This window comes from Tauraco erythrolophus, chromosome 1 (genome assembly GCF_009769465.1).
Source record: "Tauraco erythrolophus isolate bTauEry1 chromosome 1, bTauEry1.pri, whole genome shotgun sequence".
NCBI classification, from domain to species: Eukaryota; Metazoa; Chordata; class Aves; order Musophagiformes; family Musophagidae; genus Tauraco; species Tauraco erythrolophus.
In genome coordinates, this window is record NC_141465.1 from 108,760,557 (window position 1) to 108,904,735 (window position 144,179).

The window sequence follows — 144,179 nt, forward strand, 5'->3', positions numbered from 1 at the left end:
TGATAAATTGATAAATAATTGATAAATTAATAAAGGTGTGAAAAATAAGCTAAAGGAGCTGGCACTTCCATAGTGAAAAATAAAAGGAACAACACAAGTAAAAATTATGCCTCTATTTAAAAAAATAGAAAATGCAGCAAGACAGCAACTTGACTTCTATATAAGCTCTTCATTCCCCTTCAGCAAAAGACATAAACACACAGACATTGAAAACAAGATTGAATTGCTAACAAGTACTAAAACCCAATCCAGCCATGCAGAGTGAATATCAGAAAAGACAAGGCAAAAAATTAAATGACAGTAACACTGTGACAGTACCAGGATTCCTGAGTTCTGAAGTAGCACACAAAGTGATGGAAGTGTTGGTCTACAGTCACACTGAAAGGCAAAACTGCCAGCCAACTTGCTGCTTTTAGTAATCCTTGGAACAATGCTCCCTGAGTAGGTCAGCTTAGTTGCATTTGAAATTAACTACAGTCACAAAGAGCAAAGGTCTTTTTCTAGAGTAGAACAAAAAATACTCTGAGAATTTAATGTCTTCAGATTGGTTGGACTTGATGAATTTCGTTCAGAAGAAAAATGTATTATCTTGAAGAATTTTTGGAGAAGGGTAAAGTATCAGAATGCTGAGAGAAGTGTTTTTTTAAAAGGGAGAAAACAGAAAATAAGAATTTTCAGTCCTATTGATTGGATAGAATTCAGTCTGATCCTGGAAAAGGACTTAAATCTTGGAAAATGTCTGGAGGAAGCAATTTTTAGCACATAGTAAATAACAAAGAGAACTGTAACTGAGAGCATGGCCAATTACAACTCATGTTAAAAAAATGTGTTTTTCTTCTAGGTAGCACACTTTCTGTGTACAAGGAGAGGGCCATGTTAAAAATAGCATTGCCACTAGTCTCTTGTAAGCTCCCTAAACGTTCCTAAACCAATTTTCTTATGTTACATGCGTAGTGTACAAAAAAAAATGTAAGATGGTGTGTTACACTAGAAAAGTTTTTATTGACATGCCTTTGAAATAGTCTGCACTGATTCGGGCTCAGACTTACTGATTTGCTTCCACAGTTAGGTGTTGTATGGGCAGCTTATGGACTTCGAAAATACATTCATTTTGTCAAAGGCTAGACTTAGCATGCACTTACTAGATCATACACAACCCTAGTACAGGCCGAATATCTTATTCTAAACCAAAAATCATTTGGAAATGTTACATTCATCCAAGTGTCTCTTAGTTTACAGAAGTAGGTTGTAAATTTCGCTGAGTACACTATTTCTTACATGTTCTCTGTCACTTTTACTTCTGTTCTCAGCTGGGAAAAAGTTAAATAGAGCACGTATGGTAGCCAAGTTTTTCTTCTTTTGGCACTGACTCAAAATTTAGAGAGGAAGAAGAAAAAGAAGAAGAATTTTCAGTTTAAGTTTGCCGCTGAAAAAAAAGAAAATGAGCTCTTGATGTTTCTGTGGCATTTTGGCCCAGACACTGGTGACGGGGGGCAGGAGGGAAATGTATTCCACGTTATAAAGAATTATGTTCTTCCATAGCAGAAGTCAACTGGACATTAGTGGTGTACATTTCTGTCTGGTCTCGTCTTTTTTTATTCTAGCTTTTTCAAGGGAGGTCACTTTGTTAATGGTTAACTGAAGCTCTGGTGGCTCTGTTTATATGAATTCTGGTAATTCCTCGGGGACTGGTTGAAGCTGGGACAGTCCCCTTCTGTAGTCAGGGAGCCTGGTGGTGTTTCAGTCACGCTCTCCACACAGGCATTACTCAGGCGTTCAGCAATTCAGCATTGACACAGATGTGGTCAAGCTAAACTGACGCAAATTATTATACAAACAGTATCATTGTTGCATTTAGCTGTAGGAGAAGATTTATAGCTTCGCATAATCCCATAAATCATGCAAAGAGCCTGGAGTTTCTCAAATACAAAGAAGAGATTTCAGCCTGAGGCACTTGCAGAGACAGAAGAGACTCAGTGAATAAGGCAGCAGGTGGGTATTTCAGCGGAGTCCTTCCTCCAGCCTCCGGTGGTCAGCTGTTTTCTCCCACTGAACTGTGTAAATTTGGAGGTACCAACCCAAAGGCTGGACTAGACATTTCCTTCAGAGCGCGTAGCTTGCTGGCCCAGCACCCAGCAACTCTGTGTCCAGCTCAAAGCACAGGTTATGTGTTAGGTCTGAGTCTCGCTGACCCAAACTGGTTCCCCCTTCCTCCTTACGGGACAGCATCATAACTTCTCATCCCAGACCCAGGAACTGGAATTTTAGGCATTGCAGCATTGAGTACAAAGTAAATTTGTCCAGTTTTGGCTATCAATGTATTTCTCAAATCACTTGACAATTTGCTGGATGAAGAGGAGGGAAATGCTTTAAAAGCCAATGTCCAGCTTACAGAATAAAGTTCAAGTGTTATGCTCCCAGCTCATGCTGTTGAGGAAAATGAAGGCAGGAAAGCAAAGAAATACATGTGTAACTTGAATTTCCTTGCTATTAATTCGGACATTGTCAGTTCAAGTGGGGCCCAACAGGCTAAACTTTCTTAACTGAAACTGTAGTGATTATAAAGAAATCACAGAGTGCAATAAGGATGAAAAAATACTTTGAGAGAAAGCTGATTGTCTTCTATAAAAGAACCAGAAGTCTCAGCTGAGTCATTTTAATGGTGTCAGAAACAGCTCTGTCTCATTCATTTCATACAGCAATGTGTTGAGATATAAAAAGCTCGTGAGTCATTTGTCCTACCGTCCTACTTCATGAACCTTGTGATCTCTTGTGTCCATGTATTTGCAGTCACATCAGCTAATCTGTGCATTGTGGATTTGATCTTAATAGTTCAAAGGACCAAAATTAATGAAATGAAAATGCTGTTTAATGGAAGGAGAGAAAGATCATAGAATCATAGAATCATAGAATGGTTAGGGCTGGAAGGGACCTTCAAAGGTCATCTAGTCCAAGCCCCCTGCAAGGAACAGGGATATCTCCAACTAGATCAGGTTGCTCAGGGCCTTGTCCAACCTGGCCTTGAACGTCTCCAGGGATGGAGCATCCACCACCTCTCTGGGCAACCTGTTCCAGTGTTCTACAACTCTCATGGTAAAAAATTTTTTCCTAATATCCAATCTGAATCTACCTCCCTCTATTTTAAAACCATTACCCCTTGTCCTATCACAACAGGCCCTCCTGAACAGCCTCTCCCCATCTTTCTTGTAGGCCTCCTTGAGGTACTGGAAGACCGCTATAAGGTCACCCCGGAGCCTCCTCTTCTCCAGGCTGAAGAGCCCCAACTCTTTCAGCCTGTCCTCATAGGAAAGGTGCTCCAGCCCTCTTATCATCTTCATGGCCCTAAGATATTCAGATGAATAACCAACACAGTAAACCAAACCCTGTTATTTTATTTTGATTGATATCATATATAAATACATATCAAGCTCATACAATAATTTTTATGAAAAATAGAGAAAATGTTTGTTTCAGCATTTTCAGATTTTTTCCATTTGTGTTTCAAAATGACATTTCAGAACAACAACAAAAAAAGTGACAAAATTTGATTAAACAGTTGAAAATAACAGAGTTTTCTTATCAAACATTTTTGTTTAACATGAACATGCTATTTTTAATTTTTCATTTGACAAAGAAATTCATTCCTCAGTAATTTTTCAGTATAGCTTATTAGCCAGAAGTTAATCATTAGCACAGTCTTAAATGCATTCTCATAGTACTATGTGAAAAGCCACCCAGTTGCACAAATTGAGGACCTGACTGCTCTAATAATCACAGAATCACAGAATCACAGAATCACAGAATGTTAGGGATTGGAAGGGACTTCAAAGGATCATCTAGTCCAATCCCCCTGCCTGAGCAGGACGATATACTATAGTGATTGCTTATTCAATAGTTATTGGGGAAAAAGTTTAATTGTTAGGTTATAATATGACTGCATGTGCAGTTTTATGAATTTTAGTTACACAATCATTCACTCACCAAGAATGCAATGGTGGACCCATCATAATATAATTAGACACCTCCTACAGAATGAATAAATTCCAGGACACAGCGCTGTATAAACACGTTTTAAGTACATTGGCCTCAGATCAGCACCAGAAGTTTCAGAGGTCCTTTACAATCTTGCGAAGTTTACGAAGTTGAAAATGATGATGACATTTCATTGTAATTTCACTAAAGAAGGACAAAATATTTTTTCATTTGAAATTATCCACAAAAAATATTTAACTAATTATTAGATTAATAAAATCTCATGGTTGAATTTTCCAGAAGCCTCAATAAATCAAGATTTTTAATTCAAAATATATGCCTAGGTTGAAAAATTCAAAGTTACAAGGGTAGATAAATATCCTAACCTTTCATAAGATAATATTTTTAAAAATAGTATCACATTCCTCATGTCTTAGTAGAAAGGAAATCAATTGCTTTCCCATTTAAAGAGGTAAAAACAGCATTTACTCTTTTCCAAACACCAACAAAAGAGAATGAACTAATGACACTGTAATGCATATTTGCATTACTGGTATTGTCTGCCAGCCTTTTCTAAAACATTAACAATGTAACTTAGAAATCTCTATACTAGCTAAAGTTTGCCAGGTTTGAATAAGTGTTCACTTACGGAAAATATTACTTCAGCAGAATTTATATCCTATATCCAGAGTTATCATTCCTACCTCCATCCAAAGTTCCGGCCAAGTATTGAAGGCTGAAAATTGCACAGTAATTTTTGACTTTACAAATCGACAGTTCTCCAGCATCTGAAACTCTGAGTATGTCAAAAAATGCCTCAGTCTTGGTGAGGTAACTGTCCCACAGCAGTCCCTGCCTGCAATACAGGAATGTCATGTTCCTTCTTGGCCCCGAAAGGCTGAATACGTCTGAAATGATGTGACACATCAGACTGAATTCCTCCTAAAATACCCTGGCAACTGCAGCTTTTACTTAGCAATAGGCATCACCAGCAGGTCAAGGGAGGTGATCTTTCTCTACCCAACACTGGTGAGACACACCTGAAGTGCTGCATGCAGTCTGGGCTCCCCAGTACAAGAGAGACATGAACGTACTGGAGATAGTCCAGAGAAGGGCCATGGAGATGATTAAGGGACTGGAGAATACATCATATGAGGAAAGATTGAGAGAGCTGTGACTGTTCATCCTGGGGAAGAGAAGACTTCCTACTGAGAAGGAAGATTGCTCCCATTTTCTTTGGGTTGCTTACACTGACAACTTCAGAAAAAAAAATCATGTACATTTAGAGAGAGTTCAAGTGTGTCAAGGGGTCACACATTGTTCTGTGATCTTACCAGGATTGCCAGTCCACTGCAAACTGCTGCGTAACTTTATGGATGATAAAAGCATCAAAGACACTGCTAGTCTTCCACAAGTCTAGCGAAACAGCAAGCTTTTTAACTTTTTTCCTGAATATTGCTCATAATTATACCTCACCTGGAATACTGCATTCAGCTCTAGAGTCCCCAACAAAGGACATGGAGCTGCTGGAGCAAGCCCAGAGGAGGGCCACAAAGATGATCCTAAGGCTTGAGCACTTCTCCTTTGAAGACAGGCTGGGAGAGCTGGGGCTGTTTAGCCTGGAGAAGAGAAGGCTCCGAGGTGATCTTATTGCAGCCTTCCAGTACTTAAAGGGGGCCTACAGGAAAGCTGGAGAGTGACTTTTTACAAGGGCATGTAGTGATAGGACAAGGGGCAACAGATTTAAACTGAAAGAGGGCAAATTTAGATTAGATATAAGAAAGAAATTTTTCACTCTGAGGGTGGTGAGGCACTGGAAGAGGTTGCCCAGAGAAGTTGTGGATGCGCCATCCCTGGAAGTGTTCAAGGCCAAGTTGGATGAGGCTTTGGGCAACCTGGTGTGGTGGAGGGTTTCTCTGCCCATGGCGGGGGGATTGGAACTAGATGATCTTTGAGGTCCCTTCCAACCCTAACCATTCTATGATTCTATGATTCTATAATTCTCTCAGTCATATTTGACAAGTTCACCAGCTGGAAATCTCCCCTTTCATTTTTAGTCTCTTTTATGTACGTTATAGTAATGTTCCGATATACTCATTGTAACTCCATATAACAATGAGGTCAGAAGCTTTATATGCTGACATTCTTTTTAGAACAATCTCCAGATGACCCATTACATAGAAGTAAGCTCTGTTCTTTCTCAGAAATCAAATAACTTAAATATAGTTTCTTACAAAGCACTAAGCAGGGCTACCATTTCTTGGAGTGCATCACTGAAAGCATATTCAGAGAGGTAACAGTTTGTATTTGGCAGAATACTGACGTATACGTGCATCAGAGCAATGCAAACATAGCATGCTGTGACTGGCTTTAGAAATTAATAAACTACTTTTTTCCTCCTTGTTGTAGCTTTCTTATAGTCTCAAAACATAATCTATTAATGTTTTGTTTAAACACGAATATGCAACATTAACATGCAGTAATTAGCTCTTCCCTTGCCATTTACCAAAGAAATCTTATAAATAAGCTTGTCAAAGGAAATTACTTAACTGAGGAGGGAAAAATCTGATTCTGGATAAATCAGTGTAAATCCGAAAGGGCTTCAACAGGCTGAGCGAATTTTTCTGTGGAACTGAGAGAACTTGGCTTACTTATTCTTCTTCACAGGGTGCTGTTAACTTTCACACAGTAAGATATCCGTTAAAATGCCTGGCTAAATAGCTTCCTAGCCAGGAGGCTGGCTGAAATCCAGGAAAAGGCTTAGGCATCTGACATGACACTTAAATGGAATTTAGCTTCATAAATCCTAAGCTGTGATCCAGAAAACCTCGTTTTAATGGTTAGATCACCTAAAGCTAAAAGCACGCAGGTTCTGTATGTGATTTACTTTTTTACTTTGAAGTTCTTCAGGTATCTGGATTCATACTCCCAGAAACACTTCAGAGCGAAGTAAACTGGCACCTACCTTATTATTCATTCGAAATCCACATGTTCATCTGCTAAGCTGCCTGACAGATCTCATCTGTTAGATCTGATAAGAATGAATGTGTTTTGGCTAGAACATGTTAAGGTGGCATAGTGACATTTTTTATTTTAAAAACTGTGGGCAAGGAAGTATATGACAGTGGTAGCTCTCTCTTACCTAGCAACCCGCCCTCATCAAGGAAAGACATGGATTTCACCTCAGTCTGAAGAGCCTTGTATCAGGATCTATCTACTATGAGACTTACTATGCTAGTGTGAGGTGCTCAGCACCTCTCCTTTTGAAGCTTTACCACCACAGAGTAAAGCACACAGTGTGCTGGAAAAAGAGCAAGCTAGAGAAAATACTTTGGGTCCGTCAATGGGAGGAACACCCCACTGGGAGAGGAGAGTCCTGTACATGGATCCCTGCTATCAAGACCATTTTATACATATTTCACACATATTCAGCAAAGCCTGGACAAAATAAAGGAGTGACTATAGAAGGTCTTCCCTTCCTAGCTGAATGTGATGTCGACCTACACAGCCTTGCTGCTCCTCAAACTCATCATCTAGCACAGCAGCTCCTCAAGCCTTTGCTGCCAAATACTGAGTTTTTAAAAGGGAGAGGGTGAATCATGAGTCATTATGCAGAATAATCTGTACCATGGTGCTTAAGACCTCTGTTTAGAAAAGTAAGCATGGGTTTGTGTATTTATATGATCTGCCCTGCAGCGGTGACCCCTGGAAGCACTGTATTGCAAGGCCAGACATATGCCTGCCAGAAAGCTAACAAGCGCTCTCTAAGGTACTGGACTTGAACTCAGAAAAAGTCCTTGCTTGGACTCAGTCCAGTGTGTTAATTTATGAAATGAAAAGGGTCTGGGAATCTGCTGCATAAATTCCAAGCTAGTAGTAGAATATGCAAGTGTAAAAGTTAAACACATAATGAACTTTAAAAATGAAGTACATCAAACCAGCTTCTTTCATATACAAAATTCAGATAGCAGGATAATTTCATTAATCCTATGTGGTTTTCTCATACCCAGTCAAGGGGATTTCCCTTTTACTGGTGTTGAATTCAGTGGTAGGAACGTGCCCTTGCTGCTTTCCCATTCTTCAGCAGCCTACCTGGCTGCATTGCAATAGATGTGCTTAGATTGCTGAAAAGCTAAGCAGCACCTCTTCCACAGACATTAAAGCAGAGACATAGGTTGTCCTCCCACCCACCCCATGCCCCCAAAAGTAGCTGCTGCACTCAGTGCAGGTAATTTTCCTCAGCATTATGACTGATGATGTTCAGCACTTTGTAAGACAGAGATACCAGGGACAAGCATCCTCAGTTTTCCTCCCAACATTTTGTCATCTAGCTTCTTTCACTATGCTATCCAGCCTGTAGGAGATGTCAGGTCAACCTCACAGCAGCTCAAAAGGTTTTTGGTTTTAACAAAGCTATGGAAGATTTGATGATTTCCAGAAAATGAAAGGAAATATTTTGCACTTTAGATGTATGTCACAATTCATAGGCTAATCCAGTCTATGAATATGCTTAACACTATTAAATAAATACTAAAATTAGATGATTAGGCGTCACAAAAAACAGACTGTGTTTCCATTGCTTAACTGCAGCAACACCACAGCAGAATGGGAGATAAGCAGAACCCTCACACAAAATTCAACTTGAGTTGAACATGATATAGAATGACAATTCCCTTCTGCCAGCAGCCTGATCTCTTGATGCGGTACCCGGACATTTAAAGTTTTGAAATTATTACTTGTAAGAGTGCATATAAAAAGGGTCCATCTCTGCATACGGTTGGTTTTAGACTCAGAAAGATCAATGTCATAGTCCTCTTGAGGAAGAAAGATGCATGTATCTGAAACAGTGCCTCTTGAAAACAACAAGAGCAACAGAACGCAGTGACCTGGTGACTGTGTAAGACTTAAGAAAAAGTAAGGTAATGAAATACTGTGGAATGTTTTTAATAGATGTAGAGAAGTTGATTCTAAAAAAACAAAAAACAGTTGCAAAAAAAAAAAAAAAACAACAACAACAAAAAAGCCCTGGAAATTTAATGGTGTGTTCGCTGATAGCTATTTTTGTAAAAAATTGTATGAAACATCAGTCTAATGTGTGGTTACAGTTAAAGGCAAATAAACTACTGGAATATATCAACCAAAGGACAGAAAAATTCAATGAAACATGATATTTGCTGTGCAAAGGAATAGTTGATTGCAGGCTGTACTTGGGTTAAGCTATGGATTTTTTTGTTTTATATTGGAAGACTTGCATTGCTCTGGGGACAATGTACCAGAGGGAAATCAGAGTCTAGAATTTAAAGATGTACGTAATAAAGGCGGGCTAAGAAATGTTCAACTTCATTTTTACTAGAAAAGTGTTCCTAGTAGCCTTGTAGCAGTAATTTATTTAAAAAAAAAAAAAAGACAACAACAAACCACCTTATGAAAGATAAAACTTAAAGAAGACTTATACCATGCATGTTTATGGGATGAATTACCTTCTAGAAACATATTCTTCGTAAGATTATTAAAAGTAAATGAAGAAATCCCGAAACTTCTGTGGCTGCTCATACTGAATCCATATTTCAGAACGTTTCCTTCTTGAGTTGTTTACACAGTGCATTGTAAATCTGAGAAAATCTTCGGAAAGGAGAGTGTTCTCTTATTTTTAGGGATGGTCATATACTAGCCAATGACCTTATATTTGATTTTTATGTTCTTTCCAAAGACCACCACACTTTATCTCTTTAAAACAGCATAAATAATGTTCTGTTTTGCTACCTGTTGGAGTTTATTGTATAGGATATACTTGGACTTCTGGGGACGAATTTTCCAACTCCTTTTTTTATTTCTTGAAAAATTCTGAAATTTCACCTTTTTGCTAGAACCTGACGCTGTGAAGCCTTTAGCAATGGATGTAGAGGTTCAGTGTCATTTACAGTCAGGAAGTTAAAGGATAAAATGTCTCATTTGTGGTTATGCAAAGTTAAAATTGGCCTGTAGTGATAGAAATACTTGCCAACCCTAAGAAAAACAGTGAAGTCATAGGGTTTGGCTTTAATCAAGGATCCTGCTAACCCTTCATCACACAAGTAGCCATTATTAGTCCAGGGATATCAGTGAGGTCAACACACAAACAAGATAGCCAGCCCTAATAAGAGTTTATTAGAAGTATAAACAATTTAGCCTCACGACACCATGATTAATTAATTCTCAGTTAATGATATAAGTTTTTGTGCTGATACACCTCCTTCCATCACAACAAAAATAAAGCCACATCTGCAGATATTTTTCATTTGCTGTTTTTTTCTCAGGAAGATGGATTATCCCTTGATTTGATTTAATTTCAGCCCTATGGGAAAACATGAACTTATGTTCAAAGATGTTACTGAAAGCCTTGGAATGCTTATTTCCTGTTTTGTATGAATAACTAATTACATGGGAAAAAACCAACAGCCCTTCAATATATAACCTATCCAGCAATGATCCTGCCAGCAGTGGACAATTTTTTTTTCCTGAAGAGGGTAGTAGATATATCCTGAGAACGTATAATCAGGAAAGAGTTGGAAAACAGTGACATCAAACAGCACATTCCAAGAGAGAAAAAACAAGGCAGTTTAACACAAACATATACTGTGTATATTTGATAGTACAAAGAAAAAAACTCTTTACAGTATAGGGAAAAAAAGATATATTTCCCATAATTAGTAGCAATTTACGGACAACAGTCAAGAAAAATGCATTTCAAAAAATCCACTGCAAATGCAAGAGCATTGGTCTGTACAATTTAAAACTGTCTTTTTGAGAGGAAGGATGCAGGTTCAGTTTAATAGGTCATGTTTGTTATGGCACAAGTAAAAGAAATTAAAATTACTTATTATGCTCTTCATAAAGTAGTTTTAAAAGGAATACACCACTGTACTGTCTGTACACACATAAAATTTGAAAAAAAAACCCAGAATTTTCAGCAAATGTTAATTAATTTTGAATCAAAAGACAAGAGATTTTTACTTGATGATTAAACTAACAAATACTCAACTGTTAAATATTTAACCAAATAGTCATCCCCAGCTTGTGCAGTTGCTGAAACACTTCTGCATTTGTAATTTTTTATGTTTGTCAGTTTAAAACTGTGAGATTAGAGCTAAGAAAATGTGCAGACTGAATGGATATTTGAAAGAAAAATTGAAATAAAAGATATTTGGAGACATCAAGAGCAGAAATTAATATTAAAGTGAGCAATACTTTTTTTAATGAAAGTGTTTTTTCAATAAGATCTTGACATAAAACTTTACTAACAAGTCTTGAAACTGATGAAAGGAATAGAATACAGCAGCTCATATTAATGCTAAACTTATGAGCAAGAAAAATCTAGCTGGTCTGGAAACTAAAAACACTGATAGAGCAATAGCTCACATGTCGAATCAAGGTTACAAAAACTACTGAATGCTTGATTTCTTCCTAATATCCATACTTTCTACACCCAAAATTTCTTCCTACCCGTGGAGCATGGGCGCAACAGCAGGTTTGGCTTGGGATTCTCCCCAGGGACAGCAATCAAGTGCAAAGCTCCCCATCAGGTACCCCCCAACAGCCTGGGCCACACCTGTGAGATCTACCTATCCTTCATGGTGCTATCTGTAACTTTTGTCCCTTCTCATACTGTTATTTTTTGTGTCAGGCAATTTCTCATGTTACGCCCAGTATTCCTCCATACCCTGCTCAGTTCACTTAACCTCAGGCCAGGATCCAGTCAGCAGCCCAGTCATTTGCACAAAAGTTTCACATTTGTAAATGTCATCTGTATTGCTTTGTTGTATAATAGGTTCACAGCTTCACAAAGAGAAAGTCCTGTTTAACTAATTCAATTTCTTTTTATGACAAGGTCACTCATCTAGTTGACCAAGGAAAGCCAGTAGATGTAGGGGGGCGGATTGGATTTTAGCAAAGTTTTTGATACTGTATCTTACAGTATCTTTCTGGACAAAACGTCCAGCACATAGCTAGGCAAGTCCATAATATGATGGTTGAGCAATTGACTGATAGGTTGGACTCAAAGAGTTTCAGTAAATGGGGTTACATCAGGTTGGTGGCCAGTCATTAGTGGGGTTCCCCAAGGCTCAGTTTTAGGGCCAGCGCACTTTAATGTTTTAATAAATTATCTAAATGTAGGAGTTGAATTTACATGAAGTTTGCTGATGATACCAAACTAGGAGGAGCCCTTACAGAGAGATCTAGATAGACTAGAGAGCCGGGCAATCACCAACCGTATGAAATTTAACAAGAGCAAGTGCTGGATTCTGCACCTGGAATGTGGTAATCCTGGTTATACATACAAATTGGGGAATGAGAGCTGGAGAGCAGCCCCGTGGAAAGAAATCTGGGGGTTTGGATTGATGGCAAGTTGAATATGAGTCAACAGTGTGCCCTGGCAGCCAAAGGGCCAACTGTGTCCAGGGATACATCAAGCACAGCATAGCTAGCTGGTTGAGGGAGGTGATTGCCCCACTCTGTGCTGCACTGGTGTGGCTCCATCTTGAGTATTGTGTGCAGTCATTTCAATATAAGAAGGACATCAAACCATTAGAGTGTGTCCAGAGGAGGGACATCAAGATGGTGAAAGTTCTTGAGGGCAAGACTTGCGAGGAGTGGCTGAGGTCACTTGGTTTGTTCAGCTTGGAGAATAGAAGGCTGAGGGGTGACTTCATTGCAGTCTACATCTTTCTTAAGTGGAGGTGTTGATCTCCTCTCTCTAGTGACCAATGATAAGGACACGAGGAAATGAAATAGGTGCTACAGGCCACCCTATCAGGATGGTGAGGCTGACGAACTTTTTTTTAAACAACTGGGGGAAGTCTCGCGCTCACTAGCCCTTGTCCGTGTGGGTGACTTTAACCTACCGGATGTCTGCTGGAAGTATAACATGGCAGTTAGAAAACAGTCTAGGCGATTCCTGGAGTGTGTGGAGGACAACTTCCTATCGCAACTGGTCAGTGAACTGACTAGAGAAGGTACTCCCCTAGACCTGCTGTTTGTGAACAGAGAAGGTCTCACGGGAGATGTGATGGTTGGAGAACGCCTGGAGCATAGTGACCATGAGATAATAGAATTCTCAATTCTAAGGGAAGTTAAGAGGGAGAGCACTAAAACGGCCAAGCTGGACTTTGGGAGAGCAGACTTTGGACTGTTTAGAAGTCTGGTTACTAAAGTACAGTGAGAGACAGCTCTCAAGGGTAAGGGAGCACAGGAGGGCTGGTTACTCCTCAAAAAGGAAATTCTAGAGGCACAGGAGCGAGCTGTCCCTGTGTGCCGGAAATCGAGTCGCCAGGGTAGAAAACCAGCTTGGATGAGCAAGGAGACTCGGGAACACCTCAAAAGAAAAAGAGAAGTCTATATGTCTTGGAAGAATGGGCAGGGGTCCAGGGAGGACTACAGGGAGGAAGTTAGGGCATGTAGGGAGATAATCAAGGGGGCAAAAACCCAACTGGAACTTAGACTAGCCTGCTCTGTAAAGGACAACAAAAAGTCCTTCTATAAAAACATTAATAACAAAAGGAGGGCTAAACATTACCTCCAGCCCCTACTGGACACAGGGGGTACTAGTGATGAGGACAAGACTGAGGTCCTTAATGCCTTCTTTGCCTCAGTCTTTAATAATAAGGTTAGTAGTTCCCAGGTGAGCTGGCCTATGGTGTCTGAGAGCAGGGAGGGAGAGCAAATCCAAGCTCCTGTGATCCAAGAGGAACAGGTCAAGGATCTGCTTCGCCAACTGGATGTCCACAAGTCTATGGGGTCTGATGGTATCCATCCGAGAGTCCTGAGAGAGCTGGCGGATCTCATTGCCAAACCTCTGTCCATTATCTTTGGGCAGTCTTGGCTCACTGGGGAAGTTCCGCTGGACTGGAGGCTGGCGGACGTTACCTCCATTTACAAAAAAGGGCGGAAGGAGGATCCGGGGAACTACAGGCCTGTCAGTTTGACCTCGGTGACGGGCAAAGTCATGGAACAGGTTATCTTGAGTGCTATTAATGAGCACATACAGGTTAACCGGATGATCAGGCCCAGTCAACATGGGTTTATGAAAGGCAGGTCTTGCCAACCAAACTTGATCGCCTTCTATGACGGGATGACTCACCTGGTTGATGAGGGAAGGGCTGTGGATGTAGTTTTCCTTGACCTCAGTAAAGCCTTTGATACAGTTTCTCATAGTGTTCTGGTTGAGAAACTGATAACTGCTGGCCTGGATAGGCACACTCTCCTTTGGGTTAAAAACTGGCTGGATGGCCGGGCCCAAAGAGTGGTGGTAAATGGGGCTAAATCCATCTGGAGGCCGGTCACCAGTGGGGTTCCCCAGGGCTCAGTGCTGGGTCCAGTTCTGTTTAACATCTTTATCAATGACCTGGATGAGGAGGTTGAATGTACCCTCAGTAAGTTTGTGGACGACACCAAGCTGGGAGGCTGTGTCGATCTGCTCGAGGGTAGGGAGGCCCTTCAGAGGGATTTGAACAGACTGGATCGTTGGGCTGAGGCCAATGGCATGAGCTTTAATAAGGCCAAGTGCAGAGTCCTTCACTTGGGGTGTAAAAACCCCAAGCATCGCTATAGGCTCAGGGAAGAGTGACTGGAGAGTTGCCTGGTGGAGAAAGACCTGAGGGTGTTGGTTGACTACCGGCTTGATATGAGCCACCAGTGTGCACAGGTGGCCAAAAAGGCCAATGGGATACTGGCATGTATCAAGAATAGTGTGACCAGCAGGAGCAGGGAAGTGATCCTGCCCCTGTACTCGGCACTGGTGAGGCCACACCTGGAATATTGTGTCCAGTTTTAGGCCCCTCGCTTTAAGAGAGATATTGAGCTCCTGGAGCGGGTCCAAAGAAGGGCGATTAAACTGGTCAAGGGGCTGGAAAATAAAACTTATGAGGAGCGACTGAGGGAGTTGGGGCTGTTTAGCCTGGAGAAGAGGAGGCTGAGGGGAGACCTGATTACAGCCTACAAATACTTGAGAAGGGATGGTGAGGAGGTCGGGGAAAGGCTCTTTACATTAGTGATGGGTGATAGGACAAGAGTAAATGGGTATAAGCTTAGTCAGGGAAGATTCAGGTTGAATGTTAGAAACAATTTCTTCTCTGAAAGGGTTGTCAGCCCCTGGAATAGGCTGCCCAGGGAGGTGGTTGAGTCCCCATCCCTGGATGTGTTTAAGAAAAGGGTGGATGAACTACTTAGGGATATGGTTTAATGGGAGGTTAGGGACGTTTGGACTGGATGATCTCTAAGGTCTTTTCCAACCTAGAAAATCTATGAAATCTATGAAATGAAGCCACATCAGGGAAAGTTCAGATTGGACATTATGAAAAGGTTCTTCACTGAGAGGGTGGTTGGTCACTGGACAAGGTTCTTCAGGGAGCGAGAAAAACAATGAAGAGAGAACATTAATACTACATGTAAGACAAAGTTACACCCAGTACAGATAGCTGTATAGCATCTTCCATTTGTCCTTATCAGTTATGGACTTGAATTTAAGATCTTATCTGTAAAGAATGTCTTTATATTCCTACTGAAGGGAGGATAAAGATGCATAAGCACATTAAAAAAAACAACACAAAACAAACCAACCAAACAGAAAAATCCAACAGTTTTTACTGATGTCAATGAAGATAACTCCACTAAACTGAATGTTGTTTGGAACTAAATAATATTGGGAAGAACTCAGCTAATTTTAAGTACCCAAAAGCTGTCTGAGCTAACCTAGTCATGTTAACTCCCTCAATCATCAGTCACTCTAATAACACAACACATCAAAACCCAGAACAACTATTTAAGAGGAGCAAGATACACTGCCATCAAAAAATAGTCTATGTCTCTTCATGAACTAAACCTATATGCAGCTTGATTTTCTTGAACTAGACGCACAACTTCTAGAAAGCGGGATAAACTAATTCAGGCCTATCTAACATACTTAAGGTTTTACTAAAACTCTGGACTATGGATCTTGACTTCAAATCTTTGTTGTAAGAGCATCTTTGCTTTCAAATGCAAAGCTGAAGAAGTTTGAACACTTGGTATGTGCTCATTATTTTTAATTACAACATTATGCATATGAGTTACATGTTAAAAAACAAAAAAGAGAGGCAGTGTCATATTACAAAATGACAAATTTAGTATTAACACAAATATTTTCTTTTACATTAAAAAACTTCAGAAATTGTTAGGCAGATGTCTGAATACAAAAGTTACAGCTGATGTTTTAACGTTATAGGAGAGAAATGAGCAAGTCAGAACACACATTCTAAAAGGAAAAACATTGGAGCCATTAACAATGCAACCATAGAAATTTGCTCAGCACTGTAATTTCAGCCGTAGTTTTATGTAAAAGGTATGAAAATGAAAAATGATAATGAAAATTGCTGTCCAGAAGTCCCCCTATATGGTAGTGAGTACCTTCAGTAAATCCAGGCCACTATCAAGAGAGGACTTTGTTGAAATGTAGACAATGAGAAAACAGAAGGAAAGTATTATGAGATTGGTAGTCCCCTGGAACAAAAGCTGCCTGTCATACAATCTTGAAATGAGTTTGTTTTCATTTACTTTTAGGACAACAAGTTACTGCAGCTTCAAAACTTCAGAGGCTCATGTTTTTTTAGCTGTCATCTGTAACCATGAAACAATGCTGCTTTCCCATTCTCTCATACAGCCCTCAGTCATTATTGCTTTTTTCTTACTGTAATCAGCATGGTGAAGTTTTGCTTAGCTCTGCAATCATGGCATGGAAAATCTTTTCTTATTTCATTTGCAGAAGATTTGTTAGATAAAATTACATAGTACCATATGCAGTCTCCCATTCACAACAAAATTTAGCTGAATAAAGGATTCTCCTGCGTGCTAGGCAATAGCATGAGGCTACTCCATGCAGGGTAATATCTGTAAATGTATTCCATTAGGAAGATATTTCCTCCAGTTGAATTACTGGTTTACCATAGTTAAATAAAACCATATGCCTAAGAAATGCAGACAACCTCCCTCCTCAGACATCTGACGACAGGGCGAAACAAAATATGAAGAGCTACACATAAATTATTACATCGTGCCACCATATCAGCCATTACACTTTTTAACCCCTCTGAAATAATTCTCCTGTCTCTCATGGCTGATGGTAAAGGAAAACCCACACATAAGATATTGTTTGGCTTTAAGGCTTTTGGCACTGTTTTGGTGAAATTCCCATATGCAAGCCTAAGAAACATGGGCGAGAGGAAATCATCACAAGGTGGATACGTATTTCAAAAGTGATTTTCAAAGCTATTAGCAATGATTTGTTCCTGAAGTATTCAGGATATTTCTATTAGAATCTCATAAATACCTGTGCTGGGTTTGATTAATACTTTCCTGAAATACTAGGAACAGAATAGTATATATATCTATAAAGTTGGTGGGTTTCTCCAAGCTGGAAGGCTGGAAACACACTGAAGGAATTATATACATGGCCAGTGAGAAGAGTGGCAGATTAGGATGCAGAAGGTCACTGAGATTTAAAAAACAAATGAGTAACAAATATGATTCTGATATTAAAAAAAAAAAGCAAATGCAATTCTGTGATTCATTACAAAATATGGAGTAATAAGACATGCAGGATAATTATTCGTTTTAATTGGCATTGGAAAGGCCTCAGCTGAAATATTGTGCCCTATTTTTGGCAGGAGGTTTTTAAGAAACATATAGGCAAACGAGAAAATCTAAGGTAAAACCACAAGTATTACAAGAAAAAAAAATGCAATGTATGAGAAAATTGAGAAGGGATTAGTTTTGTTCTCTGTAGAGAAGAGGATAAACTAATGGACAGTTAGAAGGGGAAGGAGAAAGGGAAGATATAATAACAGTACTGTAAACATTATGACAACCAGTTCCACTGGCAACTGGGGACATAGGCTGGATTTAGGAAATGACTTTGTAATCCTCAGGTAGGTAAAGCCTTGTAATAGGCCATCTGTATGGAATCCATTTCATTCCAGGAGGTAGCAAAGACCTACCAGGCCCTTCCTTCTTAGCACATGGCAGTCAGACACAAGACAAATCTACTTAGAGATTTGTTTTCCTCTTTATTTTTGAAACTTTTACCCTAAAAGCAAAAGGTATGAGATAAATATGCTAATAATACACTTTAAAAACCATATGCTTTGGATGTGTCAAGGGGATTCTTTAATGTATTTGAAATCTTCATTGTTCTAAAACCCCTGGAACATATATGATTATTGTCACATCAGACTTTCTGTCCATGCCTACCTGTCAAAGACTGTGGACTATTCTACTATCTCAGCCATACCAGTAGCATACAAGCTCCTGTTTTTTATACTCTTCCCCTCACTATTCCTCTTTGACACCGTTTTGCTTGGTGCATCCTTGTGTGAAAGACTTTCTGATGACAAAAACATCAGAGAAATGACAAAGTAGCCAAGGGCTCGGGTTATGCCACAGGGACCACAACAGCCTGTCACACAAGATGAAATCAGTGTCAGGGAATGTAGTTTAAGCTGGGTTGTGAAACTGCCTTCTGACTTTCTGTTCCTTTCGAGCGTAACCACAGAGCCAATCATTCAGCACCAGGACTCGGTTTATATAAAAATGGTGTTGCAATTCTACACCCACACTGTTCATGTCCCTCCACCGTGTGCAGCCGCTAATGGACTTCCTCATGATGCCGGTTTTCTAATTTGTCTTATTTAATTTAATTGTTCTCAACGGCTTTTCCCCTCCTTTGGATCTTTAAACACAGCCAACAGAAAATCATCTTCAGTGTCTGTGTTGACCACTGCCTCTGTTGAAACTTTATGTGAATTTTCCACTTGTACACTGATGAATTATTAATCCCAGTGCAAAAATATTGAATTACTTAATTTCTATTTTGTATTGTGAAATTAATGTATATGACATTAATTAGATAGATGTGCTCTAAATGTCTAAATGTCCCTGGTGCTTTTTACTTAATAGCTTTATATAAAAAATAATTAATGATACATTTATTTAATTGAATGTTAAATGTAGAAATTATTTTTTTTAACTACTACTGCCAAAGTATAGTTAACCTTGGACCAGGCAAATCTCCTTTGATTTCCGAGTCGATATCTAAGAGCTGCATTTCATTCAAAATCAAAAATTGGCAGGATTTGGTACTCCAATTACACAAAAGTGCCAAGTTACTAAATGCTAGAGAAGACCCACAGGAAAGAATAGTCAATCTCCACATTTCAGGAGAAATATATTTATTTTTGATTGTAAGAAAAATCTTACAATTCCTTTCTCTCAACCGATTTTTGGTGGGTTTTTTTTTTTTCTGCTCACTCTAAGTGCAGTCTCAAAAACTGTAGATTCAATATCCAGCCCAAGAGACACAAACATCTGGATAGGAGAATGAAAATGAACTGCCAAGAAGAGAGAGAGATTTCCTTCCCCCGCTGAAGAAAATTCTGTTTTAAGAAGTGCCTGAAGGAGGTGTAGATTTACATCCATTCCTACCTACTCTTTCCCAGACCATGCCTGTAAATTAACTGTTTGTAGTTCTAAGTTTTGGAACAGAAATCTCCCCCTGAGCTGTGTGAAAAAGAGGCCAATGGCTAGAAGTTCAAAAGAAGGAAGGTGTCAATAAGCAGGTAAAGTGCTTATCAATGATAATCAATAAAAAATATTTCCTGTACCACCTCATGTTCTTGAGTTTATTTAAGAGATGAGTATGATAAAGAGATTTGTAGAAGTGATTTCCTTTTCTCTTTCATACATGCTTCAATCACTGGGCTCACCCAGTACTGTGAGACTGTGAGAAACTTCTGTGGAAATGAACTGGCAGAAATTATGCTTGTATATCAGTATCGTAATCTCCCCACAAGCAGTATTTCTTTTCATTTATACAAGTAGTATTACTCTTAGGCTAAGGATGTCCCTGCACAGTGCATCAAAATGACATTGTGGCATGCATGAATATAGCCTGTCGACAGGGATTTTTTACAGCCCGTCCAAGCCCACTGGGGTGCTAGTCTATGCTGAAACCTGTGTTGTCATACTTTGCCTGGGCTTATTTGATTAAAGCTAGCGTAAATTGCAACCAAATCTTCATTTGCTGTGTAGACATGGCCTCAGAGCAGACTCATATGGTCTAATTTTGGTCCTCTAATAAATAGATACCTACTGTAAAATAAGTATTCCTCTAGTGTTCACTTTACAGATGATAAAATCTCCTGAATTTCAACAAACGCAGAATCTGTATTTGAGACAGAATAACATCAGGCAACAATGCAGAGTCCAGCTGCCTGGAAGGCAGCTCTGAAGAGAAGAGAGGAGGGGGAAAAATCTCTTCTCAACAGAGAAAAAGAAATTATGTGAATCTTCAGAGAAGGCAGGCAAATCTACATTTCTAAATATACTGAGTTTGTTGGAGGTTTATGAAGTGCTGATTTCAAAAGACAACTGAATCTTCAGTGATGTTGATTTGCTCCAGGTAGAATTATAACTTGAAATTAATTTGTCCAGTAATATTTCTCCTGTACCTTCTCACTGAAAAGTAATCATAAATAAATAATCAGTTACATCAATAAACTGGCATAAATCTGTGCTGCCTCAGTTATTCATTACATTCTCTTCAATGAAGCACTACACAGGGGGTGAACAGCCCTCAGTAGTTCACAGGTGGGGCAGGGCAGTCTTTGATTATTTTTCTTTAGTGACTTCTGCTAAACTAAAACTGTGTTAATAGATGGTGCACAATAAAAAATCTGTGGTTTTGCAAAACATTTTAAAGTAGCCGTTTCTAAGGGAGGTGTAAATACATATCTGAATAATCCAGTTTTTACCAAGGCACATGATCTGTTCTGAACATTTTAATAAAGGCTTGGCTTTGTTTCATTGAACTGAAAGAGGGTAGATTTAGATTAGATCTAAGGAAGAAATTTTTCACTCTGAAGGTGGTGAAGCACTGGAACAGGTTGCCCAGAGAAGTTGTAAATGCCTCATCCCTGGAAGTGTTCAAGGCCAGATTGGATGAGGCTTTGAGTAACATGATCTAGGGGATAATGTCCCTGTCCATGGCAGTGGAGTTGGAACTAGATGGCCCCTTCGAACTCAAACCATTCTATGATTCTATAAGTAGTTAATGTAAATCAAATATGCGTTAATGTTGTCGTGGTTTTAGGCTGATCCAGCAACTAAAACTCGCACAGTCTCTCCTTCTCCAGTAAAGTAGAGAGGAGAGAAAAAAAAAAACAAAGGGACTGAGGGTTGAGACAAGAACAGAGGGAGCACCCACCAACCATGGTCCTGGGCAAAACAGGCAGAGCTTTTCTCAAAGCAAAACTGTTTATTAATGATTACTTAGAAGGACAAAGGGAAACAAAAACTGATTACTTGAGAGGACAGAAAGAAACAAAACCAGATCTTAAAACCGACACCTTCCCCCACCCCTTCCTTTTCCTCCCGGCTCTACCTCCTCCCCCCAGCAGCACAGGGGGCAGGGACTGGGGGAGTGCAGGTCAGTTCATTCCGTGCTGTTACTGCTGCTTCTTTCTTAAAGGAGAAGGAGTCCTTACACCCTTTTCCCCTGCTCCAATGGATCCCCTACCCACGAGGAAAAATCCACAAACTTCTCCACTGTGAGTCCAGCCCACTGGAAACAATCCTTCCCCACAGATCGCTCCGGTGTGGGCTTTACCACAGTCTCGGATACTTAGGGAGCTGTAGCCACTCGCTCCGGCGTGGGTCGTCACGCAGACTCCAGATGCCTCTCTGCCTTGTCGTGCGTCCCAACACGACCATCCTCAGGCTCAGGCATCTTCTCCCCGCAGGCTGCGAGTGGGTCTCTGCTCCACCGAGGCTGTCCTGGTTGCAGGGGGGCCGCCTGCTATCTCACCATCAGCCGCAGGGGAAACTCGGCTCCGGCACACCTCCTCCCGCTCCATCCTCACTGACCTGCTGTCGATGCGGCTGTTTCTTTCAGATCTCAGTCCTCTCCAGGTGAACTCAGCCCAGTGGGCACCCCGGGAGTGGGGTGCCCCCGAGTTCCCCAGCTGGCTCCGCCGCCGCCATTCTCCGTGGGCGGCGCCGGCCCGACGCAGGCAGCTGCCCGGCCGGGAGCCAGGGAGCGGGGGCAGTGCCCTCCTCCCTTCTCTGCTCGATCCTGGGCAAAGCACCTTTTCCGGTTCCTTTGTCCTGACTTAAATAGAGCAATTCGCAGAGGCGCCCTATTGGCTCAATCCCGAGGGGGATGGCAGTCTGATCTGGTGGCCAGAACTAAGCCTAACCCGGTTCCAAAACCGGGGAGGTCACAGGGACCAAAACCCCTCTCCTGCCACCAGAACCACCCCCCCCCCTCCACATCAAACCATGACAATGTAAATAAAATGTAGTTCATAAGTCAATAATGACATGAAGTCATTATTTCTATGGTAATGCTGTCTCAAAGGTTGCTGATACAGCTCCAAAGTAGCCAACTGACAATTTAGGATAAAATAATCAAGCCCAGTAGATAAACAAGACAGAAGAGGAAAAAAGGGATGGATGGAAAATCTTACTAACTTCTCCTTATGTAAGAGGGTCATAAATTAGAAAAGGAAGACAGAGAATTTGAGATCAAATTCTGAGATATTACTTCCCTGCCCTCTGTGACTATGCTGTACCTTAGAATACAGAAATGGGAAAGAGAGGAAGGAACACCCCTCTCTCAACCACGGATGGGTCTCAGCTCATAAGGATTAAATGGATTCTTTCCTGTCTGTCTCTCGGGGAGCTTGAAGATGTTTTATAGCTAAATACCTGACTCAGGGCTGTGCTTAACAGATATGTATTTGCCTTGAACTAGCAAAGAAGAATGTTTTCCATGTAGTAGCTCCAGACTATTGCTCTGGCCATTTGGAAACTGTTCCTGTACATATTTAACATTCTATTTTCTTGATTTAGTGAAAGGAACTCTTTGCATAGTCGATTTCAAATACACAGTACATCAGCAATAAAGCAGGGCAAATATTTTAATATACAAATAGTATTTCAAAAGCTCATGAGTAGATAAAAATACCCAGTGAAATGTTCAATGTGCTAGAATATACAGTCAGATATCTTTTTTTTAAAAATCTCATATTTAGTCCTATGGATCACAGCAACATCAAGATCTTCAAGACAATGAAGACCTCATATATTTTAAATACACAGTACATCAGTATTTTACTGTGCAAATAGTATTTCAAAAGCTCATGGATAGATAAAAACACCTAATGAAGCGTTTGATGTACTAAAATTTACGGACATTTTTAATCTCATGTTTATTCATATGGACTACAGTAACACAAAGATCTTCAAAATGATGAAGACTTCATTATGGCAGGTACTGAAAAAGATGTTCAGATATTGCCAGAGAAATCAGACAATCAGAAGTGAAGTAACATAGCACAGGAGCGTAGAAATGTTGCCCATAAGGAATCTCTAGACATGACACAATCCAATCTCCTGCTCAAAATGAGATTATAGCCAACACCAGGCCAGGTCAGTCAGAGTTTTGAATGAACTATTAAAACGTCCAAGAATAGAGATGGTACATCCATCCTGGAATGAAAAGGTTTTCCTTTTGTATAGTTTGAATTTCACGTGTTACAACATGTGTGTCACTTATTCAAGATATTAAATAAAGTCATTGTCGTTACCACAAATTGAGCTTCACAACCTCTCATCTGCTTATGGAGCAAACTTCCTTCACTGTCTGAGTACTGATTGCAGTATGGCAAAGCAGTGTGTTTTCTTGAAATTGGGTTTTTCCTGGGAGATATTCAATGCCTCACTAGAGGAGCTCAAAACCTCTAAAAATGAGAGTTCAAGTTGAAAGTTGAAGTATAGAGATGGCTCTGCCTGTGAATGTCCATCTGCTTCCTGTTAGAGAGTTTGAGCTTTTGCTTTTTCATGACAGTGAAGTACATACCATGGCTGGCTTTTCAGTGCCCACACAGTACATCAGGAGAATGGGGCCAGGAGTAGTAACTGAGCACAGGGCATGAAATGTGACCCTCTCAGTGCTTCACAGTGCATGACATTAATGTTCTGCTCCTTGCATCTTATGTGATGCATGACTAAGTCACAAGGCACGTGTTAGTGGTGGATCATACTACCTTTGAACCCTTTACTGTACTCTAATAACTGACAAGCTCCCACATTGTTCCTGTGCATATGAATTTTCATTTTAGTCATGTTTTGTTCCTAGATAATGAAGTTTCAACATCCTCCCAGTGAATTCTTGTATCAGGGATATGCCTCCTGCGTATCAGTGTGTTCTAACATTTGTTTGCCAATGGAAATGTTGAAATGATTTCAAAGCTAGTCATAAAAAAACTGACTTGAAATCTCCTCCCAGTCACAATGATGTGGTATTATCTTCTCTTCAGCCAGCTCCTCACCTACCTCAGAATTCTTGTGCTTAATCCCCACCATCTCCAACTAACTAATAATTTTTCAAGTAAGACTCTATCAAATGTGTTGTAGAAATCCAGAAATTAAGACCTATTATATTTTCTTGCTCTTTTACAACAGTTTCCTTTAACATTCATGTTTTAATTATTCTCCTTTTCAAAATGTTTCCTAAATCTTTCCATGCTGCTCAGAAAACATAACTTTTAAGAGCAAATGCAATTGCATGGATCATTTTCTTATCTTTTTTTATGTATAAGCACTACTACCACTTTTAAATTTAATATGGTACACTCTCTCCCTAGATCTGCTCCATGTACCTGCAGCCAGACTGAAATTTGAAATGCACCTTCACTGAGAATCCTGAAGGTGACATTCCCAAGTGAGCTGAATGTGGTGAGTTTCAGTTCTGTCTGCTTCCATGCTCTTATTCCCATCAGTTATCATGCCTGTCAAACTTTCATTCCTCTCTCCCCAACCACAGTCAATGTTATGCTTCCTATTGAAAACTGAGTCAAATATTCAGCTAATCTAGGTTACTTAACTACCTATCAATCATCTTCACTGTGGGAGGTGAAGTGGTCAATCGCTTTTATGATAAGGTGACGTTGTGAACTGTGATTTAACATTTTTGTGAAGTCTAATTGAAAATTCTCTTTTTGTACTTATCGATTTATGTTCTCACATGCTGACCTCAAAGTTGCAAGACTCATACCCTCATTTCTTGTACATTCTCTGCTTTTTACTGATACTCTTCTTGGCAAGGTTAGCTGTCCAGTTAGATTTTCTTGCCAGATTTCCTCTTTGCTCAGTCCTCCTCTAAAATAAAACACATTAGCTTTATCCGTCCTGGTGACACCATTAACTCTTTACTCCGGTTTGCTGTTTTAAATTCCAGAGCCTTAGTCTCAGGCCTTAGCTGAATTAACCCTTTCATTTATTTGAAGATGGATAAACTCACAACTGCCTGATCCCACTCTTTCTTTCCTTTAATTATCTTGTATAATTACAAAACCCAAAGCAAATCAGTATCATAGTTACACATCTTAGTTCTGCGCTAACCTGGTTTGTCAAGGAACTATGACGTTAATAAACCACAGCTAATGACAAGTAAATTCAAACTTTGAAATCTAGAGCTTTCCAAAGGCAGCCATTTTATTGCCATTATTATAAATCCTAAATCACTGAGGATTCCTTGTGTTTAGCTATAACCTGAATCCTTGTTCACCAGAAGCTGTGGCTAAGTATTCATTGATGAGGTTAGACACTTTGCTTTCAGCTGTGATCTGATTGCTACTCTACATTTGATCTAGGTCACCAGCATATAGTTAAAGCCACAGGCTTCAGCTGAACTGGCAATCCTTACTCCTAAATGAGAGCAAATATTGGTTAACTGGTTATTGCTTCAGGGTAGAGTTTGAATAGCAGAGGAAAAAGTATTATTTCCTTCATTCACTTTTACATTGGATTTCATGTTAAATACAATAATAGTGAAATGTATTTTCAGTTAATGGATTTCCTTATTTCAGAAATACGTGTTTATAGCTACTTAAGAGAAAAAGCTTTTCAGACACATAACAAACTTCAAGCACATTTCAGACTTGATGCAGACCTTCCTTTCGTATTTGGACAAATAACAAGGTTGTGGTAAAAATTGGCTTTCACTGAAAGAACTGAAAAAGAGAAAAACATAACCATTAACTTTTTCTTTTAAGACAATGACTTATTATTTGGCAACATCATTTTGTTCTTATAGGATGCCCTCTACCAGCTACGCCTGTATTTCCTTCAAGGGGAATTTTGAGGTTTAAAAAAAATCAAGAGATGTGACTAGTGTAATGTTTTTCCCCCCATAATGGCTTTCTGCAGTGTTACTTGAACAACACACCTGAGAAAACATTTTATTGCCAAAACAAGCAACAGTAGTGTACTTCCATATTCAAGTAAAAGATATGCAAAATGTTTCAAGAGTTGCAATTGTTTTGTTGTAACGAATTTAACAGACCTTAAAGTTTTTCTAACAGTGTCATTTAAAAAAAATTTTCCCGGAGACAGTGGATTGTTTTATTTGTCTAACTAAGGCAACCTTTTAATTGTATTTTTTCATGTACTCCTTTATATTTTCCCTCCTATTTCCAGAAAGGAAAGAACACTCCCAAACATGTCTCTTTCTCTAAGCAAAGTGGTATTTGACTTTCTCTGTGCAATTATTTTATGTGGATGAGATGAAAATATATGGGAACATTCTGAAAAACAAAAGGTTTTCTTTTTTCCACTTCAGCTTTCTTCTCTAAAATCTGTTTGGGAAACCAATATAATTATTTTCATTTAATAACACGGTATTATGATATTTAAAATTATTTAACTTAATTTTGTGGATTTATGAGAGTAAGACTTGGGACCAAAAGTCTGCAGGAATACGGATCAGACCTTATGAAGTCTGAGAAGACTGATGCCTACGTATGCTCGCAAAGTAATAGTAAGAAGCTGTTACACACATCTTGCATTAGATACAGCTGAACAAGAGTGAGACAGGGCTCCTCTGCCTACAACAGAATCATAGAACCATAGAGATATAGAATCATCGAATGATTTGAGTCCGAAGAAACCTTAAAGATCATCTAGTTCTAACGACCCTGCCATGGGCAGGGACACCTTCCTCCTAGATCAGATTGCTCAAAGCTTCATCCAGCCTGGCCTTGAACACTTCTAGGGATGGGGCATTTACAACTTCTCTGGACAACCTGTTCCACTGCCTCACCACCCTCATTGTAAAAAATTTCTTCCTTAGATCTAATCTAAATCTACCCTCTTTCAGTTTAAATCCATTGCCTCTTGTCCTATCACTGCATGCCCTTATAAAAAGTCCCTCTCCAGCTTTCCTGTAGGCCCCCTCTAGGTACTGGAAAGCTGCTATAAGATCACCCCAGAGCCTTCTCTTCTTCAGGCTGAACAGCCTCAACTCTCTCAGCCTGTCGTCATAGGTAGCTGGTAGCTGGTATTATAAGAAAGGTCCCTACAATGTGAAGCTTACCAATGCCTGTTCAAAATTCCACTGGAAATGATGTGAGTTTCTTAGCTACTTCTGAAAATATCAGTGAAGTAAGGAAAAGCACAGTCGAGGGAGAGCAGAGCCTTGACTTGAGGATCAGATTCACTGTCTTCTGGGGAAATCATGGAGGATACAGGCAAGCCCAGGCACCCATTTCTGTGGCACCATGCAACCACCTGTAACTCATGCAAGGAATCAGCTTCTTCTGTTTAAGTTGTCAGACTTTATGATTTACACTCGTCCTTACCCCAGTGACAGTGTTTTCTCCTGACAACATGAAAGTGCTTTTGTTTGTACTTGCTGCTGTGCTTCTAAAACCACAGTACATGTTTTCTGTCACTGCACTGACTGATTAAGAGATTTGGGCCCGTTATTTTGACAGCGATTAACATCCTATCATGTGTTAAACAAAGTTAATCTGTTACGAGGTACATGAGAAGACAACATTCCTGCAGAAAGCAAACATAACTTAAAAACATATTGTTCCAAAGAACAATTTACAGGAATAGACTTTTTATTATAAAGTCTTTAAAAGCAGGAGCTTGTTGGTTTGACTCTAAATATCCACTCACACATCACAGTTTGGAAAATTCAAATAGTGATAAAGTATCTTTCCTGTGCAGATTGTGTTATTAATCATTAAAGCAAACAAAGAAAATGTATGGCTAAAACCTACTCCTACTGTATGTGGGAGATGACTGCTGACAAGTCACTGGACACGTCATGGACCAGAAGACTAATATGTAGTCCCGCCAGGCCCTAGAGAGAGTTCTTCCAAGTCAGTATTTTGATACTACATGGGAAGTATGCGCTTATGTTTTCATTTATGTATCAGTCCTCACGAAAACACAAGTCTCCAGACTAATCAATCATTTGTTATAAGTGGAATAATGATTCTTCGTAGATGTCTATATGTGCACACACATCTGTGGGTCTCTTTGTGTATAGTCATATATATGCCCAAAAAATGAGAGTTCTGTGTGCTACAACATACAGATAATAAATTAATTGTTGCTCTTCAGAATCTAATATATTTTAAAATATCAATCTGAAAGCAAACTGGTAAAACTGGTAATTTAATAAACTGGTATGTATCACACTGCTGTGATCTCACAAGCACAGAGCTAGGTTTCTATCTTATGCATATTGCAATGTGGGAGGTGAATAGTCAGGCCTGATGGTGAGACCTTAGACAGTGATCCAAGATGTTACAGTCAGGAGGTATGGTCTGATCAGGAGGCATGCTCTACACCAAAGCTTTGCTGTGACCCAGAAATGAAGATGTGAAAACATGCCTCTACCCAAAGAGGCATTTTGAGAGTCAAAGGCATGGTAGTAAACAGCCATTTTGCACAACTTCATAGCCTCAGGCGAAAACATGGGCAGAAAGCAAGATGAAAATGAGGAACCCAAAGAAACAGCACAGTAAGAAAGGGATTGGGACATGGAAGAGGAGGGTAGTACGGAAGGTGCTAGACTTTGTTGGGAATAGGAACCCAACTGATGGCAAAAAAGAAACAGAACTGGGACCTGAGACAATACAAATCAGCTTTGCATTAAGTTAGGAACATGGTGAAGGTGATCTATGGAATCTCAATAATTATAATGCAGAGACATCTCCTTGTCACTGCTGGCTGACTGCAGAACTGTGCACCGAAGTCACTTTTCTGAGTGCACAACAGACACTGAGTGAAAGAATGACTCAACACTGTCTAGGAAGTGACTCATTAAGTGAAGACCACCATTCTTTCTTGCATTTGGCAGCATTCGTATTTTTTCGTTATTGACAAGAATCGTGAAATGGGCAAAGTACTTAATGAATTTGCAAACATAAAACTAACTAAACATAGGCAATACTACCAGCATTCCAGAGAACAAGGTCAGAGTTCAAAATGCTGTTTACAAATTTGCAATGTGGTCAGAAAAAAAATAAACTGAAATCCAATAGGGACAAATGCATTTTGGGAAAGAAGACTCAAACACGATTTATATATTGGGGAACAATTTGTTCGTACAAATTCTTCCAAAAAGGATAAGGAGAGAGATAATCTGACTACCAAAGCTGAAAATGAGCCAGCACTCATGTTGTTAGAAAAAGACATCGTCTTACATTATATAAACAGAGGTACAATCTGAAAAAGACATATTTGGGAATCTTTCTAATCAAGGCAGAAAGGATGTTAGACCTGAGATAAAGCACAGTTGGGAGTGGTAGACTGGAGAAAAAATGTAAATACAGAAAGTAATTGCAGAAAGTTCAGTAGAGAGCAGAGAAACAGACCTAAACAAAATGGCCTATGAGGAGAGACTGAAGAACTATGATTGTTTAAACTGGAGGGAGGTGAGAGGAGGTAGGAAAATACTGCTGAAAATACATAAATTGTTGATCTGAAGAGAGAAAAAATGAAACATTTTTACATTACTGTGACAAATACAACAAGTAATGGGTTTAAGTCATGAGACTGAGACTAGACACTAGGAAAAGCTTATTAATATGAATAATAATATGTAATAATACAAGTATCAGGTACTGAAATAGACTGTGGTAGAAGCTTTCCATCACTGGAGATCTTTCAAAAAAGGTTAGGAAAACATTTCTCATGAATGATACTCAAAAGTTGATCCTGAGCTACAGCATGCACAAAAGAACCCCCTCAAGACCTTTCTCTCAGGCTGGTCTTGATTTTCTGGTAGTACCTCCAATTTGAATTTCCCTCTGGAAATGAGTCATTGGCACAGGGCTGAGATCACTGAGAAAGAGGATCACAGAGTGCTGTTTCTGTCCATTTCTGGTTTATTTTTGTTTACTGTATTGTCAGACTACATAATGCTTTTCTTGTCCCCAAAGGAGAGATGACTTATAGTGACCTTATTTCTGTATGACTTGCCTGGCAGACTGTAAAATCAAATATATTAACAGATATGGAACAAGAGCTACATATTTGCTCTGTGACTCTTTCCAGATGGAAGATATTAAAGTAATTTATCAATCAGAGGTTATTCTCAGCTTGTCATTCAAATAATTTCTGTATTGTTAAGATTCCTGAATATAGTCATACAAGAAGATTCCTAAAAGAGAGCAAGAAAAGTATCAGAAATTAGATTCTCAAGCTTCAAATATAGCAAATACAATGGTAGTTTCTTTTTAATGTCAGTTTATTTACAACTAATCTTTCAATAGATATCTGATTAAAATCAGCTTTTTCTTTCAAATCTGATGAGAATAAATACTTGTTTAAAAAATTGCCTTCATGAAAGGGTCATATGAGTTTCTATTGTTCATATTCATCCCAATAAACAAAAGAACACCTTTAGACAAGTATTTGCTTTTGCATTGTTAAAAATCCCTCAATCATTTCTCACAGTGAACAATGATAGCCCATAGTGGAATCTATTGGAATCAATTTCCAAATTGGTTAAAATTTTACAAAGCACACATTTCTCAGACTCATTTGGTATTTACAGCAAAGCACTGAGAAGGAAGGGAAGGGAAGGAAAGAGGGAGAAAGGGAGGAGAGGAGGAAAGGAGGGAAGAAGGCGTGGGGGGCATGGCCTTCCAATTATCATAGGTACCTTTTGAAAATGTATGTTCCCACTGAAATTTATTCTGAATTTAAACATGCACATGTGAATATGTAATGTGTTATCACATTATCTATGGTAATTCTATTTTATTTGATGATATATTTATTTCATGTACATCTCAAAATTGTATTGATGAAGTACTGCTTAGATAACACTGTGCAGGTTGATTACAGCACGGTGGCATACCGCAAAAAAAAATAATTTTGTTTAGATTGACTTCAGAAATTGAAAAATGAAGAACAAACCAAGTGTATACTTGTTAGCAAATGTTTTCTTACTATGTCTGGTTGTAGCGAGCATATAAGAGCTATGCAGGCCAGTAAACACTGTCGTTGGTAAGAAATGCTTGTATATTACACTGGATTTCTGCTTGTGATGACATTTGCTTTAGTGCCCTGCACTCAGAGACACTGTCATTATTGAAAGCGTATTCTTCAAGTAGTTAGAGAGTTTGCTTCATATCTATAGAATGGCAGAACTAGTCATAGCTACAGATGTCTATGAGTGAGTTAGAGTAATAGATTCTGTCCCTAACAATGTCTTTACGCTATTTGTTGGCAACTGGAGGACTATAAAATCTTCTAATTCAGAGATATATTCCAATGAGTGCAAACAATGCAAGTACCAGTGGATACCTGGAGTTACCTTCATCTGTATGAGCCCACAACTGTGGTCCAAGGTTCCATGGAACAATGTGTCAAATGTCAGCTGGAAATCTCCATGAACAATTAGCACATGGAAAATGTACACAAATCTAATGTGAAAGAAGCCCAAACCCTGAATATTTTTTTCTCCTCATTCCGGATCTGACTGTAGTACAAAGGCGTACCTTTCAAGCAGAAAAAGAAAAGCACTAGACTCTGAAGAGTGCCCGAGAGCCTTCAAGAAGATCTTTCAAAGGATGCACAAGAAAAAGGTTGAGCCTACTCTTTGTCAAAATAGAAGAAAAAATACTTATTAGGGGAAAAAGATGAGATACTTACAGAGCATCTGATGTTTTTCAAAAAGGTTTGCTACATATTGAGTATAGATCCACATGCTACTGTTAATAATAATATATTTGTACTCTTACATATGGAATTTCATTGATAGAGTTCAAATCATACAGAAGAAGGTCAGAGAAAGGTTTACTAAGGTTCCTCCATTGAAAACACAGGGAAGCTGAAGCTTAAACAGGTGAAATGACGGCCGGGGCAAAGCAAGGGAAAGAACCCTTGGCTTTCATTTATAGTCATCACATGAGTTTTACTCAGTTTAAATAAACTTATGAGATTTAGTCATATCTTTACCCATTTCATGTACCTCTGAACTAAGCAATGTCTTGGAAGAGTTACTTCAGCTATTTAAAGGTGTCTTTTGCAATAGTGTAATTATTAGTGTAGAAATTACTCACAGTAACACACATACAACTTAGTCACTCCTTTTTTGTTGTTTTTTTTTTTTTTTTAGCAGTGCTATAGCATAAATTCAGGAGATGGTTTTATGGCTTCACAGTGTCCCTTCTGTTCTCCTCTCCTGTCTCCTTATTAGCTGAGAGAGTAGCTAGATATTACAGCCAGATATGAGACCAACATAAACTAAATCTACAGTGGCAGCATCTATGTTACGCATGTGACTTCATCCTTGCAGCAGCTGGAAGTGCAGGGAATTGATTTTCCTTAGAAAAAGAAACCCCACAGGCTGCATTTTTTCTTGACTACCAATACAACTGTCTGTGTCCATGAGGTGGGTTATTTTTGGTTCTTCACCAGCAATATCCTATTTCTGAAGTCATAACACACAGTAATTCCTTGGGTCCTTGACTAATAAACATATGCAAGTCCAGTCATTTTGTATTTGAAAGAAAATCCCAAACTTCAGGATATACAACCCCATAGTGACAGCAGCTCCTTAAAACGTAAAAATACATCAAAATGAGGCAGGAAGTGTTGCTGAGACTAGTCATCTCTTCTACCTGGTAGAAACTGGGTTTAATGAGCAGCCTTTGTGGGAAGGAAGCCTTTCTGCATTTCTATACATTTCTCTTATTCCTGTGGAAAAGGCCTGCATAGACAATATTTATGTAACTCTATTATCTCTAACATCCTCTTATTTTTTCCTGAAACCAAGATTACTTCATCTGTCAAACAAGGTAAAATTCATTGTCTCTAGGGACTTTCAGAACATATTATGCAAAATTAAGGCCGGGTTCAACACTGCATAAATCCTGCAACTTGGGGCTTAATGTTTTATAGCCCTATTCAGACAAGAAAGACAGAGAGACGGCGACATGGCTAAATAGGTTTTGAGCATGAAATTCCATAGGAGTTAAGTCTAACCCTAAGTCTTAAATCTAGTTTGTCCTGCCATGAAACTACACTGGCATGTGTGCAACCACTCAGTGAAGCTGAATCGGGAAGCTATTCCAGCTGAAAACAGTCCATTTCTTTTTCAGCTGATCTCCGGCTTTCTGAGCCCACTTATCACTCAGTCTGCTGAACTGCCGTGCCAGTGCATAGGAAGAGAGGGAATAAATGGCTATGGGCAGGGGAAAGAGGGAGGAAGCGACAGCCTGCACTCACACCATCCTTATCCATCCTATGGCTGTGCTACGCATATATGTCCTCAGACTGAGCGGCAGGATGGCTTGAGCTACTTTTGCCTGCTTAGCACATTTCTGCCTTTGCACATCTCTCAGTGCTATATAAGCAAAGCTGGTTAAGGAACCGTAATTTGAACTGGACTGAGGAATGTATCTAGCTGGGAAGAAAAATTGTTTTGTCTTCAGCTGGGTCAGCTTCCCCATCCACTTTAGAAAATGGCTCTGCTAACACTTATTCTGAGGTTGTGCAGGGCATGGGGGAGAGAGGAAAGAAACTGCTTAATCAGGTATGGTCACTGAAGAAATTCACAGGGAAACACAACCTCTGTGAAATCAATTTAAAAATATCACACTGAAACAACCACTACCCATAGAAAATACCTTATAACACACAAAGATCTGCAAATATCTGATGAAATACCATAAGTAACTTTTAAGCAAGTCCTCCCACAGTGTGAATCTACTGGGAATTCTCACAGCTGCCTCTTTTCACTCCCGCTTTTGTAAGTATTTTGCTAATAAATGAGAACAAAAGGGTTATTCTTCTGTATATTAATATATACAGGTCTAATGCTCATCTTCAGCAATGATTTCTTAGACATTGATCAGCATCCAGGATATACAGGCTATGCCACCCAGGCTCTTTCCAGCACACAGAGATGGGTTAGTGTCTCAGGGATTTTCCAAGTACTTCAAAGCCATTAAGCAAACAAGCAAACGGAGGAGAGGGATTCCACAGTCCCAGTCCATGAATTAATAATTTACTGTTTTCTTTTTACTGCTGAGGCAAAAATCTGTTCTTCATAACCAGAAGGGTACAACAAAGGGCGGTGACGGGCAAAGTCATGGAACAGGTTATCTTGAGTGCTATTAATGAGCACATACAGGTTAACCGGGTGATCAGGCCCAGTCAACATGGGTTTATGAAAGGCAGGTCTTGCCAATCAAACCTGATCACCTTCTATGACAGGGTGACCTGCCTGGTTGAAGAGGGAAGGGCTGTGGATGTAGTTTTCCTTGACCTCAGTAAAGCCTTTGATACAGTTTCTCATAGTGTTCTGGTTGAGAAACTGGTAACTGCTGGCCTGGATAGGCACACCCTCCTTTGGGTTAAAAACTGGCTGGATGGCTGGGCCCAAAGAGTGGTGGTAAATGGGGCTAAATCCGGCTGGAGGCCGGTCACCAGTGGGATTCCCCAGGGCTCAGTGCTGGGTCCAGTTCTGTTTAACATCTTTATCAATGACCTGGATGAGGGGATTGAATGTACCCTCAGTAAGTTTGCGGACGACACCAAGCTGGGAGGCTGTGTCGATCTGCTCGAGGGTAGGGAGGCCCTTCAGAGGGATTTGAACAGACTGGATTGTTGGGCTGAGGCCAATGGCATGAGCTTTAATAAGGCCAAGTGCAGAGTCCTTCACTTGGGGTATAAAAACCCCAAGCATCGCTATAGGCTCGGGGAAGAGTGGCTGGAGAGCTGCCTGGCGGAGAAGGACCTGGGGGTGTTGATTGACTACCGGCTTGATATGAGCCAGCAGTGTGCCCAGGTGGCCAAAAAGGCCAATGGGATACTGGCGTGTATCAAGAATAGTGTGACCAGCAGGAGCAGGGAAGTGATCCTGCCCCTGTACTTGGCACTGATGAGGCCGCACCTGGAATATTGTGTCCAGTTTTGGGCCCCTCGCTTTAAGAGAGATATTGAGCTCCTGGAGCGAGTCCAAAAAAGGGCGACTAAACTGGTCAAGGGGCTGGAAAATAAAACTTATGAGGAGCAGCTGAGGGAGTTGGGGCTGTTTAGCCTGGAGAAGAGGAGGCTGAGGGGAGACCTGATTACGGCCTATAAATACTTGAGAAAAGATGGTGGGGAGGTGGGGGAAGGACTCTTTACATTAGTGATGGGTGATAGAACAAGAGGAAATGGGTATAAGCTTAGTCAGGGGAGATTCAGGTTGGATGTTAGGAAGTATTTCTTCTCTGAAAGGGTTGTCAGCCACTGGAATAGGCTGCCCAGGGAGGTGGTTGAGTCCCCATCCCTGGATGTGTTTAAGAATAGGGTGGATGATCTACTTGATGATATGGTTTAATGGGGATTAGGGATGGTTGGACTCGATGATCTCTAAGGTCTTTTCCAACCTAGAAATCTATGAATCTATGAACAAATCTGTTTGGCTTGTTTTGACCCATCAAAACTTCCTCTGTGTGTTTGCTACATTAGTAATGTCTCCCCTTCTTTCTCTGCCTTTACTCCTGATCTATCATCAGCACTCGAGCTTGTGGCAGCTGCATTCTGCAAAATAACTTGCATGGTATGAGAGAACTGCTGAATATGAGTAATGTCAACCACATCCTATTTTTGGATATTTTTCTTCCTTCTGTTTTAGTTGCCCTGCTCTGGGAGCAAATATCGTGAGAAAGAGTATTCCAGCTAATACCTCTGTTTCCTTCATGCTGTTCCTACTCATCTCTTGGACAAGCATCAAAATGCTTTGCTCTAAAGCATACGGGTTAACCTGCATCAGCCTCACTGCCTAAGGCAGAAAGTATAAAGTAAGCAAAGACCCTGCTTATTTAGAAAATATGTCCCCTACTATGTATTCCTATAGCATCTGGTCTTATAATATGCTGGTAAAACCTGCAGCATACACAATTAAGTTCCTTCAAGAACCCAACTGAGGCCTCCGAGGAGACAAGTGTGGAGGTGAGGGCAGGACTTGGCATTAAAGAGCCAAAGATTTATTGTCCTGTGTATGACCAACAAAACTCTGCATGCTTGTGGGAAAAGAAATTAAAATTTGAATATATTGGGAAGTAACAAGGGTAAAATATGATCTGAGCTGTCGCATAAATCCTATTCTAGTATGCCGCGCTGCTCCATGAGATAATGTGACTGCGTCCACGCTCACTGCGAAGATGGATTTTGGGGCCTCGAAAGCAACACACAGCCCCACTCGAGAAAGGGCTGTGACGCTAAAGGCAGAAAGCAAAATCTCTCAAGGACACGCACTGTCCTGCTTTCTTCATAGTCTCAGTTCCTGTTGCCTGTGAAATACCAGACGGAGTCCTGAATATTTTTCCATGTGTACACGTGTAGCTTTTTAAGGAAAATAAACTCTTGTGTTTTTTTCAGTGGAAAACCTGTGGCTGCGCTTATTCACCAGCATTAAGCACGCTTTTAGACTAATATCTAAATTGAAATCTAAATCAAAGTTTGGACAGGCATGTTTTGAGGAGTGCTATACAGGAGGGTTTTTTTGGACACATTTATGAAACTCTTAAGATAAATAGCAGTACCCTCAGGAAAGCTGGACAGAGACTTCTGCTTCCTGGCCAACCCAGAGATGCAGTAATGATTTTTGTTCAAGTTAACTTAAAGCACACACGTTCAGTGAAAGAGTGAGGTGACATATAACAGCTTGTCAAAGGAAGTTAGAAAGTTGCTGATTTAGGATTTTTGCTACTTCAAGTATATTTCAAGTCGTAAGATTTATGATACTCCAAGTGAATAGACAAAGCAACTGAAGAGGCACAGGCAAGTCATGTCTTCTCTGAATAAACATTTTTTATGACATGATCAATAGTGATTTACTAGTGAAATCACAATCTGTACCTAACAGAGGGTGAAGTTAGCATTTCCTGTTTATTGTCTGAACTCCAGGGGCTTTCACAAGCTTAGAGAAATTCCCATTGAGGTCGTTCAGCTTTCCACATACAGTTGTATCTTTACTAATATTTGGCACAATCTGCTAATTAATACACAGCATGGTAAAAATTATTTAAGAAAAGAAATTCTTAATTAATTCTTAGTTCTTAATTCTGCCCTACAAACTATCGATGAATGGAAGAATATTTCATATGCACACTTCTCCTTAGTTGTATATGGAGTGCGGATTCTTTGCCCAAGGACAGCAGGCACAACAGGCTAGTCGACAGCTTTTTTTCTGGCAGCAGCAGCTCTGAATAAAATGTTCACCACGGTTGACATTCAGGGTGGAGCAGCTTTTCCTCAGCTCAGCACACATCTTGTAAGCACACAACTCCTGTGTCAGTCTGTGTACTTTCTTCGAAGACCTCATTTTGCATGCAGCGGTCCTCCTGAGCAGTGGGTGTTCTCTCGCACTACTGCTATGAATGAAATCATTGACACTACACTGGGAATTATTTTTATAACTTTTGGCAACTAAATGGGAGTTTCAAAATGTACACTAGTCTAACAAAATATTTTATAAACTCATAGAACTGTATCACCAGCCCTGAAGGGAATAAAAGAATGCTTCAAGTTTTCAGGAACTTTCAGTGACAATGTTAACATTTCTTTTTGCTTAGATTATCCTAAAAAACTAGTTTTATTAAAAGTGATCAAAGATAGATACAGATATGCATAGTTTTTTTTGCTGAATTTTAGGCATACTAATGATGGTAACTGAAAGGTCAAATGACTTATTTTCTAGAATTGTCTGTATTTTTCCATACATTATTAGAACTAATTGGAAAACAGCAAAAAATTGTTTTTCTTTGGGAAAAATACTGAAAAGTACTATTTTGAAAAAGTAATATTAATAGCTAAATGTGTCCAATGGTCATGCTTAAACTTCCCCTCTGACAACCACAATGACACTCAGTGGAGCTGAAAATCCGGAAATGCTTTGTTATTAAACTTCACAGAAGCTCAATTTTCTCGAGTCAGTATGAACACTTTATTTATGGCAAGGAAGGACAAAAGGAAAGAAAAAAGTTGACAAAAGTGTTGTCCACATATAAGAAAGGCCAGAAGGAGGATCTGGGGAACTACAGGCCTCTCAGGCTGACCTTAGTGCCAGGGAAGGTTATGGAACAGATCATCTTGAGTGTCATCATACAGCATACACAGGAGAACCAGGTGATCAGGCCCAGTCAGTATGGATTTATGAAAGGCAGGTCCTGCTTGACTAAGCTCATCTCCTCCTATGACAAGGTGACCTGCTTAGGGAGTGGGGTTGTGGATGTTGTCTTCTTGGACATTAGTAAAGCCTTTGACACCGTTTCTGAGAGCATACTCCTGGAGAAATGTTCTCCATGGCCTGGACGAACATACTCTTTACTGAGTAAAACACTGTCTAGATAGCCCAAAGAGTTGTGGTGAATGGATTTAAATCCACTTGGCTGCTGGTCACAAGTGGTGTTCCTCAGGGCGTCAGTATTGGGGCCAGTTCTGTTTAATCACTTTATCAATGATCCAGACAAGGGAATCGAGTGTATCCTCAGTCAGTTTGCAGATGACATCATATTGGGCAAGAATGTTGATCTGCTTGAGGGAAGGAAGGCTCTACAGAGGGATCTGGTCAGGCTGGATCAATGGGCTGAGGCCAATTGTATGAGGTTCAACAAGACCAAGTGTCATGCCCTGCATTTGAGTTTCAACAACTCCGTACAACTCTACAGGCTTGGGGAAAAGTGTCTGGAAAGCTGCCTAGTGGAAAAGGACCTGGGGGTATTGGTCAACAGTTGGCTGAACATGAGCCAACGGTGTGCTCAGGTAGCCAAGGTGACCAACAGCACCCTGGCTTGTAACAATAATAGTGTGGCCAACAGGATAAGGGAAGTGATCGTCCCTCTGTACTCAGCACTGGTGAGACTGCGCCTTGAATACTGTGTTCAGTTTTGGGCCCCTCACTACAAGAAAGACATTGAGTTGCTGGAGAGTGTCCAGAGAAGGGCAACAAAGCTGGTTAAGAGTCTAGAGCACAAGTCTGATGAGGAGCAGCTAAGGGAATTGGAGCTGTTTAGCCTGGAGAAAAGGAGGCTGAGGGGAGACCTTATCGCTCTCTACAACTCCTCTCAAATGAGGCATGTGACCCTGGAGGTACCTCATGCTCTCCAATAACTACACAGAAAGCCCAAAAAGCAAGGCTAGACAGTTAATTTTCAGATGGATAGAGGCATGTGAACTGAATTTCAGTTTAAGGGCTTGATTATCTCACTTAGTAACATGAACCTTATATCTCCAACTTTTGCTAAACTTTGACCAAATAAGTTCTTGATAAGGAGATATCATCTAAATACAGGTATCATTTGGCTTCACGTTTGTCCAAATCCCACTCACCAGACTGGATGAGGCTTCGAGCAACCTGATCTGGTAGAAAGTGTCCCTGCTCATATCTGGGGATTTGGAACTAGATGATCTTTAAGGTTCCTTCCAATCTGAACCCCTCTATGATTCTATGATTTCAAAATTTAGGTATGTATGTTCCTCATTAGAATATGACAGTTAATATAGAATGTATCTCTGAGAACTTGTGTTTGTACCTGAGTTCCTCAAACAATGTTCTAGGAAAATAACTAAATTTACTGTGGTACATTTTTGCAGTAGTTAATGAATGCCATATGTGAGTAGCATGAATGTCAATAACAAATTTGGAGGAGCGCGTGCACGTAGAACTTTCATAACGGAAAAAGAAGGGGAAAAGATGATTTAAATCAACTTCTGGGCCAAAAGGAGAGCAAAGAAATATGCTGGTTTTCTGCACTAATTTAAATTTGATTTCTTTCTTGTTAATTTGCATGAAGTTATCAAAATTCTTGACACATTTAAATTACATTCTCTGTAGTTTTTTTTACATTAAAATGTCTCATTTACCATGTGTGCACATCTCAGTTCTCCTTTTAAATCCAATACCTTTCATAACACCTTTAGTAGAGCGACTCATATAGGCAAAGACTCCTCTATACTTAATAAGCAGTTCTGCAGAGCATGCATCTTCAAAGACTGATGAAGAGTATCCACTGACTTGGAAAGGACACGTTCCCTTGATGGAAAGAGCATACTTACATGACAACTATTTCGCAGCATGCTGTATATTGTGCACACAGGAAACTGAGTAGAAAAGGAACAAGTATTAGAGAAAATATTATTTTAGATTAAATCATCTTCTGATTTGGAGTTTTTGTTGAGAAATGAGCCTGCACTAAGTCCAGCAAGATGCTTTATTTAGGTTGACTGTGGGATCCTTGCTATAGAGGATAGAGGCATTGGGCCAGACCTGTTGTCTTGGAGATGTGCTGCTTGCCAGCATCCCAGATGTGAGGCGTTACAGAAAAAAATGCAGAGGCTTATCTAGCCCTTGGGCAGCTATCCTTTTCTGGTCATCAGCTTCAGTACTAGTGGTACTACTGGAGTGAGCCTGATCATATCAAGTGATTACAGGGCTCTAGGGGCTGGAGAGAGGGGCATGGAAGCTGAGGTGAGGTTCTCCTTGGTCCTGCCAGCTGTGATTGGTTGACTTCGTCTGACTGTCACATGTCCACCGAAACACTCTCTCACTCCACCTCCTTAACAGGCCAAGGAGAAAAAAAAAATATGAAAAAGCTTGTGGGTCAAGATAAAGACAGAGATGTTGCTTACCAGTTACCATCACAGGCAAAACAGACTCAACTTGGAGACAATAAATTTGTTGACAATAAAATAACGTCGGATAATGAGGAACGAAGATAATACTAACAACACGTTCCCCACATATCCCCTTCTTTCCAGGCTTAACTTCATTCCTTCATTCCTCGCTCTTGTCTCTCCTCCTCCCGAGCAGCAAAAAGGGAGTAGGAGGTTGTGGTCAGTCCATAACATCTCCTTTCTGCTGCCCTTTCCTCCTTACACTTTTTTCCTGCTCCAGCATGGATCCCCCACGGGCTGCAGTTCCTGTCAGAAAAACTGCTCCTGCATGGGCTCCTCTCCAAGAGCTGAAGTTCGTGCCAGTAGTCTGCTCCAGTGTGGCTCTCCAAGGGATGCTTCCTACAAGGCACATCCACCTGCTCTAGCATGGGATCCTCCACAGGCTGCAGTGTGCATATCTACTCTGACATGGTCCTCTCCATGGGCTACAGTGTAACAATCTGTTTCACCATGGTCTTCTCCAGGGGCTGCACTTTTTCTCACACTTTTTTCTCCTCACTGTGTTGTACCAAAACCTGGGGCTCGTTCCAATCCACACACAGAGTGGAGGTATTTCCTTTTATTACATATATATCTATATATGGATGCCTGTCCCAAGACAGCACACTGAAGTTCCAAATTAAAAGTTATTTGTATACAAAACATTAACATATTAATTATTCTAATACAAATACATTGTTATTCTGTTAAATGATTGGTTAAAATTTCTTCACCTAGGATGCAGATTAGAATGCATGCACAGTTTCCTACTTCTATTGTTCTCTTTTGAATAGGTGGTGTCATTTGGGTAGGTGGTTGTGATCTCTCCCTACCAGAATTACTTTTCCTTTACCTTGGCAGTTCCAGGCTGTTCTTTCTGGTTTACTGACCACACTTGGTATTTACCACTCAGGGAAACTGCGTATCAAACAAATCACATTGTTTGGTACAAACCGTGTTGCCAGATGATCTGCTGTTCATTTTTCTCTTCTAGGTAAATCACTAAAAGTTGTTCAAAAGGATGGGGGTTTACAGAGTTTGATTTAACAGCACTGGTTATTAGGAAAATTTTTAACTATTTTGATCTCATTGTAATAAAACCACACTGCAGGACAATGTTTTGTCCTTTATTAAATACGCTTTCCCCTAAGCTCCACCATCTCGGGCTCGGCTGTGCCATGTGGTGGTTCCATTGGAGCCAGCTGGAACCAGCATCCCTGGCCTCTCCTCATAGAGGTCATGCTGCAATGTCCCCTGCTAACACCTTGCTGTTGACACCCAAGACGCCAGCCAAGGGGAAGGGCCCAGGTAGGAACAGATGCATCCTGTGGGTCAACGCCTGGCTGCACGATGAAGTCAGGGCTTTGGCTCTTACAGCCATGGGACTCTTTCAGTCACCTGGTCTAACTTCAAAGTTAGTCTTGTTTTGAGCAGGGATTGGATCAGGTGGCCACTAGCAGACCCTTCCGACATAAATTATTTTACAATTCTACACCTGACACCAAGAAGTATTTGTCTGCTGGAGAGGTTACATCTTTCCCCCTCCCCCAAGTATATCAGTACGTCTAATGATAGAAACTATCTCTCTTTATCTAATTTCTCAATGATTTATGTAGTAAAGGGACTTACATTGTCTTAATATCACAAATAAATTGGTTAATGAAAATCATGAGTGAAACACAGAGGTATTGATATGAGATGAAGTGTACAACTGCCAGTTAATACAGACTTTCCCAGCAGCCATTTTCCATCTTTGCTTTCAGGCCTGATATTTGTCTCCCTATCTACCTTGTGCCTTTAAGAAAACAAATGCTCCTACCTCTACATACCTTTGACATCATCATCCTTATCAGCTCCTGAGGTAAAGACAGATAATATTCACCTTAAAATAATAGAAAACACATGAGAAAAAATGAATCAAATAAACATGAACGTGAATAAAAATGACTCATTAACAATCTTTAACTTTCATTAACAGGTTTGCATTTTTTATTTTATTTTCTGTAGAAGGTATATCTCACATATTTGAACAGGTCAGAAAAATCCAGTCTTCTGTGACTATGAAACATCATATTTATACATATTTTCAGTTTTCAGTGGAAAACTGGATTAACTGGATACAAATAATATATATATCCTTTTTAAGAAAAGTCATAAACATTGGGTTTTCCACATGCTACTATAGTTTATGTCCACAGTTCCCTTTGTACTATAGCATCCAAGGGTACATTCCAAGAAACCAGAAAATAAAACAGTATCTATGAGGCTGGGGAGGAATACAAATAACATCCCTTTTAAACAATAGCCATGTGAAATCTAGTAAAAGAAATCTGTGCATCATGGAGGAAGGGAGAAATTCATATAAGGTCTGTACAAGTCCAGATAAGAAAATGATATACAGAAAAACATAAATGGCAACAAGACAGATAGTCGACCACATGAAAACCCTATGTAGATTTATAACGCATATAGTGTGTTGAAAGGAGAACTGTGAAAGTTTTTGGAAGATAGTTTCCCAGTAAGACTAGGAAATTGAAACTGTGATTAGTTGTAACTTCAGCCACCCATAGTGCCCATGACCTGAGTGGACCTTCAAAACCTGAATCCTAGATGAGTGAAGTAACTAAAATTTTTTCGCCTGGCCGAAAGTGTAGCACTTAGCTTACTGGGATGACACTTCAGGTGTATTCATGTCATCCAAACACAGGCAGCTAAATTAGAAGCCTCCCTGGAAGTTTCACCTGTATAGATGGTGAAACCTCCAGGGAGAGAAAAAGACTCCTATTTAACTCATCCTTCTCATTGGCTGGAAAAGAGCTAAAAATTTAATTCTTGAAGTCACTACAAATCTCTCCGCAGTCTTCAAATCAGGCCATCTCATGAGAAAACATTCTCATTCTTTATGAAGGCAAGGCTGCATTTTACCTGAGTCTTCTGATCCACTTGAATAAAACACTCAAAAGAGATTCTCATAGTCCTTTTGATTCCAATTCTTATAACAGTCATCTAGTTTACAGAATTCTTGTGGGCTCTATGTTGTCTTATTTACTGGTAGACAGATTTTCTTAATCTGAATTATGTTGCTGCGTCAGATTTAAGTTTGAAAAGCAACTGTGGGAAAAGATAGAAACAGACGATTTCTAGATTCTGTCACATCCTGTTATTAAAATATGTGGAGAAGGGTTGGGAAAGGTATATCTAACTGATATGTCTTTCAGGGTAGAGGTTTTCCCCTTTGTTTTCGGATGTTCTTTCCCTGTGGAGCTGACCCTAACACGGAAGACAGCCACTCTTTGTCCTTGGCTGTTATCTAATGTCTTTAGATACACAAAACAGTTGCAGCGAACAGGCATCATTCCTCAAGTTCTGGACTCTCTTGGTTTAAGGCTTAAAACATCCAATTTACAAAGTAAAATTGACCATTTTTGGAATTTATAAACAAAAAGTGTGATTCTTTCTGGTTTAATATGAATGACTTTTTGTGTATTGTGTTTCATAAGCATAGAAATGTAATTCAGACAAGTAAGGTTAACTTTTGGGCTATATCACCAGTAACTATATAGAAACAACACAGATATGTTTATTTGAACAGCAAAAGAAGTTAGCTAATAACCTCAGAATTGCAATGCTGTCTGAAAGTTTACGCACAGAGAAAATTCATAATCCCAGTGGTTTCATAGCTAGGACTCCTCCATCAAGCGGTTTCTGCAGAGTGTGGAGGACAACTTCCTATCACAACTGGTCAGTGAACCGACTAGAGAAGGTGCTCCCCTAGACCTGCTGTTTGTGAACAGAGAAGGTCTTGTGGGAGATGTGAAGGCTGGAGGACGCCTGGGGCATAGTGACCACGAGATAATAGAATTCTCAATTCTAGGGGAAGTTAGAAGGGGGAACACTAAAACGGCCAAGCTGGACTTTGGGAGAGCTGACTTTGGGCTGTTTAGAAGTCTGATTAACAAAGTCCAATGGGAGACAGCTCTCAAGGGTAAGGGGGCGCAGGAGGGATGGTTACTATTCAAAAAGGAAATTCTGGAGGCACAGGAGCGAGCTGTCCCTGTGTGCCGGAAGTTGAGCCGCCGGGGTAGAAAACCAGCTTGGATGACAAAGGAGATTTGGGAACATCTCAAAAGAAAAAGGGATGTCTATAAGTCTTGGAAGAATGGGCAGGCATCCAGGAATCAATACAGGGAGGAAGTTAGGACATGTAGGGAGATAATCAGGGGGGCAAAAGCCCAATTGGAACTTAGACTAGCCAGCTCCGTAAGGGACAACAAAAAGTCTTTCTATAAATATATTAATAACAAAAGGAGGGCTAAAGATCACCTCCAGCCCCTACTGGACTCAGGGGGTACGTTAGTCACTAGGGATGAGGATAAGGCTGAGGTCCTTAATGCCTTCTTTGCCTCAGTCTTTAATAATAAGGTTAGTAGTTCCCAGGTGAGCTGGCCTTCGGTGTCTGAGAGCAGGGAGGGAGAGCAAATCGAAGCTCCTGTTATCCCAGAGGAACGGGTCAAGGGTCTGCTCCTCCGGCTGGATGCCCACAAGTCTATGGGGCCTGATGGTATCCACCCGAGAGTCCGGATGTCATTGCCAAACCCCTGTCCATTATCTTTGGACAGTCTTGGCTCACTGGGGAAGTTCCGCTGGACTGGAGGCTGGCGGATGTTACCCCCCTTTACAAAAAAGGGCAGAAGGAGGATCCGGGGAACTACAGGCCTGTCAGTTTGACCTCGGTGACGGGCAAAGTCATGGAACAGGTTATCTTGAGTGCTATTAATGAGCACATACAGGTTAACCGGGTGATCAGGCCCAGTCAACATGGGTTTATGAAAGGCAGGTCTTGCCAATCAAACCTGATCACCTTCTATGACAGGGTGACCCGCCTGGTTGACGAGGGAAGGGCTGTGGATGTAGTTTTCCTTGACCTCAGTAAAGCCTTTGATACAGTTTCTCATAGTGTTCTGGTTGAGAAACTGATATCTGCTGGCCTGGATAGGCACACCCTCCTTTGGGTTAAAAACTGGCTGGATGACCGGGCCAAAAGAGTGGTGGTAAATGGGGCTAAATCCGGCTGGAGGTCGGTCACCAGTGGGGTTCCCCAGGGCTCAGTGCTGGGTCCAGTTCTGTTTAACATCTTTATCAATGACCTGGATGAGGGAATTGAATGTACCCTCAGTAAATTTGCGGACGACACCAAGCTGGGAGGCTGTGTCAATCTGCTCGAGGGTAGGGAGGCCCTTCAGAGGGATTTGAACAGACTGGATTGTTGGGCTGAGGCCAATGGCATGAGCTTTAATAAGGCCAAGTGCAGAGTCCTTCACTTGGGGTATAAAAACCCCAAGCATCGCTATAGGCTCGGGGAAGAGTGGCTGGAGAGCTGCCTGGCGGAGAAGGACCTGGGGGTGTTGGTTGACTACCGGCTTGATATGAGCCAGCAGTGTGCCCAGGTGGCCAAAAAGGCCAATGGGATACTGGCGTGTATCAAGAATAGTGTGACCAGCAGGAGCAGGGAAGTGATCCTGCCCCTGTACTCGGCACTGGTGAGGCCGCACCTGGAATATTGTGTCCAGTTTTGGGCCCCTCGCTTTAAGAGAGATATTGAGCTCCTGGAGCGAGTCCAAAGAAGGGCGACTAAACTGGTCAAGGGGCTGGAAAATAAAACTTATGAGGAGAGGCTGAGGGAGTTGGGGCTGTTTAGCCTGGAGAAGAGGAGGCTGAGGGGAGACCTGATTACGGCCTATAAATACTTGAGAAAAGATGGTGGGGAGGTAGGGGAAGGACTCTTTACATTAGTGATGGGTGATAGAACAAGAGGAAATGGGCATAAGCTTAGTCAGGGGAGATTCAGGTTGGATGTTAGGAAGTATTTCTTCTCTGAAAGGGTTGTCAGCCACTGGAATAGGCTGCCCAGGGAGGTGGTTGAGTCCCCATCCCTGGATGTGTTTAAGAATAGAGTGGATGATCTACTTGATGATATGGTTTAATGGGGATTAGGGATGGTTGGACTCGATGATCTCTAAGGTCTTTTCCAACTAGAAATCTATGAATCTATGAATCTATGAACATCCTAAAGTTAACTGAAGGTCTATTGAGTTTTATCTTCAAGAAGGTCTGGATGAGATGTTTAATCAATCGTAATGTCGAAGACTGCCAATAAATGACACTTGAAAAGAAATCTCGTTCTGTAGAAGAAGTGGCTAAGAAGCTGGCCCAGTTCCTCTTACTTCTAATGAAAGGTTTTTATTTCAGTGGGTTCCAAACAAAACCAGTTAATTTTCCAGGAGAATAATTCTGCAAAACAAAATCACCCATTATATTCTAAACCAAAATCTCACACATTTTTATTTACTCCACACAGGGAGTCCTTTGAAACCTGTTTTAAAGGTGGAAAAAGTTGGATTTAGGTCTACACAATTCACACTTCATAGACAGATTAATAGTAAGAGGTTTTTAAGCAATTTCCCTTCGGTCTGGCGAGGTCCCCGATGACTGGAAGAGAGGGAACATAACCCCCATTTTTAAAAAGGGGAACAAGGAGGACCCGGGCAACTACAGACCGGTCAGCCTCACCTCTGTGCCTGGCAAGGTCATGGAGCAGATTCTCCTGGGAACCATGCTAAGGCACATGGAGAGCAAGGAGGTGGTGGGTGACAGCCAACATGGCTTCACCAAAGGCAGATCGTGCCTGACCAACTTGGTGGCCTTTTACGATGGGGTGACAGCATCGGTGGACAAGGGTCGACCAATGGATGTCATCTACCTGGACTTGTGCAAAGCTTTTGACACTGTCCCGCACGACATTCTTCTCTCTAAATTAGAGAGGCATGGGTTTGATGGACGGACCACTCGGTGGATAAGGAATTGGCTCAATGGCCGCACTCAGAGAGTAGTGGTCAACGGCTCAATGTCCAAGTGGAGACCGGTCACGAGTGGCGTCCCTCAGGGGTCTGTGTTGGGCCCGGCCCTCTTCAACATCTTTGTCGGTGACGTGGACAGTGGCATGGAGTGCACCCTCAGCAAGTTCGCCGATGACACCAAGCTGTGTGGTGCCGTCGACACGCTGGAAGGGAGGGATGCCATCCAGAGGGACCTTGACAGGCTGGAGAGGTGGGCCTGTGAGAACCTCATGAAGTTTAACCAGGCCAAATGCAAGGTCCTACATCTGGGTCGTGGCAATCCCAGGCATAAATACAGACTGGGTGGTGATTGGATCGAGAGCAGCCCTGAGGAGAAGGACTTGGGAGTACTGGTGGATGAGAAGCTCAATATGAGCCGGCAATGTGCTCTTGCGGCCCAGAAGGCCAACCGCGTCCTGGGCTGCATCAAGAGGAGCGTGGCCAGCAGGTCGAGGGAGGTGATTCTCCCCCTGTACTCTGCCCTCGTGAGACCTCACTTGGAGTACTGCGTCCAGTTCTGGAGTCCCCAACATAAGAAGGACATGGACCAGTTGGAGAGGGTCCAGAGGAGGGCCACGAAGATGATAAGAGGGCTGGAGCACCTTTCCTATGAGGACAGGCTGAAAGAGTTGGGGCTGTTCAGCCTGGAGAAGAGGAGGCTCCGGGGTGACCTTATAGCGGTCTTCCAGTACCTCAAGGGGGCCTACAGGAAAGATGGGGAGAGGCTGTTCAGGAGGGCCAGTTATGATAGGACAAGGGGCAATGGTTTTAAAATAGAGGGAGGTAGGTTCAGGTTGGATATTAGGAAAAAATTTTTTACTATGAGAGTGGTAGAACACTGGAACAGGTTGCCCAGAGAGGTGGTGGATGATCCATCCCTGGAGACGTTCAAGGCCAGGTTGGACAAGGCCCTGAGCAACCTGATCTAGTTGGAGATATCCCTGTTCCTTGCAGGGGGGTTGGACTAGATGACCTTTGAAGGTCCCTTCCAGCCCTAACCATTCTATGATTCTATGATTCTATGATTCCCTTCTAAAACCAGGAAGGCAATTAACATAACACTTCCTTTGGTGGATGTCCCTTTCTGCCGACCACTGCTAAATCTCTTTCCATCATATGGAAAAAGCTTTTTTCATAGAATCATAGAATCACAGAATTGCTTAGATTGGAAAAGACCTTGAAGATCATCAAGTCCAACTGTTAACCTACCACTACCAAGTCCACCACTAAACCATGTCCCTAACCACCACGTCTACATGCCTTTTAAATACCTCCAGGGATGATGACTCTATTACTTCTCTGGACTGCCTCTTCCAATACCTGACAACCCTTTTGGTGAAGAAATTTTTCCTCATATCTAATCTAAACGTCCCCTGGTGCAACTTGAGGCCTTTCCTCTCATCTTATTGCTTGTTACTTGGGAGAAGAGACCAACATCCACCTCACTACAACCTCCTTTCGGGTAGTTGTAGAGAGCAATAAGGTCTCCCCTCAGCCTCCTTTTCTCCAGGCTAAACAACCCCAGTTCCTTCAGCTGCTCCTCATGAGACTTGTGCTCTAGATCCTTCACCAGCTTCGTAGCCCTTCTCTGGACATGCTCCAGCACCTCAGTGTATTTCTTGTAGTGAGGGGCCCAAAACTGAACACAGTATTCAAGGCACAGTCTCACCAGTGCCGAATACAGGGGGACAATCACTTCCCTAGTCCTGCTGACCACACTATTGCTCATACAATCCAGATGCTCTTGGCCTTCATTTCCACCTGAGCACACCACTGGCTCATATTCAGCTGACTGTTAACCAATACCCTCTGGTCTTTTTCCACTGGGAGGCTTTCCAGACACTTTTCCCCAAGCCTGTAGAGTTGTATGGGGTTGTTGTGACTCAAGTGCAGGACCTGACACTTAGCCTTGTTAAACCTCATTAGGTTCATCAGTTTAAAGTGTTAATGAAATTATAATTTTCACCATAGTGACCTTTCTTGTTTCCTTCCTCTGCCAAGTCTACAATTATAAAGCATGGAGTGGCTGCCTTCTGAGTTATAAAACTCATATACCAAACTGTTTCCCAAGGACTCTTTCTGTAGTAACTGCCTTTTTTCAGATCCCTTCAGCTCGTCCAGAGCATTTCCACCCCCATTTGCAGACAGATCCTTCCCAAGACACTCTGACCAAGAACAGAAAATCTCAGCTGGTATTTCCCAGCCTGTGCTGAAGCCTTATTCATGATACAGCTACCCCTCTGTTTTACGATGCAGGGCCACTGGAGGTGTGATTACTAGGGAAATCATTAGTAATCTTCACTGAGTAAAGGTCAAGTGATCACACATAAATGCAGTTGATTTTCATCAGGAATTAAACTTAATCACCGTACTATATCTACCTACCAATGCCCACTTATTTATTTTTTTTGGCAATATAAAAGGCTATTTCCAGGCTCTCTGTTCACTACAAAGGAAACTAGGAATAAAGTTCATGGCAAAACCTATTGAACTGCCAAAAAAACAAAGTAGCTTTTACTCAAAAAAGTAGTATTTACTCAAAATATTCCACTCCGCTCAATCACAACCCATTTCCACAGCTGAATACTAGGCAGCTAAATGACTCATTTCTGTTCCTATCTCACCGCTCTGTTTTAATGCACATTTCTTGTTTGCCTGCTGTGTAGGAGGGACAGAGAAAAGTTAAAGCATGTGGCGAGAAAAGTTAAAGCATGTGGCAAGAAAAGGAAGTGCCTTAAACAGAAGTGAGCGTGTACTGAATAGCATGTTGGTGAAGTCAACCAATGAAACCTACTGAAATCAATGAGGTATTGCTCCCACTCATTGCCACCACACATTGGGCAAACCCTTTGATAGTTTCAAGGACAGTCTGGCAGGAGATATGCATCGAGAACTCTTAACAATGCTATTAAATGTTATCTTCAATTATAGTATGTTCTTCACATAATAAAACATTCCTGCTCAAGTTTTCCACCTAACCAGGAGGTGATATCCAAAATACATTTCTACAGCTGTAAGTATGAGTAAGCAAATCCATTACATATGATCAATGCAATTTTTCAGATGTGTTCAAATTGTCAAGGTCCCAAACTCATTTCAGACCATCTTTTTGTTACCTCAAACTGGAGGTAAATATGGAAAAGAAAGAGAAGCAGTCTGTTGAACATGGACTTTATTTCAAAGCATGTAACTACTCTGGCATTTGGCATTACCTCAACATGGCTATGGGCAAGCAGCCACTCTGAAAACTTAAAGATGTTCCGTGCACTTAAGCTATAATTTTGGAAACAACTTGCTGCTTATCCATTGAAAACTAATACTTTTTTATTCCAGTGTGCTGTTCATTTGCTGGAAAATTTGGATCTCCCTCACATAAAGCCAAAAATGCCTGTATCTCTCTCGTTTGTTATATCCCAAAAGCAGAATGGTGCATTGAATGGCAAAATAAGTAACATCTGCAATCCTCAGATGGAATAAAAGAGAACATTCCCCGTAGTATCCAATATAAATACCTGCAATAAACACCCCTTGAAGGGCTTAACTGGAGGACAATATGAGCATTACAGTGCAATATTTTGTTTGACTTTTGGTATTCCATGGTTCAATTGAAAAGAACACCTCTTTGTTTCAGTGCATCTCAGGTTTCCTGAGAATGGATCATAATAAAAAGCTAACATTTAGCCTGAATAAAACAGCTTCAGAGTTGTACTTGCCAGTTTTAACATAATTGCTCTTTCAGACAGAGATGTCTGTCCTGGTTCAGCCTCGATATTCTCCAAAACTAAAGATCACCACTCATTCCAAGGAAGTAGTGGGAAGAAAACACTTAAAAAAATAAAATTTACACCTCTAAGACTGCATAAATTCCCTACATTAATTTGGAGTCATAAAATGTCATAAAATCATTAAGTAATGGATGGCGTGACTATGCAAACTTTGCCAACTTACTTTTCCAATAATTCAAGATAATCCAAGCTTTATGTGTATGAATTTGTTTTCAAATGACTCCAAGCTGCAGAAAGACTTAGATTTTGTTTCCAGAGGATTTAAAAATGGGATTTTTTTTAATGTCTTCCATTATTGTACCCAAGTAATGGGTTTTGATAACTTCTACTCCACTGTTTTTCAGACAGCACAATGCAGATGTCATGATGTTCTCAGCTTAGTGGTTCGATTCAGTAAGAAATAGGCCAACATAGAGGTGCTTTTTTTCCCCCTGTATTCAGAGATAGTCAAAGTCAAATGTAAAGGCATATTTTGTGAAATATAGACATATTTTATGACATACTGAAGGTGAACAGACTTTCAGTGCTGTCAGGTCAGCATAAAGGCCATAGTTTTGTCACCAGCAGCAGTCTGTGCTAGACACCTCAAAGGAAGGCAAGAGACAGCAAATCCTTGTCAGAAATTTCTCTACAAGTCTCAACTTGCAACAAGAATCAGCTTAAAAATTAGGCAAGAAGATTTCTATCTCTTTCCAAACAGTTGATTATTCAGTATTTCCTATTATATCTCTTAATAGCTTTGTACTCCTATTCATGCAATCACGTAACTGATATAATTTGGCCTCACAGAGGTTAAGAAACTCTAATTGCCTTCCGATCTCCTCTTAGAAGTTCAGAAAACTTTGACCTGTATGAGTTCATTTCTCTCCAATGCACAGAATTCATGGCTTTTAGAGTTATACATTTCAGCTGTTTTACCAAAGGAAATAACAAACATCATTTTCCCTTTGTCCATCAGGAAACACATACTGGCTAAAATATGTGATATATGTTCCTTAACATGTAGGTTTCTGGTCTAACAGGGTCATTTAATTTTAGGTTTTTGACATTGATGAAAACTAAGTATTTTTGCTGTTGTTTTTTTAACACACACGATTCTTCTTACAGGCTGCCAGTGTGAGTTGTCTGACTAAAAGCTTTTAAAAAGTAAACTAGTATAAGTTAGTACTGCAGGCTTACTCCATCTCTGCTGGAAGTAACTGAAAGGACAATCATTCTCTCATCAGATAGAGTCTAATAGTACAGTTTAATGCAACAGCAAAGCCCGTTTAACAGCAAGCTGTTGCCAGCAGCATCCATACTCACTCCTTGCCCCCAGGCAGTCATTCCTGCCCTCTTTCTTGCATTAATGCACATCTTACTTCAGTGAGACATTTTACGGGGCTGAACAACAAAATACTTCAATCATTCTTCTTTGGGAGACTAGGATTTGGAGGTAAGTGGGGAGGTTCATTCATAGAATCGTAGAATCATAGAAACATAGAATCATAGAATGGTTAGGGTTGGAAGGGACCTCAAAGATCACCTAGTTCCAACCCCCCTGCCATGGGCAGAGAAATCCTCCACTACACCAGGTTGCCCAAAGCCTGGCCTTGAACACCTTCAGGGACGGGGCCTCCACAACCTCCCTGGGCAACCTGTTCCAGTACCTCGCCACCCTCAATGTAAAGAATTTCTTTCTTATATCTAACTTAAATCTGCCCTCTTTCAGTTTAAATCCATTGCCCCTTGTCCTATCACTACACATTCCCAGAATTAGATCATCCTAGATTCAGAAAAATATTAGTGCTTATATAGGGGAAGAAGTGGGAATATGCAACAAGGAGCATCAGTGGGAGCAGAGAGAGTACACTGCCAAAAAATTAGACTGCCTGAGCTATATGTAACATAAAACTGCATTGTGAAATGGGTGATACCATGTCTATACTGTGAGATAGGTGAGAAACCTAATGTATAATGGGCAGTGCTTATTTCTCTCCCTTGACCATTGAGGGAGCTAAGGGAAAAATAACCACCAGCTACCCATAAATCCGTGGTTAGAAACTCTTCTATGGTGACTAGAGCATGCCAAAATTCAAAATTTCTGTTTTTCAGGAAATAAAAGCATTTTAACCTTTTTTTTTTAAAAAACATAAACAATATTTTAAAAATAAATAGAACATATTTTGACTTGGAAAAGAAAGAAAATTATATACCATATATTTTAACATGATTTTTTTTCCAATTTTTCTCAAAATATTTTTTCTTTAAAAAACTGTACTTTGAAAGTTTTTTGGAAGAAGAGTCATAATTTTTCAAACCAGAAACATATTTTATCAAAATGTTACTTCAAATGTCTACAAAACAGTAAAGAATTGTTTATAAGAACTTATCTTATTAACATTATTAGTGAATTCATACAAGCGTTAGCAATTACTAAGCAGAATGGAGAATCTTCTTCTTTTTATCAGAATAGATGATTGTTTCTCCATTTTATCACATAAGTAAAAACAAAGGATAAATTAAATTGCAAATATTCTCCCGCTTTGGGGTAATACACTGTCTTGATGCTTTGGTTCCTGTAGAGCATCTTTTTTGAGGGATGTTCAAAAGGGATTCAGTGAAGGATCATTGCCAGGATATTTTTACTGTATTGTTATACAAACTCCAGTGCTTCTTCAAGCTTTTCATGCCTAAGGATCTTTTCCCACTTTCTCCAAAAATAAGATCATAAATATTATTTTCAAAACACATCCTTCTGAAAATTAAAAGGAATGGTATCTTGGAGTTCTGCCCCCTTTTTTAAACTATTCCTTCCAGCACCATATTGAGGGGTTTAAATTTTTTGTTATGATAAATGACATGTGGCTTCAATGTCCCAGGGGAAAGATAATTAAAGTTAAGTATGGTATTAAATGTTTGCCTGACTGATATTTTAAGCAACTTTATGAAAATAAATTCAGATGACTGGTTCTTTCCTTGACTCTTTCTTTTTCCTTGGATCTCAAGGGAACCATCTACATAAGGACTCCACTGAAACATATAACTTTATAAAATTTTTTCTTCCCCAAAACACAATATTCTGCTAAAAATACAGAGCATTAAAGATGATGCGTCTGAATCCAGCTCTATGCTCCTCACCAAGTTATCAGCCAGTCCTGCTGCACCTGTTCATGTATATTCTTACAATTTCAGATAGTGAGATGTGTATATTACTTGGCATTTTAATCCAAAGGTATTCATTCTCTCACTTTTCTCAAGAGATGTATTGTCCACATTTTTTCAGTGCAGAGGCATTAGTGTGTTGAAGCTTTACACTGAAATCTATTTTAAATATATACCTGGGTTTTTTTGTTAGCAGTCCACCTAAATCCTATAATTTTCATGGGTAATTTTCCTCTCTTTGTACTTTTCTTTGCAGTACTTACTTTTAATCTGAAGTATCTGTACAGTGTTTTCTACCGTATTTTTCTGTTTTCCTTTTTATTTCTTAGATTTCTGAGTCTGAGTTTCCCAGATCCATGACTGCTCATTTTAATAACAGCAGTGCTTTAATTTTGCTAGACTAAGATGTTCCTTCACATTTGATGCGTACCTGTGTCATGTGAAAATTGTCATGTGGCAATACTAAATCACTCTCTGAATCACTTCAGCACCATCAAAGCTGTTGTAAGCAAAAGAATATTAGACACTTAAAAATAAACATCTTTGGCAAGGCCTGGGAGATGCTAAAAGCAGCATACATAGCCATAAGAAATTACCATACTTGAAATGCAGAACAAGAATGTGACTCATATCATTGTGTGTTATGGAAGAACAAGTTGTTACTTTTTTCTCCAAACTGAGTTTTGTTTTGATTAATTTTTTAAGAAATGATAGAAGAAATGAAAGCAATGCTGCACATACGCTTTACCTTTGGTACATAGAGAAGTCTTTCTAAGACTGAGGTCTCAAGATGAGGCCATGTGGTCTCTCTGTTTTATGCACAAAAGTGGATCCATGCATACTCTGTCCCAGCTGAAACCAGGACAGGGTATTTCTATATGCAAAAATTATCATAACCTAAGTCTTTGACTGCTAAATCTGCAGATAAATGGAGTCCATAATCTGAAAATTTGACTGGTATCATACAACCAGCCAAAAGTATATCTGAAAATGAGATAATACTGCAAATTTTTCTCTTATTTTAGATTTCAATAAAGAGCATAGTACGATATAAATTCTGATGGCTGTATAACTGAGAAGTATGGTGGAGCTGGGAAAATAAATAAAAGTCATCATACCAAAGGCAAATCAGAGTAACTGTAAAAAAACAATTAGCACCCTTTTTTAATCCTAATGACATGTATTTTCCTTAGTAACTGAACAACAGTGCTACCCTGTATTACCATGTTATTTGTTCTTTCCACATTTTTGAAAGCCTGGATTTAATTAAAATAACCACTTACAAGTTAGCTATTGTTTTCATTGGTGATTTATCAAATTAGATGGTTATTTTAATGGAACTTTACTTTATAAACACTTTACTTCCCTGTGAATCTGCTTTTTACATGTCATTGTATTACTTACGGATTCAACAAAGAGTGTTTTTAATTCTGCTGATGGGTTGAGAGCAGATTTAAACACTGTGTTTTGCAAACCGTTTCTATTTTAATAGGCAAATCCCCAGCAAGCAAAATATATGATCCATCCAGTCCACAGACAAAATATTTCTGCCACAGTTCATACCTGTCATAAATGTACCTAACATTGGATTATTCTGTGTGTTGTAACAGAAATTCCATTCTCCTGACAAACCATTTCAAGGATCCAAGGGTAAGGTCCAGATGACCACTTCAACTTGAGCTTCAAGTGAACACTTCCACAGGTGCAAATTAGACAAACTATAGCCTCTTACATGAAGAAAAGAAAAAGCAGCAAAGAAACCTTGCCCAATTCCATAGGTGTCTGATGTGCACCTAAAATTTCTTACAAACGGTATTTTACTTGCTGAAAGTCGATTCCAGAAGCTTGACTGTTTTATGTGGAGCAGTCACAGGAATCTATCTCCTGAAATCTCATTTATGACCCAGAAATTAGACAGCCTTACATGCAAGTTTCTTACAAATCCTACTGAAATCATACCAAAAACATAGATTGCATTGGGAACACCTCTCTCAGCAGTCTTTAATTTACTTCTGTGTCCCACATCGTCCACATTGCATAACTAACAGTTCCTTCCAGGACTGTCTCTTGGAGCAAAACACCTAGTGCCTGATAAAATCCAACTGTGGGTCTGAGGACAGTTCTCTCAGAGGATTGTCCTTCAAGAAAAGTATGACTTTGGCTGCACCAGGCATAGTTCCTTCAGCCTTATCCAGTCCTTTGATTCTATTCAAGTTGCCTTTGCTCCCTCAGAAACTTCTGTGCACCCACACACCAAGCACCAGAGTGGACAACACATTGCCCATTTTGCTCTGCTACCAGTGTGTGCGTTGCCGACTGGCTGCAAATACGTGCAGGATGTGGAAAGTACATTTCACCAGCCTGAACATTCATCTGCACATGTCCTGTCCTTAAGTCTGTAGCTCTAACAAGAGACAGAGCTGACAAAGCTTCATGCCTTCTTTGTGAAAACTTGGCTTAGAAGGGAGAAGCATGAAAGAAAGCAAGTTGCAGCATATTATTGAAGCGGGTAATGCTGATGGGAACACAGTTGCCCAGCTGAGGTGTTACTTATCCCTGCAAGTCACAAAACCAAACATCAAAGAAAAGAAAGAAGCATATGTAAAGAAGCATACGTAGTCCCATCGCTTCAATGACACCATACTGTAACTAAACCTTATTGTACTAGGTATGATAAAGTATGTGGAATGGTGAAGAAAAATTAAGATATTTAAAATAAACACATGATTTTTTCAGCACATATGACTAGCAAGTGAGGCACATACTTGCAGTGCTAACAGCTCCACAGCTTTTTATCTCACAATATTTGGGCATCTGGAAGAGAGCAAACGCTGCTCCCATCTTCAAGAAGGACAGGGAGAATCTGAGAACTACAGGCGGGTCAGTTTCACCTTGATCCCCAGGAAGGTGAATCACAGAACCATAGAATCATAGAATGGTTAGAGTTGGAAGGGACCTCAAAGATCATCTAGTTCCAATCCCCCTGCCATGGGCGGGTGAAGGAGCAAATAAACCTAGAAGTCATTTCTGACTATATGAAGGACAAGAAGGGAGTAGTCAGCATGGATCAATAAAGGGGAAATCACACTTAGCCAACATGATCACCTTGCATGATCAAATTAACAAGTTGGTGAATGAGGGGAGAACAGTGGATGTTGTATCTTGATTTTAGCAAGACCTTCAAAGCTGTGTCCCATAACATCCTTTTAGACAAACTAGCTAAGTGGATAGTCTAATGCATTTAAAACTGGCTGAAATGCCAGGCTCAAAGGACTGTGATCAGTCACACAAAGCCCATTTGGTGTTAAGTCACAACGGGTGTAACTCAGTGATCAATATGAAATCATTCATGTTTCATATTCTAATTAATGACCTGGAGGCTAAAGTGCACTTTCAGCAAATTTGCAAATGATACAAACCTGGGAGGAGTGTCTCATACACCAGAGAATTGTGCTACCATTCAGAGGGACCTCAAAAGGCTGGAGAAGTGACTGAACAGGAGCCTCATGAAGTTCAACATAGGGAAAGTCCTGCATCTGGGGAGGAACAACCTCCTGCACATGCTGGGGACAGACCAGGTAGAAAGCACCTTGCAAATTGGAGTCCTAGAGGACAACAAGCTGATGATGAGCCATCAATGTACTCTCACTGCAAAGATGGCCAACAGCCTTCTGGGCTGCATCAGAAAATATGTTGCAAGCAAGCTGAGGGAGACAGTCCTTCTTCTCTTCTCAGCACTGGTGAGATGCATGTAGGGTGCTACATCCCTGACTCACTGCAGGGAATGTGTTTAGCTATGGCTAGTTTTGACTCAAGTAACTGGTCTGTAAATTGAATTGCAGATTACTACTATCTCTGGGACAAATCCAAAGCCCATTAAACTTTTTCACCAAATTCAACTATTTCTGAATCTGGAACTTTCATTCTTATAATTAATCAAGTTAAAAACAAAATCAGGAATTAAATTATTCCTGATTTAAAATAAAATGTCAAACTGCATAGCTGGAGGCTCTACCAATGCATTTGTTTCCCTCATGGCATTCTTCTGTGACATCTGTTAATACGTTGTCATGATAATTTTTTGTATCGTTCAGGAATTTTGATAATCCTACAATTATGTGGTGTGGATTGGCAGATATAATGAGAGATGTGCGTTTTGTGAGTAGGGGAGAAATAAGTTATAAAAACATAAAATATTACCACATATTGCACTGAAAGAGAAAACTATTATTATGAGCTGTGTGATATAGACAAATTGGTATACAACATAAAAAAGGCATGCTAGACTATTAATTCAAACAGTAAAATAAGATGTATTTACTGTAATTAAAGTTGACTTATTTCTTTTTTATCCATGTGTTACTTAATTGCCCTCTAAAATAGCATGACTTAAATTTTGTTTAGTACTTACTATAGCTAAAGATGTTATAATAAGGAAAGAAAAACTGATTAAAAAGAAGCTATCATCACAATTCTTGTCATGGCCTACCATGTTTTTAAGAGTAATGATGGGCAGAACATTTTAATTGCTCTGACTTTCTCAACTCATCGAGTTTTCATCCTTGCATTAAATTCTACGCTCATTATCTGAACTGTTTTGAATTTGACGTGGAAGTTTCTCTTAACTTGAGTGACTATCCTGTCATTATAGGTGAATCTTGTTTTATCTTTCCTTACACATACAAATTCAAGAGCTAGACTATATTAAAACATGCTTGGTTTGTTGGGAATATTTTACATTCCAGCTAAAGAGGAGTCCACAACAAGACAAACTGCTGTAGCATCGTTCACATATCACTGTAATAGAGAAAATGAGGAAAAGTTGTCATACAAAATAAAAAAAGAATTTTATTTAATCAATGGGATTTCTGGACTTGAATTTTTCCTCAAGATTCTGATTTCTAGCCATGTGTACCTTTTCTCTCTGTATTGGCATAGGTACATGAATGACAAAAGGAAGAATAGGGAAAATGTGGGGTGGGCCCTCTCCAGAAGGAAAGGGGACGACTGGTTCCCAGGATATGGAGAAGGCTGAGGTACTCAAAAGACTTTTTGCCTCAATCTTTACTGGCAAGTGCTCTAGCCACACCTTTTAAGTCGCAGAAGGCAAAGAAAGGGACTGGGAAAATGAAAAACCACCCACTGTAGGAGAACATCAGGTTTGAGACCATCTAAGGAACCTGAAGGTGCACAAGTCCATGGGATCTGATGAGATGCATCTGCAGGTCCTGAGAGAAGTGGTGGATTAAGTTGCTCCATCACTATCCATCGTATTTGAGAAGTCATTGCAGTCTGGTGAAGTTCCCACCTACTGCAATAGGGGAAACACAGCCCCCATTTTTAAAAAGGAAAAAAAAGAAGACCCAGGGAACTACAGGCCGGTCAGTCTCACCTCTGTGCCTGGCAAGATCATGGAGCTGATGCTTCTTGCAACTATGCTAAGGCACATGGAAAAAAAGGAGGTGATTGGTGGCAATCAACATGGCTTCACTAAGGGCAATTCGTGCCTGACAGATTTAGTGGCCTTCTTCAATGGAGTTACAGCATCGGTGGATAAGGAAAGAGCAACTGACATCATCTACCTGGACTTGTCCAAAGCATTTGACACTGTCCCACACAACATCTTTGTCTCTAAACTAGAGAGACATGGATTTGATGGTGAACCACTCGGTGGATAAGGAATTGGCTGGATGGTTGCACTCAAAGAGTTGTGATCAACAGTTTGATGTCCAAGTGGAGACCTGTGACGAGCAGTGTTCCTCAGGGGTTGGTATTGGGGCCAGTGCTGCTTAACATCTTTGTAAGCAACATGGACAATGGATCGAGTGCACCCTCAACAGGTTTGCTGATGACACCAAGCTGTGTGGTGTTTTGGACACATTGGAGGGAAGGGATGCCATCCAGAGGGACCTTGACAGGCTGGAGAGGTGGGCCTGTAAGAACCTAATGAAGCTCAACAAAACCAAGTGCAAGGTCCTGCACATGGGTCGGGGCAATCCCAAGCACAAGTACAGGCTGGGTAGAGAATGAGGTTGGATGAGGCTTTAAGCAACCTGACGTAGTGGAAGTTGTCCCTGCCCATGATAGTGGAGTTGGAACTAAATGATCTTTAAGGTACCTTCCAACCCAAACCATTCTAGGATTTTATGACACTTTCTCTGAACTCAGTAGCAGTACTCACATGCAAAAAGATTCTATGTCTATAAATGTTCACAAACTTTTTATATTAGTAATTTTTATTGGTTAATGAAAGCCACCAATCTGACCATTAGACATATTTTCTCTTTCATAGGGACGATACACTGTAAAATTTACAACAAAGAATTATTATGATTCTTGATTCATTTTAGCACTGAAAGTTACTTTCGGATTTGTATTGCAATTAGAGACATAGAAAGTAGAATTAAAGTAGAGGAGAGGGGAGAATTCGAGAGAAACTTTATTCTCAAACATGGAAAGAAATAGAATAAGTAAAATTTTTTCAGAAGAAAATTCTGAGGAAAAAAGATCTTTTTAGGAAGAACAATGTTGATTTTATTTTTTTTATACTGCCTGACAGTGGGAGCTTCGTGATTGGACACACTTTCTACCTGTTTAGATTTGTCATGACAGTGGATGTAAATAATACATTTCTAGCAGTGTTTCAGTTCCTTTTATTTCTCATTTTACAGGGCCAATATATGGATTTTACAGCTAAAATGTATAGCTAACTAATTAAATTAATAATTTTATCATAATTTTGTTATGCGTTATTTAATTCATGATCCTATAGAATTTTTAAAAAGTGCAGCAAACAGGAGCATTTTTCCATGCTTTTTCATGGTGGTTGGTTTACTTACTTGAAATTTCATGGCTTTTAAAGTATCTTTGTATCACAATGTCTAAGGTAGCAGCTAAATCAGTATTATGTAGTCGATCCTTTGCTGTAGTATGGGACCAAGTGGTTGACATACTAAGTGGCAGACAGATTCTTCCACAGGACAGGGTTATTACTGAGGATGCGAGTTCTTCAAACTATTTCCCTTTCACATCAACAACACCTTCTGGCCTGCCTTGGTTTCAATCTTACTCAAGTTCTTACCTCATTGAGGCAGTGAAGGGACTGAATAGCAGTACTCCTCACAGTCAATATAAAGATAATACATGTACAACAAGCAAGTTTCTGCTGCAGCAGTGTCACTGGAAGGGCCTTAAATAACTCAGAATTAAAACAGTTATCTAAATTACCTTTTAGCATGTGTTATGATAAATGTAATGCTTGAGAAAAGGCAGCAACAGGGCTGTGTAAGAAGTTTCTGCTTGAGCAGCTGGCTTAGGGCTGGACCTTCACTTCCAACACTACCTTCAGACATAGGAATTTTTTTCTGGCAGAGCAACAGGTCTCATCACACAGTGCACAGACAGCATAGGCCAACACTGAGAGGAAATAACTCTGAAACATGTGACTTTCAGTGCACTGAACACACAAGGTCACAGGCAATTGATTTTTTGCTATTTTTCACAGAGTTGTACCTTTAGAACTGCCCCACAGACCTGCCAGTATAGGAGCTATAAATCATAGCATTAATAACTTATTCCTAACAGTTTGTTCTGACTAGGCTTGGGAAGTGGTGTATCGTTCCACCACCATTACTAATTTCCCTCTAAAACATGAAAAACAAAACTGAGCACAAGGTTTAGTTCTTGTTAAGCAATATTATCACCATGTAATAAGCGACAACTTAAAAATATTTTTTTGAAGTATTGAGGAAAATATTTGGTTTGACCCTATTTTTCAAGGTGATATTAAGTTTACGAGATATGCTTTTCTCAGACAGGTGGTTGTTTCAGTTACACATTAAATAGAGGACAGTAACAGAAAAACATTGATTTGCAAGTAACATTGTGCCGAAATAGCTCAAGACTGTACACTTTGAAGAGCAAAGAGAGGGAAAGTGTTGTAAAATCTAAGAAATTGCCTCGTTCTAACCATCCAGCCATAAGCACAGAAAACAATTTAATAATCCCAAGCAGACGTATGTATGTGACGGGACAGTGTGAGGTGAAGGACCACGTCATTACCCTCAGTCTTTGAGTCAAATTATGAGGAAAGCTTGGATCATCTCTTATGTCACCTCTGCTCATGCTAGTAGAGAACAAGAAAGTTCAAGGATCTCTTTATTCTTCTTCCCATGAATCTGTCCCTCAAAGTGTATAGGTCTTTTGCAAGCAAATTTTCACAAGGAAGTCACAGAGATCAAAAAGCTAACAGATCTGTGGGGAAATACAGAAGAAGGTCTTGTTCTTTACCCTTCCGTGGACTGCCATATCTGCCTTGAGTTGCACGCTGTTTTTCAGAGTCTGCTGAAAAGTACCTTCAAGTGCTTGTCTTGGTAAGACAAGTAAAGGTAGGACTTTTTTCCACAAACACAGGATTTGCTTAAACCCTCAAACCTCAAAACCCTCAAATCCTTTCTGGTGTGAAAATAAATAAATAAATAAATAAAGTAAGTAAGTAAGTAAGTAAGTAGAAGTCAGAGATTAAAACATTTTCTAATGATTTCAGTAACTGTCACACTGAAGTCAGCAAAGTGAATGCTGGTAAATAAAAGTTCATAGCACCAACAAATAACTTGCTACCACACATAATCTCAGTGTCACACACCTGCACATACGCCTGTGCACTGTCCTTAACCATGAATGCACAAGCAAGTTAGCAAAGGAAAAAAAAACCATTCTGCTCCAAAGGTAGGGAAAAAATGTTGCAGAAACATCACTTCCTGGAACAGCCATTTTAATAAATGCAAATCTAACCTAACTGAGCAATATTACCATTGGTTACACTCCAAAGAGGTTATTTTGGAGATAGTTACTGTGCAGTAATTCTGAGTTTGGTAAATGCAGTCTTTGCCCTATACCTGGGCAATTCCATCCTGTGACCAAGGCTTTGGAAATACTAGACTAAAGGTATTTCCTTTCCTCTCTGAAGTATAATTCAACTCCATTTTTTTAACAGAAGTTGAGATGTCTTGTCCAACCTCATTTTTCAGGCTCCCTCAATAGTTAGCATAGTGATACATCTCCTCTCAACTGTCTAAAATGGCTGAGATGAATGGCCCATGAGAGGGTCTGTCCTTCTCTAATTGTCAGTAGACACAAAAAATTAGCTTAGACTAGCCTTTTTTAGCAGTTGGAAAGACACAGTGAGATCAGACAAATCACCTGGAGCATTCTCTGGAACACAAATAGCTGCAGTAGAAGTATTTTTTAAACAGATATTTCTCATTTGATTTTTGTCAGTCCGATCTACACTTTTTATATCTGTCATAAGTGATGAATAGTAAAGGTAACGATTAGCCAGTAACTGCTAGTTACTCCTGACAAAAAAATGAAGAGATTAGCTAAGCCGTAAACCTTCAAGTGTATCAGCCTGAGTGTAACTTTATCTTGAATTGGAAACCTATAAAAACGCTTGTGGCAAAGTCCCTCTCACTTCCATACATTAGTGATAGGATTGTCTGTGAAAGAGTATATTGATTGTGGAAACATTAACTATGTGAATAAATATGCGTATTTAAGTGTTGGAAGAATTACAGCTTAATCCAATTCCCACGAAAAATTCTCTCTTAAAAGAATGAATCACAAGCTTCTCTGTGTCATGGTGAGATTAATGCTTAAACTGATGAACCGATATTCAGTCATCACTCATTTTATAAATACTTGAGAAAAAAAAAAACATCAAAGTATACCTACAAGGTAAATCATAAGACATCTACCATTTGAGCCAAGCTTCATTTTCCTTGCAAATATCTGAGTATGCTAATACCTATAATCAATCACATATGTCAGGGTATACCTAAATAATGCATATTTTCCACATTGCGTAGTTTCAGTAAGGGTTTTTTTACATGAAATGTAAAGCACAGGAGTTTGGACCCAGCTCAATCTATGCATGCTTATGTGATCGCCACTGGGTTTTTCCCACAGGAAGGGGGTAATCAGATCTTGTAGTCTTCTGATATTTCCATGGTAGAGGCTAGATCCTAGTCCTAGTTACATGGGGGTAAAAGAGGAACTCTTGTACCAAAATAAAAAAATGCCTTGTTTTTTGTCAGATTGGCCAGGAATGTTTTGGGTTTGATTGCACGGTTTCATTCGATATCACAGAACAACCAAGACCCTTATACTGTACTGGTTATACATTTAGAATGCAACTTCAAAATAAGCAGGACCTCAGTGACCAGGCCAGTTACAAGATACCTGGGAAGATTAATTCAAAGCTTTAACTCTTCTAAATTACTTCTCTAATCTGAGGAATCTTTGTGATTTATATGGCATACAGTAACTCCAACAGGAAAGTGTCTTACTTTACAATGTGCAGTTAATTATTTAAACCTGAGCAGGCATTTAACATGAAAGTTTTGACTTAATCACTAATCTACTTTCTCTGTTCCTCCTTAATGTGTCTATATTGTTGTCGTGGTTTTAGGCTGATCCAGCAACTAATACTCACACAGTCTCTCCTTCTCCAGTAGAGAGGAGAGGAAAAAAAACCAAAGGGACTGAGGGTTGAGACAAGAACAGAGGGAGCACCCACCAACCATGGTCCTGGGCAAAACAGACAGGGCTTTCTCAAAGCAAAACAGTTTATTAATGGTTACTTAGAAGGACAAAGGGAAACAGAAAAAAACGATTACTTGAGAGGACAGAAAGAAACAAAACCAGATCTTAAAACCGACAGCTTCCCCCCCGCCCCTTTCCTTTTCCTTCCAGCTCTACCTCCTCCGCCCAGCAGCACAGGGGGCAGGGACTGGAGGAGTGCAGGTCAGTTCATTCCGTGCTGTTACTGCTGCTTCTTTCTTAAAGGAGGAGGAGTCCTTACACCCTTTTCCCCTGCTCCAATGGATCCCCTACCCATGAGGAAAAAATCCACAAACTTCTCCAGCGTGAGTCCAGCCCACTGGAAACAATCCTTCCCCACAGATCGCTCCGGTGTGGGCTATACCACAGTCTCAGGTACTTAGGGAGCTGTAGCCACTTGCTCCGGCGTGGGTCGTCACGCAGACTCCAGATGCCTCTCTGCCTTGTCGTGCATCCCAACACGATCATCCTCAGGCTCAGGCATCTTCTCCCCACGGGCTGCGAGTGGGTCTCTGCTCCACCGAGGCTGTCCTGGTTGCAGGGGGGCCGCCTGCTATCTCACCATCAGCCGCAGGGAAAACTCGGCTCCGGCACACCTCCTCCCGCTCCATCCTCACTGACCTGGTGTCGATGCGGCTGTTTCAGATCTCAGTCCTCTCCAGGTGAACTCAGCCCAGTGGGCACCCCGGGAGTGGGGTGCCCCCGAGTTCCCCAGCTGGCTCCACCGCCGCCATTCTCCGTGGGCGGCGCCGGCCCGACGCAGGCAGCTGCCCGGCCGGGAGCCAGGGAGCGGGGGCAGTGCCCTCCTCCCTTCTCTGCTCAATCCTGGGCGAAGCACCTTTTCCGGTGCCTTTGTCCTGACTTAAATAGGGCAATTCGCAGAGGCGCCCTATTGGCTCAATCCCGAGGGGGATGGCAGTCTGATCTGGTGGCCAGAACTAAACCTAACCTGGTTCCAAAACCGGGGAGGTCGCAGGGAACAAAATCCCTCTCCTGCCACCAGAACCACCCCCCCCTCCACATCAAACCATGACAATTGTACCTGATTAAGCTTTCCTCTTTCCTTCATGGAAACCCACACCTATTTCTAACCAAACTTCAAACTTTATAGTATAAATGAAGTTAATCAGATAAGTTATTATCACTCAAAGTGATAAATAGTATGACTCAATAATATAATGAAATATGTGAACATCAATCTAAACGTGATTTCTGTCATTATTTGATGATATGCTGATAATTTGCACTAAAATATCTCTGCAACTTACATTCACACCTTCCCCAGCCAAAAGTATCGCTGAAGTCAGAACTTAAGAAAACTGCAGTGTATTTGTCTATGCTTTCCTGAAGTAAAGGTAACATCTTGTTGTATCCTGTAATAAAAATCAATGTGAAGTTGGACTGTTGCACAGAGAGCACCAGGACAGCTGAGGCAGTGATGCTTTCTTCTTCTCAAACTAGATTTTGTCACCATACACATTATAATCTCAGCCCACCTTAAGAGTTACCTCCAGCCAAAACTCAGTCCCCTAACACTGGACACAGATTTGTCCATTCAGCACCTGTGCTCAGGAGAGTACCATGAGTACAGGAGTCATGGCCTCCAGTTCATGTTTCACTCCTGGGTGGAGGGCTAGCTAGTTTCCTAGGATTTCCAGGCACACTAAAGGACTACTCAACCTTCTGAAGACAGCACAATATAATCCCCTCTCATGATACATTTGGAGACGTGTCCTGCAGTCTCCTGTAAACCCATTCTTGCTGTGTTGTACACTGTAATTTAAGAGTAAGGAGAGACAGGAAAGCATTTAGTTCCCATGTAGTTTATAAAAGCAGTGGAGAGTTTATTTTTCCTTACAATTTTACACCTCATTGAATGTCAAGAGTCAGAAGTATCCCCAGGAGTGTCTGCAAATGTATGATTAGACATTTATGAAGTCAGGAACTTTCCCAGGGGAATCAAATGAGATGCTTTATTGACTAACCCAAATGGAGATACATGAAGATTATCCTTGATGGAAACTGAATTCAGCATTGCCTACACAAGAGACCAACATATGAGTCAGATTTTTCTTTCCTGGTATTACCACTTTCTGAAACAACAGTTAATGTATCATTTCAAGACTGGAAAACATGGCACTGTTCTTCAAGCCAAGTCTGATTTTTTTTCCAGCAGAGCCATAATCTGATAAGCCTCCTCTTATTTCTGAGAACAGTAGCACTAAAGACATGAAAATGTTCATTTTCAAAGCAAGCAAAGTGATGAATATATTTCCTCCAAACTGCTTTTGTTTAAATGTCAATTTTGCAGCTTTATTTTCCACTATCAAAATCTTGTCTTTCTGTTTGCTCCAGATACATTTCTTAAACAGTTTTTTTTTTCTAATTTAATACCTCATAAAATCCCAACTTGCAGATGGCAGCGAGAATGGGAAATCAGTAGGAGGGTGTGTTTCTGTTCACGTTGGAGTAAAGTTAAGTTTTTCTTTCCTAATGTTACTCTTCTGAATTTTCACTCAAACTAGGAGCTCACAGTTCCAAATTCATCATATGATCTCTTGGAAAGTACGGAGTGCTAAAAGATAATATCATATCGTGAGCTTTCTCCTTTTCTCCTCCAGGAAGAGCTACAAGTGGTTCAAAACCATCCTGGGCTTCCCATAGAGATGACTCCATATGCTGACCATATGGTAACCTCATACGGTGACTTGTAGACTTGGCAGAAGTGAAGCATTTAGCCCAGTCTAAGTAGTCACATACAAACTAAAAAAAAAATAAAAAATCTGATCATGCCAAACTGACAATTGTTAACAGCCTAGCACACCATGTGTTTCCAGACCTCTGCAGGGACATAAGTGGTAGTTTAGAGAGAAATGCTCTGAGTAAAGTCCTCTCTTCACCCTGTCAAAGATGAACCAGTCTGCGGAAAGACATACAAGACTCAGCAAAAAGGGTGGAATAAGTAGATCAAAATCTATCTTTATAGCCTGTGGATAAGAACGTTTCTTTAGAAAAGATGATTCTTTTAATTAGCCTAGTGAAAATTTTAAAATTAAGCAAGGAGATATGTAAAGACTTTCACACATCTCCAGGAAAAGCAATGTTGGCAAGTAAAACTTCTCAATCATTCCGTTACAAACTCTGTCTAACCTCGATGTTACTTTGTATGCTTACTGGAAATCTTAAGTTGGAAAAAGCAAAGTGTTTTGGAGATTGTTCTACAGTATGATATTTCAAAGTTTTTTAAAGAGCTCGGTGCTGTCAGGTTGGACACATTTTTTCACTGTACTTGTTGATAGTGAACAAGTTCACTTTCTTTTAGTCCTATGATTCTGTGATTCATGCACTCTGAATGAAAACTTGAAATAAAAATCTCATGCCGTTTCCATGAAACTGACATATATTTTGGAAAGCTTTCTGTGTTACAGACCAGTAGATAAAGAAAAACACAGAAAATTAGGCTAAATGAGCAAGTGAAACTTTTTCTTTAAATACTTAGCAAATAGGGAAATATGCATTTGAAATATCCCTCTGTTCATCCACACAGGTCTCCTGGCATCCTTGCATGACTTACAGGATTGAAAGCCTTCCCAGAAAAGTTGTGGATGCCCCATCACTGGAAGAGTTCAAGTTCAGGTTAGATGGAGCTTTGAGCAACCTGATCTACTGGAAAATGTCCCTGTCCATGGCAGGGGGATTGGACTAGATAGTCTTTAAAGCTCACTTCCAACCCAAGCCATTCAATGATTCTATGCTTCTGTAGTTTATTGTAGTCTATCTAATGCTTAATTCAGCCCTGAGATAGAGAACTGAGCTAGTCTGAGTAGAAGCAACTCTTTCTCTATTGTCCTTTTTAATTTCAGGACAAGACTAGAGAGCTATATCAGGTTAATTTTGACAATTCTAATTGTTGTCAGAGCACGTTTTTGTTTGACTGAAAGGCCAAATTAACTATGGATCTAAAGTCTGCGTTTTTATTTAACCTGCTATTCCTCCATTGAAACATACACATACAGCATATATTCCTTCATGGGAATTGAGCCAGAGCACATCTTCAAGCTGCAGAAATTCCCAAGGAATCCAGGCAGAAAATATGAAAGAATATCTTAACAAGTCAGAAATTTATTTTTGTGTTTGAACTTAACCAGGGACTCTGCGATGAAACTGGGGGAGCCAAACATTTTAATTTTATTTTTACTGCAAAAAGTATCAAGAAGACTCTTTCTCTTGCTATGCTGGATTGTTCAATAACATTATATTTCCTTTATCTTGATAATTTTTTTCTTTTTTTTTTTTATTCATCTTGTGCCTGCAATGTAAGATATCTGGCTGGATTTCCCAGTTCAGCAATACTATAACTTTTTAAGAGCTATGTGATTTCCTTTTAGTAAGCTATCCTTATTTGTCCTGTAATCTGCTCCTTTCTCACATCCTTCCTCTAGTTTTAACAGTGACCCATAATTTCAGTGCTAATTCAGTCAATAGATTAGAATAATTAACTAAGGTTTATTTCACTTAATGTTAATTTCACCTACCACTAGACATGTCAAAGCAAGTATGTAGACTAATTAATAATTTAGTGTCCCTCTGTAGCAACTAAGAAACATTTCATAGAACCACAGAACTACAGAATGGTTTGAGTTAGAAGGTACCTTAAAGATTATTTAGTTCCAACTGCATGGGTTGGGACACCTTCAACTGGATCAGATTACTCAAAGCCTGATACAACCTCAACGCTTTCAGGGATGGGGCATCTACAACTTCTCTGGGCAACCTCTTCCAGAAGGACATGGAGCTACTGGAGCAGGTCCAGAGGAGGGCCACGAAGATGATCCAAGGGCTGGAGCATCTCTGCTATGAAGACAGGCTGAGAGAGTTGGGGCTTTTCAGCCTGGAGAAGAGAAAGCTCCGGGGCGATCTTATTGCAGCCTTCCAGTACTTAAAGGGGACCTACAGGAAAGCTGAAGAGGGACTTTTTACAAGGGCATGTAGTGATAGGACAAGGAGCAATGGCTTTAAATTGAAAGACGACAGATTTAGAATAGATATAAGGAAGAAATTTTTCACTCAGAGGGTGGTGAGGCACTGGAACAGGTTGCCCAGAGAAGTTGTAGATGCCCCATCCCTGGAAGTGTTCAAGGCCAAGTTGGATGAGGCTTTGGGCAGCCTGGTGTAGTGGAGAGTTTCCCTGCTCATAGCAGGGGGGTTGGAACTAGATGATCTTTGAAGTCCCTTCCAACCCTAACCATTCTATGATTCTGTGATTCTATGTCGAGTGGGACAGTGTCAAACACTTTGCACAAGTCCAGGTAGATGACATCATTTGCTCTTCCCTTATGCACCAATGCTGTAAAACTGTCGTAAAAGGCCACCAAATTTATCAGGCACAATTTGCCCTTAGTGAAGCCGTGTTGACTGTCACCAATCACCTTCTATTTTTTCCACATGCCTTAGCAGAGCTGCAAGAAGCATCTTCTCCATGATCTTGCTGGGCACAGAGATGAGACTGACTTTCCCCTTTTGCAGTCGGTGGGAACTTCACCAGACTGCCATGACTTCTCAAATATAATGGATAGTGGCTTAGCAACTTAATTTGCCAGTTGCCTAAGGACCTGGGGATGCATCTCATCAGGTCTCATGGACTTGTCCACCTTCTGATTCCTTAGATGATCTCAGACCTGATGTTCTCCTACAGCGGGTGGTTCTTCATTCTCCCAGTCCCTTTTTTTCCCTTCTGTGAGTTAAACAGTGTGGGTAGAGCGCTCGCCAGTGTAGACTGAGGCAAAAAAAAAAAAAAATTGAGGACTTCAGACTTCTCCATATCATGGGTAAACAGGTTTCCCTTCTCTTTCCAGAGAGGGCCCACCTTTTACCTGTTCCTCCTTTTATCACTGACATTCCTGTAGAAGTTTTTTCTTGTTGCCCTTGATATCCTTGGCCAGAGTAAATCTATCTGGGTCTGAGTTTGTCCAGGAGCTCCTTATTTATTGATGTAGGCCTCTTGGCATTTTTTCCCAATTAACTCTTTGTTGGGATGCTCTACTCCTGAGCTTGGAGGAAGTGATCCTTGAATATTAATCAGCTTTCTTGGGCTCCAATTCCATCCAGGGCTTCATCCCATCATACCCTACCAAGCAGATCCCCGAAGAGGTCAAAGTCTGCTCTCCTGAAGGCCAGAGTAGTGAGCTTGCTGTGTGCACTCCTCACTGCCCTAAGGATCTTGAACTCCACCATTTCATGGTCACTGCACTAAAGCTGCCCTTAAGCTTCACATTCACCACCAGCTTCTGCTTGCTGTTCCCCACCAGCCCTTCACTGTTAGTGAGAACAAGGTCCAGCAAAGCATCTCTCCTCGTTGGTTCCTCTGCAACTTGGAGAAGGAAGTTATCATCCATGCATTCCAGGAACCTCCTGGATTGTCTATGCCCTGCTGTGTTGTCCCTCCAACAGATATCAGGGTGGTTGAAGACCCTCATGAGGACCAGGGCTCATGAAAGTGAGGCTGCTCCTATCTGTCTGTAGAGAGCCTCATCCACTAAGCCTTCCTGGTCAGGTGACCTGTAGCAGACCCCCACTACTATGTCCCGTGTCCCTCCCCTCCCTTTAAAAAAAAAAAAAGAAAAGTGGTTAAACAAAGAATAAAATTAAAGGTGTGTTAGCACAAACTGGAAAACTGCCTCCCAACTACACACTTTTGAAAAGTCAGAGTGGAACCACTTAAGTATTCTATTCTTAAGTATAGAACTCAATACCTTATGAGAGATAGAAAAAAAAAATTAAATAGTAGATGCAAATAAAAGAGGAACTTCTGACAACAGGAACATTTTGTGGAAAACGTAATGTATTCACACTGAGAAAGGAAAAGATATTCTGAACTTTAAAAGGACTACAGAGGATTTGGCTTTGATTTTCCTTGATGTTTTAAGGGCGTTTTTAGATACCAGAGGGTGACTCTATGATGCAAAAGAAGTAAAACTTGTGAACCAGAGATCTTTGCGTTAAGCAGCTGCAATTGTGCTTCAATAGGCATGAGTACATGATTCACAGCTATATGCTGAACACGGAATTTCTGTGCTCTGAGCTTTGCCTTTGCATATTTGAGCATTGAGCTACATTTCTTTGGAGTTTCACCTTCTGGCAGAGCTGTAAGCAATCTCTCGCCTGCCTCACTTAAGATGATCTGAACGAGCCCTCCCAACTGCTTCATTTCATCAAAGAAACCTCCAGAGACATTTCATCTACCAGTAAAACATTTAGGAACTTTTATGCACGGGGATTTTATTTTTCACTATTTTTGACTTCCTGGAAATTTTAGAGAACAGCTTTCAATAAGGCTAATGTTTTACTTGTTCCTTGCTTATTTTCTCCCAAAACTTAGAAATGCTGCCAGCTTTCCCAGAGGGGACTGTAAGATTCAGTAGAAGGACCTAGTTTAAACATGGATAGAGTTTACCAGCTTTATTTCTTCAGACTTAAGAAATTACAGATTCTTGAATGCTGTTATTTGTTTGAGTTGTACGTAACAATAGCAACCTTTCAGCCTATTTCAGTACACGAAGCAGATCCTACAAAAGACTGTATTGCCTGTAAGTTTCTGTGCTTCATGGCATGTTTTGTAAGCTTAAGGTGACACAGACAGACCCTGCAAACTCACAACTGAAAAAAACCACTTCATTGTCTTAGGAGGCTTAAAAAAACTACTTGCTGGGAAACAGTTTATACTTTTAGTAAATAAAAGACTTTCTTCTAAACCTGTATGTTTCCAGAGTAGCCAAACTTACAAGAAAAAATTAAAAAGAGAAAATAAAAGATAAAAAGAAAAAAAAGAAAGAAAAAAAAAGAAAAAGAGAAAATAAAAGATAAAAAGAAAAAAAAAGAAAGAAAAAAGAAAAAGAAAAAAGAAAAAGAAAAAGAAGAAAAAGAAAGAAAAAGAAAAAGAAAAAGAAAAAGAAAAAGAAAAAGAAAAAGAAAAAGAAAAAGAAAAAGAAAAAGAAAAAGAAAAAGAAAAAGAAAAAGAAAAAGAAAAAGAAAAAGAAAAAGAAAAAGAAAAAGAAAAAGAAAAAGGTTATATCCAAGACACAAATGGTGGTGCAATCACTCTTCACAGGGGTGCAGGTTTACCAGCAAGAGCACTATTCCCTGCAATCTCTGCAGGAAGTGGAGCGGGGAAAGAAGGAGAAACAGAGGTTGAGGGAGAAACAGCCAAATTAAGTTCTTGTTCTTTTCTTTCAATACCAGTTGTTCTTTTCTTTCAATACTTAGAGACATCAAGATCTCCATCCAACTCCTGCTACTGAAATACAACCCGTTCCTTCAACAGGAATTGAATACCAGGACAGAAAGAAAGAAGAAAGAGTTCAAGTCAGAGCAGAAGTATACCAACTGGAGGATGCAGACAAATAAATGGAATTGATTTTATCTATTCATCTTCTCAAAGCTGAACAACCCCAACTCTCTCAGCCTGTTCCTAAGAATATAGTCATACATTTACTCATCCGGAATAAATAAAAAACCTATTGATGTCTATTCTCTGGAGAAAAATGTAAATTGAATTTAGTAATGTTAATCAGATAAAAATATGTATGAAAATCTTAAATTGTTCCTAATATCAGTAACAGAATAAACGCCAAACAAATAGAAATACTAGTTTAGTCAGTGGAAGAGAAAAAAAACAGTGTGTCTTAGGAAAATGTCCTCTATGGTTATCTTGCAAGATGATAGATACTGAAAATGCTTTTAAAGCTTCTGCCACCTTTCTACACTACTCAGTCTTTAGGACTGAGTTCTGATTCTCAGTAGGCATAAGTCAGTATATCCCCAGTACAAGGAGAAGAAATTGAATAGACGGAAGAGCACTGAAAGAAGAGAGAAAAACTCCAGCATGTGTAATGTATGTGGAAGCAGCCATTCGATGAAGATGCTTCATCTACAGTGGCAGCCTAAATAATCAGTTTAGACTGAATCCTAAGTTTTATAGAGTAAAAGTTGGGAAAGTGAATCCCACCTTGTTTGTGTGCATGATCTATTTCATATGGCCTTAATTAAAGTGAGATCCTCAAGGTATGCCTGCATACTGCTATTCAAACTGCAGACAATACTAATATTGTTAATAATACAAATACAAATACAAATACAAATACAAATACAAATACAAATACAAATGTGAATACGAATACAAATACAAATACAAATGCAAATGGAAATATGAATATGAATATGAATATGAATACTAGAACTGTATTTTATGGTTATAAAGTCATGGCAAAATACTCTATGTGAAGAATAAGATCCATGAAACATGCCAGCATTGTTTTATCCTTTCTTCACTTTCTGTAAGAGTGAAAGATTGCTCAGCAATCTCAATGCTACTGCAAAAAAAGTCCTAGCTATGAGGGAGAATTTGGGATAAAATTTCAGGGAAATTATCTTTCATGACTTCAACAGAAATTCAAGTTCATTAGTAATATCAATTGCAACAGAAAACCGTAACAAAGCCAGAAAGCTCTAGAAAAGCTCTGGGGTAGTCTTCTCTATGACTACCCCATCTTTCCAGGTGCTCTTGCAAAATAGGTATGAGGATCTGCAAGTGGAACCGAACAATAAAGAAGATGATGGTTCATCTAGCTTGGATGTGTCACTGAGGTTGTGTCAGCCTGTCCCCTGCATCAAAACTGCTCCCATAAAGAAAAAAAGACAGGGTATTGTCATAGGAAGCTCCCTTCTGAAGGGAACAGAAGGCCCAATATGTAGACTGGACCCACCTCTTAGGGAAGTCTGCAGCCTCCCTTGGGCACAGGTTAAAGATGGAAGAAGAAAACTTCCTACTCTGATGCTGCCCTCAGATTGTTATCCATTATTGATTTTTCAGGTAGGCAGCAATGAAGTTGCAACAAGAAGATCCAAGGGCAATCAAGAGAGACTTCACGACTTTGGGACTACCGGTTAAGGGATCAGGAGCACAAGTAGTGTTCTCCTCTATCTTTCCATTTGCAGGGAGTGATGAGGGAAGAAAGAGGAAAAGTCAGAAGATCAATATCTGGCTCCAAGACTGTTGTCACTGGCAAAATTTTGGGGTTTTTGATCATGGGTTGATCCACATGACATGAGGCCTGTTGGCAACAGATAGCCTACACCTGTCTCAAAGAGGGAAGGGATTTTTGCACAGGAATTTGCAGGACTCAATAAAAGAGCTTTAAACTACATTTAAAGGGGGAAAGGGATAAAACCAGGCCTGGTAGAGATAAGCCTGGAGGCAGCATGCCAAAGTTTGAGGGATGGTGTGCCAGAAAGGTCCTTCAGTCTACCATCTCAGCGGACGTAGGGGATGGAGATCCATGCAGCAGCAAAGACACAAGGATTATTGGTGTGTTGGAAACCATGGAAGTGCCTGAGAATGGTCACAAAGGAATTAGAGCTTCTTTCCCCAAAAAAGTGGCAGGATCAGTAGCCCAACTGAAGTGTATCTACACCAATGCACACAGCATGGGTAACAAACAAGAGGAGCTGGAAATGATTGTGTAGCAGGAAAACTATGACGTAATTGCAATCATGGAAACATGGTTGGATGACACACAACTGGAGTTCTACAATGGATGACTACAAACTCTTCAGAAGGGATAGGCAAGGAAGGAGAGGTGATGCATAGCCCTGTATGTAAGGGAGTCTTTTGATTGTTAGAGCTTAATAGCAATGATAGGGTTGAGTGTTTATGGGCAAGAGTCAGGGAGAAGGCCAACAGGGCACATATCTTGGTGGGAATCTGTTATAGACCACTCAACCAGGATGAAGAGGGAGACAAAATATTCTATAAGCAGCTGGGAGAAATCTCACAATTGCTAGCCCTTGCTCTCATGGGGGACTTCAACTTACCAGATGTCTGCTGGAAATACAATACAGAGGAGAGGAATAGTCTAGGAGGTTGCTGACAGACTTGGTGAGTGAGTCAACTAGAGAAGGTGCCCTGCTGGACCTGTTGTTTGTGAACAGAGAAGGACTTGTGGGTGACGTGATGGCTGGAGGCCATCTTGGTCATAGCAATCACGAAATTATAGTTTTAGATTTTTTGAAAAGTAAGGGAGTCGGCAGAACTGCTACCTTGGACTTCCAGAGGGCAAACTTTGGCCTGTTTAGGAGCCTGGTTAACAGAGTCCCTTGGGAGGCAGTCCTGAAGGACAAAGGAGCCCAGGAAGGCTGGACATCCTTCAAGAAGGAAATCCTAAAGGTGGAGGAGCAGGTTGTCCCCATGCGCCAAAAGACAAGCCAGTGGGGAAGAAGATCAGCTTGACGGAACAGAGACCTTTGGCTGGAACCCAGGGTAAAAAAAGGAGAGTTTCTCTGGAAGAAGGGACAGGCCACTCAGGAGGACTACAAGGGTGTTGCGAGGTTATGCAGGGAGAAAATTAGAAGGGGTCAACTAAAACTTCATCTGGCTACTGTCGTAAAGGGCAATAAAAAGTGTTTCTATAAATATATTAGGAACGAAAGGAGTACTAAGGAGAATCTCTATCCTTTATTGGATGCAGGGGGAATCAGTGAAAAAGGATGAAAAGGCTGAGGTACTTAATGCCACCTTTGCTTCAGTCTTTAATAGTAAGACCAGCTTAATATTAAGACCAGTTGTTTTCCAGGTATCCAGCCCCCTGAGCTGGAAGACAGGGACAGGGAGCAGAATGAAGCCCCCATAATCCCAAGGTAAATTGGTTAGCAACCTGCTACACCACTTAGACACACACAAGTCCGTGGGGCCAAATGGGATATACGCAAGGGTACTGAGGGAGCTGGCAGAAGTGCTCACCAAGCCACTTTCCACCATTTATCAACAGTCCTAACCAACTAGAGAGGTCCCACTTGATTAGAGGTTAGAAAAGGTGATGCTCATCTACAAGAAGGGTCAGAAGGAGGATCTGGGGAACTACAGGCCTGTCAGTCTGATCTCGGTGACTGAGAAGACTATGGAGCAGATTGTCTTGAGTACCATCGCATGACATGTATAGGACAGCCAGGCGATGAGGCCCAGTCAGCATGGTTTTATGAAAGGCAGGTCCTGCTTGACTAACCTGATCTCCTTCTATGACAAGGTGACTTGCTTAGTGGATGAGGGAAAGGCTGTGGATTTGTCTGCTTAGACTGTAGTAAAGCCTTTGACACTGTTTCCCACTGCTTTCTCCTGGAGAAAGCGTCTGCTCATGGCCTGAACAAGAATACTCTTTGATGGGTAAAATCCTGGCTGAATGGCCAGGCCCAAAGAGTTGTGTTGAACAAAATTAAATCCAGTTGGTGGCCGGTCACAAGGGTCTATTCTGTTGGGGCCAGTTCTGTTTAATCTCTTTATCAATGATCTGGACAAGGAGATCATGTGCACCCTCAATAAGCTTGCTGATGATACCAAGTTGGGCGATAGTGTGGATCTGCTTGAGGGTAGAAAAGCTCTAGAGAGGGATCTGGATGGGCTGGATCAATGGGCCAAGGCCACCTGGATGAGGTTCAACAAGGCCAAGTGTTGGGTCCTGCACTTGAGTCACAACAACCCCATGCAATGCTACAGGCTTAGGAAAAAGTGTCTCAAAAGTTGCACAGCAGAAAAGGTCTCAACCTTCAAGGTCTCTTCCAAACTAAATGATTTTATGATTCGAACAATGGTTTTTTTTTCACAATAACACAGTAAAATCTTTTGTTTTCACAAAATTTTAAAAGGTATAAAGTATTACAATATTTCCAGTCTTTTATGCTTGGTTGTTGGATTTTTTTATTTCAATTCGATGTCACAAGCTATGCAAGTTCTCTGGAATCCAAATAACTTTGTAGATGGAAATCTTGAATTTGAATGAAAAATGCTGTTCTGTATTCTGAATTCTAAATTCTATATTTTATTCTGTATTCTGAATCTCAGTAAAACCATATCAAGAAAAATGAGATCAGCTGCTTACCATTATTTAAGTATCAGAAATAGCATGGACTTAAATGTGTTGTCACATGTGATAAATGCAGTTTCATGGCATTAGACATAATATTAAAAAAATGGTTTTTTTTTTCCCTAGTTTTTTTTGTTTACGTAAATGCATCACATACTGAGTCAATCCTTGTGATCTCTTGAATTTAGCTATTTTAAATGCTATGGGGAGAGTTGATGGTTCAACAACTGACATGCCTTTGTGATGCAGTAAGACCTTCACTGTATGTCAGACCAAATACTGAGACCAAAGACAATTGGTGGCTTTCCGGTTGTGTATTTTGATATTTGTATTTTGATATTTTCTATTTTGTATTTTGATCCTTTGGGATGCTAATAAAAGCAGGATGAAAAAAGGAAACGTACTTCTAAAGGAACATGATAGGGGCAAAGCCTGTCTTTGTCCTCCTTTCATGGCAGAAAGATGAGCAGCTCCACCACAGACCAGAGGATAATCCACATGCTCTCACTGGGGCAGAGACACCTGTGGAGGAAGCCGGAAGATTTTCTCCTGTGGTTCCTGCATGGAGGTGGCTCTCCACTGCCTGGTACAGTGGAGCACTATTTCACTTCTAAAGGCTTCTATTCATCCACTGAACAAAAAACAATTTTTTTAAAAAAAAAAAAGTCTTGAATGGTTGTTGACAGGCCTGAGTCTTCAGACTTTCCTTTGTTCCCTTCACATTTGATCGAGGCTTGAAGGTGAAACACTTGATATTCGGTCTCTTCTGTATGCATACACAGTAGCAAGGTATGTCTTATCTAAATTAACCAGCTGAAAGTTAGACATCTGCTCTAAACTAGTGGTCTGGGCCCCTTACCATCAGCAGAGGGAGAGGTGCAGCTTCCCAATGTGATTCATTCCATCTGCTTTAAATAAGTTTCTGCGGATGTATGAACAGCCTTTAGAAGTGCTTGTGTTTCCCCAGTGGTTACAAGTGAGTCTAAACAACTGGTTTAGACTAGCTGCCAATCTATAAAGGGCTAACTCTGAGCCATAAAATGTCACCTGCAGAGTAAAACAGTGAAGGCATTGTCCTTTCTGGAATGTTTGAGGCCTGAGGAACACGGCGTCCCTCACCTTTGACTTGCAGGGCAACAGAGCTTGCTCTTTCCCCAGAGCCAAGGGAGGTGTGCAGGGATCATCATGGTCCTATTTACTCCTTCCTGCAATGTGGTAGGGCAGAGGAACAAGACCTGATCAAAAAACAATAAGGAGCTCTTATTATTTCTGGCCAGATATCATGCTCTCATCCAAAACCAAAATTGAGACACTAGGAAAGTAATTTCATCTTTCATGGTGTTATTGAGTAATAAGGGTGTATCTGTTAGCTAATGAATGTTCTTCAGTATTTATGGCTCTAAGAGTTGTTCCAAAGCCTATGTAGGCAATGCAAATATTTCCACTGCCTTGTATTTTCAGGCCTTTAATCATTGCTTGTTATTTACTGCTGTTAATAGAAAAATGCTGCTTATTGCACGTGAAGACGTCCAGTTTCCCCTGCAGCCTACCAATAAGACGTAAAAGATGAGCTGCTTGTTCTAACTCAAATTAAATAGCACTTTTTCCTTATGAAAAATTTCAGGTCTTCAACAAATGTTAATATATTGTTGAGAATGTTTTAGAGTGTATGATGTATCAGGTATTTTGTTTTGCCTGGGTCACAGATGAACATGTTTGTACTTTATTTTTGTCAAAGAAAGGATTGCTGAAACAAGCAAAGTTGAAGGGTATTTTTGGAACCCCTTCTACCAGAAGGTAACTTCATCACTTTCTGTGAAATACTGTTATTTCTACAGCTTAGTTAAAGGTACATCTTATAAAAACACATTTTCTATTCTTTCATGTTCAGTAAGTGTGTAATATGTTTGGGTTTTTTTTTTAAGATACTGTCCGAACAAAATTCTCTGCCATTTTATTCTTATTATATACACATAACTCGAAACTTAAAAGTGTGTGCTATGTATTTGTTTCTATAAATGAAAAATTGAGTAAAGTTATTTTCTAGATAGTCTCTCTATATCATAACTATCATTTTGCAAAAACTAAAATCAAGTCAAAATACAAATATATGCATTTTTATGTCCTTGTAGAAACCAAAGATGCCCTGTAATCTTCTAACCTGTACAAGCATTGCCACTAAGACTACGTAGAACCATTATAACCAGTCATAGTGGAATTTATTTTGCCTGTTTCCAGTAGTCTAGAGGTTAGATGTCTAGACCAAAAGGCTCTCAAAGGCTTCTTGCAAAAAGAAACTGAGAAAATGAGTCACCTCAAGAGTTAATCTTAGCTTATCTAAATTGTTCTCTGAAGGTACTTTCCCTCTTTATTATTGCAGGAAGTTTATTTGACTCACTTGAAATAAATTTCAAACATTTAGCTAGTGCAAGCTGATTGAGATAAATTTCCATTAATTCATGGAAATAATAAAGAATTACTTAATTAAAGAATTAAAAGTGTATTTGACTGATCTTATCAATGCATCCATTAATTATTAATTAATTTTCTGACTCTGCTTACGTATTTTTTAATTTACTATTCAAAAGCCTCATTAGAAATACATTTTAGATGCTTGATGAAAATATGTTTAGAACTTTCTTAGCTAGAAAATGCCAGACTCTTATTCTTTAGAGACTTTAATAGGCTGTACGTAAGTCTGCCCTGAATTACATCAGTATAATAATTTGAGCTGCCAAACAGTATTCTAAGAAATTCTATGTTTCCAAATTTCCATCTGCATTCAAGTCAATTCAGATATGAGACATATGTATAATAGACGCAGCTTGCTAGGACACCTGGAATTTAATTAAATGTTAATCACACTGCATGTCTTAATTCAGAAGCACTTTTCAAGTAAAGGCACTGTGTTATGCACGTTTGGGTTTTTTTTATTTGTAAAATGATATAGGGCCACCTGTCATTGTATCACATCACTTTTTGGCTCTATACTAAAAAGAATAATTCAAATAAAATTAACACTGTGAACGGACTGTGAGTCTGCTGCCCCTTGGTGACCAGCCCCGCCTCAACTTAAAACGCTGTCTACACTTTTTTGCCCTACGCTGAGCACAGCTCAGTCAGGAGACATAGTTCACTGTCTTTACCAAGGCTAGAGTTCCTCTATTCATTATCAGAAGTGTGGCTTTTGCCAAATCTCAGTCAGTAAGCAAGAGGAAAATGTGCCTGCCTGATGGCACATGAAGCCAAGATCAAAGCCTATACCAGTATCCTTCTCACTCTAAACTGATCCCAAAATATATGAACCCACTGCCCCTTACATGTCTCATATCTCTTCTCATTAGAATCATTATTTCTACTGAAAACTGTTTTCAGATCACAACAGCTAAGTTGTGTGTGTGTGTACAAGCTTGCATATGTGTCAGTAGTAACAAGCCACTGCTGTGTAAACAGTGTTGTAATTCACAGCAGTTTGAAAGAGAATTGGAAGAACCTAGATGGTTCATAATGCTGGATATGGGATGCCATCCCTTCACAGCTAGATTGTCTGAATGTGATGCAAAACAACACCTTTCCAAATGCATTGCACTAGCATTCATAAACAAAATGATCAAGTAACTGTCCTTATTTCGCCAGACTTATGAGAGCAATTATACAGAAAATATCCAGATCTCTAGCATCATCATCACCTTCACCCAGGTGTACACTCATGTATTGCCCTCACAATGATTCAAATAATGCCACTAGTATCCTACAGAAAGGAACAAATGATAACTTCATGCACCAAATGCAGTCCACAAGCTAAAAAAAGATCCTTCCCATTTGTGAAACTAGTATTCTACTATATTTAATGAGGAAAGTTCTCAAAGGTCCTTAAGTCTGTTGGGCTATATTTCCGTATTTCTTGTGCTTAGCTGTAAACAGCAGGGAGTCCTATTCCAGGCTGATAAGTGTCTGGCAGCTCAAAAAGGTGTGTCCCTTTCCTCTTGGCCAAAAGGACCACAAGGGCCACAAGGATGCAGGGGAGGAATCAGAAAAGAGGATCCCTCAGGCTCTGAGAGGGGTTCCAAAGAAGCCTTCTCCCCTCAAATATAAATAAATCAAATAAACATGTGGCTTTGGCATCTGTGTGATGTTTTCCTCAAGTCTAAATTGCAGGTCCAACTGATGACTCTATGTTGAAATGAGTCACCACTATTCACTGAAACACCATCGAAAGCACTTGGAATGTGACTAGAAGCAGGGATCAGCACTTTTGGATGGTGCTACTTATGACAAGAATTTGGAAACACTATGCATCCAGATAGTTAGAACTGGAATCAAACAGTACATTATTTACTTTTATTACTGTCTGACAATGTCTGTTTCTCAAGAATCAACTATGAAGTTTATTAGAATCAGCTTCAGTCAGAAAGATGCTGCAGAGCAAAACTACCTCATAGCATAAAAATTTTTGTATTAGCAAGAATTTTCTTAGGGTGTTTATAAGGCCTGCAAAATATCTTTAGATACAAGAGATAATATCTTTAAATACAAGAAGATAATGACCACTCACTCTTCCTTATTGCTAAATTCTTTCTCGTTCTAGAGTGAGAAATGATTAATATAACACTTCTAAAATGAATAATTTGTCATTTCAGTCAGAGACATTGGTCATAGTCATAAAATATCTCTACACAACATAAATCAGAACCTAAGTAATTCTGTGTAGTTCTGATAAGCTAAGCATATATACAAGACAAGATCTGTAGGAGGGATTTATGAGACATCTGTTTTCGTTAAACCAATTGATATTTTATGGGGATAAAAGACTAGTTTTCAGATCCACTAGTTCTTCGTATTAGAACCCCAAATGGCAGCTTATACTAGTTAGCATCTAATTCCACAAATAGTCTCAAAGTGTATGTCTATACAAGAGAGTTGTGAACCAATGACATCATGAATTTACAATGCTTTTATCAGTCTCTATTTGCATATTATGATTTGGATTCATTTTAAATGCTTTGGCCATCTGAAAATTAGGTAATTACATGCAGCGAGGTGAAGAGGCTCCTCTGCATGTAGGATGTGTAACTTGTTTTCCAAAGAAATGAAAAGGATTCCCTTTTTCTTCTAAACAGTGGAAATGACACTAACACCTACCTTTTATGACAGTGTATCATGTAACACAGCCAGTGAGGAAGAGAAAGACTTGGATTTAAGACACCTCTCAGTCTCTCTTATAGCCCAGAATAAAGTCTAGCCACCCAGGTTACAGTACAGGTGGAGAAAAATTAGATGGTCCAGAAATTTTCTGCCCCTCTTACTTAAAGGCATCTCACAGTATGGGAAGTTTTGCAGCAAGAGCAAGGAAGTGAGCATAGCCCTCGGTGTTCAAACACTCTTCAGAGAGAAAGTAATTCTCCTAATTCCTCTTACAACAACTCAGTGACTGTTCAGTGCTTTCTCACTGGAGCAGCGATAGGACCAGAGGTGCTTCTTCCAGAAAAGTGTCTCTATATTAACCATGTTCAACTTAACGTTTTTTTCTCTCTTTTTCCCTAACACCAAGGTTATTGCCCTTTATTTCTCTTGCACAATGGCATATCTTCATCAGGAAGAGTCATGAATGCCAAAAAGGTGTGATAGATCTGGTGCCTTCAAATACTTTCTGCTCTGAGGTAAAGACAAGGTCAATCTCCTTATCATCACTGAACCACTCGAACACATAGCAACTGAAGTAAGAGGAAATAACATTTCTGTTCTTATGGTATTATATTTCGAAAGAAAGAGTGATGTCTTCCATCACTCATTCAGCTTTTGATGGCTTTTGAAAGAAAATACTTAGATGACAATCCTGACTAAAAGGAGAGGTTTGGAAGCTGTGTAAATAAATGTTCTAAATCCCAGAGAATGCCTGGCACATCCCTCTTACCAGCGTTTATGACCAACTGCTTTATCAGTAAATTCCTTTTTGTGGTTCCCAGTCTCAAGTGTCTAACCCTTCTCATGTATACTGCAGGGAGTCGCAAAGCTGAGGCAAATGCTGCGAATTCTGCATAACAGTTTGATTGCTAAAGGTTAGAGAGAGCTGAGCAGTTTACCAGATACCTCCTGGCATTGGGTCTAAATTGCCATCCTTGCTTATGAAGCAATTTCTGGAGCTTGGTTCTAAAAACTTTCTTTATTGAAAGTTGCAAGTAAAAGTGATTTTCAGTAAAGGATAGTTACTACAAAAATCATCAGCCTCATTCTTCTTAACCATCAATACACAATTATAGTATTTATTTAGGTATAGTTTATAGAAAACATCTTTTATTTACTGATAACAACTATACACTTATATTATGGAAGAAAAAACAGTTCTACAGAATAAACAATGGATGTTGAGATGTTTCTATAGAACAACAGCAGGCCACATCCACTCAAATATTTGAAACTTTACAGTCTTTGAAGGTCCTCAGCAAATCTTTTCTGCTGAGTCCTGCTGGATTGATTCAAAATCTTATCCTGTACAATTGTGACAGTGTACTTATTACTTGCCCCACAGCAGCAGTTTATTACCTGTTCAGGGCAGTGAACTAGAGTCACCGAGGCAAGGAGACCTACCTCACCCTGTGATGAGTCAGTAACCTCTAGGAGGACAAAGACCAAGCTGTTGCAAAGACTGCTGTCATGCTTCAGGAGGGAAAAACATATGGCATTGCCAAAACCGCATTTTGAAAATTTTGCATGGATTTTTTGGGTTACAGAACTCCTGCATTACACACGGCAGGACAGGAAACCTACAATGTCTATCAGCTCTGATATCATATCTTAATTTGTGATGAGGCTTAGTAGATCGTACAGATTAATGAAGCCTAAAGAGGGAACCAGCTACACAACATCTCAACCAGGAAGAAACGATAGACAGCTCATTTTTAATCCCAGCTAAGATCCTTAGCTACTTGGTTCTGGAGTAGAGAACTAAGTTTTCCATGGCATTTAGTAGAATAAATTATTGTATTATTATCGTTATTATTTAGGTTTTGACAGACCGGCATGGTGTTAAAGCAAGTAATTGTAAAAGAAAACTCACAGATGTTAAACCTTTGCCTGCATGCATGCTTAAAACGGTATAAATCATGGTAAAATGTGTTATATAGCTTGATAAATAGAAGTATTTTAACTGGAACATGTTTTTTTTTGTGTAAAACAACCCTGTTATTGGGTATAGATGCCTTTTCAGATCATTTCATTAATACCTTAAGTTTCTCAGTTGTATGCATATCAAAAATGTGCCTCAGAATTCCTTCTGGTCCATTCTTTCTCTTTAAGTATCTTGTTTTTAAAAGTCTTTTTTGGCATTCTGTTTTCATACATTTAATGTATTTTGTGAATAACATTTTATATTGAAGGGCTGAGTCATTATAGTGCTTTGCACAACCAAGTGGCTTGGGACAATGATAACAGGATAATTTATACCAGCTTTCACCTGGAAATATGGTTAAATTCCTTTGCTGGGATTAGTTGTGTGCTTAAAACTAAGCACATTGTTGGATTCAGGTCAAACTGTTCAGGAAGTTTTTATTGGGTATACTATAGCCATATAATTCAACTAATGGAAGGAAATCTTGGAGAACACTGAAATACAATACAGGGTGACAGAAAACAAAAAGTCAGACTTTGTGTTGCATTATCAAATCTGTTCCCCACAAATTATCCAAAGAAGGATTCTATAAAAGTTAACCAGCTCTGAGTAAGAGTCTGCAAACTAGGAAATGGTTAAAATACAAGAAACGAAGTCTTCAGTTTAGCTGCTCATTTTTTCCATAACATCACAATAGATTTCTAGTAAAACTGAAAGGTAGCAAATATCTATGTGGTAAAAGAGTTTTCTGCATGTGGCTGGGGGAAAAGGAAAGAGAGATGGTCCAGAGCGCTTTCTGGATCTCAGTAAGAAAGGCCCAGGAACAAATGGCTTAACAAAATAGCGGTTTTAATAAGATAGAATAAAAAGAAGAATATAGATAGTGAGTAAATCTTACATCCCTTTATATGCTGGGAACTCCACATTTGTGCATCATCAGAGTCTGGGAAGATTTCCTGCAGCGCACTGCGCAGATACCCTCTCTGGAGAGGTTTCTCCTCTCTCTCATGCCACCGTGCCCTTTATTTTCTGTAACAAACAGAATCATATAGCTTTTCCTGACAGGTTAGACTGTGACCTCTGTCACGACACCCACCTGTGCATGGTGCACACCAGCAGTTTCCCACAGGTACAGTGGGTACATGTGCTAACATACAAGCCACTCAGGCTCTAAGTGCAATGTCCAATAGAGCAGACACAGCTTGTTGGAAATCACTAGCTCCTTGAATACAAAGTCACCTGTGAGGCTGCCAGTATAAACTGTTGAATCAGAATTGTCGGTGTGAAAGTAAGATAAACATTTAGATTCATCGCAATACCAGGAAGAACTTCCGTGGGAGGAGATTTGAGCTACTGAAATACTCTGAAAGAAAAGTGGTAAAAGGTCCGTAATTCAACATGCTTTTTTGGACATGAAAATTCTGCAGAACAGTCCTATATTGACAAGAAGACATGCTAGAATAAAGAGTGAAAGGCCTGTCCTCCATGCTTTCCCTAAGTTTTTTGAAGCCTGTAATTGGCGGTGTCTTTGATATGCATGTTCTGTAAATAAATAAGGAGCTATGGTGCTGTCAGCCCACATGAGACTTTTGAAGAGATTAATAAGGATTGAAGGGCATAATTAAGTATTTACAGAAGGTAATTTATTGTAGCTTTTCAAATGCTGTCCATAGTCACAGGTAAACTCTCACTGTGGTTTATGCACACCCTGCACACTTGAATCAAGAGTTTTCATCTCAACTGTGGAGACAGAGGTGCACGAGACCTCATGATTCAGAAATGTGATGGCTCAGTGTTTTAACCCTAAGACTGGGCATTCTAGTTCCTGAAATAACTGAAAACTTTTCCAAGTTTGATTTTACCCTTAGCTCACACACAACCACCTTGGGGTTAATCTGCTCAAAACCTCATGCATCTTGTGGTACAGATGTGAGCTCAGCAAATCTGAGATAGTGTTAGAGAGTGGGGAGCAGGCAGTCGACTGGTAAAATACTTGGGACTATAGAAGAATAGTAATCCTTCTCATTATCTGGCTTTCATTTGGACCCAGTGACTAGGCACACAGTTAAAATCACTACATAGCTTCCATTTTTGTCTTACTGTCTTTGAAAGACTAGCAGTAAAGGTTCACTTCTCTTTAGTAGGACTCAGACAGCTTTTAGGAAGACGCCTTCAAAGTGTCTTCAACCATCAGAAGAGAAAAATGATGTCCCTGATGTAGCCACAAGGCTGGTAAATGTCATAGGTGGTGAAAATGGAAAAGATTTCCTCAAATCTTCTGTTCTTTGGTGAGACAGAGAGAACCAACAAATGCTCTTTAGGAATTAAAATGAGTTTCTGTGTTCAGAAGGAAAAGGAAAGCTGCCTCTGCTCCTTGTAGGTTTAGAGGTGATGACACTTCAAAGCAGGCATCATCACTAGTGACAGCACCCAATGAAATTATAGGAAACATCTCTCAGCACCAAAGTATCCAAAGTATACCTTGGGGAAAACAATTCACAGTAAAAAGCAGCCTTCCAGTCTTTTTCATCTAACAGAAAGCAGGGCACAAAGAAGCACAGGGTGAAGTCAATATCTGTTAGCTTGTTTCATGGCCTCCACATATATTTATGTTCCCATGCTGTGAATGGAAAAGCATCCAAATAAAAGTGGCCTTTGCTGTCCCAGACTGCTCACTCACAGTTAATTCTCCCTCATGACACAGTGGTTTTATTTGTTGATTTTACAATGCACTTGATTTGGAAGAAAGAAAAACAGGAAGGAAAAAAAAACAATCCCATAACGACATGTGGTTGTAATGTTTTGAATTTTTTTCATCTGTCATAAACATCTCCAAGGTGACCTGTATTGATCTATGGGTGCCTGTTACAAACCATACAAAGAAAGAAAGGCAAACTTTGCTATAACCTCTTCCAAAATCTTACCTGCTCTTTCACCATGTTGAAAATGCTTAGAAAAATAGCTTTTTTCAACCTGCTTTCCTAAAGCAGATAAGGCTTATATCATCTCTTTCTATATGAATGAACCTCACAAATAATTTCTGAATACATTGGCCCAGTTCAACCAGATTTGACAGAGATAGAAGTCTCAAAGGTATAAAGTTTATGCATATTTCATGAGCAGAAACAGCCTGGTACGCCTTAAGGAGAATACAGACACTCCTAGCAAAGTATAGACTGCAGTAAGCACTCACCATTTATTAGAAAACAAAGAGCCTAAGAGGGCGTGAGAGATTATGAATGCTTTAGCTGCAGGAAAAACCTCATTAACACACCTTAAAAAAAAAAAAATCTTTAAGCAATCAGATTTTATTAGTTTCATTGTGAAGTGGTGCACAGGTGAGACTTACCAGAAATCTGTGACCTACAGCTGAAAGCAATCCACAAGCTAAACATGAACCCCCACGGCAGGGGGATTGGAACTAGATGATCTTTGAGGTCCCTTCCAACTCTAACCATTCTATGATTCTATGAAAGTTCCTGTACTGGATTTGTCCTCCTGCAAGGGACATCAAAATTGAGATACCAAGCCTTCACAAGCATTACCAACTGGAAGCTGTGCTTTAGTCAGTGTAAACAGAAATCTATTTCCATTTTCACCCATCTTCCATCATTTCACCATATATCCTGCAGCCCAACTATCTGAAACTTGCCCTATGTCCAAACCCAGCATTGCTGCTGTAGAGCGTACACTGTGAAGGTGCAGGAGAGAAAAGCTGCCGCCTTTTTTCACAGGGAATTCCATCATCGCAGGTCATCTGCTCCACCTGCTCCATCAGCACTGCAGGTCCTGTCTCTGCAGACATGCAAAACACTACGTCTCTTATAGATCTGTCAAAAAAAAATTTACAGCACATACACATCTGTGTGCTGCATGGTGTGGCATAGATACAAACTACAGGCAATCTATCTGAAAATGTTATCTTTGATGTGAAATTGTACTCAATAACTTTGTGATTAATAAACATTATATAAATGTAAGATATTCTGGGGCAAAGTACATCACTGATATATTTTTATTTTATTACATAGACTCACATCCATGTGTCTGAAAACTTTTTTTATGTCTGTAAACATTACCCTTTTAAACTTGGATCTTGGTGTTACTGTGTTTATTCTATCCTAGTCTTCTCCCATTCTTATTTTACTATCACACATCCTAAGGAAAAAGTTACCTAATATTATGTTATTTTATGAGTCACAATAAATATTAAATCCAGACAGAATATCTTTTCTTTTTTAATGAAATGAAATAGAGAAGCAATTGGTATCTTGAACTATTATAAAACTTTTTTATGCATGTTGTCTTTCCTTCCCTTTTGCTTACATGCATTCAAAACTCAGTTGAGTCAAGATTTCTTTTTTTAATTATGCCAAAACTTTACGACTTTATTAAATAAACTGATTTCTCACAGCTATGAAAGATTCCATTGTAGTTAATATCTTAAAAAGAAATACTCCGATTAGAATTGAAATAAAGGATTTACCTTTATGTCCACAGCTCTTTCAGAAAAACACAGAGTAAAATTTCAAAGAAAACTGGAAATATTCTCCCTAAGTTTAGACTGCAACATATTACATTGTCTAAGTTAAACGTGACAGTAAAATTAATCTACTTACGATATCAGTAATACAAATCTAGAAGAATATTTTTAAACTGCACTAGACTTTTTCACACTTCCACAGCATGAGGAAAACCAGAAAATGTCCTCAAAACATTCTTGATGAAACCAATAACATCACTAAAGATAGACTGAAAATATTCAGAAATGTTTATTTAGTAGTTGTCTTTCTCAGAGATCCTGCTGTCTTCTAATTTTTGGTAAACATGTATGAAATCAAGTCTGTTATATTATCACTTAATTTAAACCCTCACCAGTCCAAATTTATAGCATGTGGCAAAGTGCCATATAAAGTCTATCATTTTATACCTCTGAAGATACTGTTGTTATTAATCAAATTCCAGACATTTAGGATTAGCACAGGTCCTAGCTCACACTGCGTGCAAAAGCTACTCAGATTGGCAAAAATGACAGCATCGGCTACTAGACAGCAGTTCAGGAGACCAAGTCTTTTCATGTCCAGATGAGACAGCTTTTTGTAAGCAGAATTTCCAAGACAACTCATCTGATAAGTTTGAACTGTCTGATTACAATTCCCTACTGTCTATCTGGATCTGACCCAAAGCTCATTTAATTCAGCTGGAGCCTGTCCACTGACTTCGGCAGGCTCTGGATCAACTCCTCTACAGTCTACATAGCAATTGGATTTTGCTCAAATTTTCTGCAGCTGAAAATGCTGCTTTCCCATCATTTTTAAAGACTTTACTCAAATTTTCTGCAATTGAAAACACTGCTTTCCCATCATTTTTAAAGACATATACTAAAATGTGGTAATAAAACATCCTTACTCCAGAAAATACTGACTTTGACACCCTCTTATGCTAAGTTCAGTAGTGGTGGAAGGGCAGACAGTACCACACAAACCTTAGCAGGTAAATGTTTATAAACTATCCAGAACCTTAATTTCCATTGATTTTCCTGGGAAATAAATATGTCTAATCACCCCTCTCACTCAGTCCTGCAGACTTGAAAACATCTTCAAAGTTTTGCTAAGACAAACCTTAACTCCTGTTGACTTCAATGGGTGACTGAGTCCTGAACAGCAGACAGGATCAGGATATTTTTGTCACCTGTGACATAGTCATAGTCAAAGCTAAAAGCAGATAAATAACATTGACCAGTGATATAGTTCTCACGTTTCTCACGTGACAAATATGTCCACATTTAAAAGCACTGTTATACCACTGCCCTGAATGCTGTATTTACACTCGAGTACTTTCAGAAAAATACTTGCATGTGCTCGTAAGAATGAAAGCTGAGCTTAATGTTTAAATTCACTGTATCAAAGCAATAGCAACACTGTGCAGGAGGGAAAAAATAATTGTAGTATCTACTTCTAATCCTTTTGTGAACCATTTGGTTGCTGTTGCCTCTTAGTCTCCTTCCAGAATTTTTACTTACTATCTTAATTTCACAGATGTTCTCAACAAGTGGTGGGTTGCAATTTTGCTTAGATGAGCATTTCCAGATACCATGGGAAAGAGATCAGATACTATGGCTATTGGAACCAACGGGAATATATCATTGTATACCCATCACAGTGAATTGAACAGGCTTTTACTTCCTTTTGGAGAGTCCTCAAAAGAAATGAGTACAGCTGTGTCTTTTCTGACTCCACAACAATGGGGACTTTACAAAGTACGTGATTACTATCTGCTTCCAGGCATAGAAGATATTTCATGTTGTGGATGCACAGTCTCCATTATCTTGCAGAATTTTCCCTGAGGCATATGTCCAACACAAGATGGTTCCCATGTCCCATCTCAGCTTTAAACCATACTGTAACTGGAGAAAATGTCTCACATACACAACCAGTGAGATATTTATCCAGTCCGAGAACCTCACATGAAATGTCCTCTAAACTGCCTCCTTCCCACCTCAGAGGCTTTCAAAGCCCCAAGCTCTTTTCCCTTTCCCCTTTCCCTTCTAGACTCATCTGCTTTCCCATCACTTCATCCACTCAGCTCACCCATGAGGACCTGCAGCTTCCCTTCCTGAGAGGCAGTAACAACAACATCCACCCATAAAGGTTTGAGTTCATCTTATTTCTTAATTTCAGATGTTCTCTCAATCCATCCTCTACGTAGCATTACTCCCTGCAAAGTGCGAATCTAATTCCAAGCAATTGTTTAATTTAGTGGAGTAATTTTTGGCTCTCCAAGCTTTCTTTGCTTTCTTCTTTTACTCATCAGTGTCTCATTTGTGCAGATTCCCTTCTTGTTAGAGGTATACTTTTCCATGGTGGTTAAGGTTGTGAAAATTATTTAGTTTTTACGGGGTAATTTTTCTTTTATTTTTTAAATTTCAACAATATTCACTTTAACAAATTAAATGCTGATTTTTGAGACTTCTACCTCCCCTTAGTGGATGGATCTTTCATTGCTTTGAGAAACAACGCAAACAAAGGGGCTTCAGTTTTCCCATGTGAGCGTTGCATAATTGCAAAGAGGTTTCTTTTCCTGTTTGGCCTTCCTGGAAAGGAACCTCAATTATCAGCCATTCTGCATGAACAATGATATCAGGAAATTCTAAGGAAGTTCTGGTTAAACTCACCCTGCCTCCACGGGATAAGAAGCGAGAGTGACAGCCCTCAGCCAACATACACAAATATAGAAGGCAGTGCACTCCTTTCTATTGGACAGGGTGAAAAAAAAGTCTGAAACATGAACAGGAAGATAGAAAAAAGTTTTAAAAAAAATATTAGCTTTAAACTATTATTGTGTTAAAAGCAACACAAACCATAACCACAAATATAAATTTATAAATTTTATAGTCCTTTATCATAGGTAGAGACCAATTTTGACCAATTGCAGTTCAGAATCGGTCTTTTGCAGACTGTTTTGTTAAACCCCGATGCATTGAATGTCTCTCCTTTTACATCTGCAAACTTAGACGCAAAATTAAACCCAGTTTCTAACCAGATCCTTGGCTTTTGCTTGACTACCTCTACAAAAAGTAATCTCCAGTATATCCTGGTATGTTGATGACAAAAGCAGACTTAGCTCCTAGCCGTTTGCTGAAATATCCTACTGCCCATATTGCTTTGAGGGCACTGAATCGCACATCATGGTGTGTCCCAGTGGAAAGATCAACCAATCAAGTCAAACCCATGACTGCACGAGTCCATGCAGCACCTCAGAGACGTTTCGCTCTTCTTTATCCTAGAACCTGACCTCAACAGTTCAGAGTTCACAAAACAAATTACCAGATTTTCAGCTTTTTACACAACTCCTCAGTGCAACCCTAGACATTTAGAGAGGGATGCTCAAAGAGGTAGTTTGAAAATCTCGCAGCAAGGAAGAGTGCTTCACATCAGCTGGTGCTTGGCAGAGGCATAAGCAAGGACAGTTGACAAAAAACAGACCTTTGGCTAACGCTGTAAAGCTACATACATCCTGCTAAAATGATACAAGCTCAGAGTGAACTTGAGCACTAGACCCCTGTTTGCCCAAATAACTTCACTTTTTTCTCTCTGATTCTGCTTTTGGTTCAACATTGAAATGTGCAATATTTTCAGAAAGTCTCTAAAATTTTCACTACATAAAAATTGCAGTTATTGAATTACACTTCCAGCACTTGAATTTCAGTCTTTTCTGAGCTAGAAGACCTCATGTTTTTCATGCATAAGCAATGGTCCCCTGTTCTTGTCTATCTTTGCTCCCTCCCACATCTTCTTATATCAGTGAGTGGTGGAGGACAGGCTGCTGTGATACATGTCTTGCCACTATTCAAATGCACTATAGCCTTGAGCCAGTTAGACCTAGGAAACATCATAGACCAAAAATGTAGACTACTTTGCCTCTCATCATATTTAAACACATGGCAAAAACACTGGAAAAATAAATAGATAAGGGTTTTTTCAAGCAAAACAGAATATCATCTGTTCTAACTTCGAAGTAACACTTCTACTTACCTACGGATAGATGTCAGCAGCATGCATGAGCTACTTTGCGCCCATAGCAGTCCATTGACACTGGCAAATATAACTAGAGAGCCACTTTACAGATTTTTTGGGGCATTTTTGTAGATTATAATGCTTTAGCCCCAAGGGAAAAAATTCTGGTCTTTGTTTTAGGAGATATTTACGTTGTACATACCCTCTTTCCCCAGATGCATTAGTCTGGTTGCAGGCCAGGAAGGAGCTGATAAATACAGCACAAAGAAATAAGGGACCTCACAGGGTTTTCAGCAATAATCCCTCTCCTAATAGATGCTATTGTCCACTACAACACTGATCTCTTCTAACACTCAGTCACCTCAACAGCTCAAAACAAACCAACCTCCTCACCTCACTCACCTCACTTTCTGCTCTACTAACCTCTGTGTTAGTATATGAGGTCAAGGGAGGGCCACAAATTTTATTTTGGTAGGTGAACTCCGCTGCAGGTTAGAGTGCCTCTTTTTAAACTTTGCACGATGAACAAGACTTACCTCAGTAAAATAAAGCTTATTCTTAACAGCAGGAGCCGCATTCATGACATAAGGAAGACATATTGCGATGGAACTGGATAAAAGATGACAGCTAAGTTAGTATATATGTAAACTCTACACCCACTTGCAAAAGAGGCAATTGAGAGGGCAAGAGATCTTTCAGTATGCAGTTTTAGATGCCATCTGGTTTCATATAAATATTGTCTCTAAGATGGAGACAGCACAAAGGACACTCAAACAAGGTGTAGCTAATGAACATCACTAAACCGATAAAGTCAAGGAGGGTAGCTTGGCCCCAAGTATCAGAAGTTTTATTCCCTGAATATTCTTAGAAAGAATAAAAATTGCTTTAGCTGATCTTTTTGTGTATGTGTATGGAAATAATCTGTCCTTTCATATTGTAACATAGGAACTTGTACTGAAAGTCAATAAAGGTGTTCCTTACTAAATATTGCTTTAAAGTTTTACATGTCTAAAGAATCATGCATGTTTCTTTGATCTCCTGGATGTCATTATTTAGAAAAAAATAAATATAAATATGAATATGTAAACAAAGAATAATCCTAAATCTATGTCACATATTGGAAATGAAACAGGAAATGAAATGGGTGAAAAGAGAAAGCTAAAAATTAACAGGAGATGAAATCAATGTTTGCAAGTAGTAACCCTTAGAGTTCTTGTGAAACGAGTCAATAAAATTTCTCTAACTCCATTTCATCCCCTCTTTTTAAGTCAAGACCTTCTGGAGAACTGAAATATTCCAAAAGTGGAATAAGCTGCCAAGCTTGTCAAGAAAACTGGGGTTTTCTAAAGGAAATTATTAAATGTAATAACTGAGCTCATAGGTCTAGTGAGAATTCCTGAAAGGAAAGTTTCTTTCAGTGTTTCAATCACAGACACGTTACTTGCAGAAATAACAAATCTGTGGTGAGGATATCAAGATGAGATCAAGATAGAGATGTCTTGGTTCTGAATTTGACAATGTTGTTTTGTTCAAGTCAAAAAAAATGTAGAAGTTACAGTTGTTTTTATTTTTTAACAGAGTGGCAGCACATTCTTCTAGTTTTCATCCACTTATAGTTCATATTTTCGTTCCTTCCGAAACTCATCCCTCTTGTGCAGAGTCAGCACAAGGACCAAGGACATTCAGTGCTAAGGTGACATAGATGATTGGGCTCCACTTGGGTGCAATATTTATCATGGACCTTCAAGCAAGCACCTTGGTCTTGTGCTAGATCACAACTCCTATGTGGATTATGTCACAGCTAACAGCTAAGTATAGAACTCCTAAACCTCACACTAGAATAGAGCCTCCCTAAGTCTGAAATGCCTGCTTCTGTATGGATAGTCTATGATTCCAGTTTGAACTCTTGACTTAGCCAAATGTGCTGTATTCATAAGTCATGAAAATAATGGGATTTTTTTCTTCTTACTGCTGTTGCTAAAGTAATACAAAAGGCTAAAAATCTTCCCCTTGATTGTACAAGCATGTTGCCAAACACTGCTGTAAGGAGTTCAGTGCGTGATGCGGTGAAAGAATAATATATGATTCTGGAAGCCAGAAGGCCTGTTAGATAAGCCTAGGATCTGTTGGATAGGATTCAACATTGCACTTTTTTCTTCTTTTAATTTCTATGAGAAGCTGTAAAACATGTAGATAGTTGGTCTTCTATGACAGAGGATTCAGGCCTCAACTTTTGTTGATCAAAATAGTGCAAGTGGTAAGCAGAAATTAAGTTAGCTCTCTGACCAAAAGCACATGGTTCATCCACATGCCTATGACTCAGAGGACCTGTTACCTCACATGAGAATTATTGTTATTTGTTAAGTTGCTGAATTTGGAGTTCAGGGAAGCCTGGCAGAAACTCACCTATGATGGCCAGCTTGAAGGACCATATAATTTTAAAAGTGTTGTCATGCACTCACCAGAAGTATCTAATATGGCCAAGTTCTGTTTTAATATCTTTGAGCCCAGTCATGAGCTACTGACAGCCCTTTCCCATTTGTAGTGGTGGGCTGGATACCAAGCCATCTTTTCTCACTTGCTATTCCTTCTAGACCAAACTATCAAATTTATATGCTTCCCAGCACTTCAGCGGAAGGCAGCAGGAGTTTTATGAGAACGAAAACAGAGTAAGAACATTAGGGTAAATTTCTGTAACTGGAATGGAAACAGCCAGTGCTGGACTTCACTCAATATTTTCCCCAGTACAGCGTGCAAGGACTCAGCACCAGGAACTAGGCTTTGGCTCTCATTGTTTATATAATAAAACAAAAACTTCTAAAAAGTCACTGACTCTGTGGGAGCTCTCCCCTGGCTTTGAGTCAGACAGCTTGAGATCATGAGTTTTGCCTCTGATGCAAAGTAGCCTTGTTCTGCTCTGTTTCTCACCTTGCTTAAACCAGATAATTACTGAATTTAGAGATGACGTGACTAAGTCACCAGATCCATTAAGTCCCTAGGCTCCTACTGGCTTCTTCTGAGCTACTCCACAGAGGTCGCAGGCTGCTGAGGTGGCATGAAACCTTCTCCCCTGCTCACTCCTCCAAACAGAACCTACATCTGCTGCAGAGTCCAGTAATTAACTTAGTGCCACAATAACAGGCTGTCATGGTTTAACCCCAGCTGGCAACTAAGCACCACGCAGACACTCATTTACTCCCCACTTCAGCAGAATGGTGGGAAGAGAACTGGAGTTGCAAAAGTGAGACAACTCATGGGTTGAGATAAGAACAGTTTAATAACTGAAATAAAAAATAATAATAATAATAATAATAAATTGTAATGAAAAGGAAAATAGCAAAGAGAGAGAATAAAACCCAAGAAAGAAAAGTGATGTAGATTAAAAGAATTGCTCACCACCAACCCATCGATGCCCAGCCAGTCCCCGAGCACCAGCCTCTGGGCCAACCTTCCCCCTAGATTTACGGCTGAGCATGATGTCATATGGTGTGAAGTATCCTTTTGATTAGCTGGGGTCAGCTGTCGCAGTTGTGTCCTCTCCCAGCTTCTTCTGCACCCCTGGCCTGCTCGCTGGTGGGGTGAGAAGCAGAAAAGGCCCTGACTCTGTGTAAGCACTGCTCAGCAATAACAAAAACATCTCTGCAATATCAACACTGTTTCCAGCACAAATCCAAACACAGCCCCATACTAGTCACTATGAAGAAAATTAACTCTATCCCAGCCAACATCAGCACACAGGCCTAGTTTCTGATGTTCTTGGACTGTCTTGGACCACTTGTCATCTAGCAGCTCGACATCTCTCTCTAAGCAAATTACTATTTGTCGTGAACAAAACCACCTCAAGAAAAAATAATGAAACAATTAGGTAAATACATGCGTAACTAACTCACCTGACCTTTCATGTGGAGATCCCAGCAGACTGGTCAGATGATCATGCCAGCCTGCTTTGGGGTTGAGTCTGGATCATTGCATCTGGGCTGTTGTTTTATGCAATGTCACATCTTTCATCCATTCAGCCCCTTTGAATCTATTAATGAGATAAGCTAATGATAGAAGAAAGACAATTAAGTATTCAGTGTACCAAACCAAAAATTAGATTAGAAACAGACCAGAGAAATCTCAAGGATCTTGGAAGGAATTTGTCCTAGAAATGCAACTTTGCACTTTGTCGAAGGAACTCATTCTATTTTTGTACTTATTTGTTATATTTAGATGCTTTCAGGATAGAGTATGCCAAAATCTACTTGCCTTAATTAGTATTTAAGGTCATTCTATATCCGAGAAACTTAAAAGCTTGCGCAAAAAACATCATTAGTTGCTAAACATTTCTATGCATGTCTATTACAGTGTCACACTTGGAAACAAGGCACTATTTGTTCTAGAAAGATTAGAAAGTAATTTTCATTTGGAACACCTCTGTCTTCTAAAAAACTGTTTCTTACTTTGCACCTAGCCTTAAAATGCTCACAGATCATATATGACTAAGAAATCTGACATCTGAGTAAAAATTGATTCATCTGAAAAAACAACCCAATTCCCATCAATCAAAATGAAAAGGCAGCTTTCAAGATAAATATTCCATAACCACTTTGGGAAATCAATGTTTGCGTGCCAGAAACTTAAAGCTTAATATCATTTATTCTCTATCTGTTATTTCAGTACTCTTATTGGCAAGATCTACAGTCTTGAGAGCCTTTAATAAACTGTGAAACAAAACATATAAAGGCATGTTCCTTGGAGGTCTGAAATAAAATTGGAACTTCTATTTCTAGAGTGATCAAGAGAAGGCATTGGAAAATTGTTTTTCATAAATCACTTCTTAGAAAACAAATTAATTTAATTATTCATAGACAATGAATTAATTAAGTAATCAATATAAAAATTCTAAAAAAATCTTAATCAGCTTATCCTAATATGAAATAGAAAAAAAAAGGCCTCTTCTGCTTTATAAGGTGTCGGATGTCAAGGCGTTTCAGACTTGTCTGCAATTAGGAAGAAATTTTGATTTTTATGACACGTTTCTTCGACGCAAGCTTCCTTATTTACAATGCAGCCCATATGAACCTTTGCTAGCATGATTTCTAACCATGCTTTCCTACGCAATGTTTTGACCTGTGGCCCAAAAGATGGCTTCTTTCCTGCTCTCCTTGTTCTCAGTTCCCTTCTGAATCTATGCTCATGTTGCTTCTTTACAATCTTTTCTTCCCTGCTTTCTCAGTCTTCTCATACATACTCAAAAAGGATATATTTTGACAAGAAGTTGATTTAGTTGTCTTAAGATACGTTCTGACAAATATATTAAGGCAGTATAATCTATCAGTGCCACAGAAGGCAGGTCTTGCCAATCAAACCTGATCACGTTCTATGATGGGGTGACCCACCTGGTTGACGAGGGAAGGGCTGTGGATGTAGTTTTCCGTGACCTCAGTAAAGCCTTCGATACAGTCTCTCATAGTGTTCTGGTTGTGAAACTGATAACTGCTGGCCTGGATAGGCACACCCTCCTTTGGGTTAAAAACTGGCTGGATGGCCGGGCCCAAAGAGTGGTGGTAAATGGGGATAAATCCAGCTGGAGGCCGGTCACCAGTGGGGTTTCCCAGGGCTCAGTGCTGGGTCCAGTTCTGTTTAACATCTTTATCAATGACCTGGATGAGGGGATTGAATGTACCCTCAGTAAGTTTGCGGACGACACCAAGCTGGGAGGCTGTGTCGATCTGCTCGAGGGTAGGGAGGCCCTTCAGAGGGATTTGAACAGACTGGATTGTTGGGCTGAGGCCAATGGCATGAGCTTTAATAAGGCCAAGTGCAGAGTCCTTCACTTGGGGTGTAAAAACCCCAAGCATCGCTATAGGCTCGGGGAAGAGTGGCTGGAGAGCTGCCTGGCGGAGAAGGACCTGGGGGTGTTGGTTGACTACCGGCTTGATATGAGCCAGCAGTGTGCCCAGGTGGCCAAAAAGGCCAATGGGATACTGGCGTGTATCAAGAATAGTGTGACCAGCAGGAGCAGGGAAGTGATCCTGCCCCTGTACTCGGCACTGGTGAGGCCGCACCTGGAATATTGTGTCCAGTTTTGGGCCCCTCGCTTTAAGAGAGATATTGAGCTCCTGGAGCGAGTCCAAAGAAGGGCGACTAAACTGGTCAAGGGGCTGGAAAATAAAACTTATGGGGAGCGGCTGAGGGAGTTGGGGCTGTTTAGCCTGCAGAAGAGGAGGTTGAGAGGAGACATGATTATGGCCTACAAATACTTGAGAAGGGAAGGTGGGGAAGTGGGGGAAGGGCTCTTTACATTAGTGATGAGTGATAGGACAAGAGAAAATGGGTATAAGCTTAGTCAGGGGAGATTCAGGTTGGATGTTAGAAAGCATTTCTTCTCTGAAAGGGTTGTCAGTCACTGGAATCGGCTGCCCAGGGAGGTGGTTGAGTCTCCATCCCTGGATGTGTTAAAGAAAAGGGTGGATGAACTACTTAGGGATATGGTTTAATGGGAGATTAGGGATGGTTGGACTGGATGATCTCTCAGGTCTTTTCCAACCTAGAAAATCTACGAATCCATGAAATTTTATCTGGTATTTACTCCTGCCCTGGTGTCAAACTTCTCTTGTTCCACCTAGTCCATGAGGTGGATCAGGGAACTCTCATAGCTAAAAAATAACTCTGAAAAGTTACTCTTTTTAGTTGTTCTAAATGATAATTGTTGTGTGACAGCACAAATGCTCACATCATCTCAAAGTTGTAGTGGTGCAGGGACAGAGAATACTCCACTCATGGCAGGAGGAGGCTGGATGGCATCTTTCGGTGGACATGTCATTTCACAGGACCATAAAGTAATCAGCCACTTGCAATTTCAGTCCAAGATGAACAGGTGTCTAAACTTCAAAGGTGTCTTGCATTTTTTGAAATAGCTACTGCGGTAATCATTTTATCTATGTACTTAAAGGAGGCCTACAAGAAAGCTGGCCCCCTTTAAGTATATAGGGGAAAAAAAAAAAAAAGGTGCGCAGTGGTAGGACAAGGAGCAATGGCTTCGATCTGAAAGAGGGTAGATTTAGATTAGATACAAGGAATAAATTTTTAACAATGAGGGTGCTGAAGCACTGGAACATTTTGCCCAGAGAAGTTGTGGATGCCACATGTTTTGATCTGTTTCTTCTGCTACTCCAAAAATCCTCATGCTTCTATCATGGCCGATAGTTTTCACTGCATTTTTCCCCCCCAGTTTCTTTCCAAGCATATCCATAAGACTACATTTAGTCATCACAGCATTCATTTCCCTCTTCACACAACCGTTAAGAGGCATGGAACTTAACTTGAAAGTGATTTCTAAGTATGAAATTCAAGTTTATCCTTTCATTGTAACTCCGGTGTAGATGAGTATTAGGATTGTACCAATGTACATCTCCAGTGCACTTAATTTCTGAAACAGTAGATCAACCTAAAATTTGGTGATTGATTGAACTCTGCACTACCTTCACAAATGTTTGACTGATTGGTACAGGAGCACTCTATGTAGGAACTTTGGGCAGGTCTAGAGATTGGCCAGGTAGGTCCTGCTGTCTTGATTCAATTCTTGCGCTTTAATGTGTTGATAAACATCCTGGTTGCAGTGTCACTGCAATTGCAGAGATTCTCAAGCAATTCCTGCTTCATAATTGACCAAATATTGTATAGATAAGTGATTTATAAACAGTCAATGGAAACTGTTCCTGCACATGACAGTCTTTTGCATGTAGATAGGATATTTAGGACATGTTTTTATGTAGTTAAGATAATTGACAGAAATTAATTATGGGTGAGCTGGTGTGGTCATGTAGGACCATTTCCAGCTGGATTATGAGAAGTGAGCAGAACAGTGATTTGCTGAATCCCACCTGATCAAGCTGAAGACATCGTTGCAAGGACTTTTGCAACTGAGATTCCTTTTGACACCAAACAATGACCAACCATTTTGTTTGAAAGATCTAATTCCCTGTGCAAACATTATGTTTTGCTAGGAGCTTTTCTGTAATAGGATCAGAGTCCTACTAATCTTTATATGTCCATAAGTGTCTGGGAAGTTGTCTGGTTTTGCCTCCCTCAATTTTCTTTGTCAGAAGAAATGCTTATCCCACTGATCTTGTGCTTAATAAGGTAAATCGCCTACTTTGGGATTAAAAAAATAACTTTGAGTGTTCAGTTTCAGCACAGCAGCCCATCACAGGTCATTGGTATTCTTAATCACATAAGAACTTTGCTTTAAATGGCCAGAGGCCAAGTCTTGTGGTGAAATTGATTTGCCCAGTCCTTTGAGTTCAGTTCCACTTGCCAATACCACTATCAGTTTCCATTAAAAATTGATGATCCTGTCAAATCATATTTTTTTTAGCAATGGGTAAGAATATTTTAAAGTTACTTTATGCAATTTTCTAAAGTCTACAAGTAATCCATGGCTGTCATCTCTTTGCTTAAGCAAAATTACTTGGGTCAAAGACCAGACTATAGTGTCCAACATATCTTCCTGATACATTTAATGACCCTTATGGGAAATGTACAATCATTGCATTAATAATGCTCAACAGACTTTTCCCAGAAATGTAGGATTTCAGCAAAACGATGAAATAAATCCATAGCAAAACAGAACAACATGCAGGAAGTAGAATTTGGAGAAAGACAAGAAATGGTCATATATCCTGCTGCATAATTTCACAGCAAAAAGATATCTCTGGAAACCAGTGTACATTACAGGACATTGTAGCACATCCTTCAGTATTATCTTTGTAGAATACCGAAAATGCAAAATCTGGAAAATCACAAACACCCTTTTCTGTTCTTTGGTCTGCCTACACAAATCTATTCTCCATAGTCTGCATGATCTTACTTCCATGATCAATATATGGCTTTTTATAACTATATAGATTTATAGTACTGTAGAACATTTTCCTAGGAAAAGTCTTTTAAAGGGTACTGAGAAGAATTATGTGAGCTGGACAATCTAACCAGTAATGTACCTGAATAGCCTTTAGGCTTTGGAAAGTTGGCAGCATTCAGCACCCCACTTCAATTTCAGTTACAGAAAAGGTCTCTATGGTATATTTTAGTTTAAAAATAAGAGTATCTGTTGAAGTGAAAGTTTTCTAAGAAGTGCTATAAAATAAGTTGAAAGGCCTCAGAATCCCACCATTAATCCAAAGAAAGAAATCTGTATCCCATTTTTCTGTTATTCCTACACACACACCCCTTATGGAGAAAAGAATACTCCACACAAATGAGAGTCCAGAGAGAAAAAACAATGCAAAAGACACTTCATAAGGAGTAAAGGTAGTGGAAACTGACTTGAAGAGAAGGAGACTCTTGCTTTGTTTTGTTCCTGGAAGAAATGAGAAGCTACAAATCTCCAGAACTATGGCACAGAAAAGTGATGTCTGCAGTAACCTTTGGAAAGCTTTGGCTTTAACAAAGCATTTCCGTTACTTGATGAGTTCACCAGAAGATTGGTCTAATCCAATCCTGATGTAATTAAATTAAAGTACATGGAATGATTCATTTATACCTTTCTCTCCCCTGCTTCTTTCTCACTTTATCCACATTTTGCTTTCTTCCTCCCCTCTACCCGCCTAGCCTCAGTTATCTCTCTAGATACAGCTCTACACAACACTCAGTGCTGCAAGAGCTATGCTTTGCCACTGCCTGCCACAGAATGTGTGTGTGTATTTAAGTATTTAACAGATTCACATAATCCTCTCTGCTTAAACTAAGATACTTGGCAAATAATGCCAGATTAAAAAAAATCCAACCCAACAAAGCTCTTTCCTGTTGAATCAGTACCTTTGTATGCCGAATCAATTTCAAGTACGCGTCCTCATAAACAACACGTTAGTAATCTCTAACAAGATCTCGACAGTAATTTTGGCTGATCAAAGATGTGTATAATTTACAGTCTGAAAATGTTCTCTACTGCTGAGTAAGATCTGTTACACGGACACTGTCTCCTAGACAGAGAGTTTGAAACATCTGTGTAACTTTTGTGTGGTGTGGAGAAATTAATCCTCATGCAGATAACCTATCTCAAGGTAAGAAGGAAAAGGGAATTGGAGAAAGTGCTAGCAAGACGGTGCCACAAAATGTAAGTGCACAATAATAACTCAGACATGATCAGAGAGACAAGGTGAGAAATGGGATACAAACAACCAAGGACATAAAAGGTAAGAAGAAACATCCTACACATTAAAATAACTGGGGAAAAAAGAAATGAGTCAGTTTGCAACTCAATAGGAACGTAAGGTGATACTGAGATTGTTCAAATATTTTGTTCCTTCACCCTTCAGTCTTCACTAAGTCATTCAGTAGTGACTTGTTAGGCAGCAAAGACATTTACCAGCACTGACAAAGACATAACTAAACTAGCGACAGGAAATGTTGAGACCTATTCAAGAAAGTTACGTGTTGGCTGGGCCAAGTGAAATTCATCAAAGCAGACTTAGAAAAATGGCTCATGTAAACCTGAAATACTGACATTTATCTATGAGATCACAGAGGATGACAATGTTTTTCTTTAAAAAGTAAGAAATGGAGGAACAGAGCAATAATAGGCTAACTGGTTTAACACTGAATTTGAGAAAAACAGTGTAAATTATTTGTAAACACACAGAATAAAACAAGGAATTGTACAGCCATCAAGATCAATTTGTCAAGAAATTGTATTAAACTAACTTAATTTATTCTTACAAAAATGTAGCTAAATTTTTGAATAAGTAACATGCTATAGGTGACAAGTGTCCCATCTGACATTCGCATAAGCAAGTAAGGGAAGCAAACAAATCTATTCTGAATGCGATAGTACTAATATTTTCATTAATGACAGCGGATTAGAGAGTATACACAGTACATTTGTAGATTATCTTCAAGCATACTAGAAAATAGAACTCAAAATTACCTTGACAAGCAAAATATGTGTCGTGAAAAAACTAATATTTAACTCAAGACAACCAAAAGCAAAATGCTACAATGGATAGGAATAATCAATTGCACAATTATAGACAAAGTCCTCCTGGGCTTGTGAAGGGGCAAGTGCTGTACATAAAACATCAGAAGTAATCCTTTCACATTAGACCATGGTGTTAAGGTCTCAAATGGTATATATTTTCTGACTTAGGGCACAAAAATTGTTAAAAGAACCTACACAAATCATCAGCAATCTAGAAAATACCACCTCTCAGAAAAGATTTGAAAAAGCAGTGATGATAAATTTAGAAATAAAATAACAAGTCAGAGGGGAGCGATAAATGGGTCTTAAATATAAGATATCTACCAATACAAAAGGTCAGAAATAATCAACTTAGATTGAAGAAAAGAAATTTAGAATAAATTAGTAGAAGTGATCTAGCAATTGTAGGAGTTAAGCACTAGAGCAGATTATCTAAGCGACATTGCGGTATTTCCAGACGTCTGTCAGGAACAAAAGAAGAGCCAATCCGGTCACCTGGAGAGGGCTAGCATGGTGGAGAATAGATGATAGAACCATGCAAAATCTTTTCTAATCCTTGTTTTCTACAAGTTTCTGAATCTGTTGCTTAAATCCTTAAAACTGGTCTTCAGAAAACAAGGTGTAGAATAGTCTCAATAATCTGTGTGGTTTTTTTTTCCTTAAACAACGTCAACAGAATGATCCAAAATCTGAAGACTGGAAATATCTGCCTAGGGACCACACCACAGTTATCACCATTGTTTACCCATTCATCATCTATGGTGCTGCCTGCAAGGAGAAAGTGCAGGAGATGCGAGAATAGCAGTTCCAGGCTCTGAAATTTTGATGCTCCTTTTTTTTTTTAAGGCAGAAACTGTTAATGTAAGGGAGCTAAATTATACCAATACCTGTACACAGAATATTAGAAATAAGCATATATTTCACCAGAGTGTGTAAACCAAATTCACTAGTTTACTTTATGTTATTCTGATCATCAAAGGTGGTGCTGAGTAGTGAGATCTTAATGCTTAATTTTACTATTCATTCACTATTCAGAATCATGAAGTCTGGCAACTTTAAATATTTTTATTTACAGAAGGGAGATAGGGTAAATAACTGACCTGCAGCCCTTCAATGTGGTGAGCACCTGTTGAATGTTTTTGATTCCGGCTCGAGTTTGGCAAAGTGACACTGTTCACATTTTTCAGCTCTGGAGACTTCAAAGGAAACGAGTTTGGCCTTTTCCTAACACAATGTCTTCTGCGTGTTGTAAAATTGTCCTACCATATTTACCATCACTTTTGATCAGCCACAGACAAAACACCAAGGATTCATGTATGGGAAAGAGAAACAAACAACACACATTGTTGGCTTCACCATAGTCTACATCTGTCGACCAATTACTTGCATGAGTAAAAATTCAAGGAAGGATAAGAAATAAATAAATGAAGCAAGTATGCTGAAAAGGAAGGAGTGGATGAAACTATAAGCCTTATTGCCTGTTTTTATAAACCCAATATTCTGGAGTGCCAGTCGCATTATGACACTGTTCTTTTTATACAACGGATGCAGCTCAAGGGTGTGGTATGAATTAGCATAATGAATAGTGAATAGAATTAATAGAATTTCTATTTCTCACATTGAACTAATAGAATTTCTTAGAAGCAAGTAAAAGTATTTGCTGTTGTCCATTACTTTACTGTCTGCTATATTTTGCTCTAATAAAATGGTTCTTCTGTTTTTCATTATGCCGAAGAACGGTGTAATGATTCTAAGCATAGACAGGTTATCATGGTTTCACTGAAGACCAAATAATCACTAAGTAACTTTTTTAAATGGCAATTGTGTGCAAAACGTTCCTTCCTCACATGCTTTTGAATTTTCTTCCTCACATGCTTTGGAATATCAGTTTTTTGAGATACTAAGCTTTCGGCTATCTAGGTGGAGACTATTTGGCACATCCAACTGAAAGTAAATCAAGAAAAAAAATAGTTCAGTAGATGAGCAACTCTGACTTGATCAGACATGAATGTTGGAAAATATCTTCTACATCTTGGCATGTGAGGTCTATAAACAAACTTCAAAAGAACAACTATATGTTACACTGGGGATCATTTCATCTCTCAATCACACTTTTATTCAAGTATTTGTACAGGTCACCTTTTTTTTTTTCTTCCTGAGCAGCTTTGGAGATGGAATGCAAAATACATAGTCAAATCTAGATCTTGGTTATTGTCTTAGCTCTGGATCACCAAAGTGCCACCAGTTTATGTAAGCTTGGACGTCATCCCAGTCCCTTCAGCAATTGCCAGTTTCTTCTGTCAGTTACTTATGTGTGGCTCTAGACAGATTCAAGCAAACATAGCTATGCCAGGTCTAGATTCCACTTCTCTGACCTCAGCATCATTCTTCCACGTTTCCATCAGTATAACAGATAACAATATCTGCTCCTCATATAGTTTGGAGGTTACATCTCAGGTGTACTTCTAGTCTACACCTGTTAGCTGCTAAAGCGATCTCAAAAAGGGTATTGAACATTGTCCTCCATATCTGAGACTGAGTGTACAGGCTATTGTCTGTTCTGTTGGTCTAAACTCTTCACCAAAGCTTACATAGATTATAAAATAACGTTTGACTCTGTTATTATATCTCCTACATGCTGCTTAATTTCCCTAAATGTGAGGCTTTTTCGTATCAAAGGACTTTATCATGCTGTGCTGAACTTGAGATATTTTTCTCAAAAAAGGTTTCATCAAAGTTTGTCCATTACAATTTTATCAATATTAGTTGGCTTCCAGGCAGGGGGAAGAAGAGGAATAGAAACATCTTTGCTATGAACGTAAAAAAATCTGATTTGTTTACAAATTTCATCATCTCCTTTTTCTTGAATAGTAATCTATCCTTTGGTTTGAGTGTGACACACTGGATCTTCAGTGTCCGAAGTTCCAGACTGGTTCTTCACCGATAAGTGAAAATTGGAGGTGTCAATGGTGTGAGGACCTTTCACAGATGCTACATTTTGAAAAAATCTTTGTTTATTTTCTTCTGTCCATGAAAGAGAGGAGACCTGAACAATATTTTGCAATAATATATTTTAAAATTACATAGGAAGAAATTGCATGTGATTTTAAATTATGTAAAAAGGCAATATATGTGTGAGGAAATTGCCTCATTTCAAAACAAGGCACTAAGAACAGTGATTTGTGCTAGTCCTGCACGAAATAATTTTTCTTCTGTATATTTTTAACCTAAATCTAAACCAGACATGCTACTTGCATGCCTATGGTAATTGTGTGAATATAATTTACAGGTTTTTGACAGGAACTTCTTTTCTATAAAGAAATCTATTTCTTTGTGTTTGGTTGAACCTGCTTTGTTACACCTGGCAGGGATGCAGAAACTTTAGTTTAGTGGCTAGTTATATGCATGAATGGCCTAGTCTAAAGCTTGTACAAGGCATTGGAATGAATCCAGGTCAAAGTCCCTAAGTAAACTAGGTTTAACAGTGATTACTGTGCCCTCCCTTGAAGAACAAGTCTTCTCACAAATTCTGAAGAAAATTGTGTTTAATCTCTTTAGAATAATCCCTGGTGAGAAAGACAAATTTAGAATCGTTTGGTCATGAACGAGACTTCTTGGGAAAGAGCTTGCTCATGCCAATTAATTGGTGAATAGTTTAGCATAATTTTGTGGTACTAAGGTTTAACAATAGTTTTTTATTTTTAGGTTTAGATTTGGTGAATATAATTGTTTTTTTGCAAAATATTTTTCTGAGAACATAGCTTTCAAAACATGTGTTTCTAGCTAACTAGAAACTTGGGATGTTAAAACAGTCTTGATTGCGAAGCCTTGAAAGCATTTCTAATTCTTCCAGCAAGACTACAGGAATAAAATGTAAAATGTAACAAGCAACAGTCCAACATTGTGTTTTGCCAAATTTAAACAGAACCTGAACCTCAATAGTTCCACTTTGTGTCTAAATTTAGAAGCCAAGTTTTTCATGAGTCCTATGTCTGGCAATGAAGACTTTTTTCTGATGTTTGCTGTTTCAAAAAAGTAAATGCCTGTTCAACAGACTGGAGAGTGTTCCTTAATTTGCATTGTGGTCTCATCTCCCTTTTAATATCAGAATAACTTAATTTAATTTGATAATTCTTTCTTTCTTGTGATATTCTTTGGGTCTGAGTGAGATTTGAATGAGATTCTGTGCCTCTAATGGAGGAAGGAAAAACCCTGGTTTCTTTCAACAGCAGAGCAAGCTCCACCTTCATACCAATCAGATTTTAGGATGTATTTTCAAGATCTGATTGAAAAGATGTTCCAGAACATCACTGCTCCAACGCTAGGAAAATTTTTTCTGATGCTCATTTAATATATGACGTAGTCACAAGACAGGTCGTCACATAGCATATCAGGTATTTCCAACGGAGAAAGGAAAATATTCATACCACGATCCTTGATGTTAGCGAGGTCTCATTTGTAGCATTTGCAGACTCTATTCAGACAGGATTAATTCAAATCAGAAGCAAAGAAGAGAAGGACTTTGGGATGATCACTGATACCTTGTTTCTTTCCTACTTTATGTAGGGAGATTAAATGAGTTTGGCTTGCTTTGCCTAGATAAATGAAGCTTGAGAAAAGATATAGTAACTATCTGCAGACTCATTGGGGAGTAAACATGAAGATGGATAGGCAGTTTTGGAGCTAATGGGAAACGTTAACACATTATCATATGGGTATGAATTGGCCATATATTTTGGCTTTTTCCAGCCTGATTATCTACTTTATTTCTATGTTAGTAAAAATAAAGGTATCAAAGGAAATCAACAGTATAATCAACCACTCTTTTCCTTTGGGATAAATGAGTGTCATTCAACTGACTTCGCAGTAACTCCCTTAATTTAACTATTTTAAAATCTTGTATATCAGAGAAATAGAACTATATTTTTTCAGCTCATTCTTTTCCTTTTCTTCCATTTTTAAACTATATAAATATATATGTGTGGCTGTTTGCAGTGATAAGGCACTTAGTACCTTTATTCAGAGTTGTTACTACAATTCCACAATTCCCTGGGCCAGTTTTGCTAGTATTTTATGATAGAAGCGACAAAGTAAGCATCACATCTCCTTGATGTGGTAGTTTCTACTTCTGTAAGACTCCTTTCCATTTTAAACGTAATGGTCCACATGGAAATAACCATTTGGCCATGACACTGTGTATGTTTTGGTGGTTGAGCCAATAAGAGCTCAAAGTCAATGTCAATATTATAATTAACTTTGGAGGGACAGGGATGTAATATTTTTAATTGGAAAAAATGGGAAAGAAGTCTCATTTTTTTAAATGCTATCTCTGAACCACAACATAAATGAATATGAATCAAAACTCACAGTGATAAGAGAGCTTAATTAGAAAAGAAAGTCAACACTAGAAGTGGTACAATAGACCCTTCAAAGCACAAACCAAGGTTTCATGTGGGGGTTGTATAAGTTCTGTGTATTGCTTTCGGCCATAGAATTTTTTAACTAAAAAAAGGCAAAGGTCTAAAGTAAATGATCATAGAATCATAGAATCATAGAATGGCATAGGCTGGAAGGGACCTTAGAGATCATCTAATCCGACCTCCCTGTCATGGGCAGGGATGCCTCTCAACTACACCAGCCTACTCAAGGCTCCGTCCAACCTGGCCTTGAACACCTCCGGGAAGGGGACATCCACAACTTCTGTGGATGATGATCTACTGTTCATCTTTCTCTTCGCAAAGTTTTGATGAATTCATCAAAAGTCATGTTTTAAGGCATACTAAAAAAAACCAGAGCAGTAATATATGTGTTAAATTGACTAGAAGGAGACATTATTATGTGTTGTCCATTTAATTTATTAAGCTCACAAATCAGCACCATTTTATTGTCATAAAAAAGAGCAAATCAAATAAGAGAAACAGTTGATCTTTTATTTGATCATGTTTATTTTCTATGCTACACAAAAGACTTGAAATCTCCATGGCATATTTGCCTAAGGAAAGCCACCATCATTTGCCAATAAAAGATAGGAATTACTTTAAGAACTTGTCATAAGAAAACTGTTTAACCTTGGCCTGATGGAAAATTGAGCTTCTATCTAAGCATAAAATGATTGTTGTGGTTTTTAACTGGAATAAAAGTAAAATGAAACAAGCTGCATTACCCTATTAAACACTTTGTAACATATGGACATTGTCCAAGAGACACAGCAAAACTACTGGTGTATTTTCCAAGCTCTGACTCATATAAATTTGGACATAGTCAGATTTGTTTCTGGCAAGAGTAAAATGCTTTACGCAAGGGAAAAAAAGAAAGGCCAAAGTTGGGAGAAGGGGGAGATTTGAGGAAATTATTTCTTATAAGCCAAATAACCACCAAGAATATGCTCTGTGGATGTGTATATGTGTGTATTTCTGCTTAACTAAGCAAGATCTCACTTTTGTGATGAATAGAATTATACAGAAATGTGCCTATGTAACTTAAACATGGAACAACTTGTCTTTTAATGTTAGATCTTGGCGGAAAAAAATAACATGTACATACTTCCTCCCATATATTTTCCTTCTTTTCCTTCTTTTCAGATGCATATTTGATGAGTGATCCTGTTCCTTCCTGAGAAAGTGAAGAAAAGACATTCTCATGGAGATGAGACAACAGTCAAGTTTCATTCTCTGCATGACTCTGTCAGTTTTTGACCTGTGGCAATCAGCACTGCAGATAGATCACTTCCTGGATCAGGTTAGTTTTGTGGAAGGAAAATCCATAGCATTAAAGGAAAATAATTTCAAGAAGGAGAAGAAGCAAACATTTCAAGAAAAGCACTTGATGAGAGGGAAACATTGGATATACTATCCCAGAACAATGAAGAACACAACATTGAAACCCTTGAAAAAAATCAAGGACTCTTCAACAATATCCTTATGGTCCAGTATGGCAACAAAAAAAACCATAGTAACTTGGCTACTTTTTTACAGTCTGGAGCTAATTCAGTCATAGCAAGTTCAGGGAATGCTGCGTCCTGTCCAATTGCTTTGTATCCTGTCCCTCAATGTCATCAAAGACTCTCATGCAGAGAATGAAACTTGAGTTTTTTCCTCTCCATGAGAATGTTTTCCTCATTTTTTCAAGAAGAAGCATCACCACTCAACATGCTGTGGTAAAACAGCAGGTTTATCCTGCTTTTGCTCCAAATAGATATTGTTAAGTGCTAGCAAGGAAGCAAATCACATAGGTTAGGTGATTAAGTGTTTCAGGTGTGAGTAAAACTGGCTTTCTCCACTCCGCCACAATCTAGTTGTGTGATATGCAAGGCCAGAACCAAAAGACATCTTTGTCTTGCAATGATGGTAATGTAGACCAAAATAGAATCGAATTCCTGAAGTGCAGTTTAGACAGAGTCTAGGCACATGAACTCAGGTGGCCAGTCCAAAAGTCCTTGCCTAGCTGGCCAGGACATGGGATTCTTCTGACCACAATGCCTGAATGTGCTTCACGTCCAGGGTCAAGTTTAGCTAAACTGACCAAGGAAATTTTCTTAGGATGTAATTTTCCAGTAACCACTGACTTTTATGAAAATCAGACCTGTAAGGTCACTTATGCCATTTGCGTATGCTTCTCAGAAGCTGGTGTTTGCTTTGTGACTATCCAGCACTGTAGATCCCTGACACTTTTCTCAGATCCCAGTCTCGCACAGTGCTTAAGGAAAGTTAAGTATCTAAGAACAGGATCCATGAAATCATCACGGTGAGTAAAGAACTGTCTAATTTGGTCTGGTTTTTCCTTCCACATTAGGCATATTGATTTCTATATTCTATCTGTTGGCCATGAAACTTCAGAAATCTAGAAATTAAAAAATCGTAGAATTGTAGAATATCTTAAGTTGGAAGGCACCCATAAGATTATGAAGTTCAACTCCCTGCTCCTTGCAAGACTACCTAAAACTAAACCTTACAACCAAGAGTGAAGTCCAGATGGTCTTTGAACTCTGACAGGCTTGGTGCCATGACCGCCTTCCTTGGGGAGCCTGTTCCAGTGACTGGCCACCCTCTCTGTGAAGAACCTTTTCCTAATGTCCAATCTGAACTTCCCCTGAAGCAGTTTCATTCCATTTCCTTGTGGCCTATCACTGGCCACCAGAGAGAGAAGGTCAGCACCTCCCCAGATATTTTCTTATAATTTTGGAAAGAAGGTAAACCAGTGGATTGAGTGACTCTACAAGTTTATTCCTCACTGTGGTAACTAGCTGTGGAACAATCACTCATCTAGAAACTTAATTTACAAAGGTGACTAGAGAACTTGAATAACAGCTTCAAGTAACAGTATAATATATTTCCAAATATAACAGAGGAAGTATAACTAGAGAAAGTAAAAAAAAAATTGTACATAGACCTGAATTTTGAGACTGAGTGAAAAAGCGAAGACAGGATGTGCGCTTAGTGTGAAAATACTAATTAGAATTTGAGTAGTAGTTTTATATGAAGAATCTTCCTCATTTTAGGCCATTTCATTGTCTATTAATTTTGGATTTTTTAAGATAAATCAAGGGATAATTTGGAATCTGACCTCCTTCTAAACTGAGAGCAATGAAGGAGGGAGATGTAGTTCGTTATGGTCCTTCTCACTATACAAGCAGCACTGAGTAGAAAAACAAAAGCTCTGATGTAGGGCAGAATAGTTTATTTAGGAGGGAAGAGAGTTAATGACACATATTGACCTGAGGGATATGAAGTGAAAATTACTGGGTGTGTCCAGATGATTCTTGTCCAGCAGGGAATCCACAGCAACCTCGGAGAATTGTACATGGGCGTCTGGGGTATCTGTGAGAATAGATACACACCCAGGCAAGCATGGAAGCACTCAGGGAGCAGGGAGAGCAAATGTTCAGCAAAACTGCTCGGCTTCTTGATGAGCACTTCTGGCCTGATCTACACATTTTTTTTTATATATAATGTTCTCAAGATGGAGTTCCATTAAAAACTTTCTGCTATGATAAATCCTTTAGGCATTGCATGCAGACAGAGGGCTGCATTTGTTTATTTTGTAAGCAAAAGAATTTCAAATAAACTGATTTCTTAAATATGTTCAGAATTAAATATGTCCTACAGCTATTTAGCTTATAGGAAGTGGAGATTCAAATATTCATCTAAGAGAACTAGATCTTGAATTCATTTTCCAGTTTTACCTCAGCTGTTACTCATATGAAACTACCTCTCAGGTTTTCCTGAAACTGTTCTCTTTTCCTGATTTAGTCATGATCAAGGTTGCCTACAACATGACAAAACACACCAAAAATTAACATTTAAATTAGATACAAAGACACTTAAAATTTACACAGGAAGTGGATATTTTTGTAGACTGTAAAGCAAAAAGCCCCACTGAAAATCATTTAATCTTATGTTCTGCAGGATAGTACCCAGAAGCTCTTCAGTCAAGTCCATCTCTTTTTGCGGAGCTACAGCACAGAAGAAAACAAATATGTGCAATACAGAAGTAAGAATGCTATATAAGGCACATGTAGTCCATTACCCTGTGTGCTATGGCCCTACAGAAGATGAACAATGACCACCTGAGAAAGTGATCCACAAAGACAAATCCTTCCCCTGTATCTGCACAATGAAAGAATATCATGTGATGCAATTACGCCCTAAAATAGATGAAAAAATTGACAGTCAGGCCCATTGCATTAGGGGGGCCTGGCACTTCAAGCTAACGTGCAATTTTCATGGAAGCTATAAAAAGTCATGTATACCAATTTGTTGCTTTGAATGGTTTTACTACTGTAAGCCCAAAGACAAACCACTCTCTGCATTTTGTTGCCCCTTCCATTAACTTGGAGCATAGCACTAGGTGATCATGATGACACACAATTGTATCAACAGCAGCTATTAGACTACCATAGCTATGCAGATATGGACTATACACTCATCTGGGAAGCACATATCTAACTTTTTGCGAAGTTTAGCCTTCGGGTAGAATAACTGAAATTTCCTGCACAGCTTGGGCTGCCTAGATAAATTTATGAAGTTTTATAAAATCTGTTTTATTTTTGCACATCTCCAGCTCAGAGAGACTATAATCTTTCATAGAAGCTGCAGCAACTCAAGTTCTGGTTATTTAAGCTCCTGTTTGTATCCCAAAGTATGGCTTGTCCAGCCCTTCAGTTGAAGACAAAGTTCCTAGAAAGATGTACTTCCTGTGTCATCTCCAGTGTTACATGTCTTTTTCTAGATGTCGTCACCATCTGTGGCTTAGTGTTTAAATTTTTCTTTCAGTCATTTCACTTTTCTGTTTTTTTTTTTCTTCTTGCAAAGTTCTTCAGTCTTTTAGTCTCTTACTGAGTGCTGTGTTTATGCTGAACATTTATTTTTACTGCACTTTCGAGACAACTTTATTATAAGAGTCTTTTCTAAAGTAAATTCTCACTGAATGGCAAGCATAATGCCATTTTTTTCTTTCATGTGCTATTTAGTTTGGAACCCCCTGTTTTGCAACAGTCTTTGCTTTCTGTGTCTCTAACAGAACTTGTGCTAACAATCTGGTACCTCCAATATGAGCACTACATTGTCTCTAACTAGTTCTTCTTTTCCTATTTCCCGTTTGTAATAATAGCTGTCTTAAGAAAATTCTTTTACCTTAGTCTTGGCATTTTCTCTTAATTTCAGTCCTCTTATTTATAGATTTGGCCTGGTTATGAAAAAGACATTAATAGCCTCTTAGATGGACTCCAAAGGAACAAAAATTTATCACTGATTAACATGTTTTCACCTCTGTAGTGTCTATCCAGCTATGAGCTCTTGGCCTGTTTCAAAAACAAATTTATGGAATTGGGCTAACCTTCTGAACACCACATTTGCTTCAGGCTGTGAGTACTCTCAGGAGGTCATTAAGGCTTAGAAGGTGTTGAGGACTTGGGAACCAGCAGTAACCTGATAAGAGAGCCCTTTTTGTTCACCCTTTTGATCCTGGGTGCAGGCTGGGGCACAAGGACTAGCTGAAAAGCATCACCCAGCGCAAATCGTAGGATATTTGTCTGGTAGTGCCATGCTCTCAGTATCAAACCAGAAGCCACCAGGCCAGTCAGTCACCAGGAGGAACATCTGACCAGGTGCACTAGACATCCGTGCAGTCCAGCATTTGATCTCCTACAAGAGACAGTGCTGAGGGAAAATCTACCAGCAGCAAGGTAAGCAGATATTAATCCAGATCCACCCTACAAACTGCCAGTAATCAACCGCCTAGAAGTTTATGAAAGAAAATCGGCACCCACCTCAGAAGGCATTGAATATCCATTATAAGTATTTCTTCCACAAATTTGTTAGTTTCTCACATTTTCATTGCCTATTTGTTGGAAATATATTTATTTTTCTTGAAACCTAGTGAATGAAACTTTTTATTGGTGTCTGTTCTCCAAGACAGAATAATTCTTCCTTATTTATGCTCTCTGTTAACTTTAACTCCCCCCACCCTTATTCCTTTGGATTTCTTTAGGTTTTTTCCCTCGGCAGAAAAATCCTAGTCCAAGCCAGAGCAACTAAAATCACAATTATTTAATTTCCACTACCAGAGTCTCTTGCAGGCCACATTCTCTTTCTAATACTCTTACCTAGACCTTCTAGTTTACATTCCTTGCATTTATGTTCACCGTGGTCACTTTGTTTTCTTTTAAGAGATAGACGCATTTATTTCTGAAACCAGCTTGTTTTGAAACATACCCAAAACAAGAGGTGACTTAAGTTTCCTGCCATAAAGGTCCTCTCATTTACAGGTACACTTTCATCTCATTGAATCCATGCAGCAAACCTAGAACCTCACAGGGAATAGTACAGGAGTCCTATATTAAATCCACAGATCTCATTTTAAAGTACTATTTAAGGAACTCCTTTGATTTAACAGGGCCTAAAAAATGGTAGATTCAGACTAGATGTAAGGAAGAAATTGTTTACAATGAGGGTGGTGAAACATTGGAAAAGATTGCTCCGAGAGGTGGTAGATGCCCCATCCCTGGAAATGTTCAAGGTCAGGGTGGACAGCAACCTGATCTAGTTGAAAATGTCCCTGCGCATTGCAGGAGGGTTGGAGTAGAAGACCTTTAAAGGTCCCTTCCAACTCAAAACATTCTATGATTCTATGATTTTCACATCACTGAATGGTGAAAATGCAGTCCCTACTCTTTGGCTGGATAGCTGGATAGCTGGATGGTGGTTTAGCATTGCACCCGTGAAAATAAAGGCTAAGAGAGTAAACTATCTGAAAACAGTTTTATTAAATGCACACTGGCAAACATAACCATTGTAGTGAAGTGTTTTGATCATGTAATTGCATTCCAAGAATCATATAGCTTTATCTTTTTGATAAGTCGTTTTGACACTAAAGAGAGAAATTCCTTGCAACTACAGATATGTAGTGCACTTCAAGATGCATTTACACTCATGTTCTTTCCATTAAAAAAAACATAGCTTTTCTGAAATAGTCCTAGATGAATCATTCTGTGTTTAAGATTATATCTCTGACCAAATAGAGTACAGATGCATCTCCAGCTGTTGAAAAAAGCCCAAAACTTTTATTACATTCTGTTGTAATTTTCAACGCCATTGCTTTAAGTAGGAGTATACTCCCAGCAGAAAAATTCCAGTGTCATTTTAAGTATATATGGATGAATTCAAACAGCCTTTAAACAGCAGTGCTTTAAGTACTATGTTTTCTATATTATTTAACTGGTTCTTTGGTCAACAGAATGAAAAAGTCAAGATTTGGCAAAGACCTCTAAAGTAAGATTTAGAGGTTTTAATTATTTTCCTTAATCTAGGCTAACATCAGAAAGAAAGTTACTGTGTTTATTTTATTGCCTAATAAAAATGCATTTTGGTGTTTATTAATCTATTCATAACCTTGGGTTGTGACAAATTGTTCTAGAATGAATATTATCATGCTTAGAGCAATACACTTTATGTGTGAAACCATTATTTTTAAGGTTGTGACAATCATGTAATCTGATGTTTGATATAAGAAAGGCTGAAAATTTTAATCCAGTAGTTTCTGTATCAAACCTTCATCTCTGACTGAATGACAGAATATCTTCCGCAGCGCTGGATTTCAACCTGATATTTGATTACTCTTGAGAGCTTTGTCAAAGAAAACCAAATTTAGGCTGAATTTTCACAGCACAGCATGGCTGAGGTTGGCAGCGACCTCTGGAGGTACATCATCCAATCCACCCACCCTGCTCAAGTAGGACCACCTAGAGCAGGTTGCCCAGGATCATGTCTAGATGGCTTTTGAGTATCTACAAGGAGGGAGACTCTGCAACTTCTCCAGGCAACGTGCACCAGTTCTTGGTCACCCTCACAATAGAAAATGTTTCCAGATATTCAATGAGAATGTCCTGTGTTTTAGTTTGTGCCCATTGCCTCATGTCCTGTCACTGGGCACCACCAAATAGAGCCTGGCTCCATCTTTTTTTACGCCTTTCATGTAGGTATTATATACGTTGGTAAGATCCCCTCTCAGCCTTCTTTTCAGAAGCCTGAACAGTCCCAGCTCTTTCAGCCTTTCCTCACTGGACAGATGCTCCAGTCCCTACATCATCTTCATGGCCCTTCATTAGACTCTCTCCAGTATGTCCATATCTCTCTTGTACCAGGGAGCCCACAATTGGACACAGTACTCCAGGTGTGGCCTCACCAGTGCCAAGCAGAGAGGAAGGATCACCTCCCTCGACTTGCTGACAGTATCTTGTCTAATGCAGCTGAGTATAACATTGGCCTTCTTTGCAACAAGATGGCACTGCTGGCTCGTGTTCAACTTGCTGTCCACCAGGACACCCATACCTGATTCTGTCAAGCTGCTTTCCAGCTTGATGTTCCCCAGCATATATTGGTGCCTGGGGTTGTTCCTCCCCAGGTGTAGGACTTTGCACTTTTCTTTGTTGAACTTCGTCAGGTTCCTGTTGGCCCATTTCTCCAGTCTGTCGAGGTTCCTCTGGATGGCAGCATCACCTTCTGGCACATCAGCCACTCCTCCCAGTGCTGTGTCATCTGCAAACTTGTTGAGGGTACACTTTGTCCCATTATCCAGATCATTAATTAAGATGTTGAGCAGGACTGGACCCAGTCTTGATCCCTGGGATATGCTTCTAGTGACTGGCTCCTAGCTCGATATCTTGCCACTGATCACCACCCTCTGTGCCCAGCTGTTCAGCCAGTTTTCAGTCCAGTCTGCTTATCCAGCTCATGCATCAACAGCTTGTCTGTGAGGATCCATTGCAGCACTCCAGTCACAGAAGCCGTCCCATCACATCTCCATGATCCCAAAAAAAGCGTAACTCTGCAAGTGCACACAGATCTCTAACTCGTGACGTTTATTCCCCATTCTCTGTGGATTAGTATACAGGCATTTTAGACAGGTCCCCCAGCATGTTGACTTCCTAGAAAGGCTTTGGGGAACTTCTCCATAATGGTACCCTATAGTCACTTCCCTGCTTACATGCAAGTGCTGTGGGTGACTCTGCTTAAGTCTCATTCTGTTGATTTTGTGATCTCTTCCTGTCACATTACCCCATGGTACAGATATCTTGTCCATTACTTCCTCATAGGTCTGCTGGTTGCTCTCTCCCTCCCCCATCATTCTTAGTTTAAAGCCCTTATGAGATCAGCCGTCCTATCAGTGAAAATAGATTTGCCCTATGGAGCTGGATCCCACCTCTCTTTAGCAGACACTGATCCACAAATCGGGTCCCATGGTCATAGAACCCAAAACCCTGTTGCCAACTCCAGTTCCTTAGACAATTATTGACTTGTCTGATTAGTGCCCTTCTCCTCACTCCCTTTTCCCTCACCGGCAGGATTGAGAAGAGCTCTTCTTGGGCCCCTGTGCCCTAGACTACTGCCTCCAGAGTTCTGTAGTCACTTTTGACACTCTCCAATTTTCTGTTAGCAGTATCATTTGTGCCCACATGGAATAACAGCAGGGGGTAGTAGTCGAAGAGTTGGACAAGCTTCCACAGTCCCTCCACAACTTCCTGGATCCTGCTGCCCAGCATCATCACTAGATGATTGGTCAGGTAGACAGATGGGTACTCTGTCCTCAGCAGCAGGGAGCCACCCATTGCAATGACTGTCAAATTTTGGTGTACAAACAGCCATATACTCACTGAAAAATTTTCACTTATAGTAATAGCAGTAGTTTTCTTACTTAAGGAATCTTTAGAATTAGGAATTCAAAGAGATTTGGTTTCTCTTTACAGAGAGGAAATACTTACCATACAAGGAAACGAATTATATAGATCCAGCTTCAGCTGGAGTAGCCTGCATGCAATCAGTGTTCTTTCCCCTCCATCAGCTTTGGCATCTAGCGTAAACAGCCTTCTGCCTGTTCTAAACTAACCCTAGTAACTCACCAGTCTGAAACACACTTGGACAAAGGTGGGTTAAAAACAAAAGTGAGCATCTCTTCAGCTGTGCTGAGCATGCCCTGGATACTGGTTCAAGCCCCGTTTCAAAAGCAGTATATTTTGTAATGGCTTCAGCCACTTTCACTTATAAGGGTTTCTAGCAACAATTTATAAGCTTTTAGTAAATATGTGACATCTCTACACATAATCTGACTAGCTCTGAGACAAGTTGATGAATAATCATCATTGTCTGAAAACATTTCTTTCCTTCTTATGACACATAAAGCTCATGACACATAAAGCATTCATAAGATCATAGAGAAAAAGTGTTACAGTCCTGAGATTTATGATGAGTTACTCAATTTACCAGTGAAGGAATATTATCCCATAAACACTGCATTTAATCAACTGCTTGACTGAATTACTGTTGCCAGAAATGTGTTTGTTAATTACAGTCTTTTCTACTGATTCTAAGGCTGCTGGATTCATTTTAACAGCATGGAGAATCTGTGTCCTGTTAAAATACTTTCCAGTAGTTAAATTATGTTTGTGTGACACAATTGTCTGTGTTTGTACTTTAACTTTCCGTAATTACACGGTTTCCATGCACACAAATGAAATACTAGTTATCCTATATTAACCGTAGATGAACTACCCACAATGCGCTCTATGAATGAAATAAATTTTTCCTAACAAAATAATGCAGTTTATAGCAAGACAATGGGTTGGAGATAAAGAAAAAAAAAATCTGAACTGAAAGAAATTAACAAAAGCAAAGTTAGACCCTCAATAAGTGTTTCTGCAGCATGTCTTGTTTCTGTATAAATCTAGACAAAGATCATTATTAAACACTTCTACTAATACTGAGGCGAAATTCCAAGCTTTATTGCTGAATTTATTGCTGCCCCTCTACTCTGCTCTCGTAAGATCCCACCTGGAATATTGCGTTCAGCTCTGGAGTCCCCAACACAAGGACATGGAGCTGCTGGAGCGGGTCCAGAGGAGGGCCACGAAGATGATTCGAGGGCTGGAGCACCTCTGCTATGAAGACAGGCTGAGAGAGTTGGGGCTGTTCAGCCTGGAGAAGAGAAGGCTCCGGGGTGATCTTATAGCAGCCTTCCAGTACTTAAAGGGGGCCTACAGGAAAGCTGGAGAGGGACTTTTTACAAGGGCATGTAGTGATAGGACAAGGGGCAATGGATTTAAACTGAAAGAGGGGAGATTTAGTTTAGGTATAAGGAAGAAATTTTTCCCTCTGAGGGTGGTGAGGCACTGGAACAGGTTGCCCAGAGAAGTTGTAGGTGCCCCATTCCTGGAAGTGTTTAAGGCCAAGTTGGATGAGGCAACCTGGTGTAGTGGAGGGTTTCTCTGCCCATGTCAGGGAGGTTGGAACTAGATGATCTTCGAGATCCCTTCCAACCCTAACCATTCTGTGATTCTGTGATTCCATGAATTTATCTTTGCTAGTGACCTCTCCTTTCTGTAGCCATAACACCAGCACCCTATTATTCCTGGGTAAAACAACTCACATCTGAACTGGACAGTCTTAACCTTCCCTGGAGATTATTGCCTAGTTTGCACATGAGCGGCTTTTTCAGGAAATTACCTGATGCATTGCAGAGGTCATCCTAAGTGTAAACTAACATCTCTGCAGTGTGGACTATGCAATGATGAAGGAAAAGGAAGTAAAAAACCTTCAAAGTGTAGACGTGCCTTCTGTGACATATAAAGCAACTGATTGTTCATCAACTTTGAATTATATGGGGATAGTTGAAGGCTACCTGTTCCCCATGGAGAAGCATTTCTGTAAAGCTGGATTATTTTCAACTCTGTCTAGTCTGAATTCAGATGAACATGTCAGTCACTCCCTACACATTAAGCACACAAGTCTCATCTAGGTTCCTACTCTACAGCTTCCCACCGATCCTCAATAAATGCCTGTAGCTGATGGTACCGAATAACGAGTTAAAAACAAACAATCTGTCTTCATTTGTGATTTAACCTTAGGTTTTGCAAAACAATATCAAAAATATGACTTCTGCAATATAGTAACTTGGATTCCAGCTGGAACTGTCTTCAGACTCCAGGTTTCCAGAGTCATGGCTGATGGCCATATTTCGTAAAAGTTAGTGATGGTTGTAACAGTGGACCCTGAGGATACTCTTTCATTCCATTCAGTGACATGAAGAAACAAATAGATGTATATTCATCCCAATGCTTTATATAACTAAAAGCCTTACTAGAAACTGCAATAACACTTCCTGTAACTGTAGACTTTTACTAAGAGATGCTAAAGCTCCTTCAGCCATCTTCTGGCCAATGGTGATTTTCATGGGCTTATGTAGAGACTCCTTCTCTCTTACACTGTTCCACACGTAACTTCTGGTTCTGCCAGTTATTCAGATGGGAAGGGTGAGGTTAGAATTTGTCTTAGAAAGAAAATATTTTGTACTGGAAATAGAATAATGCAAAAATTACCACTAATTTGTAGATTGGATTTCAGTAAGAGTATAGATTAATTTGGTTGTTAAAACTTCATTCTCAGATAAACAAAACCTAGACATTTTTACAGTTTGACACAACAGCAGCAATTTATTATATTTCAAAAATAATTTATCACTAACAAATCATGTGTCTTTGACAGAAAACTGGCAAATAATGGATTACACAATGTACTTAACAAAGCTGTGCACAGGCTCCAGAGAATAAAAGCAATACTGCCTATAAAATCTAGTATTAAAAAAAACCCCTCTGCTATTAATCGTAAATTGTAGTGTGGGATGATTAAAAACAAATGGGTTTGGAGAAGCAACTCTTTAAATGGAGACATCAAGTCTGTGTTCGAAGTCTGTAATGTTTACTACAAATGTCAGAGATTCATCACATCTTTGATACGAGGTTGTGTAGTTACTGAGTTTGATTTGTATCGAATAGTCATACTAAAATGTTTAGTTAACCACTAAATATAAGAAGTAATGCAAAAGGTACAATAACTTTATCTCACACTTCTTCACAATATCCCAGTTTATGCCTATATCCTGGATCACTACAGTACACTGTTCTTAAATTTTCATATTGAATGTTGTCTTTATACGAAGATCCAAAACCACATATATTTCTATTTTATTTTCATCTGTACAATTAACAAATACACACTATGGGATACTTTGAGGGCTGCAGAGATCATGCTGGCTCCTGGGACCTCTCAGAGAGTGAAACTCTCACAAAGGGGCTGTGAAAAGCAACAGAAGGACTGACTCCTCTTCCACACAACAGGCTGATGACAGGCTGCCCTGCCAGGCACAAGCTGCTGAAGACACTTGGTCCCTTTCCAGCACCACGCCTGGGTGTGAAGGTGTTGGACTGGTGCATATTCCTCAAGCTATAATTTAAAACCTCTCTTTCAGAATATTTCTTTCATACCTTCAAAGGAAAAAAACTTCAATGCTCCTGTAGCTACCTAGATGTCTGGAAGGCATCTGTGGCTTGTGTATTGGGGGTCACTGTCAAGGTTTTAGTAGAGGGGTCCTACAGAGTGGCTTCTGTGAGAAGAGACCAGGCGCCGCCCCATATTGGACTCAGGCAGTTCCAACAGACCCACCTCAAGACACAACAGAGCTTAGCACCCAAGTTGGTGGTGCCTCAGGGAAAACATATTTAAGAAAGGCCAAAATGCCAGAAAGAGAGGACAAGGGACGACGCAGAGAAGAAGCAAATAGGGAGAGGAGGAAGGAATCAGAGGGGCACAACAGAGGCAACACCAAGGCCAGAGGAGAAGGAGGTGCTCCATGGCAGAGCAGATGTTCCTTAAGAATGGTAGCCCATGACAGATTCACTCAGGACCATAAGAAATGAGATAGAAGGAAGGAGTGGCAGAGAGAAACCTCTACATCCTGACTGAAACCCTCATCCTGCACCACTTTCTGCCTAGCTGAAGATATTTAATACAACCCGTGGTGCTAACAAGGTGAGAGGCAGTGTCTGAAGTGAAGCTAAACCTGGGAAAGGAGAAGGAGTGTGTTTTGACTAAATGTTTTAAAGTTTGTGTCTTTTTTTTGTTTGTTTCCCAGTACCCAACTCAGCAATTAAATATTTATTTTAATTGGCAATAAATTGTTACTTTCCCAAGTTGAGTCTCTTTTGCCCATGACAATAATTGATAACTGATGTTCCTGTCTTTATTTCAGTCCAGAAGCTTTCTTGCTCCTGTCTTTCCTATCCTCTCCTCCATCTAAACACAAGAGGGGCAAGTGAGCAAGCGACTGGCTGGGTGCTTGGCTGCCAGCTGAGTCCAATCCACTACAGCTTTTTAACTAACCAGAGACAGCTAAAGGCCAAGCAGGACAATAAAAAGTGCCAGCTCAGAAGACTGGAAGTGATTTATGGGATTGTCATCTAGCGCTATCAGCCCTACATCTCTGTTGTTAATGGTTAGGCTTTACTAAAGGAGTGAATTGAAAGGGCAACTTGGCTGCACATTTTCCCAGGACTCAAGCAGGTCAAATGAGCTGAGAGTGTTCAGATTCACAGATTCGGAAGTTTTAAATCAGAGTGTGGGTAAGGGAAGGATAAGCATATGCAGAAGAGATGGTACAGATCCATGGGCAGTTTGTAGAGCAAGGATCCCAAGATATCTGAGAAACAGAGTAGTAATCCTCCTTCCCATAATCAGCCGGCCATAAGACAGATGAAAAGAGCATGAAACTTTTCCTATGAGCTGGAACAAAATGAACTATTAGATTCTCTTCACCCTCTAAGAGAGCCAAGAAAGCCAGCCAGCTGCGCAAAAGATCAGGCATCTCACTGCCTAATAGGGTAAGATTGCTCCTCTCTCTCTCCTTGAAGACATTAGTTCTAAGACATATACTTATGTCTGTAGGAGGCAGGTAGTACCAGGCATGGCCAATGGAGTTATCTCAAAAAGACCTAGCTGTTGACACAAAGGCAGGATGGCTGTGTAATTTAGAACTAGCAAAAGACTGGATTGTCTTGTTATTTTTCTATTTCATCCAGCAGCCAAAACTCCAAGTCAACTTACGGCTTGCTTGGCATGAGCTTCATGGCATACTCATACATATTTCGGCCAAAATTGTTCAGACAGGCAGCCTGACAGGACTGCATTGTACCCTATAAACATCCAGATTGCACAGCACTACATCACGTAATAAACACTGGAAATAATGCCTTTGAAAGTTTTAAAACACAGAGATCTATGTTTGAACTGTGGAGTCTGTGTCCTCTTTATGCACTAAACTCTTCAGGACTCATACTTGAAACATTTTATACAGGGCTGAGTGTCCCATCCTTGGTCTTATTTGGAAGTTCAGAGGTTTCTGCTTTTGAACATAGGTCTGAATTATAGATGGTTGCTATGGGTATATTTGGGGCATCCTTTCATCGCTTGAGGGTAGTAATACTTTTCTCTTTACTAAACATATTTTGCCATTCCAATGTAGTTGTAATACAAGAGCTTCAAGTATCACAACAAAACTGAGGACATCAGCTCTCTCTGGTAAAACAACAAGGGCACCAGTTGTCTTTAGCAATAATTTCAGTCTCCAGAGGAAATATAATGTTGGAATAATAAAGCTATAATACAAACAGTATATTTCTGTTGTAGTTAATGATGAACTGAAAGCAAAAATAGAAATGAACCGTTTGTGTGGGAAAGACGGTTAAATGATTGAATTTCTTGTGAACATAGAGCAGAATTAAAATGATTAAAAACTGTATTTAGTGGGAGAGAAAGTCTATTGCTTATTAATCTATCTTTATAAGTATAATTATGAGGGATGTTAGTCAGAAGCTAACCTCCTGTACGCATAATTGAACACTAAAATAAGTGATTTTATCTTATGAACGTTCATCTTCTCATTCTAATATTAAATGTAGCAGCCAGTATCCTGTGCTTTAGTAATCAGATGCCAACTTGATTGTAGAGCTTAGTTTCATCTTTGATGTGAACAAACGCAGTACAAGTTTCAGTGTGAAGATAGCATGACTCTGTGACTGCCTTGTGGCAAGAAGTGTGTTTTCCACCTGTGAAGGTACTGGTCCCATAAGCCTAATGGATTATGTTTGCCTTTAGACATTTATTTCTCATGTAACTACTAATTTTGATAAGAGTATCAATGAAAACTTAGGATGTATTTTTGATTCAAGAAGGCTCTAAAAAAGATGCCTTGCAGAGAGATCTCAATAGATTGGAGCATTGGGCAATGATTAATAGGATGAAATTTAACAAGTTCAAATACTGGATTCTGTACCTATGAAGGAGTAATGTCAGGCACAAGTATAAATTGGGACAGGAGTGGCTGGAGAGCAGCCCTGCAGAAAAGGATGTGGGGATGCTGGTCGACAGCAGGTTCAATGTAAGTCAGCAGCGTGCCCTGGAAGCCAAGAGGGGGCAATCCACATCCGGGGGTGCATCAAACACAGCATAACCAGCCTGTCAAAAGAGGTGATTATCCATCTGTATTCAGCGCTGATGAAGCCTCACCTTGATTATTGTGTGCCATTCTGGGCCCTACAATTTAAGAAGGATGTGAAGATCCTTAAATGTGTCCAGAGGAGGGCAACAAATCTGGTGAAAGGGCTGGAAAGAATGTCCTATGAGGAGCAGCTAAGGACTTTGGGCTTATTTAGTTTGGAGAAAAGGAGGCTGAGGGGTGACCACTTAGCTCTCTACATCTTTCTGAGGAGGGGAAGTGGAGAGGGAGGTGCTGAGCTCTTCTCTCTGGTATCCAGTGATAGGACGCATGGGAATGGTTCAAAGCTGCATCAGGAGAGTTTCAGACTTGACATTAGGAAGCATTTTCTTCACTGAGAGAGTGGTCAAACACTGGAACAGACTTCCCAGAGAGGTGGTCTGTGCCTCAAGCCTGTCAGTGTTTAAGGGACATTTGGACAATGCTCTTAACAACATATTTTAACTTTTGGTCAGCCCTGGATTGATCAGGCAGTTGGACTAGATGATTGTTGTAGGTCCCTTCCAACTGGAATAGTTCTCTTCTCTTCTCTTCTCTTCTCTTCTCTTCTCTTCTCTTCTCTTCTCTTCTCTTCTCTTCTCTTCTCTTCTCTTCTCTTCAGATTCTGGGGCTGGGAAGATATGAAAAAGGCTCCCTTTGTACTTTCATTAGTCTCCTATGTTTTTCTTGAGCTAGCCACCAGAACATACAGAATACAAGAGAAGATGAACCATTGGTTTCACCTGAAATTAACTTTCATTTTTTATGTTTTCAGGAATTTTATGTTTTCTAGTGAAGGATTTTAGCTACCAGAGCACCTGCATACCTCAGACATTGTAAAATATAGGAGTCTACAAACTCTTGTTATACCTAAGTTTAATTGAGTATGCCAAATAGAACTTACAACGAATACTAGTGTAGTCATGAGAATTAAAGGAGTGAAGATAAATACAAAAAAGAAAAAAGACTAGTCTGATTCACTGAAAACTACAGGAATCTCTTGTTTTTAATTTACTTTGTAAGTATTTTTAAAATTTTAAACCTTGTTTTCTTCTCTCTCCACCTTTAAAGTGTATATGCCCCATCCCTTGAAGTGTTCAAGGCCAGGCTGGATGAGGCTTTGGGCAACCTGGTGTAGTGGAGGGTGTCGCTGCCCATGGGAGGGTGTTTAGAACTAATGATCTTTGTGGTCATTTCCAACCCAAACCATTCTATAATTGTATGAAGAGACAGAGTCTCTCTTCACCAAGAAAGCAAGCAGGAGTATTTTGTATTAAAATGTGTGAAAAGTTTCCTAAAATGTCTTCAACGTGTAACAGAAGAATTGATTAACTTAAGCACATTTCCTATCACTTATACTCCCTCTTTGCTTTACTAATAATGTCTTCTAACCAATACTATGAGGTTAAAACTATGGAATGCCAGTAAAGAAGGGCTGATAGAAGTGGAGAAGTGTTAGTGTTAATTCAGCTTAGTCAGATGACCCACTCAGTTCTAGAATACTGAGAAAACAACAATCAGTTTGAAGTAGTTTTAACCTAAGATCGTAGAGGTTTTGAGGGGAGATTCTTTTTTTTTTTTTTCCCTTTCCTCACAGTCTCCATTCTAAATTCTTAAGAGAGTTTATAAAGCACAAGAGTAATCAGTCCCCAAAATTCCAAATCTGAACTCACAGAAGTGGAAAAGTTGAGTCTTACTAGACTTGAACTTTGCTGTAGATCACTCTTTGTAATGAACTGTACAAAGACTTGGAATATAAAAACGTTCAGACTTTTGACCTCCAGATTCATGTCTTCATGCATCTTGAGGTCAGCAATGTACCTGTTCATGCATGCTTCTCTTCCCACCTTCCATTATAGCTGAGCGTTATTTCCAGTAGGGAATGCCAAAAAGAACAGCAAATATTAGAGGCGTGTTTTGTCTGAGATTACTTCCTGCACTAAGTCCAGGAGCACCCTCTGACTGGCTGACCAGCTAACTGAAATACGCAGGCATCTATTACTTCCATTAAGAAGATTAGACATTCCAGACTTACAGCTCTGCGTATTTTGCCAGACCAAATGCCATCCTCTGTTAAGCTCTTCCTCAAAGAGGAAAATCTGGCCACTTACAGTTTGCATAAGCCAAGTGATCAGCATGCCAGGTCTGCAGCTGAAAATCTGGAATTATCTTAGCAGTAGGAATATTTAGGGATGAGTGATTGTAAGAAAGGACTCGTGGGACTGGCAGTGTTCAGCAGGACTTTGGCCAAGCTAAACACCAAGTCGAAAATGCTCTTCAGTCATTGCAGTATAATCCCAAACCCCCTCCTGTCTACACATAACTAACAACTTAGTTTAAGACCTAAGAAAATAAATGTGCAGACAAAACAAAGCTTCATATCCAATTCATGGGGATTTTTTCTTCCAGGTGGAGTGTAGAAAAGAGGAACAAGCAGCAGCTTCCTGAACAGCTCAAAAAAAAAAAAAAGAGAATGGTCATCAGCAGTTTGAGAAAGGGACTGGAGACAGTCCCTATTTCCAGTGAGACCTCTGCCCGTGGGTTGTTCAATGACTTTCCAAGTAGCTAAGGCTGTATTTCTAAACCAGTGGCTTTCAATCTGTGATCCATAAAGTGCCATGAATCCATGAACTTTTTCTGGAAATGCAAAGTTAGCAAGACAGTTCTCAAGAAGGAGAAATTTAATATGCTACCATCTACAGCTTCACTGGAAAAAGATTTAAGCTCCTATAACCAAAAAAAAACTATGAAATTCTCTGCTCTGCAGTATCTAATCTGGCCATCTTCTGTAGACACAAGAATGTTAGAAAGGGGATAAAGTAAACATAGAACTTACCTGATTGTTACTCAATCTGGAAAAGTAAATGGGTGCTATTCGCCGAGAAAAATAGCCAAAAAACAAAAGCAAAACTGGTCAGTCATTTTAGTGAGAAGCGTGGGAGCAGGTCTTTAGAGTTGTACTGTAGTCACATCTGCTATTTGGAAAGGAAAATACGGCTATGGCTTTTTTTTTTTTTTTTCCCCCTTTTCATACAGCCCAAAGGTTAAATTTTCTTTAAGGAGCAGATCTTACAATTTCTACCATTAATGCCATAGTGACATCTAACTTAGACTACTAGGACCACAATTCTGACAGAGCTAAATTGAAGGCATATTTGAGATCTAAGGCTAGCACAGAATCCAGGAGATCATTTGCTACATGGCACCTCTTTCAAAGAGTACACAGCATAAGAAACATTGGATCTGCATTGGCTCTTTAAAGGCTAAAAGATACTACTTCAGGCATCAACTTTGCCTTATAATTCCGCAGAAACGCTCAATGATTCTCCCCATAGTCATAATTGTACAAGTATGATCAGAGACTGTGTCTGGTGTGGTGATATATTCATGAACAAAGGAAGGACATGACAGAGCACTTTGCATGAGACTCCCTGATATTTAGCAATTATTTTTTTCCTTCAGATTATTTTTCTAATTTTCTTACCTTTAGGACATGCTGTTTACCCGAGTTGAAAAAGATTCAGTTATTCATGGCTTCAATTTGGCTAATAATAGATACAGAATTAAGACAGTGTTAGTTATTACTCTATGGGAAATCTTTTATTTAAAAACTCATTTTTGAGTTTTTGGAGAAATCAATAATCATCAGTAATCTGCATTATTAAGACAGAAGCTGTGGATGCTGAGTACTGTATCAAGAAAACAATAGTATTTCGATGTCAAGAAACTGAGAAAATATGATTATTGCCTTGCTTGGCACGAGGTTTACAAATTAATGTTTGTATTTATTTTGAACCTAAAAGTTTCATCCTTACCTTCACTCTGTTTTCTCCATATGTAGATGCACCCAGCAGACATTCAATATTTTAAGTCTTTAGCTACCAGAAAATAAGATTAATAACTGGAAGTATCTTTACAAAGGAAATGTTTAACATTTTACAGATTGAATAGACTAGGGGATCAAATTCTGCTTTCAGACAAACAAAACTCATTCTCTTAAGGGTATCCAAGACTGACAGCTATGGGGCAGAAGGGAGAAAAGTCCCTCTCACTCCTTCCTATTGAATGCAGGCCACTGTGCGTGATTAGTTGAATATCGTCAGGACCTGAGGGATGGAGAAAATGGGATGAAATAAAATTACTCTATAAACTGATCGATAAGAGATGCATCTACATTTCTGGCCCATGCATGTTTCATATAAAACATTCCAACAACGTTTTAAAAACAGCCATTAAACATTCAAATCAAGTGTAGACCTACTCTTGACTGAAATGATTTTAAAAGTGGAACCTATAAAGAAAACCCTGAGTAAAACATTTCAAGCATATTGAATTCTTTTTTGTGGTGTTTTTTAATCTGGCAGTGGGCCAGGATATTAATTATTAGGATAAGGTTTCATTTAGTCTGTATAAGAGGAATGAATGGTGTGTGGGATGTTTTCCATCTCCTGTGGACTTGCATAATGGACTTTGTGAGTCGTCACATGGCTGTTCTACTGGAGGTGCAGCAGAGCACAATTTCACTCATTACCAGTTAAATTTTTTGAATGTAGGATTTCTTCATGTGACACTTCTCTGTGCAGTGAAATAGCAGCTGACTGACTTCATCCCTCCCTCTTTTGTTTGCTGCTTTTTGGCTGATAGTCCATGGCCAGACAAGAGCCACGTGACTCCTGACTTCGATGCTTTCATGTCTACCAGCCTCCTGGCTGGTTCCCACAGCTTCTGACACTGCTGAGTTTCAAAAGGGGGCCAAGCCGGACGCACCCAAATTTCAGCACCTTTCAATTGCTGCTGATTCACATTAGGCAAATGCATGTGGAATTTAAAGCTATGGAGGTGGAGGTCACATGCAACCAAGCCAGTTTGTGTTCTAGAGATGAGATATCCATGCACATTTAGGATGCATTTCTGCAGATGACACGCACACTCCTGATACCGTACACAGAGAGGTGCAGATGTTTGGAGGGTTCCCAGGCCTCAGCACATTTTTTCTCCAAAGACAAGCAGAGAGACTTACTTACTGACCTCCCGATTTCCTTTGGCTGACTTCACCTAATGGCAGGGTTTGGTCCCTTGGAGCACATTTCTGCGGAGATTTGTGCGGTGATGTGCATGTATTTCTTAAAAAAAAAAAAACCAAACAACAAAACAACAAAGCAACAAAGAAACATCCCTGGGCAAAACAGTTTATCCTGTAGATTCCTACCGTCCAAGCTAAACGTTAATGCATTTACAAACAGCTAGTACCTCCAAGAGCCCTGGGGACAGGGACGTCTGGTTTCCCAGGAAGCCATATTTTTGAGATGAATGCACATTCCCAGGTGTCTAGTATGCACGAAGATCACTTCTGCTATTGAGGTAATTAGTAAAGGCTTTCTTGGCAGAACTTAATAGCTTTGATAGCTCTACTTGTCCGACTGTGGGCTCAAGAGTTTTTAGATGAGTATAGGCTGAGAAAAGGAGAGGGGAGTCTGTTATGGGTCCTGTTTCCCTAAGAAAGCAGGCTTTCTGTCACATACGGATACATTGATCAAGCTCAGACTGAGATGAAATTTTTTTTCTGTCCACGAAGACCTTTTTTGCTCCCAAAAATTCCACTCCCAGTGAATATCATATTTAGCTGAAAATCCAACAGACAGCTGAAGAGCTTTTCTGTTAACAGTCTCAGCGTATCTGGTACATTCATACAATGCGTTTTGGTTCTAAGTGATTTTTACCGATAAAAAATGAATGATTGCAAAAGTTCCAAGCAGTTATAGTTTAGGATTGATTCTACTTGGATTTTTAAAAGAAATGAGTGATGAAAAAGGTAGAACTATTTCTATTTTACTAATTCATGCAGTTGTTCATGTTTGTATGATTTGGATCAGGTATATACTAAGAGTCAGAAGTTTACCTGTGCATATTTAGTTATATTCAGTGTCAGCTAAAAAGAATATTATGATAATACCTTACATAGGCTGATAAATTTTATCCCTTTAAATAGGGATATTTTTTTAAAAAGTTTCCTGAAGAACATTATTTGCAAATGTAAACATTAGAATACATTTCTTTCACAGTCCCACTGCACGCCTTCTATTCCTCCGATAGTTTCACCCTCACTACTATTAATTCACTTTCTCTTCACACAATACATGTAATGGTCCTTCTTGAGGTAGCATGTAAGCCCATACATGAAATCAACATTAAGAAATAGTTCTGCTGCAATAAATATATAAAAAATAGAAGACTTTTAATCTCACAATTCAGTTTGCTACTCAGCGCTCTCAGATTTTGCATACAATTTTCATGAGTAAAACTACTCAACCGAATTGATTAGAAAACCAGATTATTTTCCACTCACATGATATGGAGGAAAAAAAAGATATAAAATAGCAAAGATTTCAGGAGTAATACTAACTCAATTAATTTTTAAAAAAAATTCGTGGTTTTTTTTTGTTGTTGTTGTTGTTGTTTTCTTTTTTCTTCTACTTTTGGACTAATTTAACATTTATTTATGCCAGACATAAATCTTAGGAAGATATATTGGTGGATCATAATCCTTCCACCTCAAGGCAAAATTCCTATTTGTAATACATCTTTCATAACTTACTATGATCTTCCCGCCTGAATAACAGAGTGAAAAATATATGACTGCAGCATATTATGAAGATATTTTCTGTCCAAGAAGCTTGTCAAAGAGGCGTCCAAAAAGATTAGACACATAAATTTTAAATCTCCTAAGGCAACATACTAATTCAAACATATCATTCAGTGCTAAGCTGGCCTCCAACAAAATGCATCCATTTAGAAAATTATTTATCTCAAGTAAAACCTTTTAAGTAAAGTGTCGGAAAGCTTTTGAAAAGGTCCTGTGTCATATATTGTTTTGATAGTTATCTTTTTTTCCTTAGTTGTCTGTAAATACAAATGCTGAAATATTAAATTTTTCCAAGGGTGAGCAATTTCAGGTTCCAATCTTTTCTTGGAATTACATAAAATTACTTATGATGTCTCATATCCTTCACAAAACTGTTGCTTTCCCATCTCACCAGTACCCATATCAAGTACATAGGGTTGGATCTGATAATGTGCAGATCACTCTTAGTCTACTAAAAACTCAGTAAGGGAAATTGAACGTTTAAAACTACTTGTGGATGCCTAATTGCTTTATAGATCAGAGCTGTTAGCGTGAAGAGAGCTGAACCCCTTGATGTCTTTTTTGTATAACAAAGCACTGCTCTCTTTAGGGCAATACTAGAAGTGACAGTCATATGTACACACTTTTGAAAAAAAGAAAAGAGGGTTTGGGCTTGATGTCTAATATAGAAAGCTAAATAGACTGATAAGAGTTTTCTTAATTTAATGGTTCTGTGGCAGATTAGGAAAATTCACTTTTAAACCCCATGAGAAATAGCTTTGTAAATCAAAAATTTTTGTGGTGAGCTTTCTGTTTTGTTTCTTTGTGTTTTTTACATATATTTTTACTATAAATATGTAATGGCAAACTAAAATAACAACAGATATGTTTTGATTCTACTAAATCTTTTTAACACAGTTAGACAGCTTTAAAAATCATGTGGTATTAAAAGTAAAACCTGATGGTATTTTTTGTTTGTTTGTTTTACTATGTTTTACTACTATTCACTGGGTATAATTCCTACCGAGCGCAGTAGGATCAAGACTGAGATTTAAGATGGTATTTTAAAAACAAAATAACCTAATTTATACACACACAAATATACATATATGTATATACAATGTATATATATGTATGTATGCAAGTATATAGACTAGTAAATTTTCACACAGACTACAAATTTCTTCTTTATAGGCCCACTATGTCCACATGAAAAGGTTAAAAAATGATAATTTTGAACCCAGTTTGCAATGTGTGTTGAGTGTATCATAGCTATATGTAACATCTGCCCAAATCCTTGCAGATGTTGTTTTGCTTTGCCAAGGAGTTTCAACATTCTGGATGAGGTCTTGAACTCAGGTTTGGCTCATCAAGCATAATCTAACAATGTTTCTTCCCCAATGTAGAAGGGAAGCTAAATGAGCTACAATTTCTCTGGTCAGCTGATTCCCCCACATCCATTTCTTGCATTTTGTAATTATCCACGACCAAAAGTTATCCTCTGAACACCAAGGAAGGGCTCAAGAGAAGATTTTTAAAAGCAGCCATGAGTAAACAGAGCTAAGTATCAACACATAATACCAGTTTAGTCTCACACACAATAAGTACATTAAAAGGATCCACGTTAACACGAACAAACTCTAATCTTTCTATCTTGGAATCACATAATCATAGAACGGTTAGGGTTGGAAGGGACCTCAAAGATCATCTACTTCCAACTCCCCTGCCATGGGCAGGGAAATCCTCCACTACACCAGGTTGCCCAAAGCCTCATCCAACCTGGCCTTCAACACCTCCAGGGATGGGGCATCCACAACTTCTCTGGGCAATCTGTTCCAGTACCTCACCACCCTCAATGCAAAGAATTTCTTCCTTATATCTGATCTAAATCTCCCCTCTTTCAGTTTAAATCCATTGCCCCTTGTCCTATCACTACACACCCTTGTACAAAGTCCCTCTCCAGCTTTCCTGTAGGCCCCCTTTAGGTACTGGAAAGCTGCTATAAGATCACCCTGGAGCCTTCTCTTCTCCAGGCTCAACAGCCCCAACTCTCTCAGCCTGTCTTCATAGCAGAGGTGCTCCAGCCCTCGGATCATCTTCGTGGCCCTCCTCTGGACTCGTTCCAGTAGCTCCATGTCCTTCTTGTGTTGGGGACTCCAGAGCTGAACACAGTATTCCAGGTGGGGTCTCACGAGAGCAGAGTAGAGGGGCAGAATCACTTCCCTTGACCTGCTGGCCACGCTCTTTTTGATACAGCCCAGGATATGGTTGGCTTTCTGGGCTGCCAGCGCACATTGCTGGCTCATGTTGAGCTTCTCATCCACCAGCACTCCCAAGTCCTTTTCCTCAGGGCTGCTCTCAATCCATTCTCCACCCAGCCTGTACTTGTGCATGGGATTGCCCCGACCCACGTGCAGGACCTTGCACTTGGCCTTGTTGAACTTCATGAGGTTCTCACAGGCCCACCTCTCCAGACTGTCAAGGTCCCTCTGGATGGCATCCCTTCCCTCCAGCGTGTCCACAACACCACACAACTTGGTGTCATCTGCAAACTTGCTGAAGGTGCACTCAATCCCACTGTCCATGTCTCCAACAAAGATGTTAAATAGCACTGGTCTATTACAGATAAGATTAACATCTTATCCATGTTACTAAAATTTATTCCTTGATGAAGACCTGATTCAGTACCTTGCAAACATAAATGTCTAAATAAAAATCACTAGTCCTTTGAGTAATTATTAGCACTTCTTATTTACCTTCAGTTTTTCTTATTATGCTTTGCAATCTGATATAATAAGTGAAAATTTGAGGGAATCTAAACAGCTAAACAAAAATGTAGTCAAGTCAAAGAACAGTAAACAAGAAAAGAGCATTTCGCAACTGTTCCCTAATGCTGACTTTTAGCCCACTGAAAAGATAAGATAGTCAGTCAGCTGCTAGTAATGAACATTTTCAGTCCCCTGACTTTGTCAACCACCTACACAGTTCCCATTTCAGCAAAAATAACATAGCATGATACTAGTAAAATTGTAATCCTTTACATATTTTGGAATAGTAAATTCTGTGTGGGCCACTAAGCTTCCCAGAGAATGCAATTTTCCAGACCATCAATTTGGTACAGAATGATGCTTTGGGAGAGGATCTTGTGACTACTCTGGAAAGTCCACAGCAATTATCATCTTTTTACAGGTAGTCCTTCCAAGCTGTGACAAAGTCAGGGTTTGGGGACAGTCAAATGGGTATAATGACATATCTGTAAAAAAACTACAAGTCTTTCAAGGTCAGTCACATTCGTGAATATATACTATATGAATATATACAAAGGGAATCCCAGAGACACCACTGATGGGAGTTTAATTTTCTAATAAGATCTGGATTTTTCCCTACTTTCTAATATAACATAACATCAAATAAAAATAATGATAACTTTAACATAAAGATATTAAGTATTCTGCCTTCAATGGTAGTGGGGCCTTTGTCTTCTCTCAAAAAGTGAATTGGTTCTTAAAATTTTAGTCTAGCTAACTGGCACCAATGCTCTGCTCCAAATGCTGCAATTTACTGTACTATTTCAAAGCAGAACATGCCATTTACCCTTCAAAATGATGTTAGAGAGACAGTAAAATACGACATCAAGAGAGAAGTTGGTTTCAAATCCTCCCAGATATCAGTTACTTCGAGAATAAGAGCAATATATTTTTCCTATGGTATTTCTGCATGACTTCCATTGGGCTGTTTTTCACTTTTATCTTAGGCAGCTGCAATTGCTAAACCACCAAACCAAATAACAAAAAATTGCATGAAGCCAAAAAAGTCACACTAGGGAGGACAGCTTACTTTTACATATATTAGTAAGACTGCCTTTTTGAACTTTCTGACAATTAACAACATTATGGATCTTAAAACTCGTGTAACAGTTGCACTTAAAAATGATAGTGATTACTGTAAATTATTGCTTCATTTCTTATGGTAATTTTTAAACTTTTGCACATCACTGGGCTGAAACACAGTCAGTAAATGGAAAGGACCAGGATGAGGAGTACTAGTTTTATGACAAAAACCAACTCCAGAGCACAAGAAAATAAACTCAAGAGCTTTGAATTTCATGATTGTTTTTTTAAAAAATAAATATTTTACAATCTTCAAATCCATTTTTAAAGAAGTAAAATGATATAGAGGTCATAGTCTGTATGAATTTTTTGTATTCACCTCTATTCTCATCTTCAGGCTAACTCAGACTTCTTAATTTTCTTGCTCTTGCAGAAACAGCTCAGAATTCAGGCATCAAGCTCCTTTGTTTAAAGTCCTGATAAGCAGCTGACTTACCTAAAGGGAGAACCATACAACTGGAACTAGATTGCAATTTAGAAGTCAAGACTTAGATAGACACTTCAGAAACACAGGGATTAATATGAAGAACTGCAATAGCTCTGAAATAATACTTAGAGGAATCATGTTTCAAAGAGTTGCATGGTTGTTTAATGATACTTGAACACCTAATCCTAAAAATAATTCAAAATGATGAATAGGGTTTGGCATGAGTGATTGCCTTTGTGTCAGTGGAAATTATCCAGCTGAGTCCTATACAAGTTTCAGTGTTAGACTTTCAAGTAACAAGTTCTTTAGAAAGCTTTCTAGATAGTTAATTTCTGTGTAAGATTTTTAAATGAGTACTCAGTTTCCAGAAACACAGGCTGGCTCCCGCACTAACAAAGAACAATGATGTCATACGTATTAACATAGCAGCATTCCAGGGGTACAGATTTTTACAGACTAAGTTTCTACATATTAAGACAATAGTAGATATGACACTGCACTGACCGAGGGATGAATCCTGATTACTTGATAAGGAAAGGCAGGATCTGAGAATTTGCCATAATAGATCAAATCTGTCAAACCCAACACTCGGTTCTAATTAGCCTGTACTTTGTGCAATAATCCACATCATGTGTGACCTTATATAACACATATAGTGACCTATATGACACTACCTATCAACCAACTAGAGAATAACCATTTTTTAGTATAAGTTTGCTAATGTTAAATTCTTAACAAGAATTAAAGTGCTTAGTGTTGGAAGTCACACCTGATTTTGGAATCAAATCCTAGAAATTTGCTAGATTTCTACTTTTTTCATTTGGATGCAGGGGGGAGAGTTAGTAGTATGAGAAGGGATCTATAGTGAGCAGATTGAGTAACCCACTAGAAAATGTCAAGACGACAGGCATATCTGAAAACTTGTCGACTTTCAGTGCTACCATGCTGCCTTACATTCCTGTTTTCTGCATCTGCTTAATACTGGGGGTCATGGTCCAGAGTCTCCTTCCAGCCAGACTTAAGTGATGAAGTGATACCTTTGAATATAGGCTTACGTATCACTTATTTTTAAGATCCTTGGAAAGGAAACTCAGGACAGTTAATCTAAAGTGGCTAGAGGGGTGAATTTAAACTGGATTAATGAAACCACATTAAGCCTTTGCATAATTACTCCCATTCAGTATTAAAATTCCTTAACACTATAATATATATTTAATTGTCTTCCAAAAGACATTAAACCATGCTCAGTGGCGCATTACTCATGCAGGCCTGACAACAAAGACAACTTTTCAAAATCCAAAAATTAGCATATGTAGAACTTCTGCCTCTTTTGGTGTCTAACAGGTTCCCTAACTTTAATTCCTTTTTCTCCAGATGTTTCTTGTATAGCCCAAGAGCAGCCACTTCTCACAAGTGTGAGTGGAAGAAAATTAAAAAAGATTATGTGGAGAACTTTGCTGAGTATTGTATGTATTTTGGAGCTTTTAGGAGGATAATTCTGTGTAATAAAATGAGTTTGTATGGTAGCTCTGTTAAGTCTTTGCTGTCAGGACAAAGGAATATATTGAAATCAGAAGCGAAGAACTATCAAGTGTTGTGTCTGAGTTGTGCAATGATTTTGGATATTATTAACACCAAAGGATCCAAATCACAACTCGTGTAGAGCTAGTCAATTTTAACTGAAGAAATTTCTCACCAGAGAAAGAAATTCTAAACTAAAAACAATATAAAATTAACATTGACATAAAGCTGTACCTCTATTTCACAGAGCAGTTGATGGAAAATTCTCACAAATGGTTGCTGGCAATTCACCACTTCTGGTTTTTTGCCAGAGGAATAAAATATCTATCTGAATACATATCAAAGATATGAGTCAATGAAGGTTCCTTCAGAATCAAAAATTAATGGACTTTTAAGCTAAAAACATAATTCAGCTGAAGGCGCCTATTATTTATCATTAACTAGGAAAAATTATCCCATTTAAAAGACTTCAATGAGTGACTCCGCCTAAAGTTTCCCTCTTCCAATCTAGGACTAAGAGCAATATGGTTATGATTTAACCAGAATTTGAATGTTAAAGGTAATAAAAAGAAATCAGTGAAAACTATACCTTAAATAAACTTTTAGCAAACAATCCAGAGACAAAAATGCTTTGATAAAAACATTTGCAACCCCTTGGGAAGATGAATACGCTGACAAGAATTAGAAAGAATTTTTTAATTCAGAAGGACAAAAAAAAAAGGCTAAAAGTTTTGGGAAATATATTTGTAATTAGTAATTCAGAGTAATATATTAATAAGTCATGTATCTCAAGGACTATTACAAATTATTTGAGAAACACATTCAGCACATTATACCTTATGGATGGTAGAGAAAATCTACTGGATGTCGTATAGATGACAGGGCAATTTTACTGTATTTATAACCACAACTCTAATTAGAATTGCAAGTGTGCAGACCGTAACCTGAATAACAAATATTGCTGTATTTTATTAACTCATATAATAGTCACAGCTGCGACGTGTCAACATTTGTCTCTTCATTTGATGTTTACTATCATTCTTTGGTAATTCTTCGGGTTGTCAAACATTATCCTGAGCTAACTAGACATTCAGGATGAGATTCATCTCACATCAGTTTGAAATCTAGATGCTAGTTTTCTTTTCTGAGGTCTTTCATTGTACAGTTTTCCTTGAATGTAACTAACAGTTGAATTCTAGAGAAACAGGAGCAATTTGTGCCTCCTGTTGGAGCCATGTAGCTCGCACTAGGATGAATAACTTTCTTAAAATTACTTTTTCTTTACAGGCTGCAGAGGCGACATAGACAGTTGGTTTAAATTAGATAGTTATTTTTTCAGGTGGCTGAAGTTAGGTGCAATGAATTCCACTCTGAAGAGATAGTGCAAAATTTTATATTCTAAGGAGAAAAACAGTGTCTGTTTAAAATTGGTTTAGTTTTCCCTTATTTTATGTAGTTGGATGATTAGTATTAATATGAAACGTGAACAGCCGGAACCTTTTTTCTTCATTTAGGAAACCTATTCACATTCAGTGTGCTATTTAAATTTTAGTTGTAAGCATCTGTTCTCCACATCACTGCCCCTAATAGACATGGCTGTTCCAGAAAGCTAACGAGGTCCAGGAAATGGGTCTAAACTCCAGCATGTGGTCATCCCTATCTTTGGCTTCTCAGCACAGTCCCTGGAAGGCTTTTGGCCTTGCCCATTTAGCAATCTTCCAGCAGTTTCAGGGCACAGTTCAGAAGGAGACTGGTCCATCGACTATTCTCCATAGGCGATTTGGATGCAGCAATCCTGGATTTTGGGAAGTGGCTGAGGCAAGAAAGCTTAGCTTTGCATTATGTGTGTAGTGGAGGTTGTCTTAGGGCCAGAGGACAACCCCTTGCTTTGATCGTGTAAGTGTTGCCACAAGGACTATACATATGTAAACATTTAAATTAATAGAGCTGCCTTTAAATATCTGATTAAGTAGCCTCTAAATCAGGGTCTACATGTTAATTTACACTATCTGTGACATTATATTTTAGTATATTACTGCTTATACCTTTAATACTTATGTATTTAAAGAAAACCATTCTGCCACTTGAAGAGGCTGCTGTATAACATACTCACAGCTGGGATAAAGAAGGTTAAAAAGCCAAAGATGTTGGCTGAACCGCATACTTGGAGCATGAGGAGTAGATCTCATACTCCTCCGCTTAAACATAAACCTGTTTTTACGTCCCTTGAAAGGTAAAGGAACTGGAGCATATGCTTAAATACTTTGCAGAATAACATCAAGGGCAGGGCTGGGAGTATTTCCACTCATTTCAATGGGAATATTCAGAGACTGTAAAGCTAAGTGTGTGTGTAAACTTTGCAGCTTGGATCTTGAATAGGATTACTCCTATGAATAAATGCTATTCAGTTTGAGTCAGGTTTACAAAAGTAAGAATTAAGTAGGCAACATACTAAGTCAGCATCTCATTAACAACTATTTCCCTTCTACTGATTTTTAATTTTTGACAGTATTTCTTTATCTACATGAAGTTACTTTATATATGCAAAACACAAATATGAAATATACATAGGATTTAAAGCAACTAAATAAGTGATTTCCTAATTCACTGCTAAATACCAGCTTAAAATTCCAGTTTGAAACCTTTGCTTTTCACTTTTTCTGTACAAACCCCAGTTTCCTAGAAAATCTTTCTTAGCCTCTGAAATCCCTGCACATGAAAAGCTAGAAAAGGAGGCAGTGTTCAAAGTAAAAAAAGGCTGCCTTGTTCATAAAGTAAATACATAGGTTTCACAAAAAAATTTCACTGAGCTGGCTAATCTGAGTATTATATTTTTTTCTCCCCAAGGAAAGTTCAAAAAAATTCTTATACAGGCTGATTTCAAAGCATATATGACAAATAAAAGCAAATGTTTCACCAGGCAACCTCAGCGTTGCTCAATGAAAAACATCATATTTGAAAACCAGATTTTCTTCTATTTAGAGGTGCATACTTCTAAAAGTGCAATACAGACATTACCCTTTCTGTAGGCTACAGAGTGGTGGCTTTCAAGTACTTGACATGAAACCAGCAAAATCTTTCCTTTAAATTTCACCTACCAATAGACAAAAACAGACATCAGGAAAACCAAAATCATTCATATGTATTCATCTTAAATCATCTTGAGAAAAAGAAGTCACCTTACTCAGTTAAAATTCATTATTTTCGTAATTTAAACTGAACCCTTTTCAGATGTCATCTAACATACATCACCATATTCTGCAAATATCATTTTTGTAAATTCTTAGCCTGATAATGTTTGAATAAACTGTACAATGTTCTCCTTCAGTAAATATTTGGCAATTTTCAGAATTAAATATTGAAACGTCACACATGACTCATCCTCGAGTATACATATTTCAGTGATAAATCTGAAAATAACTAGTGGTGAGGTATAAAACACTGATTCAACATTTATGGAAAACACAGACTTATCAGCCAAGTCTATCTGATTAAAGGGAATTTGGGAATAGATTTCTTTTGGTGCAACTTTAAGTTTGAATTCAGGTTTTGTTACCACTCCCACTATCTGATTAATTTTTTTCCCTCTTTTTTAATCTGAGGTAAAGAGATTATGAAATTGAGTCCACCATGTTCATGGGGAATTTGCATACCAAGGTGGCAAACTGCAAGAGGATGCTCAGGGTCTAGGAAACAAGACCAAGAAGAAAAGATCAAATAAAATAGACCTGTTTAATTTAAAGAGAACACAAAGAGGGTGGAAGTGAGGATGGGTAATGTGAGAGGAAAATGGAAACAATATCTGAGCATCCATAACTTAGGAAAGTTAAAGCCTGAACTGAATCAAATCTGGCCAGGGATGTCAGGAACAACAAGAAGGGGCTTCTATAAGCATACAAGAGACAAAAGGAAGACTAGGAAAGATGTGAGTCCGTTACTCAATGAGGTGGGGGACCTGATGACACAGGACATAGAAAAGCCTGAGGTACTCAATGACTTCTTTGCCTCAGTCTTTACTGGCAAGACTAGCCTTCAGAAAACCCAGGAACCAGACGTCAGGAGCCAAACTTGGAGTGAGCAAGATATACCCTTGGTAGAAGAGGATCAGGTCAGGGAATACTTAAGCAAACTGGACATACATAAATACATAGTTTCTGATGGGATGCACCTGCAGGTGCTGATGCTAAGGAGTCTGGCGGATGTCATTGCAAGGTCACTCTTGATAACCTTTGATCAATCATGGTGACTGGGAGGAGTGCCAAAAGTCTGGAGGAAAGTAAAGGTCTATCCATATTTTCAAGAAGAGCAAGAAGGAAGACCCAGGAAATGATAAGCCAGTCACTTTCACCTCGATCTCTGGGAAGGTGATGGCTAATCCTGGAAACCATTTCCAGGTATATGATGGACAAGAAAATCATCAGGAGAAATCAACATGGCTTCACCAAAGGGAAGTCAAGCTTGATCAACATGATAAACGTCAACAATTAAATGACTGGCCTGGTAGACAAAGCGGACATCAGTAGGTCTTATCTGCTTGAATTTCAATAATGCTTTGACACTCTCTCCCATAAGATCCTCACAGACAAACAGTCAAATTGTTGATATATGTGATGGATAAGTGGACTGGATTGAAAACTGGTTGAACAGCTGGGCACAGAGGATGGTCATCAGTGAGAAGAAGTTTAACTGGAGGTCAATTACTAGCAGTATACTGCAGGGATCAAGACTGGGTCCAGTCCTGCTCAAAATCTTCATTAATGATCTGGATGATGGGACAAAGTGTACCCTCAGCAAGTTTGCAGATGACACAGCACTGGGAGGAGTGGCTGATACACTAGAGAGTCATGCTGCCATCCAGAGGGACCTTGACAGGCTGGAGAAATGAGCCAACAGGAACCTCATGAAATTCAATAAGGAGAAGCGCAAAGT